Source organism: Oncorhynchus kisutch, linkage group LG7 (genome assembly GCF_002021735.2).
Source record: "Oncorhynchus kisutch isolate 150728-3 linkage group LG7, Okis_V2, whole genome shotgun sequence".
In the NCBI taxonomy this organism is placed as follows: Eukaryota; Metazoa; Chordata; class Actinopteri; order Salmoniformes; family Salmonidae; genus Oncorhynchus; species Oncorhynchus kisutch.
The window spans coordinates 10099617-10242959 of NC_034180.2; the positions used below are offsets into that span (position 1 = coordinate 10099617).

At 44.9% G+C, this 143343-nt stretch overlaps 4 protein-coding genes across 8 annotated transcripts; 2 read left to right on the plus strand and 2 right to left on the minus strand.

Moving 5' to 3' along the window:
• Positions 1–580: 580 nt before the first annotated feature.
• On the minus strand, positions 581–31290 carry LOC109894779 (neuromedin-K receptor-like). The gene is made up of 5 exons (XM_020488463.2): positions 30919–31290; positions 12575–12763; positions 8245–8395; positions 1713–1909; positions 581–1442 (listed from the first exon to the last, which is right to left on the minus strand). The coding sequence occupies exons 1-5, from the start codon at positions 31284–31286 to the stop codon at positions 1124–1126; spliced, it is 1224 nt and encodes a 407-aa protein (XP_020344052.1). The 5' UTR covers positions 31287–31290; the 3' UTR covers positions 581–1123.
• Positions 31291–45796: 14506 nt separating this feature from the next.
• LOC109894170 (N-acyl-aromatic-L-amino acid amidohydrolase (carboxylate-forming) B) lies at positions 45797–57037 on the plus strand. Of its 2 annotated transcripts, none has more exons than XM_020487436.2 (7): positions 45797–45915; positions 47116–47345; positions 48026–48221; positions 49481–49574; positions 49721–49828; positions 51605–51720; positions 54556–57037. In XM_020487436.2, exons 2-7 carry the CDS (start codon positions 47119–47121, stop codon positions 54781–54783), a joined length of 969 nt encoding a protein of 322 aa, XP_020343025.1. In that variant the 5' UTR covers positions 45797–45915; positions 47116–47118; the 3' UTR covers positions 54784–57037. The 2 variants fall into 2 exon arrangements, with proteins under 2 accessions (XP_020343025.1, XP_020343024.1); XM_020487435.2 differs by having other exon boundaries at positions 45817–45915; positions 47119–47345.
• LOC109894171 (claudin domain-containing protein 1-like) lies at positions 55636–62642 on the minus strand. 3 transcript variants are annotated; one of them, XM_020487441.2, is made up of 5 exons: positions 62042–62642; positions 61340–61901; positions 60753–60860; positions 59211–59348; positions 55636–57909 (listed from the first exon to the last, which is right to left on the minus strand). In XM_020487441.2, the coding sequence occupies exons 2-5, from the start codon at positions 61623–61625 to the stop codon at positions 57689–57691; spliced, it is 753 nt and encodes a 250-aa protein (XP_020343030.1). In that variant the 5' UTR covers positions 61626–61901; positions 62042–62642; the 3' UTR covers positions 55636–57688. The 3 variants fall into 3 exon arrangements, with proteins under 3 accessions (XP_020343030.1, XP_020343029.1, XP_020343027.1); XM_020487440.2 differs by having other exon boundaries at positions 61340–61904; XM_020487438.2 differs by having other exon boundaries at positions 61340–61922.
• Positions 62643–77733: 15091 nt separating this feature from the next.
• LOC109894172 (uncharacterized) lies at positions 77734–79994 on the plus strand. 2 transcript variants are annotated; one of them, XM_020487443.2, is made up of 3 exons: positions 77734–77863; positions 78392–78811; positions 79016–79994. In XM_020487443.2, the coding sequence occupies exons 1-2, from the start codon at positions 77834–77836 to the stop codon at positions 78758–78760; spliced, it is 399 nt and encodes a 132-aa protein (XP_020343032.1). In that variant the 5' UTR covers positions 77734–77833; the 3' UTR covers positions 78761–78811; positions 79016–79994. The 2 variants fall into 2 exon arrangements, with proteins under 2 accessions (XP_020343032.1, XP_020343031.1); XM_020487442.2 differs by having other exon boundaries at positions 79405–79994.
• Positions 79995–143343: the final 63349 nt, after the last annotated feature.

The following is a 143343-nucleotide window of genomic DNA, read 5'->3' on the forward strand; positions in this document are numbered from 1 at the left end:
TAAAATGATAAACTTGGATTAGCTAACACAACGTGCCATTGGAACACAGGAGTGATGTCACGTTCGTCATAACGAGGAGACCAGCATGATTAGAATACATTCTTCTTTATTTACACGAAGGACACTAAACAAACTAACAAAACAACAAAACTAATGTGACGCTATATAAACCAAGTGCTGACAGGCAACTACACATAGACAATAACCCACAAAATACCCAAGGAATATGGCTACCTAAATATGGTCCCCAATGAGAGACAACGATAAACAGCTGCCTCTGATTAGGAACCAATCTAGGCAACCATAGACATATAAACACCTAGATATACAACAACCCCTAGACAAAACAAAAACTACACAAAGCACCCTCGTCACACCCTGACCTAACCAAAATAATAAAGAAGACAAAGATAACTAAGGTCAGGGCGTGTGATGGTTGCTGATAATGGGCCTCTGTACGCCTATGTAGATATTCCATACAAAAATCTGCCATTTCCAGCTACAATAGTCATTTACAACATTAACAATGTCTACACTGTATTTCTGATCAATTTGATGTTATTTTAATGAACCAATTTTTAAAAATTTTCTTTCAAAAACAAGGACATTTTCTACGTGACCCCAAACGTTTGAACAGTGGTATATATGCCAAATCACCAACCCCTCCTAACAATCTTTCAGTGGGAGACTGCCTGAGGCAATAGCCAGTGAGTAATAGATGTGCGCACAAACACACACACTGGTAACTACTGGTAAGCTCTGCCTTCATTGCTTAGTCCAGATGTCACAAATCTGCCCACGAATCTGCCTGTTGAGACAGCAGCCTACCAGATGTCCAGTCAGTGTCGTGAGATGGGGGTGTGGAAATGAGAAAAGGCAGGAATAAATGCTTTTGAAAGCTAAGCAAATCGGGGAAAAAATGTTGAATGAATCTCACTGCATCAAAGAACAACTGCGTTTGCAGCAAACTCAGAGAGAAATACTTGTGTTTGGTAAAAATAAAAAAATATGTAAAGGCTTGCTTGGAATGTTTGAGGGACAGTTCAGATTGCGAAACGTTGACAACGACTTTCCAAACCACACGTGAACATTCTAGAAGTTGGTTGTGGTCGTCATCAACATCTCACGAGAACTGATCGTCGGCCACATCATCGGGGTCACTGCAAAGGTTGGACTTGGCTACCGCCGGTTGGTTGCCATGGTTACCATTATTATCTCCGTTAACATTGGCATTGCCATGGCTGCTGGAGACGGCCTTTTTGAAGCTGTGGTGGCGATGGTTGGGAATGTTGGTCCTGGTGTTCACGCGGGAGAGGGTGCACATACTGCCCTGGTGACCGGATTGGTGGCGGGTGGTGTTGTTGCGCAGCTCCAGCTCGTCATAGCTGGATACCCGGACGAATGGGCACCAATAGAACACCCGCTTGAAGCCCGCCCGGAACCTTTATCCAAACCACAACCCAAACCAGACAGATATACAATGAATGCATGGTCAGATATTTCACATTTGAGGGGTGGCTAATGAATAAAGAAGGTACACTGGTAGTTCTCATCTGGTCTTATTTATCTAGCCAGTGGTTGCCTAGGTTGTGTTCAGTAGGCACAAAGAAGAAAACATTTTTAAACTGAAAATCTAAATGAGTTATGGGTAAGGCTTAACTTCATCGTATGTTTTAGTGCCTACTGAACAGCACTCAGGTGCTAGATCCTACCTGCTGTTGAGGCAGCAGTAGATGATGGGGTTGTACATGGTGGAGCTCATGGCCAGCCACAGCACTGACAGGTAGACCTGCTGGATGGACTTCCACCTTATCAGAGCCTTGTTGAGGCCCGTCGCGATGAAGTAGACGTGGTACGGCAGCCAGCAGAGGGTGAAAGTCACCACCACAATGATCATCATTTTCACCACCTGGAAGTTAGCAATGGGGATAGTAGGAGGATTGGAGGAATAGAGAGACAGGGAAGGAGGGGGAGACAGGGAGGTGGAGAAAGAGAGAGTAGAGAATAAGAAGAGAGAGAGAGAGAGAGAGAGAGAGAGGAAAAATAAAGTATATTGTCTTTATTCTGTGTAGCTTTGAGACTCGATCAAAAATCAACAGCTGGTCGGCAACCTCATGCCAGGTTTCACAGAGAGCCTGATTCTGAGATGGACAGAATGTGTGATGCTCAATATATTCTCACAAGCGTGGGCACCATGATTGATTCATCATCAGGTTGGCATTTTCATTCCGTCCTGGAAGCCACAGCAATTTAGGATATACTTTTTTCATCACGACAACCCCTTTCAAAAGAGCCATTCACACAACCACAAAATATAATTGCTTCATTTGCACATAAATGGTCAGGACAACCATTGGTGGTCCAAGGGTCCATACATTGGCGATGGTAGAGCCACAATAGAATTAGGTGCATTCTATAACCTGACAATCTAGAGCCATCACAAAGGAAGCAGCTCACTTCGAAGATCCTGTGAAATTCTTGAACTGATTGTATCAATTAAAATCCTCCGAGAGCATTACTAAACTTGAAATCAGATCTGCATTCGCAAAACGTTAGCACTTTGTTGCCTTGTATGGAGGAGTTCTGACAAATTTCATCTAATAGAATTTGACTTTTGTTTCTTTACACCGAATATCAAAGCTCAGACACGCCTGAACCATGCAAACTGCTCTTTGTCCATCTTGTCAGTGACGAAGATTTCTGTCCATGTACAGTTGAAGTCGGAAGTTTACATACACCTTAGCCAACTACATTTAAACACAGTTATTCACAATTCCTGACATTTAATCCTAGTAAAAATGCCCTGTTTTAGGTCCGTTAGGATCACCACTTTATTCTAAGAATGTGAAATGTCAGAATAATAGTGCACAGAGTGATTTATTTCAGCTTTTACTTCTTTTATCACATTCCCAATGGGTCAGAAGTTTACATACACTCAAATAGTATTTGGTAGCATTGCCTTTAAATTGTTTAACTTGGGTTAAAGGTTTCGGGTAGCCTTCCACAAGCTTCCCACAATAAGTTTGGTGAATTTTGGCACATCCCTCCTGACAGAGCTGGTGTAAGTGAGTCAGGTTTGTAGGCCTCGTTGCTCGCACACACTTTTTCAGTTCTGCCCACAAATTTTATATAGGATTGAGGTCAGGGCTTTGTGATGGCCACTCCAATACCTTGACTTGGTTGTCCTTTAGCCATTTGCCACAACTTTGGAAGTATGCTTGGGATCATTGTCCATTTGGAAGACCCATTTGCGACCAAGCTTTAACTGATGTCTTGAGAAGTTGCTTCAATATATCCACATCATTTTCCTTCCCTCATGATGCCACCTATTTTGTGAAGTGCACCAGTCCCTCCTGTAGCAAAGCACCCCTACAACATGATGCTGCCACCCTCGTGATTCACGGTTGGGATGGTGTTCGTCAGCTTGCAAGCCTCCCACTTTTTCCTCCAAACATAACGATGGTCATTATGGCCAAACAGTTCTATTTTTGCTTCATCAGACCAGAAGACATTTCTCTAAAATGTATGATCGATTTTGGAGCAGTGGCTTCTTCCTTGTTGAGCGGCTTTTCAGGTTATGTCGATATAGGACTTGTTTAACTGTGGCTATAGGTACTTTTGTACCAGTTTCCTTCAGCACCTTCAGAAGGTCCTTTGATGTTGTTCTGGGATTGATTTGCACTTTTCGCACCATAGTACGTTAATCTCTAGGAGACAGAACGTGTCTCCTTCCTGAGCGGAATGACGGCTGTGTGGTCCCATGGTGTTTATACTTGCAAACTATTGTTTGTACAGATGAACGTGGTACCTTCAGGCATTTGGAAATTGCTCCCAAGGATGAACCAGACTTGTGGAGGTCTACAATTTTTTGTTCTGAGATCTTGGCTGATTTCCTTTGATTTTCCCATGATGTCAAGCAAAGAGGCACTGAGTTTGAAGGTAGGCCTTGAAATACATCCACAGGTACACCTCCAATTGACTCAAATTATGTCAATTAGCCTATCAGAAGCTTCAAATGCCATGACATAATTATCAATAATTTTCCAAGCTGTTAAATCTTCTTAGGGCTGAGATCCCGTTAACGGGATCGATATGACAACAGCTAGTGAAAGTGCATGGCGCCAAATTCAAAACAACAGAAATCTCATAATTAAAATTCCTCAGACATACAGGTATCTTATACCATTTTAAAGGTAATCTTGTTGTTAATCCCACCACATTGTCCGATTTCAAATAGGCTATACAGCGAAAGCACCACTAACGATTATGTTAGGTCAGAGCAATATCACAGAAAAACACAGCCATTTTTCCAGCCAAAGAGTGGAGTCACAAAAATCAGAAATAGAGATAGAATTAATCACTAACCTTTGATGATCTTCATCAGATGACACTCATAGGACTTCATGTTACACATTACGTTTTGTTCGATAAAGTTCATAATTATATAAAAAAATCTCAGTATACATTGGCACCTTATGTTCAGTAGTTCCAAAAACATCTGGTGATTTTGCAGAGAGCCACATCAATTTACAGAAATACTCATTATAAATGTTGATGAAAATACAAGTGTTATCCATGGAAATATAGACAAACTTCTCCTTAATGCAACCGCTGTGTCAGATTTCAAAAAAGCTTTACGGAAAAAGCAAACCATGCAATAATCTGCGCTCAGAGAACCAACAAGCCAAAAAGATATCCGCCATATTGTGCAGTCAACAGAAGTCAGCAATAACATTATAAATATTCACTTACCTTTGATGATCTTCATCAGAATACACTCCCAGGAATCCCAGTTCCGCAATAAATGTTTGATTTGTTCGATAATGTTCATCATTTATGTCCAAATAGCTACTTATGTTAGCGCGCTTGGTAAACAAATCAAAACTCACAAAGCGCATTCACTAGTTGCAGACGAAATGTCAAAAGGTTCCGTTACAGTCCGTAGAAACATGTCAAACGATGTATAGAATCAATCTTTAGGATGTTTTTAACATAAACCTTCAATAATATTCCAACCAGAGAATTCTTTTGTCTTCAGAAAAGCAAATGGAACGGGAGCTACCTCTCATGTGAATGCGCGTGACCAGCTCATGACTGCTGGCAGACCTCTGACTCATTCCCCTCTCATTCGGCCCCACTTCACAGTAGAAGCCTCAAACAAGTTTTTCTAAAGACGGTTGACATCTATTGGAAGCCTTAGGAAGTGCAAGAGAACCAATATCACACTGTGTCTTCAATAGGGGCTGAATTGAAAATCAACCAACCTCAGATTTCCCACTTCCTGGTTGGATTTTGTCTCAGGTTTTTGCCTGCCATATGAGTTCTGTTATACTCACAGACATCATTCAAACAGTTTTAGAAAGGTCACAGTGTTTTCTATCCAAATATAGTAATAATATATATTTTTTATTTTACCTTTATTTTACTAGGTAAGTCAGTTAAAGAACACATTTTTATTTTCAATGACAGCCTAGGAACAGTGGGTTAACTGCCTGTTCAAGGGCAGAATGACAGACCTTGTCAGCTCGGGGATTTGAACTTGCAACCTTTCGGTTACTAGTCCAATGCTCTAACCACTAGGCTACCCTGCCGCTCCAATATGCATATATTAGCGCTAAAGCCACAGAGAAATAGTGATTGTGATCTCCAATGAATGGTTAGTCTGTCAGTCAAACAGTCTGAGAATCTCCCCAAAGCCTTTCACATAGATTCTATTCTGTCACTTTGCTCTTTAGATTTAACCTACATTCGCTAAACCTTTGAGATTCACCATTGAGCATGCCTTTAAAACCAGCACTAGACTTAATTGGGGTCTGGGAAACAGTAGTAGTTGAATGCAAAGCACTAACTGGTGGAAAAGTGTTTATATACCGATATGACATCCAACAGATATAGACATCCTAAAGACTTAAATTTAACTACAGTATGTCTCTGGGCTTGGTCATGTTTAACATATGATACACGAAAAATGCTAACATCAGGGATATTTACTTGCATTGGTTTTGGGCCAAGAATGCAAAATAAGTTAGCATTTGAAGATGGTGGCCATACAAACAAAACCAGGATTGCTCTTTTTACCTTGTACATAGGCTGCTTACAGGGTAAGGAAACTAATATGTCACTTTGTTGTTTGGCTGGACCATCCTTTTAACTCCCAAGTAGAAAATGAATACAAATACAGCAGTACTTCAGCCCCATAATGTCGGAATTGAATTACCCTTGATGTAGGAGCTCTGAAGTCAATCTCACTTTGGTGGAGAAGACTCACAGCTGGTATTAAGCCCTTCATCACAGACTAAGGATAGTCATACAGAGAACAACAACAACGGCATCTGACGATGAATGATTTTGTCGTGATTGCAGTCTGTTGGGGCACACACGAACACAACTCCATAAAAGGCAACAACAACAAAAAACATTTTACGACAGCTGCTTGGGTTAAACAAGTTAGGCTAAATGAATGAATTAGAAGGTGCTCTTTAGAGGGGTTCATAGTTCATGTTTTCATGTATGAAAACATTCCAATAGCACTCTTCGGATACGAAATCAGCATTTACATTCTTTAGCTTTTCTAAAGTGGTTTCACAGCTTTGACAACGGATCACATTGAAACGCGGGTCAAACTTTATTCATTAACTTCCAACATGAAAAGGATAATCAAGTGATCAATCAAGCTGTCAGTTACCTTGTTTATGAACAATAACAATTAGGATCTTATAATGAAGGATCAACTAGCTCTACCTGCATTTTCTTCTGGATGGTTAATAATGTGGCATAAAGCTTATGAAGCGGTGGCATCTCTTTGTATGTACGGTGTGTCTGGGACTCTGGGTCTAATGACGAGCAAACGGTATCTGGTAGAATTCTCTCCGGAGCTACATAAAGCAGGAGAAAGGGTATCCATGACGCATGACACAGCAGGTCAGCAGGTATTTGATGTGAGAGCACTGGTGGTCTGCCCGAAGCCGTCACAGCATGGGTAAATTGAGCTTGGTGGGAACAGATCGCTGACCTCATGAACAACTACTTTTAAACTAACCGCCGAGTAGGACCTGGCGGTTTGACAATGGGTGACATGCAGCCTAATGAACCTCTCTCAGCCCTCTTCTAGCTAAGGTTAAAAGGGTTTGGCAGGGACGTTAATGGCAAATCCAGCAACAGGCTTATGAAAATGATCCAGACATTTAGCAGGCGCTTTTATCCTAAATGACTTCTAGTCTGTATTTATGGCCCATTCAAACCCACTGAGTAATTGGAACGGTGTATAAGTGCGAGGTTAACTAACCCTCCATCCACTGCGTTGCTCAAACTAAATCAAATGAAATCAAGTTTATGTGAGATGCATTTCACACAAAAAAACATCAAGAACAACAACAACAAAAACTATAAAACAAACCAGTTCTGAAATAAGAGCAAGTAACAACACCAAACATGTGCTGGTGCCCAGATCAAATGTCAGGCAGGATCACAGGGGTACATCCCTGGTTGAAACTGTAAATTATTATGGTTTCATGGCCTCAGCCATCTGTCCAAAACAAAGAACTAGGTGTGCTGATCCCCCCGTAATCTGAGTGGAATCCTCATGAATAAAACAATAACAACCCTGAAATATAGACTGGGTTTCCTCACAGGGTGTCCTTGAATAATCCCATATCCCAATAATTCCCCTATCTAGTAGACGTGTCATATTGGCCACTGCCTTTCTATAATCTGTGCTCCTGTAATGTTAAACCCACATCTGGCCTAATAGATCTTAGTCATACGGGTTCAAATGACCTGAATCCTTATGGATAACTGTGGGGACCAGGGTCCGTATGTATAAAGCATTTCAGAATAGAAGTGCTGATTTATGACCAGTTTAGCTTTTTAGATCACAATGAATGAGGTAACATGGACAGGGGGAACCTGACCCTAGATCAGCACTCCAACTCTGAGACGTTTAAGACATACGGTGCCTGGACTCCAAGCAAAGATGAATGAAGAGATATACTGTGTCCAGTTAATAGACTGTGTCCAGTTAATATAATGCATTTTCATCTCTAAAGAGGAGAGGAATCTCTGTTGTTTCCCTGCATAACGTTGGATTACCTGATGGGTAGCCAAATCCAGTGGGATTGTGCCAGTTAAAGTGAATGGCTGAATCTACTGAATTCAATTAATGGTTGACTCGTTGGTTTACAAATGGAATACACATGCTTTACCAATTGACCTTATGTGTATAATGGAGTTGTACTTTTGCGTTACCTTCCTCTTGGCTGTGAGCTGGCTGTGGTAGTTGTCTGATGCTTCCCCTGGGATCTCTCCTCCCCACAGTGTCACCCCCACAATGGTGTAGGTGATACCCATCACCACTAGGGGCAGCACATACACCAGCACCGTCACAATGATATGATACCTGTATGCCAGAGAAGAATAGATAGCTGTAAGAGGAAGGAAAAGCAGAGCATTCCTGTGAATGTAATGGAAAACATGGTAATTTAGCAAATTATAGTTAATCTATTTCACATTCACATTCATTAGTCTAGTTTGCTCTCCTCCTTAACTAGTCTGCACTGGTTGTGACAGGAGAGCAGACACCTGATAAATAGATAGATCGAGATCAATCTATCTAACTAATCTCATTATCCTGTGTGTAGTAAATTCCCATACTCATACGGACTGACTTTCCAATTACCCAATCGCCACCCAGTTCTTCCTCCAGAAGCAGGACACTCACCACCTTAACTTAACTCACCTGTATGCAATCAATGTGGCAACCTTTGAACTTTGAGCAAACCTTCAGTTAATTCCAGTTTTTGTTGATACAAACAATTATTCAAGGATGTGTTTATTCAAAGTACACTGAACAAAAATTATATACTCAACATGCAACAATTTAAAAGATTTTACTGAGTTACAGATCATACAGGGAAATCATTCAATTTAAAAAAAATAATTAGGCCCTAATCTATGGATTGCACATGACTGGTAATACAGATATGCATCTGTTGGTGGCCACAGATACATGTATCTTTAAAAAACATTAGGGGCGTGGATCAGAAAACCAATCAATATCTGGTGTGACCACCATTTGCCTCATGCAGCGCGACACATGTCTTTCGCATAGAGTTGGTCAGGCTGTTGATTGTGACCTATGGAATGTTTTTCCGCTCCTCTTCAATGGCTTTGCGAAATTGCTAGATATTGGTGGGAACTGGGACACGCTCGTACATGTCAATCTAGAGCATCCCAAACGCTCAATGGGTGACATGTCTGGTGAGTATGCAGGCCATGGAAGAACTGGGAAATGTTCAGCTTCCAGGAATTGTTTACAGATCCTGCTGAATCATGAGGTGATGGCAGCGGATGAATGGCTCGACAATGGGCCTCAGGATCTCGTCTTGGTATCTCTGTGCATTGAAATTGCGAAATTGTGTTTTGTTCGTAGCTTATGCCTGCCCATACTATAACCCAACCGCCACCATGGGGCACTCTGTTCACAACATTGACATCAGCAAACTGCTCCCCCACACGATGCCATACACTCTGTCTTCCATCTGCAGTTGAAACCGGATTCATGCGCGAAGAGAACACTTCTCCAGCGTGCCAGTGGCCATCGAAGGTGAGCATTTGCCCACTGAAGTCGGTTAGGACGCCACAGTCAGGTCAAGACCCTGGTGAGGATGACGAGCACGCAGATGAGCTTCCCTGAGACGGTTTCTGACAGTTTATGCAGAACTTCTTCCGTTTCATTAGCTGTCCATGTGGCCGGTCTCAGATGATCCCACAGGTGAAGAAGACGGATGTGCAGGTCCTGGGCTGGCGTGGTTGCACATGGTCTGCGGTTCTGAGGCCGGTTGGATGTACTGCCAAATTCTCTAAAACGACGTTGGGCATACATACTGCCAAATTCTCTAAAATTATGTTGGGAGGTGGCTTATGGTAGAGAAATTAACATTTAATTATCTGGCAACAGCTCTGGTGGACATTCCTGCAGTCAGCATGCCAATTATCGACTCTCTCAAAACTTGACACATCTGTGGCATTGTGCTGTGTGACAAAACTGCACATTTTAGAGTGGCATTTTATTGTCCTCAGCACAAGGTGCACCTGTGTAATGATCATGCTATTTAATCAGCTTATTGAAATGCCACGCCTGTCAGGTGGATGGATTATCTTGGCAAAGTAGAAGTTGTGACAAACAGGGATGGTGCCGGAGCCTGCCGGATGGGATGGCGGCCAAATTATCGGCTCTTAACCAACCATGCTATTTTGTTTGTTTTTTCGCGTTGTTCGTAACTTGTTTTGTACATAATGTTGCTGCTACCATCTCATATGACCGAAAAGAGCTTCTGCACATCAGAACTGCGATTACTCACCTCAGATTAGATTTACAGTTTTTCTTCAATGAGTCAGATGGGAGGGATATACTACACACACCCAACCAGGCCCAAATCCCCGTCAATCGCTGGAGAAGGAAACTGAGATTTCGCGGACAAAGATCAGGGTGCCTTGTGAGGATCAGGTGACGAGTGGCTAATCTTCCCTTGCCTTCCGTCTTGCTAGCTAACATTCAATCGCTGGAAAAACAATGGGACGAACTGAAAGCACGTAAATCCTACCAACGGGACATTAAAACTATAATATCTTATGTTTCACTGAGGCGTGGCTGAACGATGACATTAAGAACATACAGCTGGCGGGTTATACACTCTATTGGCAGGATAGAACAGCAGCCTCTGGTAAGACACGGGGCGGGGGCCTATGCATATATGTAAACAACAGCTGGCGCACGATATCTAAGGATGTCTAGGTTTTGCTTGCCTGAGTTCGTGTGGTCTACAGCTTATCATGAGATACTCTATCTACCTAGAGAGTTTTCATCTGTATTTTTCGTAGCCGTCTACATACCACCACAGACCAATGCTGGCACTAAAACCACACTCAGTGAGCTGTATACCGCTATAAGCAAACAAGAAAACGATCATCCAGAGGCGGCGCTTGACCAGGGACTTTAATGCAAGGAAACTTAAATCAGTTTTACCTCATTTCGATCAGAATGTTAAATGTGCAACCAGAGGGAAAACATTTTTAGACCACATTTACTCCACACACCGAGACGCGTACAAAGCTCTCCCTCACACTTCATTTGGAAAATCTGACCATAAATCTATCCTCCTGCTTACAAGCAAAAATTGAAGCAGGAATCACCAGTGACTCGCGTTTATACAAATGTGGTCAGATGAAGCAGATGCTAAACTACAGGACTGTTTTGGAATATGTTCCAGGATTATTCCACATTGAGGAGTACACGATATCAGTCACTGGCTTTATCAATAAGTGCATGGAGGACGTAGTTCCCACAGTGACCGAACATACATACCCCAACCAGAAGCTATGAATTGCAGGTTAAGGGCTTGTAAGTAAGCGTTTCCCTGTTGTATTTGATGTGACAAATTCTTATTTCTTATTGATTCTTATTTTTTTATATAAATAAGCGTTTTGTGCATATGGAACATTTCTGGGAACTTTTATTTCAGCTCATGAAACATTGGACAAACAGTTTACATGTTGCGTTTATATTTTTGCTCAGTAAAGGTTTGTGCTCCTTTATAGTTGTCACGACTTCTGCCGAAGTTGGTCCCTTTCCTTGTTCGGGCGGTGTTCGACGTCACCGGTTTTCTAGTCACCACCGATCCACGTTTCATTTTCCATTTGTTTTGTCTGCATTGTACACACCTGGTTTCCATTCCATAATTATTGTTCCCTATTTATTTTTTTATTTTGTGAGTGTTTGTTCATATTACGTTGTCTCGTATATGTGAACTGGTATTTTGTCACCTTCTTCGAATTTGTTATGAGTAAAGTTACTGTATTTACTCATCTCTGTGTCCTGCGCCTGACTCCGCCTTACCTGCATCACCTAGACTCTTAACAATAGCGTAGCTTTGATTTGAGCCCATTTTATGTGTTTTTCTATGTGCCATTATTCATAGTATTATTTGTAGGTTTGTTTTGTGTAGATATTGATTATGTTACTTAGATCATTTTTCATATTGTAGTTACTATTGAGTTTTGAGTATATTTGGATGTATTTGCGTTTGACTAGTGCCTGCATAATTGGCCACGTTAATTGCCTTACAATGCTGTTCCTGGAGAGCTAGTTGTAACTAACCTGATTCATTTTATCAACCAGCTAATTATTCAAATCAGATGCGCTAGATTAGGTTTAGAGCGAAAATCTACGGGACGGTAGCTCTCCAGGAATTAGGGAAAGAGCCCTGCCTTACATTGATATGTAAGGTGATTCTATTGTTGATTCCTAGAGAGAAGCATACTTATCCTAGCAACATTCTTTAATCTATTAATAAACGGGGAATTAGCCCTTTTGAAGTGTATCTCCAACTCCCAGTGTTCTATTTGATACACCACCACGGTAGCCCACACCCAAACCACCAGCAGCAAGGTGAACACCTTATACGTTTCATTACCAATCAACCCAAAACTGTTTTCAGATCAGTGAAGATGAACAAGAGGAGGTGAGTCAAGGTAGCCACTTTAGACTATTGAGATGCACCCGGAGTGTCTCACTCACATGAAGGAGTCATCCGAGGGCCGGGGCCAGGCCACGTAGCATATGGTCCGGCGGGGAAGGATACGGATGGTGGAGTTGAAGCAGAGGGGGAAGGCCAGCACCACGGCCAGCGCCCAGATACACACAATCACCACCTTGGTAGCTGTGGCTGACAGCCGTGGTTTCAGCGGGTGGATGATGGCCATGTACCTGCAGGGATGTCAAATCAAATGAAATCAATCTTTATTTAATAGCACATTTCAGACATGAATGTGACGCAATGTGCTTCACAGGAAAAAAAACATAAATAAAAAAACAATAAGTAGAAACAGAAATATTTACTACACAAACAAACATAAGAGTATAAAAAACTAAAGAACAACAATTAAAACTGAAAGTCTAAAAAATCACTTTTTTTTTATTTTTACCTTTAACCTTTATTTTTACCTTTACCTCTAGGCAAGTCAGTCAAAGAACAAATTCTTATTTTCAATGACAGCCTAGGGACAGTGGGTTAACTGCCTGTTCAGGAGCAGAATGACAGATTTGTAACTTGTCAGCTCAGGGGTTTGAACTTGCAACATTCCGGTTGCTTGTCCAATGCTCTTACCACTAGGCTACCCTGCCGCCCTTAAGGAAAAGCAAAACTAAAAAAGGTGTGTTGTAAGATATATTTTAAATATGTCCACAGTTTCGGCTCCTCTCAGGTTGTCTGGCAGACATTTCCAGAGGCTGGGGTAGTAGTAACTAAAGGCTGCCTCTCCATGCCTCTTGGTCCTAGGCTTTGGGATAGTTAAAAGGCCAGCGCCAGAGGACCTGAGGGACCTCCTGGGTACATAACTCAAAAGCATGTCTGACATGTATTGTGGTGCACAATTGTGGATTGATTTAAAAACCAATCGACTCTTAAAATGTATTCTTAAACGCACAGATAGCCAGCGCAGAGACTTTAAAACATGTGTAATGTGTGCTCTTTGTCTGGCCATGTTGCTGCAGTCTGTATGTTTCGCAGTTGGCCAAAGGCTTTCTTGGGTAGACCAGACAGGAGAGCATTATAATAGTAAAGCCTGCTGTAATAAAAGCATGGATGAGTCTCTCTGTATCAGCCTGAGATAGAAATGGCCGCAACTTGGTAATGTTCCTCAGGTGGTAAAAGCTATTTTGGTCATATTCCTAATGTGTGATTCAAAATTGAGTTCAGAATCTAAAATGACACCTATGTTTTTTAGCTAGTGTTTTATCTTATTTGACAGTGAATTAAAATATTAATATTAAAATATTAATTAAATATATATAGATTCTGTGTGCATTGGCTCCAATTATAAGTACCTCGGTCTTGTCTTGATTTAGCTGAAGGAAGTTGTGAGCCTTCCAAGTATTTAAATCACTAATACAGTCTAATAATTTATCTGTGGAGCTAAAAATGCTCTGGTGACACAGAAATGTAAAGCTGTGTATTGTTTGTGTAGTTGTGAAAATCAATGTTGTGCGTTCTGATAACAGTACTGAACCCAAAATCGAACCTTGTGAACCTTGTGGAACGCCACATAGGATATGACATTTGACTCTCGACTAGGTCCTAAACCAATTTAGAACTAGAGGGAAGAGACCAACCCACCTCTGCAGTCTGTCCAAAAGGACAACATCATGCAGCACTTAAATCAAAGTGTACATGGAAAGAGAGCTGTTCAGCATCTGTGTTGGCTCTAAGATCATTTAACACTTTAACTTAGGCTGTCCCTGTGCTTTAGCGGGCAAGACAACAATATTGGATTTTTTTCAAAAATAATGAAGCTGTTTAAAAAAAAATAATCTGGAAGGTTGGAGATTGGCCAAAAATTGCTAAGAGCTGGAGAATCTAGAGAATCTAGATTACATTTCTTCAGAAGGGGTTTCACCATGGCAGTAGTTAGTGGAGTGGGGAAAGTGCCTGTGAAATAGGGAGTGATTAACCATATAAAATAACTCCATAGTGCCTTTGCGTGGTAAGCTAGGGCACATACCATCACACTTCTCATCAGGTCTTGCTTGACTGATACCCAGCCTAATGTTTATTATCTTATCTCTGAAATATGCCACAAACTCATCACATTTAGATGTGGAGGAAAGTTCATATAGGTTTATGGGGGTAGGATTTATCCGGCCATCAATGGTCGAGAATAGCACTAGCACTATTGAATTATTCTGATTATTAGTGATAAAGTTAGAGAAATAAGCCTGTGTAGCGTTTCTAATTGCCTTGTTATATAGGCCAAGTTTCTCTCTCAGAATATCATAATAGACCTGCAACTTTGACTTTCTCCACTTCCGCTCTGCGTTTCTGCAATTTATCTTTAGTCTATTTGTTTCCTCACTCATCCAAGGAGCTCTCCATTTGGATGTGGCCTTTTTCAACCTTACTGGAGCTATGGCATCAACGGTAGCCCTTAATTTGCTATTAAGGTAATCGACTAAATCATCACAAGAGGAAGGCAGAATAGGTGTATTGTGTATTGTATTATAGTGTATTGTTCATTCACTTAATAAAATCTGTAGCAACTTCAGAGCTAAGATAGCGTTTCTTAAAAATGCATTCAGTGTAACCTAGAGTTTGGCCGCAGTTAAGGGTGGGCCCAGTCACATGTTGGATAAAGTTCATAGGGCTCAAAAGATTAATCAATTCAATGGCCTTGTTTCTTTGACAACATGAATATTAAAATCGCCCAACACAATGATTTGTATCATAGTTCTCAAGAACAACAAATCAAATCAAATCATCAAATCAAATCAAATTGTATTTGTCACATACACATGGTTAGCAGATGTTAATGCGAGTGTAGCGAAATGCTTGTGCTTCTAGTTCCGACAATGCAGTAATAATCCAACAAGTAATCTAACTAACAATTCAAAAAAAAAACTACTGTCTTATACACAGTGTAAGGGGATAAAGAATATGTACATAAAGATATATGAATGAGTGATGGTACAGAGCAGCTTAGGCAAGATACAGTAGATGGTATCGAGTACAGTATATACATATGAGATGAGTATGTAAACAAAGTGGCATAGTTAAAGTGGCTAGTGATACATGTATTACATAAGGATGCAGTAGATGATATAGAGTACAGTATATACGTATACATATGAGATTAATAATGTAGGGTATGTAAACATTATATTAGGTAGCATTGTTTAAAGTGGCTAGTGATATATTTTACATCATTTCCCATCAATTCCCATTATTAAAGTGGCTGGAGTTGAGTCAGTGTGTTGGCAGCAGCCACTCAATGTTAGTGTCACGGTTCATGAATCCACTGCCTCCCTCTCTCTTTCTCTCTCTTTCTCTCTCTCTCTCTCTCTCTCTCTCTCTCTCTCTCTCTCTCTCTCTCTCTCTCTCTCTCTCTCTCTCTCTCCCGTGTTTGTGTGGGCGTGGTTCCCAATCTCGGCCTGATTGTCTGTGCCAGCTGGAATCACTTATCTTCCCTTTATATGTTCTGTAACCAGTGTTTCTTGTTGTCAGATCGTTGTTACTTCTCTGAGGTTGTGTCGTGTGTCCGTGCTCATCTCTCACCGCCCTTGTGTGGATTATCTGCTGTGCTCCCTCCTACCCATCCGGACACACTCCCCTGGATTTCTCAGCACGCTATCATCGGAAGATGCGCCCTAGTCCCTGGGTCGGATTCCGTCTGAGTACAGTCTGTCTGTCCTGTTGCTGCTGTAAACTGTATTCATTAAACCATCGTTGCTTGCATCTTGCATCCGCCTCTGTATTGTCACAGAACGATCTGACCAGACCATGGATGCAGCGAGTTCAACGAGTCTGACCGAATTCATTTCCCGCAGTATCACGAGAATGGATCAACAAGAGGAGAACATCTCCAGCACAGGTCGGGCAGTACAAGCCCTTGCGACGCAGGTATCCCAGCTGACCCAACAATAACAACATCTGAGGGGTCTCGATGCGCCACCTACACCGGCAGTTCAACCCGCCCCGCCAGAGCCGGATTCCCAGCTAGAGCCACGGCTACCGACACCAGAGGGTTAATCAGGTGATCCTGACTATTGCAGAGCTTTTCTTACGAGATGTTCCATGCAATTCTCGTTGCAGCCACGGACCTTCAACCGTGAGCAGTCTAAGGTAGCATTCGTACTCACACTGCTATCAGGCAAAGCGGCTCTTTGGGGAACGGCAGTGTGGGCGAACCAGGACCCATGCTGCACCTCTTTCCAGACACTCTCCGAGGAGATGAGAAGGGTCTTCGATCGGGCCATGGTGGGTAGGGAGGCGGCCAGACTACTCGCTGACCTTCGCCAAGGAGACCGTTCAGTATCGGAATACTCCATCCAATTCCGCACTCTGGCCGCAGAGTGTCAGTGGAACGAGGAGGCGCAGTGGGACATGTTCCTGCATGGGCTGGAGGACCGGATCCAGAAGGAGATTTATGTTCTGTACCTTCCCAGGAATTTAAATGGACTAGTGGAACTAGCCTTGAGGGTCGACGCTCGTCTGAGTCGTATTGGCCGCCGAGCATGCCCTAACAGACCGTATAACGACACGGAGGGCTGGCATGCCAGCGGCGGGAACACGGCCAGTTCAGCCTCCGCTCACGAGCCCATGCAGCTGGGGAGAGCTCGCCTCTCCCGGGAAGAGAGGGAGAGGCGGAGATCCCAAGGACTCTGTCTCTACTGTGGTAGAGCGGGCCACTTTATCCACTCCTGCCCGGTAAAAGATCAGGCCCGGTAGTAAGCATGAGGCTACTATCGGGTGGTGTCACCACAGAGAAGACCTCATCATCTACTCTCCTCCCGGTAAGACTAAGATGGGCCACCCACACGCACGACACCCAAGCCTTACTGGACTCAGGAGCAGAGGGTAATTTCATGGACTTCAAGCTCGCTCACAAACTCCAGATTCCTATCACCTCACTCTCGCACAAGATATCCGTCAACGCTCTCAATGGTCAAGAACTCCCCAACATTTCTCACACCACTGAACCTATCACACTCATAACTTCTGGCAATCACACTGAGACACTATCATTTCTACTCATGGACTCACCCCTTGCACCATTAGTTCTCGGCCACCCTTGGCTCACCCAACACAACCCCAGAGTTGACTGGGGTCATAACTCTATATCCATGTGGAGTAACAAGTGCCTTGAGTCCTGTTTGGTGTCTGCTTGTTCGTCTGTGTCTGATTCTGTGTTTCTAGAGGAGGCAGTGGATTTGTCTAACGTGCCCGTTGAATACCTCGATCTGAAGGGGGTGTTCAGTAAGTCCCGTGCTGCTTCTCTTCCTCCGCATCGTCCCTATGACTGTGCAATAGAATTATTGCCAGGTGAGTCTCCGCCTAAAGGCAAGTTATATTCACTCTCTGTTCCTGAGAGGGAGGCTATGGAGAGATACATCTCTGATTCTCTGGCATCTGGATTCATTCGTCCTTCCTCTTCTCCAGCGGGGGCGGGGTTCTTCTTTGTGGGGAAGAAGGACGGTTCTCTGCGTCCTTGCATTGATTACCGTGGGTTGAATAACATCACAGTGAAGAATACCTATCCCTTACCGTTGATGTTCTCAGCCTTTGAAAGGTTACAGGGAGCATCCGTGTTCACTAAGTTGGATTTACGGAATGCATATCATTTGGTTCGCATAAGGGGGGGGACGAATGGAAGACCGCGTTTAACACCCCCAGAGGGCACTTCGAATATTTGGTCATGCCTTTTGGGCTATCCAACTCCCCAGCGGTTTTCCAGGCACTCGTCAATGACGTGCTGAGAGATATGATTGATCAGTTCATATATGTTTACCTGGATGACATACTGATTTTTTCTTCTTCTCTCCAGGAACACGTTCAGCACGTCAGACGAGTGCTTCAGAGGTTGTTGGAGAATGGACTTTTTGTCAAGGCGGAGAAATGCATTTTTCATGCACAATCCGTTCCATTCCTAGGTTACATCGTCTCGACTGAAGGTATTTGCATGGATCCTGACAAGGTTAAGGCTGTGGTGGATTGGCCAAGCCCAGATTCCCGTAAGGCCCTACAGAGGTTTCTGGGATTCGCCAATTTCTACCGGCGTTTCGTTCGCAACTTTAGCCAAATAGTTGCTCCTCTTACCGCCTTAACCTCCCCCAGAGTGACGTTCAGGTGGTCCGATACAGCCGAGGCTGCATTCGCCAAACTCAAGAGCCGCTTTGTTTCGGCTCCCATCCTCATAGCTCCCGATCCCTCTCGTCAGTTCGTGGTGGAGGTGGACGCTTCAGAGGTGGGGGTAGGTGCGGTACTTTCCCAACGTTCCTCTTCTGACGACAAGATGCACCCTTGCGCGTTCCTTTCCCATCGGTTATCACCTGCGGAACGCAACTACGACATTGGCAACAGAGAGTTGTTGGCAGTGAAGTTAGCACTGGAGGAGTGGCGCCATTGGTTAGAGGGTTCGGGGGTACCTTTTATAGTTTGGACCGATCACAAAAATTTTGAATATATCAGAACCGCCAAGCGACTCAACTCCAGGCAGGCGCGGTGGGCACTCTTTTTCGGACGTTTTGACTTCTCTCTCTCGTATCGCCCAGGTTCCAAGAATGTCAAACCCGATTCCCTTTCTCGCATTTTTGACCATTCCGAACGCCCATCCACTCCCGAGTGCATCCTACCCGGGACCCTAGTGGTCTCCACACTCACATGGGAGGTTGAATCGAGGGTCAAAACGGCCTTAGAAGGGGTAACGCCTCCGCCCGGTTGCCCGCCTAATCGGTTGTTTGTGCCGGAGGGGTGTCAGTCCGATGTTATTCGGTGGGGGCATTGCTCCAACGTAGCGTGTCATCCAGGAGTCAGCCGCACTAGCTTTTTGGTTAAGCAACGCTTTTGGTGGCCACTGATGGCTCGTGACATTCACAGTTTTGTCTTGGCTTGCTCGGTTTGTGCCACTGGGAAGACTTCTAATCGACCCCCAGATGGGTTACTCCAACCGCTGTCGGTCCCTTCGAGACCCTGGTCCCACATCGCGCTAGATTTTGTTACCGCCCTCCCGCCCTCCCAGGGCAAGACGGTTGTTTTGACCGTGGTGGACCGGTTCTCGAAGGCGGCTCATTTTATTCCCTTGCCTAAATTACCATCTGCCAAGGAGACAGCGGTAACTGTCGTGGATCACGTCTTTCGCTTACATGGCCTGCCGATGGACGTAGTTTCTGACAGGGGGCCCCAATTTGTGTCCAAGTTTTGGCAAGAGTTTTGTAGGTTACTGGGAGCGAGTGTCAGCCTGTCTTCAGGGTTTCATCCCCAGAGCAACGGTCAAACGGAGAGGGCCAACCAAGATTTGGAGAGAGTGTTGCAATGTTTGGTTTCTAAGAATCCCTCTTCCTGGAGTCAACAACTCTCTATGGTTGAGTACGCTCACAATTCATTGCCAGTGGCAGCCACGGGTCTCTCTCCGTTTGAGTGTAGTTTAGGTTACCAGCCACCTATCTTTCCCAGTACGGAGTCCGAGGTCACTGTTCCCTCCGCTCACGCTTTCATCCAGAGGTGCCGTCACGCATGGAGCAGAGCCCGTGAGACTCTTCTCCGGGTGGGGGCGCGCACCAAGGCTAAGGCCGATCGCCACCGGTCGAAGCCTCCGGTATACGTCGTTGGCCAAAGAGTGTGGCTTTCTACTAAGAACATTCCACTCCGATCCGTTTCGAACAAGCTTGCCCCCAAATTTATCGGCCCGTTCAAAGTCACCAGGATCATTAGTCCGGTGGCGGTCCGGCTCAAGCTTCCTCCGGCGTATAGGAGAATTCATCCTACCTTTCATGTGTCTAAAATAAAACCTGTGTTTCAGGCACGCATTAACCCGCCGGTCCCGGTTCCCCCGCCGCCACAACTTGTTGATGGGGAACCCACCTTTTCTGTCAATCGTATTTTGGACTCTAGAAGGAGGGGACGCGGATTCCAGTACCTGGTGGACTGGGAGGGTTACGGCCCGGAGGAGAGAAGTTGGGTACCTGCTAGGGACATTCTGGATCACTCCCTTATCGATGATTTCAATCGACAGGTAAATTCGCCTGGGAACGCCAAGAGGCGTTCCTAGGGGGGGGGGGGGGGGGTATTGTCACGGTTCATGAATCCACTGCCTCCCTCTCTCTTTCTCTCTCTCTCTCTCTCTCTCTCTCTCTCTCTCTCTCTCTCCCGTGTTTGTGTGGGCGTGGTTCCCAATCTCGGCCTGATTGTCTGTGCCAGCTGGAATCACTTATCTTCCCTTTATATGTTCTGTAACCCGTGTTTCTTGTTGTCAGATCGTTGTTACTTCTCTGAGGTTGTGTCGTGTGTCCGTGCTCATCTCTCACCGCCCTTGTGTGGATTATCTGCTGTGCTCCCTCCTACCCATCCGGACACACTCCCCTGGATTTCTCAGCACGCTATCATCGGAAGATGCGCCCTAGTCCCTGGGTCGGATTCCGTCTGAGTACAGTCTGTCTGTCCTGTTGCTGCTGTAAACTGTATTCATTAAACCATTGTTGCTTGCCTCTGTATTGTCACAGTTAGTGGTGGCTGTTTAACATTCTGATGGCCTTGAGATAGAATCTGTTTTTCAGTCTCTCGGTCCCAGCTTTGATGCACCTGTACTGACCTCGCCTTCTGGATGATAGCGGGGTGAACAGGCAGTGGCTCGGGTGGTTGTTGTCCTTGATGATCTTTATGGCCTTCCTGTAACATCGGGTGGTGTAGGTGTCCTGGAGGGCAGGTAGTTTGCCCCCGGTGATGCGTTGTGCAGACCTCACTACCCTCTGGAGAGCCTTACGGTTGTGGGCGGAGCAGTTGCCGTACCAGGCGGTGATACAGCCCGCCAGGATGCTCTCGATTGTGCATCTGTAGAAGTTTGTGAGTGCTTTTGGTGACAAGCCGAATTTCTTCAGCCTCCTGAGGTTGAAGAGGCGCTGCTGCGCCTCCTTCACGATGCTGTCTGTGTGAGTGGACCAATTCAGTTTGTCTGTGATGTGTATGCCGAGGAACTTAAAACTTACTACACTCTCCACTACTGTTCCATCGATGTGGATAGGGGGGTGTTCCCTCTGCTGTTTCCTGAAGTCCACAATCATCTCCTTAGTTTTGTTGACGTTGAGTGTGAGGTTATTTTCCTGACACCACACTCCGAGGGCCCTCACCTCCTCCCTGTAGGCCGTCTCGTCGTTGTTGGTAATCAAGCCTACCACTGTTGTGTCGTCCGCAAACTTGATGATTGAGTTGGAGGCGTGCATGGCCACGCAGTCGTGGGTGAACAGGGAGTACAGGAGAGGGCTCAGAACGCACCCTTGTGGGGCCCCAGTGTTGAGGATCAGCGGGGTGGAGATGTTGTTGCCTACCCTCACCACCTGGGGGCGGCCCGTCAGGAAGTCCAGTACCCAGTTGCACAGGGCGGGGTCGAGACCCAGGGTCTCGAGCTTGATGACGAGCTTGGAGGGTACTCTGGTGTTGAATGCCGAGCTGTAGTCGATGAACAGCATTCTCACATAGGTATTCCTCTTGTCCAGATGGGTTAGGGCAGTGTGCAGTGTGGTTGAGATTGCATCGTCTGTGGACCTATTTGGGCGGTAAGCAAATTGGAGTGGGTCTAGGGTGTCAGGTAGGGTGGAGGTGATATGGTCCTTGACTAGTGTCTCAAAGCACTTCATGATGACGGAAGTGAGTGCTACGGGGCGGTAGTCGTTTAGCTCAGTTACCTTAGCTTTCTTGGGAACAGGAACAATGGTGGCCCTCTTGAAGCATGTGGGAACAGCAGACTGGTATAGGGATTGATTGAATATGTCCGTGAACACACCGGCCAGCTGGTCTGCGCATGCTCTGAGGGCGCGGCTGGGGATGCCGTCTGGGCCTGCAGCCTTGCGAGGGTTAACACGTTTAAATGTTTTACTCACCTCGGCTGCAGTGAAGGAGAGTCCGCATGTTTTCGTTGCAGGCCATGTCAGTGGCACTGTATTGTCCTCAAAGCGGGCAAAAAAGTTATTTAGTCTGCCTGGGAGCAAGACATCCTGGTCCGTGACTGGGCTGGATTTCTTCTTCTTGTAGTCCGTGATTGACTGTAGACCCTGCCACATACCTCTTACGTCTGAGCCGAACAGTCAATTGTTCAGAGAAATCAGTCAAAAAAAAGTGGGCAGTGCTTTGTTGGCCTAAACAGGGTTATAGCCAGCACTGGTGACTGACATTTAAACAGTATAGCATAATGAAATGATATGTCCTTACAGATGAGAGCATTTGTAAAAATGGAGGCTGGCCCCCCCAGCTGTAGTCCAGGGGGAGGCTTCAACAAGAGTGGCACTACAGTCTGAAGACTGCCATGTTTCAGTGAAAAAGATGCAATCAACTTTGCGCCCAGTAATGAGTGTGGGCCACTCTGCCCCTGGGGCATCTGCCTCGAGGTAACCAATAGAATAACAACCAAATTATTAACATTACAACCACGTTTTTCTCCAGTCTATCAGAATAGAAGACATGACAATTTGTATGAACTCACTAAAAGTCAAACTCACTACAGCAGGCTTCACGGTCCACCCCTCCTTCACCCGGTCCCAGCGGGATTCGGCTCACACTCCCGAGGAAGTATGATGGGACGGCTGCCGGATGCCAGGGGTTACTACTCCAGCTGGAGCTCTACCTGGCGACCGTCCACCCGGCTCCTTCGGGATGTGAGAGCGTGTCCGCCCTCATCTCCTGCCTCTCAGGCAAAGCCCTGGAGTGGGCCAACGCCGTATGGAGTGAGGGAGACTCCATTACGCAGAATTCACTCGCCGCTTTCGGGCAGTTTTCGACCACCCACCTGAGGGTCGTGCGGCAGGTGAATGTCTGTTCCACCTGAGGCAGGGGACGAGGAGCGCGCAGGATTTCACTTTGGACTTCCGGACCATGGCCACCAGCGCAGGGTGGAATGACAGGGCCCTGATCGATCACTACCGGTGAAGTCTGCGCGAGGAAGTCCGTCGGGAGTTGCCCTGCCGAGACACCACCCTCACGTTGGACCAGCTGGTAGACCTGTCCATCCGGCTGGACAAACTGCTGGCCACCCGTGGACATCCGGATTGGGGTCCGTCAGTTCCATCCCCCTCATAGGTGCGGGAGGTTCCTCCTCCACCTCTGGACATCGAGGGGGCCCCGTTGTATGCTGTTCGAGCCATCCTGGACTCGAGGCGTTGGCGTTGGGCGAGGGGCCTTCAGTACCTCGTGGAGTGGGAGGGTTACTGTCCGGAGGAGAGATGCTAGGTGCCGGTGGAGGACGTCTTGAACCTTTCATTGCTGCTGGAATTCCACCATCTCCATCCGGATTGCCCTGCGCCTCGTCCTCGAGGTCAGTGTCGGCGCGCTGCTGGAGCCGCGCGTCAAGGGGGGGTACTGTCACGAGTTCCGCCAAAGTTGGTCCCTCTCCTTGTTCGGGCGGCATTCAGCGGTCACCGATCCACTTTTCTAGCCATCACCGATCCACTTTTCATTTTCCATTTGTTTTGTCTTTGTCTTACACACCTGGTTTCAATTCCCCAATTACTTGTTCATTATTTAACCCTCTGTTCCCCCATGTTTGTTTGTGAGTAATTGTTTCTTGTATTGGGGTCCTTATTTGTGGCTTTGTATTTATTCGACGTGTATTGTTATATTATGGAGTAAATTTGCTTTCATTACTCATATCTGCTGTCCTGCGCCTGACTCATCTCACCAGTTACACACAGACACATTACAGGACTGGAGCACTACCAGACCCTGTCAGTCAGTCTCTAAAACAGTTCAAGAGGTCGAGAGGTCAGTCAGGGGGTGAAAGCAAAGATGGTGGATAAATGAAGAAAATGATTCAAGACCCATTTACCATTAAAAAACTGTTCCGGTCTACTTAAGGGGTGGCTCTCCCATAGACACCAATGCGATCGCCTCCTGGGTCTGGTCTACTTAGTTCATTGACTGTATATGAACCAGAAAAAAGGACCCAGTGAGGTGTCTCGCTTCCTCTTCCGTCTCTGGTGAAAGGTTATTAGGTCAAAGTTCAAAGTTCAAAGGTCATGGTTGATTGGTATTTTGTTCCTCATACACTGCTTACTTGAGAGGTTTGCCTTTTTTATTTTGAGTTGCGCTTTTGCCCCTGACTAAAGTTAACGCATACAATTTAGTATGCAGGACCCACTGGGCACACACTGGTTGAATCAACGTCATTTCCAAATAATTTCTATGTAATTACGTTGAACCAAAGTGGAATAGACATTGAATGTACATCTGTACATACAGGAACTCAAATCCTTCTGTTCACCTGATTTAGAATTCCTCACAATCAAATGTAGACCGCATTATCTACCAAGAGAATTCTCTTCGATTATAATCACAGCCGTATATATCCCCCCCCAAGCAGACACATCGATGGCTCTGAACGAACTTTATTTAACTCTCTGCAAACTGGAAACGATTTATCCGGAGGCTGCATTCATTGTAGCTGGGGATTTTAACAAGGCTAATCTGAAAACAAGACTCCCTAAATTTTATCAGCATATCGATTGCGCAACCAGGGGTGGAAAGACCCTGGATCATTGTTACTCTAACTTCCGCGACGCATATAAGGCCCTGCCCCGCCCCCCTTTCGGAAAAGCTGACCACGACTCCATTTTGTTGATCCCTGCCTACAGACAGAAACTAAAACAAGAAGCTCCCACGCTGAGGTCTGTCCAACGCTGGTCCGACCAAGCTGACTCCACACTCCAAGACTGCTTCCATCACGTGGACTGGGAGATGTTTCGTATTGCGTCAGCCAACAACATTGACGAATACGCTGATTCGGTGTGCGAGTTCATTAGAACGTGCTTTGAAGATGTCGTTCCCATAGCAACGATTAAAACATTCCCCAACCAGAAACCGTGGATTGATGGCAGCATTCGTGTGGAACTGAAGGCGCGAACCACTGCTTTTAATCAGGGCAAGGTGTCTGGTAACATGACTGAATACAAACAGTGCAGCTATTCCCTCCGCAAGGCTATCAAACAAGCTAAGCGCCAGTACAGAGACAAAGTAGAATCTCAATTCAACGGCTCAGACACAAGAGGCATGTGGCAGGGTCTACAGTCAATCACGGACTACAGGAAGAAACCCAGCCCAGTCACGGACCAGGATGTCTTGCTCCCAGGCAGACTAAACAACTTTTTTGCCCGCTTTGAGGACAATACAGTGCCACTGACACGGCCTGCAACGAAAACATGCGGTCTCTCCTTCACTGCAGCCGAAGTGAGTAAGACATTTAAACGTGTTAACCCTCGCAAGGCTGCAGGCCCAGACGGCATCCCCAGCCGCGCCCTCAGAGCATGCGCAGACCAGCTGGCCGGTGTGTTTACGGACATATTCAACCAATCCCTATACCAGTCTGCTGTTCCCACATGCTTCAAGAGGGCCACCATTGTTCCTGTTCCCAAGAAAGCTAAGGTAACTGAGCTAAACGACTACCGCCCCGTAGCACTCACATCCGTCATCATGAAGTGCTTTGAGAGACTAGTCAAGGACCATATCACCTCCACCCTACCTGACACCCTTGACCCACTCCAATTTGCTTACCGCCCAAATAGGTCCACAGACGATGCAATCTCAACCACACTGCACACTGCCCTAACCCATCTGGACAAGAGGAATACCTATGTGAGAATGCTGTTCATCGACTACAGCTCGGCATTCAACACCATAGTACCCTCCAAGCTCGTCATCAAGCTCGAGACCCTGGGTCTCGACCCCGCCCTGTGCAACTGGGTACTGGACTTCCTGACGGGCCGCCCCCAGGTGGTGAGGGTAGGCAACAACATCTCCTCCCCGCTGATCCTCAACACTGGGGCCCCACAAGGGTGCGTTCTGAGCCCTCTCCTGTACTCCCTGTTCACCCACGACTGCGTGGCCACGCACGCCTCCAACTCAATCATCAAGTTTGCGGACGACACAACAGTGGTAGGCTTGATTACCAACAACGACGAGACGGCCTACAGGGAGGAGGTGAGGGCCCTCGGAGTGTGGTGTCAGGAAAATAACCTCACACTCAACGTCAACAAAACTAAGGAGATGATTGTGGACTTCAGGAAACAGCAGAGGGAACACCCCCCCATCCACATCGATGGAACAGTAGTGGAGAGGGTAGCAAGTTTTAAGTTCCTCGGCATACACATCACAGACAAACTGAATTGGTCCACTCACACAGACAGCATCGTGAAGAAGGCGCAGCAGCGCCTCTTCAACCTCAGGAGGCTGAAGAAATTCGGCTTGTCACCAAAAGCACTCACAAACTTCTACAGATGCACAATCGAGAGCATCCTGGTGGGCTGTATCACCGCCTGGTATGGCAACTGCACCGCCCTCAACCGTAAGGCTCTCCAGAGGGTAGTGAGGTCTGCACAACGCATCACCGGGGGCAAACTACCTGCCCTCCAGGACACCTACACCACCCGATGCTACAGGAAGGCCATAAAGATCAGCAAGGACATCAACCACCCGAGCCACTGCCTGTTCACCCCGCTGTCATCCAGAAGGCGAGGTCAGTACAGGTGCATCAAAGCTGGGACCGAGAGACTGAAAAACAGCTTCTATCTCAAGGCCATCAGACTGTTAAACAGCCACCACTAACATTGAGTGGCTACTGCCAACACACTGTCAATGCCACTGACTCTACTCCAGCCACTTTAATCATGGGAATTGATGGGAAATGATGTAAATATATCACTAGCCACTTTAAACAATGCTACCTTATATAATGTTACTTACCCTACATTATTCATCTCATATGCATACGTAGATACTGTACTCTATATCATCGACTGCATCCTTATGTAATACATGTATCACTAGCCACTTTAACTATGCCACTTGGTTTACATACTCATCTCATATGTATATACTGTACTCGATATCATCTACTGTATCTTGCCTATGCTGCTCTGTACCATCACTCATTCATATATCCTTATGTACATATTCTTTATCCCCTTACACTGTGTATAAGACAGTAGTTTTTTGGGGAATTGTTAGTTAGATTACTTGTTCGTTATTACTGCATTGTCGGAACTAGAAGCACAAGCATTTCGCTACACTCGCATTAACATCTGCTAACCATGTGTATGTGACAAATAAATTTGATTTGATTTGATTTGTACCCAGTGGGAAATGTCTTGTTGTACAACTGCATTTTCCCCCGAACGTGAATAAAACAAGCTCCTCTTGACAAAAGCCAGAGGGCAGGTTGACATACTACAATGTCAAATCAAACAGTAAATAAAAGACCAATCTTCTCTGGAGCAGCCATCATAAGGATAGTGATGTGTGTGTCTGTGTCTGTGCCCAACTTCAGATTGCTTTCAGGTACTCAAAACAAAGGATGCCCCATGTGGAGCTAGTTATGATTGTTTGACTCTTCCCAGTATATCTTTAATTGGATTCAACAGTGCTGTTTGTTTGGTTTTCGGTAAACAAAGATTCCATTTCCCCAGAACTCACTGCTAGACTGTCAGGTTTCATCCTTACCTTACCTTACCTTACCTTACCTTACCTTACCTTACCTTACCTTACCTTACCTTACCTTACCTTACCTTACCTTACCTTACCTTACCTGTCTGTCTGTCTGTCTGTCTGTCTGTCTGTCTGTCTGTCTGTCTGTCTGTCTGTCTGTCTGTCTGTCTGTCTGTCTGTCTGTCTGTCTGTCTGTCTGTCTGTCTGTCTGTCTGTCTGTCTCTGCCTCCCTGCCTCCCTGCCTGTCTCTGCCTCCCTCCATCAAAGGCCCACAAGTAGTCAGGTCTTGCAGGTGCAGATTAACTCCTTTGACTAACTTCAAAGTGAGATGTTGGGCTGTAGTCCTACTATGCAACACAACTTGTAAAGGTATCGAATTGACCTCCAGACACCTGGGACCTCATTTATTTATGTTTTGATGTTAAGGCTATAAAACTGTCATAAATAATGCACTGTGCCAAATTATTAGCAGGCTATTGTTATTTGAGTGAATTCTGAAAAAGTGGAACACTTTTTGCATTTCTGTCTTCTGTAATCTCTTCAGACATCTATCCAACACATGATATGTTGCTGAAATCCTCAGATGTTTCTGTAGAGGTGTGGGCAGAATGTTTTGACTTTTTAAACCTCTATAGGATCGGTGCCCCTCCGCCATGGGGGTTAAGCTAGCGTAATGTGATTAGCATGAGGTTGTAAGTAACATGACCATTCCTGGACATAAACATACAGTTGAAGTCGGAAGTTTACATACACTTAGGTTGGAGTCACTAAAACTCATTTTTCAACCACTCCACAAATTTCTTGTTAACAAACTATAGGTTTGGCAAGTCGGTTAGGACATCTACTTTGTGCATGACACAAGTCATTTTTCCAACAATTGTTTACAGACAGATCATTTCATTTATAACTCACTGTATCCAGTGTATTCCAGTGGGCCAGAAGTTTACATAAACTAAGTTGACTGTGACTTTAAACAGCTTGGAAAATTCCATTAATAAATCAATTAGGCACATTTGGGCAGTCTTATACAGCATTTTGAACAGATATGTTCAATGGTTCATTGGATCAGTCTATAACTTTGCACATACACTGCGGCCATTTAGTGGGCAGAATCTAAATTGCACCTGGGATGGAATAATACATTATGGACTTTCTCTGGCATTTCAAAGATGATGATACAAAAAAACAACAACAACAAAAAGCATTTTTTTCTTTGTATTATCTTTTACCAGATCTAATGTGTTATATTCTCCTACATTAATTTCACATTTCCACAAACTTCAAAGTGTCTCCTTTCAAATGGTATCAATAATATGCATATCCTTACGTCAGCTACGAGCTACAGGCGGTTCGATTATGGGTATGTCATTTTAGGAAAACATTTAAAAAAAGGGTCGGATCCTTCAACAAAAAATCCATGCCTAATCCGCCTATAGCGAGTGGCAAACACTGGCCACACGATCTGCAAGAGTGTCTATTTAACAATTTAAAAGTACATGCTGCCTACATTCCACACTTCTATGCAAAAGATAAAATGTCGTTCAATATTTTGTTTATCAACACATGATTGTGTTTCTATCTCCTGCCTTGGTATAAACTCTGAGATTAAAATGTATATGTTGTGCTCCTATCGCACAGCCATACTAAAGCCTACCGTTACTGTCATAGGCTACCGGTCTATTTACTTTTGCGCATGGTTGGCTATTAAATGAGCGACGGATAAATGGTAGCCTAATATTTTCTTGTATAGAGGGAATAAACCAGTTATGTCAGAAAAGTAGAGATTTAGGCCTATATAATTAAAGTAAATATAGGCTATTAGGCGAGATGCTGCTATGTCATCTTCTTACCAAAGCCAAATGCATCTGTTTTATATAGGCCTACGTGTTAATGTTTTTATTAGCCTTCCATTAATTATTAGAATTTCCGTGCATCAAACACCTCCATTTCCCCCAAAATAACAATATTTGTTTGCAATACAGTTGATCAACCAACATAAGTTCTGAGTATGCATGGTCTTAGACACCTTCCCATCAAGTTCAAAATGGATAAATACAAACTTTTGTAGGAAAACTGGCACAGCAGGGTAAATCAAGTGTGTGCTTGTGTGTGTACACACTTGCTTGCTTGTTTGCATGTGTACGCACATGTGCGTGTGTGTATGTGGGGCCGCTTGCTCGCTCGTGTGTGTCTGTGTTGGTGCGAGTATAGCTTTCATATAAGCACTCTTGGCACTTAAAGACATTATTTCACTGCAGGTACTCCATTTTAATTATTTAATCAGCACTTCCCTCCATAATGATAGGTTGTCTGCACAGTGGAGCTCATTAGAAGTAATCTGGCTCTTTTATACACCAACTGAGTAATGAAATGCTTGATCAAATCCTCAACAACCTCAATTGTTTTCTCATTTTGTCTGCCTCCCAAATGGCACCCTATTCCTTTTATAGTGCAGTACTTTTGCCCAGCACTCATAGAGATCAAGTGGTGAAATCAAATAGGGAAAGGGGTGCCATTTGGGATGCACATTGTGTTGCCGGTTCTTTATTGGTTAGATTAGTGCATTAAAAGCTACATTCTTACATTCTCATTTTGACAGAATGTAAGGAGAGGGTTGGTTTCCCGTGTGTGTGTGTGTGTGTGTGTGTTAATAACCTGTATGCATACATAACATGCATAACAGGCTACTATGATGATGTATGAAAATGATGGTATCTGAGCAACATCAGGGTACCTTGTTAAACCGTTAGGCCTACCTTTTTCTTATTTAATTTAAGGGGTTTGATTATAGAATCTGTACATTAGGCTATTATTCATGAAACCGGCCTAGTATTAAATAATGCATAATAAATTGTCACATTTAATATGTAATAAAATGTTAGAGATTGAAGTTGATGTCTCCAGAGCTCACCTGTCGACTGCGATTGCGCACATTGAATAGATGCTTGAAAACACTGCTGTGACAGGGAAAAAGTTGTGGAACTTGCAGTATGATTCTCCAAAGTACCAATTGCCGTGAGCAGCGTATATGAAATTAATCAACGTGTTGAACGCGGCCATTAAGGCGTCAGAGAAAGCCAAGTTGAGTAAAAAGTAGTTTGTCACGGTTCGCATCCTCTTGTGCGCTAATACGATCCAAATCACTATCAGGTTCCCAAAAACCGCTACCGCGAGCACAAGGCTGTACGCGACCGACCATAGCACGATGCGCCAAGCCGGTTGTACGAACTGATTTGTAAAGGTCCTAGTTGTGTTTGATCCGTTGTTTGCCGCAGCCATTCCTCTAGTCTCCCTGCCGAGATTTACTTGGATTCAATGCCTGGAGGTGGCATCAGTTGTATTGGCACACAACTCCGCAGCGCACCAAGACGCGCAAATGCTCTGCTCAATATGGTCACGTTGTCCCTCTTCATTTATGTTGCTGTTCCCGTCAATACAGGGCCAACGCGTTTGGGAGACAGTCGTAACAAAATGTCCAGTGACAACTCCAATAAATAATTGACACTTGAGGAGCGCGGAACTTCTGACCCACAGGATAGGCTACTACTTAAATAGGCGACCGATTATATTCGAACAGTTCTTCTTTCTAATAGCATCCTCAGTCATTCACTTGAATGCATCCGAATGCAACTGCGCAACACTTTGAAAACGGTAGATCCTTCAGCTACGCTTCCATACAAATAAGATATAAACATATGGCAAGCATGGAATTTGATGGCGAGTCAGTTAGAAATGCCTTACATAATCCTGATAAACGACATGCATGCTTCAGGAACTGATGAAAGGTCTGCCGCATCTGTTGCCTCCATTGACTGAGTCATTAATTACACTCATGGGACATCTCCGTGATCAATGATACTTTGTCATTGTCACTGCAAGTATTGAAAATACAAGTTACTTGACTAAGTTTATTAAACAGTCATATTTGACAAAGGTGTCAAGTATCTCCAAAATGTGTTGTTTTTACCCTAAATAACTCTTAATTTCCAAGATCGATTTTCAATAGATGGATCTGCCAAGGCCTTACCACCTAAATGAATTCAGTTCCCAATTGGCCTATGTCAACCTTTTCGCGATGGACTGACTCTATGATCCTAATGCACTCACTCAAAACAATCAATCAAACTTTCAGGGTACCAAACCAAGATGTGTTTTTGAGGCTTTAGCTTTGCAGATCTTGCTCCGTTGTGACTGATCAACTTGTATCTCAAAACGAAAGTCACATTATCCAAAAACTACACAGCCCCCCTCTGTATTCAACAGCATCCAAACCACCGAGCATCCTCATTTGTGTCACCTAAACAGTATGGAAAGGACATATAGGCTTCATCCCAAACGGCACCCTATTCCCATTATAGTGCATTACTTTGGGGTCTCTGGTCAAAAGTGGTGCACTATATAGGGAATAGGGTGTTATTTGGGACACACTCAGGGGCAAGTGGGGAAGTGCCTTTAATCCACTGATCTACATGGGTTCCCCTTGCAAATATGCACAATTACACCTGATGGGTTCCCCTGGCAATTAGGCAGGATTACACCTGATGTGCCCCTTTTAATGAGTCTTTTAACAGCCTACGCCCCTTCCTAGCTGGATTACATATGGGGAGCTTTAAGGGCCATTATGTGGGAATAGTGAGGGTGACTTACACACACACACACACACACACACACACACACACACACACACACACACACACACACACACACACACACACACACACACACACACACACACACACACACACACACACACACACACACACACACACACACACACACACACAGTGGGTCATCAGATATTCATTGTCTGCAGGCATCCTTGTCTCCGCAATAACAATGGGAACCATTGTCACAAAGGCGAAAAGGCAGATAGGAGGAAACGAGATCAGGTGGGAACATTCTAACCAATGAGAGGGCAGATATGTGTGTGAACAACAGACACAACTCTGAGATAAAATCGTTTTTCTCAAAGTTGCCGGGATGCCAAGTGCGTCCACTTATATCAGTGAATTTGTAACAGCCTACAGATTCCGAAACTTCTATTTAGATCAAATAAGCCTCATTTAGCAAATTAGTAATACACATTTTTGACGACCAAATTCTACACACAAAAAAAATCACCACTTGGTCTGCCTCTCGCTTAGTCTCTTCACCCTCTTCACCCTGCCGCCCCTAGGCTACCCTGGGGCGGCAGGGTAGCCTAGTGGTTAGAGTGTTGGGCTAGTAACCGAAAGGTTGCAAGTTCAAATCCCCAAGCTGACAAGGTACATATCTGTCGTTCTGCCCCTGAACAGGCAGTTAACCCACTGTTCCTAGGCCATCATTGAAAATAAGAATTTGTTCTTAACTGACTTGCCTAGTTAAATAAAGATAAAAAAATAAACCTCTGCCTATAGGTTAGTGATTATCCTACTTGCTATATTGTATTTACTTTGCCATCATGGCCTTTTTTTGCCTTTACCTCCCTTCTCACCTCATTTGCTCACATTGTATATAGACTTGTTTATACTGCATTATTGACTGTATGTTTGTTTTTACTCCATGTGTAACTCTGTGTCGTTTTATCTGTCGAACTGCTTTGCTTTATCTTGGCCAGGTCGCAATTGTAAATGAGAACTTGTTCTCAACTTGCCTACCTGGTTAAATAAAGGTAAAATAAAATCCCTCAACCCCTTCTCAAGGACTACTCCTCAATTTACTGTTAATGAACTACTACAAACAAGAAGTTCCTAGCCGCACAGGAAAAATAATGCTATTTTATTGTGTTCTATTGTAACGGCTGTTGGTGGAAGAAGGTGAGGACCAAGGTGCAGCGTGGTACATGTTCATCATTATTTAATGGAACAGAACACTGAATGACAAAACAACAAAGAGAACAACCAAAACAGTTCTGTCTGGTGCAGACACAAAAACAGAAAGCAATCACCCACAACTAAAATAGGGAAAACAGGCTACCTAAGTATGATTCTGAATCAGAGACAACGAACGACACCTGCCTCTGATTGAGAACCATACCAGGCCAAACACATAAACACAACATAAAAAAAAGAACATAGACTACCCACCCCAACTCACGCCCTGACCAAACTAAAACAAAGACATAACAAAGGAACTAAGGTCAGAAAGTAACAGTACCCCCCACCCCCCCCCAAGGTGCGGACTCCGGCCGCAAAACCTGAACCTATAGGGGAGGGTCTGGGTGGGTGTCTGTCTGCGGTGGCGGCTCTGGCGCGGGATGTGGACCCCACTCCACCATAGTCTCGGCTCACTTAAGTGGTGCCTTGGGAGCGGCGACCCTCGCCGCCGACCTCGGACTGGGGACCCTTGCCGCGGGTCCCGAATGGACGGGAGATTCCGGCAGCGCCGGAGTGAAGGGCGATTCCGTTAGCACCGGAGTGAAGGGCGGCTCCTGACTGACGGCGGCTCTGGAAGCTCCTGACTGACGGGCGGCTCAGGACAGACGGGCGGCTTTGGCAGCGCTGGACAGACGGGAGACTCTGGCAGCGCTGGACAGGAGGGAGACTCTCGAGCACTGAGACTGCACAACCTGTCCTGGCTGGATACTCCCCGTAGCCCGGCCAGTGTGGCAGGGTGGAACACACCGCACTGGGCTGTGCTGGCGAACCGGGGACACCGTGCGTAGGGCTGGTGCCATATACCCCGGGCCGAGGAGACGCACTGGAGACCAGATGCGCTGAGCCGGCTTCATAGCACCTGGCTCGTTGCCCACTCTAGCCCGGCCGCTGCGATGTAGCGCACCGGGCTATGCCTGCGCACTGGGGACACCGTGTGCTTCACGGCATAATACGGTGCCTGCCCGGTCCACCTCTCTCCACGGTAAGCACAGGGAGTTGGCTCAGGTCTCCTACCTGACTTAGCCACACTCCCCGTGTGCCGCCCCCCAATACATTTTTGGGGCTGCCTCTCGTCCCTGTTGCGCTGCCGTGCTAGCTCCTCCAGCTCTTCCCGGGGGCGACGATACTCCCCAGCCTGTGCCCAGGGTCCCTTTCCGTCCAAAATCTCCTCCCATGTCCAGGAGTCCAGAACTCTCTGCTCCTGGTTACCACGCTGATTGGTCCGGTTGTGTTGGGTGATTGTTTAACGGGATTCGTCCTCCTCTGATGAGGAGTATGAGAGATCGGACCAATGCGCAGTGTGGTATGTGTCCTCTGATTGGGAACCATACCAGGCCAAACACCTAGGAATATAACACACAGAAACAAAACATAGAATGCCCACCCCAACTCACGCCCTGACCAAACTAAAATAGAGACATAAAAAAGTAACTAAGGTCAGGACGTGACAGTACCCCCCCCCCCCCCCCCAAAAGGCACCGGATGGACCGGGCTGTGGGGGAGCACTGGAGCTCTTTTGCGTAGCCTTGGCACCACTCCTCCAGGCTGGATGACCACTTTAGCCCGGACCATCCAGAGTGCAGGCACAGGTTGAACCGAGATGTGGGGGAGCACTGGAGATCTGGTGCATACCACTCGTACCTCTCCCTTAGGCTCAATGCCCACATTTGCCCGGCACGGGCGGAGCGCAGGCATAGGGCGAACTACACCCTCCCAGCGCCACGGAGACACAGCATGCAGAGCCGGCGCAGGATACCCTGCCCCCCTAAAAAATATTTACTGTCATGTGCTGACCTTAGTTCCTTTTTTATGTCTCTATTTTAGTTTGGTCAGGGCGTGAGTTGGGATGGGCATTCTATGTTTTGGTTCTGTGTGTTATATTTCTAGGTGTTTGGCCTGGTATGGTTCCCAATCCGAGGCAGCTGTCAATCGTTGTCTCTGATTGAGAACCATACTTAGACAGCCTGTTTTCCCTGGGTGGTGGGTAGTTGTTTCCTGTTTTGTGTTGTGTTGTGTCACCTTTCAGGACTGTTTCGATTTTTTGTTGTTTCACATGGTTATTTTGTATTTAGTGTTCAGTTGATTTATTAAATATTAACATGGACACATACCACGCTGTGCATTGGTCCGATCTCTCATACTCCTCGTCAGAGGAGGACAAATCCCGTTACATCTATTCTATTATATTCCATTCTCTAAAAGGGACTGATGGAACAGTTCAAATCTCTCACACATTCTATACTTCACTCAAAAGGCTGAAAAAGGCGACACATATGAACATATTAGGATGCTCAATGTCTATCTATTCTCTCTTTTCCCTCTTCTTCAAATGCATAATACAATGCAAGCTTAACCATAAGGCTCTGCTCTGTTTTTAATGGCTTCATCTATTCCTCAACTATTCTTAATGTCTGTTATTGTACAGCAGGGGAGTTGAGTCTGATTCTGTCTGGTCCTGAATTCTGTTTGCCAGAGGGGTTTCACACAATGACTGTTCAAACGGTCCTTTTCAGTCCACTTGGTATAAGTGGCATGGTCTATCAAGGGAGAATAATAGCTAGGCTTGGGAGAAAATGGAGTTGAAATTGGATGGCTGGTAAGAGGTTGTTACCATAGCCTTTGACCTGCCTCATTTCTAGAACTGTGTAGGAGAGGAGTAGAGATTCGTCTCTCGCCAATAGAATATTACAGTTACCCAATTGATTTGGCTCATTTTTTGAAACAGTCTTAACATTCACTAAACTGTAAGTGCAATTGTCACAACTGTTTTATGGGACATCACAACTCTATTTACATGTCTGCAAATGTAGTAACTCACCCAAAACATTTAATTCATGCTTCAAAACCTAGTTATTTTGTCAGTAAATTGGCCAATGCCACCAAAATGAAAAGTTTTTTTGTCATCATGTGAGCCGTACTGGTCAAAATGTTTAGGCGTTTTTTCACCATGGCAGTTAGCGCAGGAAATGCTTGTTATGTACAAATGCTAGTTTTGTTCTACTTTTTTGTTGACATTGAATGCTTACTGTACTATACAAGAAGGTCAGTTTTGTCTAGCTGAATGCTATTGTGTATCACATTGAGCTTTTTAGATACCGATTTCAACAGTGGGTAAAAGTTTACTGGGAAAAGTAGATACTGTACAATACCGTACTACACAGAAAAGGGATATGCACATATGTATGTATACAGAACATTTATTTTTGTAGCATTGTGCTACATGTAAACAGAAAATTCACATTTGCTTGTCCATTTTGACATATTTCTTACTTGTAAAGTCATATATAGTGAACAGAAGAAAAAAAAAGTGCGGTAGTTTTGTAAAAAAATATACATTTGACCTCCTCACACTCCGTAACACTACAAGTTCCCATCTTCTTGGTGGACATCCTGTCGCTCTTGTTGGTCTGGCTAGAGGTTTTCATCATCATCACATCTCATGTTTTCCCTTGTGATGCACCTGGGGGAAAAAAATCTCCTTGCGTGGCGCAACCGTCCCCTGCAGTGATCGCCTGTCACGTCCTCACAAGCAGTATTCATGGCATCTAACAGAGACATCTGATCTAGTGCCTGATAGAGTCATATACTTTCCACCTCCATGCTGAAAAAAACTATTCTATCAGATTCAGGAATGGGGAGGATGGTGGAAGGAACTCCCTTGTTATCCTTTCATGCGCAGCAAACCATTCCCTAACAATGTTGGTTCGGTGGAAGCTTACATTATTCCACACAATTGCATAATTTGGCAAATCTGGTCTAACTAAACCTCTTTGGTGTTCTGTTATTAGGTCTCTGTAAAGTGTATTTAGGAAGGACAGGAGAAGTTGGGTGTTATAGGGCCCAATGTATGGAATATGTGTGCTCACAGCATTCTCAGAAATGGCAGCACACATTGTAATATTGCCCCCATATGTTGGCCTGGTGTGCCGATTGTGGCTCGGCGGCCAATGAGATTGCGTCCACGTCTCCTGCCATTGGCCAGATTGAACCCAGCCTCGTCCACGAAAACAAGAATGTGGGTCAATTCATGTCCTTCCATTATTCTCCATATAGTAATGCAGAAACAAAATATAAGGTTTGTTTTTACTACTTTTTTACATAGCCTATTCTAGAATCAGACAGTTCAGTAAAGTATAAATGTATAAATAGGACCCGCAAAACAGGGAAGAGGCGACTCTGGGATGCTGGCCTTCTAGGCAGAGTTGCAAAGAAAAAGCCATATCTCAGCCTGGCCAAATAAAAATATAAGATTAAGATGGGCAAAAGAACACAGATGCTGGACAGAGGAACTCTTCCTAGAAAGCCAACATCTCGGAGTCGCCTCTTCACTGTTGATGTTGAGACTGGTATTTTGCGGGTACTATTTAATGAAGCTACCAGTTGAGGACTTGTGAGGCTTCTGTTTCTCAAACTAGACACTCTAATGTACTTGTCCTCTTGCTCAGTTGTGCACCTGGGCCTCCCACTCGTCTTTCTATTCTGGTTAGAGCCAGTTTGCGCGGTTCTGTGAAGGGAGTAATACACAGCATTGTATGAGATCTTCAGTTTCTTGGCAATTTCTTGCACGAATAGCCTTCATTTCTCAGAACAAGAATAGACTGACGAGTTTCAGAAGAAAGTTATTTGTTTCTGGACATTTTGAGCCTGTAATCAAACCCACAAATGCTGATGCTCCAGATTCTCAACTAGTCTAAAGAAGGCCAGTTTTATTTCTTCTTTAATCAGCACAACAGTATTCAGCTGTGCTAACATAATTGAAAAATAGTTTTCAATGATCAATTTGCATTTTAAAATTATAAACTTGGATTAGCTAACACAGTGATGGTTGCTGATAATGGGCCTCCGTACACCTATGTAGCTATTCCATTTAAAATCTTTTAAAGTCTTGATCAATTTGATATTATTTTAATGAACAAAAAATGTAAATGTGCTTTTCTTTCAAAAACAAGGACTTTTCAAAGTGACCCAAAACTTTTGAACGGTAGTATATATTATAACAAATGTCACCATTCCATTTCATTGGCCCCCAGAAAACACTTTGATCTTTGCCGCACTACTGCCCCTATGTGGTTTAAAGTAGCATCACTACAGAAGAGTGCACAGGATCAATCCAATATCTCCTTATCTCTCCAAATCAGGGTTGCAGGCAAACACGTGGTGAGCAGGCATTTGCCAGTGTGGCTGAAGTGACTTTACTCAGCAGGCTAGGAGAACTAACGCAGCAGGTTAGGAGATCTAACGCAGCAGGTTAGGAGAATGAGGTTAAGTTTAGGAAAAGGGTTACTATGTTCCGTCTTAGCTGAAATGCTACAGTTGTCCCCAACTCGACATCTACATGGGGTTATACTCCATCAAGCCACAACTGTGAAGCCATCAGTTCTGAGAAACCATCAGTATCTTAACACCCCAACATTTTGGGGTGTTAGACTGACTTGCCTTGCCATGTGATTAGTCAAATAATGCACAAGTAGTAGCCTATGTCTTTCTCATCAGAGTGCTGCAGGTTGTGTGTGTGTGAGGCACCATCTGCAACTGCAGGGCTCTCTAGAGGGTGGTGGGGTCAGCCCAACGCATCATCGGAGTCACACTGCCTGTCCTCCAGGACATCTACAGCACCCGGTGTCACAGGAAGGTAAATAAGTTCATCAAGGACCTCAAGCCACCAGAGACACGGCCTGTTCACTGAGTCACCCACGGCACGGCCTGTTCACCCCGCAACCATCTAGAAGGAGGAGACAGTACTGGTACGTCAAAGCTGGAACTGAGAGACTGAAAAACAGCTTCTATCGCCCAGTACCCTGCCCTGAACCTTGGTCACTGTCACTAGCGGCTACCACCCTGTACCTTAGAGACTGTTTTGCCCTACGTACATAGAGTCATTGAACACTGGTCACTTTAATAATGTCTACATAGTGTTTTACCACTGTTTTCCAGTCATGGCTGATCCTATATAACTACTGCTGTAAACACCTTTTCTATTCATTTACTGTCTACACCTTGTAGAGTCCATGCCCCAACGAATTGAGGCTGTTGTGAGGGCAAAAGGGGGTGCAACTCAATATTAGGAAGTTGTTCCTAATGTTTTGTACACTCTGTGTATACACACACAGGCACAGACACATGGATGCACAAATACAATAACATACACACTATACACATACACACACATGGATTTTATGTAGATATGTGGCACAAGAGTAGTGGCCAGAGGGCACACACTTAATGTGTTGTGCCCTCAGGCCACATATTTTTCATCTGAGCCTAGAGGAAAGTCTTTGTCCTCAGGCCTGGAGGGAAGCCAAAGTAATTCCGCTACCCAAGAGTGGTAAAGTGGCCTTTACTGGTTCTAACAGCAGACCTATAAGCTTGTTGCCAGCTCTTAGCAAACTGTTAGAAAATATTGTGTTTGACCAAAACAATGATATTTCTCTGTAAACAAATTAACAACAGATTTTCAGCATACTTACAGAGAAGGGCACTCACTGACACAAATGACTGATGATTGGTTAAAATGAATTGATAATAATGAGATTGTGGGAGCTGTACGGTTAGATTTCAGTGCCGCCTTTGATATTATTGACCCTAACCTGTTGTCGAAAAAACTTATGTGCTATGGTTTCTCAACCTTTGCCATAATGTGGATTCAGAGCTACAGTTGAAGGTCGGAAGTTTACATACACATAGGTTGGAGTCATTAAAACTTGTTTTTCAACCACTCCACAAATTTCTTGTTAACAAACTATAGTTTTGGCAAGTCGGTTAGGACATTTACTTTGTGCATGGCACAAGTAATTTTTCCAACAATTGTTTACAGACAGATTATTTCACTTAAATTCACTGTATCACAATTCCAGTGGGTCAGAAGTTTACATACACTAAGTTGACTGTGCCTTTAAACAGCTTGGAAAATTCCAGAAAACAATGTCATGGCTTTAGAAGCTTCTGATAGGCTAACCGACATAATTTGAGTCAATTGGAGGTGTACCTGTGAATGTACAGTGCCTTGCGAAAGTATTCGGCCCCCTTGAACTTTGCGACCTTTTGCCACTGTATTTTTTTGTGAAGAATCAACAACAAGTGGGACACAATCATGAAGTGGAACGACATTTATTTGATATTTCAAACTTTTTTAACAAATCAAAAACTGAAAAATTGGGCGTGCAAAATTATTCAGCCCCCTTAAGTTAATACTTTGTAGCGCCACCTTTTGCTGCGATTACAGCTGTAAGTCGCTTGGGGTATGTCTCTATCAGTTTTGCACATCGAGAGACTGACATTTTTTCCCATTCCTCCTTGCAAAACAGCTCGAGCTCAGTGAGGTTGGATGGAGAGCATTTGTGAACAGCATTTTTCAGTTCTTTCCACAGATTCTCGATTGGATTCAGGTCTGGACTTTGACTTGGCCATTCTAACACCTGGATATGTTTATTTTTGAACCATTACATTGTAGATTTAGCTTTATGTTTTGGATCATTGTCTTGTTGGAAGACAAATCTCCGTCCCAGTCTCAGGTCTTTTGCAGACTCCATCAGGTTTTCTTCCAGAATGGTCCTGTATTTGGCTCCATCCATCTTCCCATCAATTTTAACCATCTTCCCTGTCCCTGCTGAAGAAAAGCAGGCCAAAACCATGATGCTGCCACCACCATGTTTGACAGTGGGGATGGTGTGTTCAGGGTGATGAGATGTGTTGCTTTTACGCCAAACATAACGTTTTGCATTGTTGCCAAAAAGTTCCATTTTTGTTTCATCTGACCAGAGGACCTTCTTCCACATGTTTGGTGTGTCTCCCAGGTGGCTTGTGGCAAACTTTAAACAACACTTTTTATGGATATCTTTAAGAAATGGCTTTCTTCTTGCCACTCTTCCATAAAGGCCAGATTTGTGCAATATACGACTGATTGTTGTCCTATGGACAGAGTCTCCCACCTCAGCTGTAGATCTCTGCAGTTCATCCAGAGTGATCATGGGCCTCTTGGCTGCATCTCTGATCAGTCTTCTCCTTGTATGAGCTGAAAGTTTAGAGGGACGGCCAGGTCTTGGTAGATTTGCAGTGGTCTGATACTCCTTCCATTTCAATATTATCGCTTGCACAGTGCTCCTTGGGATGTTTAAAGCTTGGGAAACCTTTTTGTATCCAAATCCGGCATTAAACTTCTTCACAACAGTATCTCGGACCTGCCTGGTGTGTTCCTTGTTCTTCATGATGCTCTCTGCGCTTTTAACGGACCTCTGAGACTATCACAGTGCAGGTGCATTTATACGGAGACTTGATTACACACAGGTGGATTGTATTTATCATCATTAGTCATTTAGGTCAACATTGGATCATTCAGAGGTCCTCACTGAACTACTGGAGAGAGTTTGCTGCACTGAAAGTAAAGGGGCTGAATAATTTTGCACGCCCAATTTTTCAGTTTTTGATTTGTTAAAAAGGTTTGAAATATCCAATAAATGTCGTTCCACTTCATGATTGTGTCCCACTTGTTGTTGATTCTTCACAAAAAAATACAGTTTTATATCTTTATGTTTGAAGCCTGAAATGTGGCAAAAGGGCCGAATACTTTCGCAAGGCACTGTATTTCAAGCCCTACCTTCAAACTCAGTGCCTCTTTGCTTGACATCATGGGAAAATCTAAAGAAATCAACCAAGACCTCCACAAGTCTGGTTCATCCTTGGGAGCAATTTCCAAATGCCTGAAGGTACCACGTTCATCTGTACAAACTATAGTACGCAAGTATAAACACCATGGGACCACGCAGCAGTCATACCGCTCATAAAGGAGACGCATTCTGTCTCCTAGAGATGGACGTACTATGGTGCGAAAAGTGCAAATTAATTCCAGAACAACAACAAAGGACCTGAAGATGCTGGAGGAAACAGGTACAAAAGTATCGATATCCACAGTAAAACGAGTCCTATATGGACATAACCTGAAAGGCCGCTCAGCAAGGAAGAAGTCATTGCTCCAAAAACCTCCATAAAAAAAGCCAGACTACGGTTTGCAACTGCACATGGGAACAAAGTTCGTACTTTTCGGAGAAATGTCCTTTGGTCTGATGAAACAAAAATATAACTGTTTGGCCATAATGACCATTGTTATGTTTGGAGGAAAAACGGGGAGGCTTGCAAGCCGAAGAACACCATTCCACCCGTGAAGCACAGGGGTGGCAGCAACAGGTTGTGGGGGTGCTTTGCTGTAAGGAGGGACTGGTGCACTTCACAAAATAGATGGCATCATGACGGAATGAAAATTATGTGGATATATTGAAGCAACATCTCAAGACATCAGTCAGGAAGTTAAAGCTTGGTCGCAAATGGGTCTTCCAAATGGACAATGACCCCAAGCATACTTCTAAAGTTGTGGAAAAAAGTCTTAAGGACAACCAAGTCAAGGTACTGGAGTGGCCATCACAAAGCCCTGACTTCAATCCTATAGAACATTTGTGGGCAGAACTGAAAAAGTGTGTGCGAGCAAGGAGGCCTAAAAACCTGACTCAGTTACATCAGCTCTGTCAGGAGGAATGGTCCAAAATTCACCCAACTTATTGTGGGAAGGTTGTGGAAGGCTACCAGCATTTAAAGGCAATGTTACCAAATACTAATTGAGTGTATGTAAACTTCTGACCCACTGGGAATGTGATGAAAGAAATACAAGCTGCAATAAATCATTCTCTCTACTATTATTCTGACATTTCCCATTCTTAAAATAAAACAGGGAATTATTACTAGGATTAAATGTCTGGAATTGTGAAAATCTGAGTTTAAATGTATTTAGCTAAGGTGTATGTAAACTTCCGACTTCAATTGTATCTATGTAAAAGAACTCAAAGGGTTTTCTTTAATGGAAGCTTCTCCAATGTCAAACATGTGTGGTGTACCGCAGGGCAGCTCTCTAGGCCCTCTACTCTTTTCTATTTTTAGCAATGACCTGCCACTGGCATTAAACAAAGCATGTGTGTCCATGTATGCTGATGATTCAACCATATGTGCATCAGCAACCCACCCTAATGAAGTCACTGAAACCCGTAACAAAGAGTTGCAGTCTGTTTTGGAATGGGTGGCCAGTAATAAGCTGGTCCTGAACATCTCTAAAACGAAGAGCATTGTATTTGGTACAAATCATTCCTTAAGTGGTAGACCTCAACTGAATCTGGTAATGAATGGTGTGGCTGTTGAACAAGTTGAGGAGACTAAATTACTTGACGTTATCTTAGATTGTAAACTGTCATGGTCAAAACATATAGATTCAATGGTTGTAGAGATGGGGAGAGGTCAAGCCGTAATAAAGAGATGCTCTGCTTTTTTGACACCACACTCCAAAAAGCAAGTACTGCAGGCTCTAGTTTTGTCAAATCTTGATTAGTGTCCAGTCGTGGGATCCAAGTAAAATACCAAATACCAAATCTGTTTTGTAATGTAATGAAATGTTTAAATTGTATATATTGTATATTCCAGACTCTGAAATGGCTCCTTCTGATATTTCTTTCTTTTTACTTTTTGGATTATGTGTGTTTTTTCTTTGTATTGCAAGGTATTATTTCTGCGCTGTTGGAGCTAGAAACATGAGCATATCGCTACACCTGCGATAACATCTCCAAATCTGTGTATGCGACCAATAAACGTTGATTTTTGTTTGTGTGTGTTTGTCCAGACCAATTTGATTCACGGAAATCACATGCCGGCCGGACATGACGCACATCTACAAAGAAAGCAGAAGGCTTTCCGTGGGGCAACCAAAGTTTCAATGGGGCAACCACACTTCTTCACTTTCCATAGGACAACCGCAGAATAAGAAGAAGAAGAAGAAATCTCCACCACTCGGGTACATGTGGTGCCACCCTCAGCTCCTAATCTCTCCTGTCCTGTTTGAGTCTTATGTGTGATTGACTAACCCAACAGGATTAGTGGGCTAATTACAGCTTCTGGAGGAAGAGTGAGAGAGAGGGGACAAAAGGAAGATAGAAAAGGAGGACAAAACAGGCAAAGAGGGAAGGCAATGAGGAAGAAAATGAAGAAAGCGTTAGAGGTACAGCACACCCACTTTAGAATGCTATTAGTTGACACAGGGAAAGTATATGTTTTGGTAGCACTTTATTGTACGGTACAGACATTACGAAGTATTTACTCAAAATTACACTAAAAAGGTAATTACACAGTAACAACATATGAATTACAAGCACCACTAGACACCAATTGTGTTGCTAAAGATATGTTGATTGCTGAATTTGCATTTTGCTCTGGGACCGTTTTTGTCCAAGAAACTGCTCTTTCTCATCCATTCCTTCCTTTCCCGTACCCCCCCACAAACCTTCTCTTTCTCGTCCATCCCTTCCTTTCCCCCACCCCCCACAAACCTTCTCTTTCTCATCCATCCCTTCCTTTCCCCCACCCCCTACAAACCTTCTTTCTCATCCATCCTTTCCTTTCCCATACCCTCCACAAACCTTCTCTTTCTCGTCCATCCTTTTCTTTCCCGCACCCCCCACAAACCTTCTCTTTCTCGTCCATCGCTTCCTTTCCCCCACACCCCCACAAACCGTCTTTCTCATCCATACCTTCCTTTCCTCCACCCCCCACAAACCTTGCACCTAACAACTTATGAAAAATGTATGAATGATGGCTAAGATCACGACCAATGTCTTACCTCTCTCAGCACTGTACTGCAGTGGTTTAGGACAAGCAGAGGGAGTTCCTATTACATCATAAATGTTGCTAACTGAAATCTGATCTGAAAATGACTTTTTACGGGAAGGAGGCACCAGAAAGAGAAGGGAGGGATAGATCAATGAAAGTTCAGTCTGTGAAAATTGGGGGTTTGTGCTTGTTTGTATGTGTGTGTGTGGTGTGTCTGGTGTGTGTGTGTGTCGGGTCTTTCTTGCCTCTGGCACTGAAAGGTCCTGGTGTAGGTTACAGATTGTGAAATTTGACTCACACGTGTGCCGGCTAATAAAAATGTTCAAAGGTTGCTGGCTGCTCAGCATGACTTGGTCAGACAGGACCAGGGAGACTGTAGTCCCAGCCAGGAAAGGCACTTTCACCTACACCGCAAGGTAAGACTTTTCCAGAGTGGCTGGAAAACACATACTGGCATATCAGCTGTTACATATCCTGCTAGCCTGTTTCTCTGGAATGTTGATTTTCCCTGCTTTCTGGCACAGTGAAGACAAACAAAGTGGGTCTGTTTATATGACAGAGTGTTAAAGTTCAGGACACGTTATTGTGATGTGGTGAGGTTGGATCCAGGTGCAGAGAAGAGACAGTAACCGCAGGATCACACATGAAAAAAACCCCACTAAGTCTTGAAAACTCACTCAGGAAACAAACGCACAGGTTAACAATTCAAGCCTCCTCAAAGGACAACGGAAAACACACAGTTAGATTTGGGTATGTCATTCTAGGAGAAAATTGGGAATAAAGGGTCGGACCCTTAAACTAAATCAGAGGAGGTGAGAAGTGCTGAGGCAAATGCCTGCTCACCATGTGTTTGCCGGCAGCCCTGTAAATGAGTGATGTGATAGAGAGCTCAAAGATTAATATATGGATACACTTTGGCTATTATTTTACTATATGTCTCTCTCCTTCTACCCCCCCCCCCCTCTCTCTCTTTCTCTCTCTCTCTCTCTCTCTCTCTATTCAATTCAATTTGCTTTACAAGCATGACGTGATAATGTACATTTTGCCAAAGCTTATTTTGGATATTTACAATATAAAATAAAAATGAGAATCAAAATTGTCAATGGGACAACAGTAACAGCAATAACCAAGTGTTAAAATAACCATACATTCAACAATAACAATAAGCACAATAACAATAAGCACAATAAGCATTGAGTACATGTGCAGGTTGATTGGTTTGTCAGACACTGTCCCTCAACTTATGGCAGGCAGCAATGTAGTGTGCTGCCAACCCACAGCTCTCTGCGTCCTCCCCCAACAGTACGGGTAGCCTACTCTCATCAGAGAGGTCTTTGAAACCTTGAATAAGGGTTTCAAATTTGGGGAAAGGACACTCTCTAATTGTTTTATATTTTTGACATGTTTTTTTGTTGTTGACATTTTTTGACAGGAAATGCAGCTCCGTCTCAGGTTCTGCTGTTGTGCAGTGGTTGCACAGCCTTTCCTCTACAGGGAGCCAGGTTTTCCTGTGTCTACCCTTCTCAATGGCAAGGCTGTACTCACTGAGCTGTGCTCACTCTCTCTCTCTCTCTCTCTCTCTCTCCCCCCCTCTCTCCCTCTGTCCCTCTGTCCAGCAGATGGAGCCAGTCTCTCTCCCAGCGCTGTCCCGAGTCGCCATCTGCGGCGGTACCCATGGCAACGAGATGTCGGGCGTGTACCTGGTGAGGGAGCTGCAGAGGCAGAAGCTGGAGAAGGCAGGGTCAGCAACCTTGACCACGGTCATATCCAACCCACGTGCTGTCCAAGTGTGCAAAAGATACACCGACATGGACCTCAACCGCTGTTTCACTGACGCCATACTTAGGTAAACGTTGCCATAAGAACAAATGAAACTGTACATACAATCAGTGTGATCCATAAAGGGATTGTTCACCTCATCTACAAATGTACAAGTATGGACTGTATGAATCAGAAATGAGATCTTACCACTATGCAAAGAAGCCAATAATTACACAATGCATTGTGAGCATGCACAATATAGCATACACAATATAGCATACACAATATAGCTTTCATGTAATGTATCCCTCCTCCGTGGAGTCCGTTAATTAATAATGTGGTCATGGAAACATTTCCAGATAACTTTGGATATTGTTTTGGAACATTCAGAATCTTGCAACCTGGCCTGGTATGTACCTGGCCACCAAGGCCACTACCTATCTGAACAGTCTATTCCAGTTTTTGCATAAATGGGACTATATCATAATTCATATTCATTCTTGGTACTTACTTGATACTCCAGATGTACTTAACCCTACAGAGCTAAGGGATGGCATCCCAAAGAGTTGGTGGCATTTACTTCCTCATCTCAGTCTCTCACCAGAAAAGATGAGTAGTTTGCATTCTGCCATGCCAAGACGATGCACCTATCTTCTTGTATGTACACTCGTTCACTCTCTCTTTCTCCCTCTCCCACTCTCTCTTTCTCTGTCTCCCTTCTCTCTTACTCTCTCTATATCTCTCCCCCTCTCTTTCCCTCCCTAGTTCACCTGTGACGGATGCCACCCCGTACGAGGTGAGGCGAGCCCAAGAGCTGAACACACTGCTTGGGCCCAAGGGCAACGTGGGGGCCATGGACCTGGTGTGTGACCTCCACAACACCACAGCCAACATGGGCCTCAGCCTCATCTCCTACTCTGTCCAAGACTGGGTCATCATGCACATCTATAGACAAGTCCAGGTGACCACAGGTTCAGTTCAATCCAATAAAATAAAGGGAAAAAATGAAGGACAAGGGAAACTGATCCAAGACCTGAACTTTGAAACAACGTCCCCTTGTCCTTAGTACTGCTAGCCCCGCAATGTAGGGTCTCTAGGGTCAAAAGTGTATCTTATTCTGTTTTGGTGTGAGAGCATTAGATTAAAAGGGAATAAAGATGGGTCTGTTTTAAAGGGGAAGTGGATGGTTCATGGAAACAGGAAGTTTCAGTACAACTTATAAATGGCGACAGATCATTTGTTCCCTCAATGTGATGGGATCTGATGGGATACCCTTTAATGCGCAAATATTGATATATTAACCATCATGTCTAAGTAAAATTGGAGTCACACGGTGACATGGTGTGTGGTCCTCCCACTACCACTCGGAAAACGATGCAGTTTTTTAGGTTACAGATGAAATAAATGATGATGAACTTCACAGGTTGGTGAATGATGATCGATGCTTGACAGCCATTGGACAAAATTAAATATTCTCGCTCTTATCCATAATAATCTCCTAATGTAGACTAGCCTACAGTTTGTATCTGTACCTACGAGCTGTTGTGCAGTGCTGTTGGCGCGAGCGCAAGTGTCAAGAACAGAGTAGGTACATTTGCTATTTTACAGAAGGTTTTGTCACAAAAAAACTCTCTGTAGAGTTGAAAATGTGATGGAAACACATTGCGAAAAAGTAAAACTTGTCTGTGCTATGTCATCACACAATGATTTTTATCTGTAACAAGTCTGTTTGGTGGGAAATTGGTGTAACCGATGTCAAATGGCTAGCTAGTTAGCGGTGGTGCGCGCTAATAGCGTTTCAATCGGTGACGCCACTCGCTCTGAGACCTTGAAGCAGTTGTTCCCCTTGCTATGCAAGGGCCGCGACTTTTGTGGAGCGATGGGTAACGATGCTTCGAGGGTGGCTGGTTCGAGCCCAGGTAGGGGCGAGGAGAAGGACGGAAGCTAAAACTGTTACATTGGCATAGTTTCTTTATGCGGATTTTATAATATTCGTATGACAATCTGTTGCCAATTGGATGGAAATTTAGCTACAAATACAATGCTGGTTGGACTTTAATAATCTGATTGGAGTGTATAATTTCAACATGACTCGATTGCTGTCTTAAATGGGAAGTGCATGTACCATCTGACCCAGTTTCTATGAGGAGAAGGGCTTCATCTGACTACTATAATCTGGGTTCTACTGGAGTGTAAAGAGTTCATCTGTTGTGTTCTCAGAGGAAGATAACCTCAGCGCCCGTGAGGTTTATCCTGCTGGATCTACCCCTAGCTGATGCCTACTCTCAGGACTCCCTGGGCAAGCATGGCTTCTGTAAGTGTTTGTGCTCGTGCGTGTGTTGTGCGTTCATTGGAAACACACCATGCAATCTTCTTCCTGTCATAAGAAACCAGTGTATTTTCAGTATGTTTTCCCATTTACATGACAAATGTATTAATTCTGATGTTGTCACTCCACAGCGATAGAGGTGGGACCTCAACCCCATGGTGTGGTCAGAGCCGACATCTTCAACATCATGAAGGAGGCGGTCGACCAGACACTAGATTGGGTCCAGTGCTTCAACTCAGGTACTTGAACTCCCATCAACGGTAAACATTGCTGACCCCTCACATCCTCTACACACAGAATACACAACCCTCGATCATCGCGACCAAGTCTACTGCCTTGGTCAACAACAAGAATAGCATGAACATAATTCATACCTACAAGCATCTAGCTCCCCTGTACCAGGAACAGATACAATGAGATTTTCTTCATGCACATGGGCCTACCATTCAACACTATGCTGTTGGTCTTCACTGCATTTATGGTTATTGTATTTTGAGTATTTTTTCCTGTCTTGTGTTCTGTAACTGTCCTGTGCTCTTTTATATAATGTATATGTACAGTACCAGTCAAAGGTTTGGACACACCTACTCATTCAAGGGTTTTTCTTCATTTTTACTATTTTCTACATTGTAGAATAATAGTGAAGACATCAAAACTATGAAATAGCACATATGGAATCATGTAGTAACCACAAAAGTGTTAAACAAATCAAAATATATTTGAGATTTGAGATTCTTCAAAGTAGCCACCCTTTGCCCTGATGACAGCTTTGCACACTCTTGGCATTCTCTCAACCAGATTCATGAGGTAGTCACCTGGAATGCATTTCAATTAACAGGTGTGACTTGTTATAAGTTCATTTGTGGAATTTCTTTCCTTCTTAATGAGTTTGAGCCAATCAGTTGTGTTGTGACAAGGTAGGGGTGGTATACAGAAGATAGCACTATTTGGTAAAATACAAGGTCCATATTATGGCAAGAACAGCTCAAATAAGAAAAGAGAAAGAACAGTCTCCCACAGGAAAGGAAGACCCAGAGTTACCTCTGCTGCAGAGGATAAGTTCATTAGAGTTAACTGCACCTTAGATTGCAGCCCAAATAAATGCTTCATGGAGTTCAAGTATCAGACACATCTCAACATCAACTGTTCAGAGGAGACTGTGTGAATCAGACCTTCATGGTTGAATTACTGCAAAGAAATCACTACTAAAGGACACCAATAAGAAGAAGAGACTCGGTGAGCTAAGAAACATGAGCAATGGACATTAGACCGGTGGAAATCTGTCCTTTGGTCTGATGAATCCAAATTTGAGATTTTTGGGTTCAACCGCCGTGTCTTTGTGAGACGCAGAGTAAGTGAACGTATGATCTCTGAATGTGTGGTTCCCACTGTGAAGCATGGAGGAGGAGGTGTGATGGTGTGGGGGTGCTTTGCTGGTGACACTGTCACTTATTGATTTAGAATTCAAGGAACACTTAACCAGCATGGCTACCACAGCATTCTGCAGGCGATACGCAATCCCATCTGGTTTGCACTTAGTGGGACTATTATTGTTTTTTCAACAGGACAATGAACCAAAACACACCTCCAGGGTGTGTAAGGACTATTTGACCAAGGAGGAGAGTGTTGGAGTGCTGCATCAGGTAACCTGTCCTCCACAATCACCTGACTTCAACCCAATTGAGATGGTTTGGGATGAGTTAGACTGCAGAGTGAAGGAAAAGCAGCCAACAAGTGCTCAGCATATGTGGGAACTCCTTCAAGACTGTTGGAAAAGCATTCCTCATGAAGCTGGTTGAGAGAATGCCAAGAGTGTACAAAGCTGTCATCAAGGCAAAGGGTTGCTACTTTGAAGAAACCAAAATATAAAATATATGTCTAGATTTTTTTAACACTTTCTTTGGTTTCTACATGATTCCATATCAAGACAAGTTCCCCTTCAAGAGAAATTACATTTTAGATTCTATTCTAGTCATTAACCAATTACAAACCTTCTCTCATCTTATCTCTACCAGGAAGTGCCTTTGAAGGTGGCGAGGTGGACGATGTGTACACCTTTGTGAAGAGTGTATACTACCCAAGAGACCCAGAGACCAATCAAATCACTGCTGCCATACATCCCCAAGTACAGGTTCAGGAACATTCTGCACTTGTATATAATTGAATCTTAATTAACTGCAGTCGGTTAAAGTCCTGTACATGAACCCTTTAATGCATAGCTGCGGGAAGTAGGGGTGCCTGGGGTGCTGCAGCACCCTCTGATAAATTGAAATAATTCAACCATAATTAGGCAACCAACAAAAAATATATAATACACCTGTCTGGACAGACAAATTAAATTATTCAAAATACTAAATCAGAGAGCATAATTTAGCTACAGACGATAACTAGCTTCTAAAAAATGGAGCTGTGGATTAAGTTTTATCACAAGCATTTACAGTTGGGAGGTATGCAATTTGGGCAGCATGCAAGCCAAGTATAAAACAACTTTTTGAGTTGTGGCCATACTGTAGATATAATCCATAGAAGGATTTTGGAACCTCTAACCATGGCACTTTGACTGTTAAACTCTAGCAATGACTGCCAGTCCTGACATGAATGGGAACTGTCATCATTGGATTATATTTCTATGGTTGGTTACAGCTGCCAGTTTGCCTTTCACAATTTTCAAAATACTATTTTGAGAAAAACATAGGTCTAACCGTTCGAAAAGGAATGCCTGTTGAAAAATTCCTAACAACGTTTGAGTGATTCTGAGTGAACAGCATTGTTTTTCAAAGTATCTTATCTTGAGATATTGGCACGAGCTCATCGGCCATCACCAGTGAGTAGCCTCTGCTTCATATTCATATTTGGGTGAATCAGTGTCACTGGGAAGTTTCTTTTGTAGCCTACTGTAGCCTATACTATATACTGTATACAGTATACTACATATCAGGGTTTCCGATTATGATTATTTTGCGCCGGACAAGTAATTGGGAAGATTTTTCATTTATCGGACATTTAAGAAATGTACCGGTCATTCATATGCATTGGGTGCTTAACGCATTAGATCGTCCACCCACGCAGCCAGCGCCATCAATAAACGATGGATATTGGCCAAATGAGCCACATTACATGTCCTTAAAAAGAGCCTAAAACAAATGACAAAAACTATTCCTTGTGTTTCCATTTTTAGAAAAATGCTAAACTTTATAGCATGTTGTTTTATTGGTTTTAACTTATCTTAAACAATAATTGTCCACCTCACGGTTCAGCTGTCGGAGATTTGTGCACTAAACACATCAGAGCATTGCATAGGCTTAGGTGTTCACTGTATGATATAATATTTTAAAAAGCTAGTGTTAACCTTCACAGTAGTTTTGAACAGTCTATATTGCAGAAATGACCAAGAAAGGCTAGTGCCTACCGTACTCAACACATGACAGCAATAGGCTAATGATATTTATTTGACAAAAGGCTAGTGCCTACCGTACTCAACACATGACAGCAATAGGCTAATGATATTTATTTGACAAAAGGCTAGTGCCTACCGTACTCAACACATGACAGCAATAGGCTAATGATATTTATTTGACAAAAGGCTTACTTATAACATATCTTTAACTAAATACTGAGCACATAATTAAAAAGACAGATCAAACTTAATTTAGCCAACATAAATGTCTCAACAGAATGAAACAAAACACATTCAGCATATTTTAAAGAACTTGTTTAGATGAATAAATACGCCTACAATAATAACAATCATATACAATAATGATAAAATAAATTCTTATAAAAATGAAAAAAATGTATAAAGTTCCAAAATTGAATACCTGAATAGTGTGTTGCACAGTAGCCTGAATTTGGACATTTGTGGGGAATTAAAGAAATATTCTGCTAATGTATTCTATCATGAAAATGATTTAGAATTGCATAAAATGCGTTTATAAAAGACATATTTTTTCAGACCCTGCTAAAAAATAGCCCCATGTGTGGACATCCTAAAACTGTGATTACAGGTGCATGAAATGCTTTATTATGAAGGGGACCCCCCCCCCCCTCCCAATTCCAGCACCCCCAACTCAAAATATGTTCCCACAATAGGCCTGTAGGGAATTATTGAAATGTAACGCTGTGATCTTCAGGACACTGCCATACACCCACACCATACATGACAGGTAGGCCGATGGGGTACAACGTTCTTTAGGTTTTTAACTGATTCCCCCTCAGGAGACTGAAAAGATTTGGCATGGGTCCTCAGATCCTCAAAAGGTTTTACAGCTGCACCATTGAGAGCATCCTGATGGGTTGCATCACTGCCTGGTATGGCAACAGCTCAGGCTCCGACCGCAAGGCAGTACAGAGGGTAGTGCGTACGGCCCAATACATCACCGGGGCCAAGCTTCCTGCCATCCAGGACCTCTATACAACGCGGTGTCAGAGAAAGTCCCTAAAAATGATCAAAGACTCCAGCCACCCTAATCATAGCCTGTTCTCTCTGTTACCACATGGCAAGCGGTACCGGAGCGCCAAGTCTTCCAAACAGCTTCTACCCCCAAGACATAAGACTCCTGAACAGCTATTCTGTTATTATCTATGCATAGCCACTTTAATAACCCTACCTGCATGTACATAATTACCCCAACACCGGTGCCCCTGCACATTGACACATTCACTCTGAACTGGTACCCCCTGTATATAGCCCCGCTATTGTTATTTACTGCTGCTCCTTAATTATTCGTTTTTCTTATCATTTACTTTTTGTTGTTTTTCTTAAAACTGCATTGTGCAGGTTAAGGGCTTGTAAGTAAGCATTTGACTATTTTATTCGGCGCATGTGACAAATAACATTTGATTTGATTATGGTCTATAGATGCCCAAACTATCAAATGTTAGGGTTAGAGTAAAGGAACAGTTAGCATTTGGTTAGTGAAAATCAGCATAGACCTAGTCATTATCTAAATGCAATCTTTCTCTCCAGGACCATGACTTCTGCCTCCTCCATCCGGGAGATCCCATGTTCCTGATGTTTTCTGGGGAGATAGTTAAGTACGAAGGGGAAGAAGTCCTCCATCCCTTCTTTGTGAACGAGTGTGCATACTATGAGAAGAGTATTGCCTTCCACCTGGCACGAAAGATGACAGTCACTATACCCCCCTTGCAAGTGAAGAGATTGATGAAGGGAGAGGGGGAGGAAAAGAGAATTTAAAGAGTGGGATAATTAAAGGGAAAACACACACAACCTTAAGAAGCACTAACTAGTCTAACCTCATTTTCAATTGATTTTGAATTCCATTGTTTTTTTTATCATCACCAAATAACATCAGGCATACCTGTATGTTAAATTATGCAATTCAATCCAATAATCTAGTATGTCAATTAAACATTTACATTTTTTGTTTAAGTAGTTGTCTTCATAGTGATGTAATGTTGCATTGCACTGCTCCATTTAATCTTGTGTTTTCTAGGTACAGACGACACCTTTGAGATAGTTTAACGCAGGAAAAGCTTACAACGGTATGAATGCAGAATGACGTCGTGCAGAAAGGAGCTCGAGTTTGCCAGGAAGTTGGATGATTGATAGGTGGTTGTAGAATGGATCTCGGTAGGCATAGTCAGAGATGGTGTCGCAGCATTGAGAGGAACCCTGGATGATTAAAGGAGCTTAATGGTTTGCAGTGGTTGAAAGGGCATTATGGTTCAGGATGGTTGATGGGAAGTGATGGTTCGGGAGGATGACTGCTCGGTCGTCAAGGTATCGTCAGATGACGACTGAGTGTTTGGGGTGGGAGTCCCGGAGGCATCTTCTTCTTGGTGCAGAGTTAATGTATCCTGGGGGGAAAAAAACAAGAAGAGCAGAGAGGGGAGGAGACGGGGGTGGTGAAGGGATCCGAAATGCTACAGAAGATCACAAATATATACAGCCATTGATTGGCGAATGAAGTAAATTGGTTTCAGGTGTGGTCTTTCCTCCTGAACTTGAGATGTGTGTAACATAACACCATTTAATGATCTAAAAGACACTCCCACACACATACAATATTAACACTCAGACAGGAGGTCAGCATAGGTGAACTTTATTCTTATGGAAACAGGTATGCAGTGTGCTTTAGGTATAGTCACATAAAAACGCTTACAAAAGCCACAAGTTGTTTCAAAACACTGTAGGCTTCAGAAAAGCTATGTACTGGAGCTACATTTACTTCAACATAACCAAACAAAATATCACGAGCATCAAGAGGAAGATCAAAACACAGGTTAGCTATAGTGGCGTCAAAACAACCCAGGATAACATGTCTTTACATTCAAATAAATGTCAATAAATATGGATGACAATGGGAAAGAAGTGGTTACATTCCAAAACATTCAATCAACATATGACACAAAATTAAACTGAATATTCTCATCAGCTGAAAAAAAAAAGAAAGGGAAATGTAAACAAACGGGGTCAAAAGTCACTACAACGCTCTATAGATAACATAATACAAAACATCAAAAGCAACAAACCATTTAGTTTAGGAAAAACTAGAAAAAAAAAGGCTAGGATTGCAAAAAGCGTTCATTCATAAATGGTAGAGATGGCAACAGAAGCAAAGGCAAAATATGACTCCAATCGCTGTTAACTTGAATTTTAAAAAGCCTCGTTAAAAGATTCACCAACAAACAGGTTTCAAAAAAACAAACGCACTTCACCTTCTCATAATCAACCACAGGTGTTGTTAAACATTATACACATACAGTACGTGCGGCTGGGGACAAATTCATCTTAAAAGTCAAATCAAATTAAACAATTGCCTCTACGACAGTGAGAAGCTCTTAGGATATGTTTATACAGGTGATGTCTCGTTTGAGGTTAGATTGGCTAGTGTGAGCTGTCGAACAGTTGTGCTTAAGGTGGAGAGATTGTTTAGGCCACCCCTATGGGGTGGAGTTAAGGTGTCGAAGGTTTAGTCACCCTAAAATCTGTCAATCAGGTATAGTAATGGGGAAGATTGTCACGACGACGACAATGTAAAGGCGTAGTTGTTACAGAGTGGATCACTGGGCTACCCTGTGCTCTTCATGCCTCGTCCTGGCGAGGCCAGTGTGCAGACTTTTGTCCCAAGCCCAGCACTAAATCACTTGAGCTGTGTTCAGTGGGGCACAACGTTATGGAGCCTTCAGATACTCTGACATGACGAGTAAGAAACGTCAGCTCTAATGATCACATTTCTATTTGCAATGTTTCAGTACGTTGCAACCCTCTGAACGTGACCCAGATTCTACTTACAAACAGGACGGTTAACAGACGCAAACACACATAGGCCTTTCAAGAGCAGAGGAGTATCCTAGGAAGCAAGCTAAAACTACTCAGGGTTTTCCAAAATGAACCAACCGTCTTTATTTATTTTTTTATTCTCATGAATGCTGACTTCGGTGTGCTTATCAATGTGCTTATCAATGCACAAGCACTTTCTACCCACTCCTATCAATATTTTTTTATTTATGAAATTATACAAAAGTGTTACATCGAGTGACGCTTAAAATGCATTCTGTCATTACTAAATGTGTAAATATTTTTTTTTACACAAACATTTTATCAAATTAAAAATATTGAATCATTCGTCTTCCTCAAATGAAAGGGATGACCACGCAATCTTTGTTCGAAGGGGTATCGGATTTCATTGGTCCTCAACTCACGACTCAGTCATTTTATTCAGGGTAAGTGGAGTTAGCTGCAAGTTAGCCTGCCCCGGAGCAGGTTAGTTCTGATGGATTCGTTGCCATAGAAATGTACTTGGCTAAAAGGTGAGCCACTTTCGTATGACTGGTGCCCCGAATTGAACTCGGAGTTGACCAAAGTCACCTTGCTAATTACTCAAACCTGCTTCGTAGGATACCCCTCAGGAGTATAGATCATTGTTGTGTAGACTGCCATTTAGGATTAGCTTAGGGTCACATTCAGTTAAACATGCCGTTTGTAAAATGTTTAGAAACGTAGCCATTTCATAGAAACAATCTCACCTTCTACAAATTGGAGTCTGCATGTTACTGGAAACACTCCACGTCTTCCATTTCAAAACATTATGCTCTTACTGAGTGCAACCCTGACGTATAAAAGAAACCCAGTCTGTTTAGGCCACCCGGTAGGCCGTCATGCGGGTGTAGTTCTGGCGGTGGCTCCGGGCGGCCCACAGGAAGAGGGCGGCCGCCATCATCTCCAGTGGCGAGGAGATGAGGGCCAGGTACAGGGACCAGCCCAGGGAGCCGTCCACACCGTCGGGAAGCACCGAGACCCTGTGGAGGAGGTCCATGCCAGCCAGGAAGCAGCACACGGTGCCCAGGGAACACAGACCTGGATGGGAAAGACAACAATGAATGCAACTTTATTGTTCATTTTACTTCATTGAAAACCCTTCTGCTTTGGCAAAATGTTCATGTGTATTTCATGCCAATAAAGCACCATTGAATTTCATTGAGAGAAATCGAGATGTGGTAGGCGGCATGAATCATGAATGACTTAGCTTTCATTCATACCTTTACATGTTGTTGGGTGTAAAGTTTGTGTTCGTGTGTGGTGGGAGGGTTAAAGGTACTAGGGGGCAGTATTTTCATTTTTTGGAGAAAAAAAACGTTCCCGTTTTAAACGGGATATTTTGTCAGGACAAGATGCTAGAATATGCATATAATTGACAGCTTTGGATAGAAAACACTCTAACGTTTCCAAAACTGTAAAGATATTGTCTGTGAGTACAACAGAACTGATGTTGCAGGCGAAAGCCTGAGAAAAATCCAATCCGGAAGTGCCCCAGGTTTTGAAAGTGCTGCGTTCCAATGAGTCCCTATTGAGCTGTGAATGTGCCATCAACGAGCTTACGCTTTCTACGTATTCCCCAAGGTGTCTACAGCATTGTGACGTAGTTACACATTTATGTTGAAGAATAGCCATAGGCGGCTACATTGCGTAAGTGGTCACATGGTGGCTCCGAGAGAGATTCTCACGTAAAATACAGAGGTATCCAATCAGTCCTACTGAAAAACGAATTGTCCCGACTGATATATCGAATAGATATTAGAAAAACACCTTGAGGATTGATTATAAACAACTTTTGCCATGTTTCTGTCGATATTATGGAGCTAATTTGGAATATTTTTCGGCGTTGTCGTGACCGCAATTTCCGGGCGATTTCAAAAGGAAAAGGAGCTATTTCGCCTACAAAAATAATATTTTGGGAAAAAATGAACTTTGGTTATCTACCTGGGAGTCTCATGAGTGAAAACATCCAAAGTTCATCAAAGGTAAATGATTTAATTTGATTGCTTTTCTGATTTTTCGTGACAACGTTGCCTGCTGCTAGCAAGGCCTAATGCTATGCTAGTCTATGATAAACTTACACAAGTGCTTGTCTAGCGTTGGCTGTAAAGCATATTTAGAAAATCTGAGATGACAGGGTGATTAACAAAAGGCTAAGCTGTGTTCCAATATATTTCACTTGTGATTTTCATGAATAGGAAGATTTTCTAGGAAGATTTATGTCCGTTGCATTATGCTAATTAGTGTCAGGCGATGATTACGCTCCCGGACCCGGGTTTGAGAGTCACAAGAAGTTTTAAGGGAGTTGAGAGGCACTGTGATTATCCATGCAGTTCTCAAACCTGCCAGCAGGTGGAGCACTCCAACGCCCAGGGTGGGGGTGATGCTGCGGCAGAGGCAGGCACAAACGCCGATGAGTCCGCTGAGGATAACAAAGGCTAGGGACACCAGAGGCAGCAGGAACTGGCACCTCCACAGGTCTGCTCAGACACAGAGAAACCAACTTAGAAATGTCAGAAAAGTGCAGTACAAATAAAGTTATTTTTTTTGTTTCGTAGGCGGATAAACAATATCTGAAGAAAGAGCTTTATAATGCTTATTATGAATTTATTATGAATGCGTGGCTGTGTGTGTCTCTGTGTATGTTTGCCCTTAGAGAGAAAGGGAAAGAGAAGAGGTCACATGATTGTCAGTAACAATAAGAAACAACAGTGGAAATTACCACATTTCCAAACCTCATTTCTATAAATCATAAGCCATGTTTGAACCAAGGTTATTACAGTAAATGAAGAAAAAAAAACGAAATTGGGATTTTTTTCCCCCCATAAACTGAAGTAAAATCATTAACAAACCTGTTTGAAAAACAAATGTTTAGTTTTAGTTTTTTCTATAAATTAAAAATTAAATAAAAAAATCAAACAGGGTTTTCAAGCTTCTGAATCTGGCGGGCCACACAGATTGGGTTTGAGTGGTAAGGTTCAAGCCACCGACTGTAGACGAAAGTCCAGGAGTGAAGTCGGCAGAGGTGCAACTGCAGAACAGGGGTTTCAAATCAAAGTGATATTTGAGAACTCTCCAACTAATTAATTGTTAACGTTAAGCCTATGTTTTCTGTTTGTGAGTGTGATATGGGGGTTTAGAAAAGTTTATTTAAACATTTATAAAGAAAAAGAAATATGCATAAACAAATAGTGGCTTATGTTGACACTGCCATCATTGTTGATCTGATCTTGCTGTTTGAAAACCACTAATGTCACAGATGCACCTCCCCAGACTTCCTTGAATGTAAGCTAAATTCATCAAATTCTCGGGCTTAACTTCCCATGGAAAGTTTCCGGGCCCTTTGCAACCCTAGTGATACAGCCCAACAGGATGCTCTCAATTGTGCATCTGTAAACGTTTGTGAGGGATTTAGGTGAGGAGCCAAATTTAGGTGACAAGCTGTTGCGCCTTCTTCACCACAATGTCTGTATTGGGTGGACCATTTCAGCATGTCTGTGATGTGTATACCGAGGAACTTAAAACTTTCCACCTTCTCCACTACTGTGCCATCGATGTGGATAGGGGGTGCTGAGTTATATAGGCAGGTGTGTGCTTTTCCAAATCATGCCCAATCAATTGAATTTACCACAAGTGGACTCCAATCAAGTTGTAGAAACATCTCAAGGATGATCAATGGAAACAGGATGCACCTGAGCTCAATTTCACTTTGTTATTATTGGGTATTGTGTGTAGATTGCTGAGGATTTTTTATTTAATTTTTAACATTTTAGAATAAGTCTGTAACGTAACAACATTTGGAAAAAGTCAAGGGGTCTGAATACTTTCCAAAGGCACTGTATGTATGTGTGTGTGTGTGTGTGTGGCTGCAAGGCAAGACTCACATGTCCGAAGCAGGTCCTCCCCAGTGTTGTGATTCCCCGGTTCTTTGTACTTGGGTAAAAACTGCTGAGGCAGAGTAAAGCTCACACACTGTGTCACCATCTTAGGATCTGAGAGAACAAGAGACAGACATTCAATCTGATGTGGGTTGTCGACATTGCAGCTTTTAAAGGAAATGTTCACATTCACGGTTAAACACTGCAGATGTCCTCTCCATCAGAAATTGCCTTTAAAAAGCTGCATTGTCAACAACCTGCGATCATATTGAACCCCAAACTCATTGGCAGTAAGCACCAAATATTTATACTAATAGCAAACCCAGTGTTGCTCCTGTGTGGGTATCAGAAAAAAGGAGGCTTTGCTTTATAATTCAATATTAGCATGGTGTATAACACTGATGGGCACAGAGCTGTATAACTGGTGCACCTGTGTATCCAGCACACCCTTTCCGTACCAACACCTGCAATGAATGCTGTAATATATATATATTTACATATATTCAACATAATATATGCCATTTAGCAGACGCTTTAAATCAATGCAACTTAGTCGTGTTCGGTGACCCGCTCTAGTGTGTGTAGGTTCTTACCAGGCTCTTTGAACCAGTGCGACTGACCGGGTGCCTGCACACACCTCCACCACAGGCCCAGTGTGCCGTTGAGGCGGAACAGAGTGTCGCTGTAAGCCTTTTCATCAAACTCCCCGTTGATGAAGTCCTCGCGCAGCTCCGAAGCGTTGCTGGCCTCATGGTTACCGGGCGGACTTCGGTACTGGTACCAGTGCTGTGTTCCCACGGCAACGGAGAGATAGACTGTGGCCAGCAGACTCAGAACAGAGCCAATGACCAGGGCCGTAGCGTATCGGTTATCCACCATGGTTTGCAATTCAAGAGTGTCTGTTTGTGGGTAAAAATGATTTTACTTTTACTGCATTTGTTAGTGTGTCGACTCGTGCCTTATGAAGGGAAGTTGAAAGTAGGGGATAAGGGCAGTCACTATAAGACACCAGCTAGTGAGTGAGCACTTAACAGCCTTGCAGTAATGTCCTTAACACTGACAGTGCAGTTCCTGAGCATGATGGTTGTTTCAGTGCTTCTCAGCCTGTCCTCTGTGCCTTCCTTGTAGTCCAGGTCCTCACAACCCCACCATTCACTGCTTTGAAGGAGAACAAATCTGAAGAAAATGTATTGCAAACTGTCATTCAACTACATTTTAATTCAGATCTTAGACTGGCACATTTTGGCTCTGATAGTAAGATCGTGTAACGTTAATTAAAAAAGCAGCAAAGTTACCGGTAAGCACAGACGAAAGGGGGTTAGCTGTCAGTATCTTGTTAAGGCGAATGCAAATAAGCATGTGGTATTAATGATTAAGTAATGACATGCATCTAACTAGCTCACTAAACAGAAAACTATGTCCCTGCAATGAGAAAATAATCAAAGTGGCAAGAATGACAGATATCGCCTTTTTTCTACCGACTGTCATCAAACGCTAATAACGCTAGCTAGCTAACTGCTGCAAAACCGCCACGACAGAGTGGCATGTTTCTTGAAAAAATATACATTTGTTGTGAATGAACAAAGCCATCATGCATTTAAATCGATCAATGTAATGGCTTTCAGATTAATTTAAACGATAATAACGTTTATAGCAAATACTATAAACATGAAGCTATTCAACTCCCTCGATAGCGTTCCTTTTCCGTATGATTTAGGGGTTTCCACTAGTTACCACAGCCACAGAGTCAGAATTGGCTATGGTAAAGATTCATGAAAACAAAACACTTATTTTGGGTCTTAATTTAAGGTTAGGCATACGGTTGGCAGTGTGGTTAGGTTTCAAATAAGATTGTTGAATATTATAGAAATAGACGTGTTTGTGGCCGTGGTAACATTGAGGGGTGTGGCTTTTTTTGTCAAAGCAGCATCATCAGACAGCGTCTTTGTGTAACACTACCATGTGGGCTTTGTAGTTTTTGGCTACACATTCGCCTTTCAATACACTGAGGTGGTTCTATGAATGGCGAACGAATGGTGTCTCTTTGTAGGCACTAACACAGCCATGGTTCGATTCGTTTTTGGAAAAACACCGAAAGTAATATCTGTGGTTAACACAGGCATTCGGGCTCAGTGGCCTAACGCACTGCATCTCAGTGCAACAATAGTATCTGGTTCGAATCCAGGCTGTATCATATATGGCCGTGATTAAGAGTACCATAGGGTGGTGCACAATTGCCCAGTGTCGTCGGGAATATCTTATACTTTGTTCTATGAGATAATGGTCATTATCTAACATCAATTTTGAATGTTTAAGCATTTATGTAATCAATCAAAGCACATAAAGGCTTCATAATTAATTATGACTGACTGATATTATCTCCTAGACCAAAACGTATAAGACCTCCTAAGCCTGTGTTAAATAACCTCAGACCTTAATATCAGCATTTATCCCAAAAGCCTATGCTTTCCCAATAGGAATGGCTGAACGAACCATAACTCATTTCTGTTTTTTAGGAAAACCAACGGGAAAGCGCTATAGCTGTCAGTTAATAACATATGTATTTGTTATTTCCTGTTCATAACATTTTGATATCACTCTCTAGAGTTGCCGCCCTTCTCCCGTTGTGACACGAACTCATAGCGGGCGCAGAGTACGGACCCCCAGCCGCACTTCTTGACTCCGAAGTGCCAAAAATGTCAACTCGTCGGACAATTTCTGTCAGAACAGAAATTACAAGGTTATGTTAATATTCTATAGGTTGCATTAGTATTTTTGTTCAAGCAAGCAGTAAATTAACTAGAGACAGATATTTGGCGCCATGTAAATCTTGATGTCTGTTGCATGAGAGCACAATGTGCCTTTGTATAAATGATCTCATCTGTGATTTGTCATGAACATCCAGGAGGACAGACTTTTCTATAAAATGCTGTGGCTTAGTCCTGATGGTTGGGCTCTCAACGAATTACCTAGGGGGGCTCGTTGACAAGCTCCATTACTGCGGTAATTCAATTATAAAGTTGACTTGTTTTTAAGACATTTAAAAGTCTCTCCTTTTGATTACAAGAATTCTACGACACACCCGCTGACATCAAATTAGCATGATAAAGAAATCCTCATTAAAATCCATCGGTTTAAGCAAGATATTAGTTTTTTGCATGGGCTGTGTCTCAATCCACCACATGGATTGAGACATGATGTTGGCCTTCCGCATCCCAGAAATTGGTCTTCTCACGAAAATGTCTGTAGCGGCCAAAGGGTTAGGCGTACAAAACAAATATGGCCTACAAATTATGGAAAGATGAGACTGACGAACATGTTGGTGTTCTCCGTTTTGCTTCCAACCCCCACAAGTGTCACGGGACTCGTCTGATGTAACACTAATATGACCCCACAGAAGAAGTTGAATGGAGCTGAAGGTTGGAACTAATAACAACAAGATAACCAATGTAAAACATACTGTGCCCGTAAAATGTTTTTTGTTTAGGAACCATTACAGTTGGAAAGAATTGGCAAATGGAAATCAAATCGGATGGACATCATAAATATATGGGAGAGGTTGAGGGTAGAGGAAGGACAAGAGTTAAAAACAAACAAAATAAAACTATTGTAAAATAAACTGTATCCATAAAATGTATGTAGCATGTGTAAGCTGGAAATACAGGCCTAAGCGTTGTTGTTCACTAGTTTGCTCCAATTGGGGGCGGGGTGGTACGGTAATAAAGGAAATATATATATATATATATATATATATATATATATATATATTAATGCAACTTAGTCGTGTTCGGTGACCCGCTCTAGTGTGTGTAGGTTCTTATGTGTGTATGTACGTATGTATATACAGTTGAAGTCGGAAATGTACATACTGTACACCTTAGCCAAATACATTTAAACTCAGTTTTTCACAATTCCTGACATTTAATCCTAGTAAAAATTCCCTCTCTTAGGTCAGCTGGATCATCACTTTATTTTAAGAATGTCAGAGTAATAGTAAAGAGAATTATTTATTTCAGCTTGTATTTCTTCCATCACATTCCCAGTGGGTCAGAAGTTTACATTGAATTAGTATTTGGTAGCATTGCCTTGAAATTGTTTAACATGGGTCAAACGTTTTGGGTAGCCTTCCACAACCTTCCCACAATAAGTTTGGTGAATTTTGGCCTATTCCTCCTGACAGAGCTGGTGTAACTGAGTCAGGTTTGTAGGCCTACCTGCTTGCACACTCTTTTTCAGTTCTGCCACAATTTTGCAATAGGATTGAGGTCAGGGCTTTGTGATGCCCACTCCAATACCTTGACTTTGTTGTCCTTAAGCCATTTTGCCACAACTTTGGAAGTATGCTTGGGGTCATTGTCCATTTGGAAGACCCATTTGCGACCAAGCTTTAACTTCCTGACTGATGTCTTGAGATGTTGCTTCAATATATCCACATAATTCCCCTTTCTCATGATGCCATCCATTTTGTGAAGTGCACCAGTCCCTCCTGTAGAAAAGCACCCCCACAACATGATGCTGCCACCCCCGTGCTTCCCATTTTTCCTTCAAACATAACGATGGTCATTATGGCCAAACAGTTTCATCAGACCAGAGGACATTTCTCCAAAAAGTATGATCTTTGTCCCCATGTGCAGTTCCAAACCCTAGTCTGTCTTTTTTTATAGAGGTTTTGGAGCAGTGTAGACTACTGCAAATGCTCTACTTTCCGGCTACCCGGATAAAGCACTAAATAAACTTCAGTTAGTGCTAAATACGGCTGCTAGAATCCTGACTAGAACCCAAAAAATGTATCATATTACTCCAGTGCTAGCCTCTCTACACTGGCTTCCTGTCAAAGCAAGGGCTGATTTCAAGGTTTTACTGCTAACCTACAAAGCATTACATGGGCTTGCTCCTACCTATCTCTCTGATTTGGTCCTGCCGTACATACCTACACGTACGCTATGGTCACAAGACGCAGGCCTCCTAATTGTCCCTAGAATTTCTAAGCAAACAGCTGGAGGCAGGGCTTTCTCCTATAGTGCTCAATTTTTATGGAACGGTCTGCCTACCCATGTCAGAGACGCAAACTCGGTCTCAACCTTTAAGTCTTTACTGAAGACTCATCTCTTCAGTGGGTCATATGATTGAGTGTAGTCTGGCCCAGGAGTGGGAAGGTTAACGGAAAGGCTCTGGAGCATCGAACCGCCCTTGCTGTCTCTGCCTGGCCGGTTCCCCTCTCTCCACTGGGATTCTCTGCCTCTAACCCTATTACAGGGGCTGAGTCACTGGCTTACTGGGGCTCTCTCATGCCGTCCCTGGAAGGGGTGCGTCACCTGAGTGGGTTGATTCACTGATGTGGACATCCTGTCTGGGTTGGCGCCCCCCCTTTGGGTTGTGCCATGGCGGAGATCTTTGTGGGCTATACTCAGCCTTGTCTCAGGATGGTAAGTTGGTGGTTGAAGATATCCCTCTAGTGGTGTGGGGGCTGTGCTTTGGCAAAGTGGGTGGGGTTATATCCTTCCTGTTTGGCCCTGTCCGGGGGTGTCCTCGGATGGGGCCACAGTGTCTCCTGACCCCTCCTGTCTGAGCCTCCAGTATTTATGCTGCAGTAGTTTATGTATCGGGGGGCTAGGGTCAGTTTGTTATATCTGGAGTACTTCTCCTGTCCTATTCGGTGTCCTGTGTGAATCTAAGTGTGCGTTCTCTAATTCTCTCCTTCTCTCTTTCTTTCTCTCTCTCGGAGGACCTGAGCCCTAGGACCATGCCCCAGGACTACCTGACATGATGACTCCTTGCTGTCCCCAGTCCACCTGACCGTGCTGCTGCTCCAGTTTCAACTGTTCTGCCTTATTATTATTTGACCATGCTGGTCATTTATGAACATTTGAACATCTTGGCCATGTTCTGTTATAATCTCCACCCGGCACAGCCAGAAGAGGACTGGCCACCCCACATAGCCTGGTTCCTCTCTAGGTTTCTTCCTAGGTTTTGGCCTTTCTAGGGAGTTTTTCCTAGCCACCGTGCTTCTACACCTGCATTGCTTGCTGTTCGGGGTTTTAGGCTGGGTTTCTGTGCAGCACTTTGAGATATCAGCTGATGTACGAAGGGCTATATAAACACATTTGATTTGATTTGATTTCTGGCTATTTGAGCTCGTCAGTCTGTGTTAATTTCTGATTCATTTCAAGCTAAAGTGTACTGTTAGCTAGCTACCTAATGTTAGATAGCTGGCTCCCTAGCTAACGTTATTATTCGTATCCCAGAGCCGTATTCATGCAGGGTAGTAACGACATGATTTGGCACTGTGTTCATTGTTTTTAACTAGCTACTGCTAGCTGGCTGGCTCATTAGCTAACGTTATGTGACATCTGTGAACATTGTTTACCTTGCTAGGTTCATTGTTTACCTTGCTAGCTAGCTATATGTCTTAAGCTAAAGTGTACTGTTAGCTAGCTAGCTAAAGTTAGCTAGCTGGCTCCCTAGCTGATGTTATTATTCGTGTAATCACCAGAGCTGTTTGCTTGATACTTCCGGCGCCGACAGAGATGGCCGACTCGCTTCGCGCTCCTAGGAAACATTTTTTATGTGTTATTTCTTACATTGTTACCCCAGGAAATCTTAGGTTTTATTACATACAGTCGGGAGGAACTAATGGATATTAGAGCAACGTCAACTCACCAACATTACGACCACGAATACGAATTTCCCGAAGCGGGTCCTCTGTTTGGCCCACCACCCAGGACAATGGATCGGATCCCAGCCGGCAACCCAAAACAACGGCGCCGCAGAAGGGGCAGACGGAGCGGTCTACTGGTCAGGCTCCGTAGACGAGCACATCGCGCACCGCTCCCGAGCATACTACTCGCCAATTCTGTATACCTCTGGCCCCTCTTTGGACACTATGTTAACTAACCTCCAGACAAGCTTCAATGCCATACAACTCTTAAATGCAAGTAAAACTAAATGCATGCTTTTCAACCGATCCCTCTCCACACCTGCTCGCCAGTCCAGCATCACTACTCTGGACGGCTCTGACTTAGAATACGTGGACAACTACAAATACCTAGGTGTCTGGTTAGACTGTAAACTCTCCTTCCAGACTCACATTAAATCTAGAATTGGCTTCCTATATCACAACAAAGCATCCTTCACTCATGCTGCCAAACATACCCTCTCCTGCGCCTGACTTCATGCACCAGCTACTCTCGCCTTCTGACAATGGTGTTCTTACTGAGGGAAGGCATTGCTTTGTTTTGATATATGTATAATTGGTGGAATTAATTGGTGGAATTAATTGGTGGAATTATAGATTTGGTGAGGGACAATTGTTGTATGAGTTGAGTGTATTTGATAACAGTGAATGGATATACAGTTGAAGTCTGAAGTTTACATACACTTAGGTTGGAGTAATTAAAAAACTCGTTTTTCAACCACTCCTAAGACAGGGAATATTTACAGGACAAATATCCCTACTTGAAAACCGACCTGGACTGGCTGTTTTGCAAATGGAATAGATGGACAAACAAATAAGAAGAGTACAGATATCTGGTCACAGGAACATTTGATAAGACTAAGTGTGATGTGATAAGTGACATAGTCAAGGGAAGGCAAACCTGTAAGAAGAAGAGTAATAAGGTTACCACACTGTCAGCCACTATATTGGGACTAATTCGGACTGAGGGACAGGCGTTTTATGCTCAAAGTCAGCTGAAACAGTTGAGGAGTCAATGGGTGGCGGAACAAGGGAAAAAGAGAGACCCAGGATGTGGGCCCCTTCACCCTACAGCTCCCCCACCTTATGAAGATAAAGAAGGAGCTGTGGAAATGAGACTAATGAAAGAAGATGAAGAAGGAGAAGAGTCTACAAAATGAAAAAAAAAGAGAATAGAACGAGATGGAGAAAAAAGTTTCAGTAATTGGCGAATTGTGGAATTCGGGTCCCCAGGGTCCTTGTCAACCCCTCTAGGAAACCCAGGCAAAGACAAAGACAGGAAGATTCCGCACAAGGCCAGCAGTTCAGATAAGGGCAGTAGTGGACCCTGGGATCCGGAGAAGGACTGGGAAACAGGCAGTAAGAAAAATATCTCATAAAAACCAGTGAGAACTGCCAGACATATGATGGAAGAACAAAGTTTGGAATGAATAAAAGAATACTGGGTTTTCGAAGAACAATGGAAAGACTTAAGGCGTAAAGTCCGCGAACACCGAAAACAACTGAGGGAACTACAGGATGACAATTCTGAGGAAAACAGGAGACAATATGACAAACTGAGTGGTGAGCCTGACATGGTGACGATGAACACTCCTGCTCCTACATCGCCCCAAGTGGACCTGTGCCTTAACCACAGCCCATAGTGTCTTTTGTACAATTTCCCCCTCAGACCTATGGGAACCCACAACCATGGGGCCTACCATCACCCAGAATGCCACCTATGCAATGCTGGGGGTGTGGACAATTTGGACACATGAGGAACCAATAACCACAAAATCCTCAATATCAAGGATGGGCTACAACACCTGGAGTGAACCGAAGAGGGAGAGGAAATTTCAGAGGAAGATACCAATAACAAGGTGGATATCAGCAGCAACCCCAAACCTATGGAGGACCTTCCCATCAGGCACAAGGAGGTTACCAGCCTGGTCCTGGACACCAAGGAGGACGCGGATGAATTAGTCCACAGAGAGAGGGAAGAGGATGTGTCTGGCCACAAGGAAATCAGAACACCAACAGTTCCTTTTTTCCTGATGATCAGCAATGAAGAGGCCCAGATCATTTCCTCCAGTGTCCACAGTACATATTCAAAGATGGGAAAAAGGACCCAATAATCAAACTTTGGGTACATGGAAGAACTATCCCATTCTTAATTGACACTGGAGCCCACTGTTCTTGCTTAGGTGCACCAGTCTGACCTCTCTGACACTGCCCTGACTGATGCTGACTTGGAGCTTTTCATTGACGGTTCTGCATATATAGATCAAACGTAAGATGGCAGAAGGGAAAAGGGCTTCAATTTTCTCTGATTCTGCAATAGGGGTTTGCCTCTCCTGGTGGGGTGTGTGGAGGAGTAGGGGGTTTTCACAATGCTTGTGGAAGTCCTATTCGTAATTGAACTCTGGTTTTAGGTATCTTGGAGGCTATGATGCTGCCCTCTGCTTTGGCTATTGTGAAGGTTGCTGCTCACACTGGGGGGAAAGATTTTGTGAGTATGGTTAACGCCATGGCAGACGAGGCTGCTAAATTGGCTGCCTCAACGTGTCATAGCCACTCCATGTTCTTCTCTGCTACTGTTGAGAAAAACACTGATGATTTGGCATCCAAACAGGCTTTGGATGGTGGTTCTCATTTGGTATGGCAACAGCTGGGTTGTAAAAGTGACTCCGTTTCTAAAATTTGAAGACAGACTGTCTGGTAGACCGTGTTTGCCAGCTTGTCTTATTGCCTCTGTTTGCCAAGTGGCCCATGGTATGGCCCATTTGTCAAGGGGGGATATGAAAGAGGCAATTTCTTTGGATTGGTCCAAATATGACTCATTGGATTGTCCAAATATGACTCAGCATGTGAAACACTTTCTGTTTCGATGTGCTACGTGCATGCAATTTAACATTGCCAAAGGAACACCTCTGGGTGGTCATTTCCCTATGCCAAGAGGACCAAACTGTTTAGTCCTTATTGACAGGTTCACCAGGTGGGTGGAGGCATTTCCCACCACACACTGTGATGCTAAGACAGTAGCAAAGCTACTAGTACGGGAGATAATACCTAGATTTGGTGTTCCTGAGGTTTTATCTGCAAACAATGGTACCCACTTCTCTGGTGATGTAGTGAAGCAGGTAGCCATAGTGATGGGAGTGGACCAGAAGTTTGCGTCCATCTACCACCCCCAGAGTAATGGGGTTACCGAGAGAGCTAACCAATCCAATAAACAAGGGTTAGCTAAGGCATGCCAGTCCACCAATAAATCTTGTGTGGATTGTTTACCACTGGTGTTAATGAACATGTGCAGTAGTGTTAATTAAGGCCTGGGGTGTACACAACATGAAATGTTGACAAGAATGCCATGATTACTGTATATATGTGATAACCTTTGTATGCTTGCAATGTGGATTGATGGAAAAGTACTTGGTAAATGGAGATGCACTGCTTTAGTTCTCAGGCTGAGAGTTGTCTGCACCTGCTTACAGTCACACAGCCTCAAGGCTGAGATAGTAGAGTGAGAAACCACAGTCTATGCATGTTTTTCCTCATCTTAGATACTTTGTATCTAATCCAATGCAACAATGTTAAGATACGATTGACGGTAGGTTGTATAAAGAGTGTGGTCTCCTGTTTCGCCACACAGATCTTTACTACAGACTACTGAGGTACTCTGTATGTGAATCTCTGTCTCCAATTGCATTTTATTACTAAAGAGTTTTACACCAAGGTTCCTGTGTCTGTGGCATCTATCTGGAAGACTGATTGTTAAAGGAAACTTACATCACCCCATGCAAAGGACCAGCTAACACAATAAACCAGGTTTATCTACGTATCTACGTGCTGTGTTGCACTTAAGATCTGTGTACCTGAGTTTTTTTAGAATGTATTATGATACAGGGGTTTCTCCATTGTGAAGAAAATTGAATGCTTATAAACATTATGTTGGCTACTACCACATGCCTATATCTGTCAGTATCAAAAAAAGAACAAGAAATCATTATACTGGGTTGCTCTGTAAAAGCTGTTTATGACTAAACCCGGGTTAGGGTCAATTCTGCATTTGAAATGAGATGTGCCCAATACAAATTCAATCATTAAATTGGTATTAAAGAGGAATTTGCAGCTTTTATCAGAAGTGATGTGATGCATTGGTCTGTATTGTCCAATCTGTATGTTGGTCTGATACAGGTCTTGTCTCTGATAACTCTTCTTCTTTCTCCTGATCCGAAAGTGACCTCTAAGGTGGATGGCAATCAGGTTGGGGGATTCTGTGCTCTCTCTAAGCACGCATAATGATTAGCCTACTTTATACTAAATATCCAAAATAAGGATTCTTCATCCACACATTATTTGGCTCACAAGGATTTTGTAGCCTACGTTCTGGTGTTTGTAAAAATAAAAGTTTTGAAAATAACATCAAATATTCATCATCAAGACTGTTTGTGTTCAATAAATACCTGTGTGAAAAGTTTTGTTATAGAGTTTGACTTTACTTTCACTTTCTGGTACCTTATCTTCTCTCTGCAGAGATGTGCGGGGAGGTCTGAAGCCAGCTAGGCACTTTCACTTTCTGGTCCCCATCTCTCTCTCTCACACGCACACACACACACACACACACACAAAGTAGATTTTTGATGCAGTGTTTATCAGCCTGGTCTCATAGAGTAGCCGTAACATAGTAAATGTACATCCGGGACACTCAAATTAGTATGATATGTTATGTTAGGTATGGTTAGATAAGACAGATGGTTAGTTAAGGCAAAAACATAGTGTGGGTAGGGTGGTTGGGTAGATGTATAACATTAATGTCTAGCAACCCAAAGGTCGTGAGTTCAAATCTCATCACCGACAATGTTTACAGTTTAGCTAATTAGCAAATGTTCAACTACTTACTACTTTTAGCTAGTTTGAAACTACTTAGCATGTTAGCTAACCCTTCCCCTAACCTTAACCCTTTTAGCTAACCCTTCCGTTAACCCTAACAGTAACCCTTTTAGCTAACCTTTCCCATAACCCCAACCTTAACCCTTTAAACTAACTCCTAAATTTAACCCTAACATTAACCCCATAATGCCATCATAGACCATGAGAAAAAAGCAGGTGGTCCTAAAAGGAACCTTGAGGAACACCAAAATGTACAGTTGATTTGTCAGAGACAAACTGATATCTTTCAGACAGATAAGATCTATACCAGGCCAGAACTTGTCCGTGTAGACCAATTTGGGTTTCCAATCTCTCCAAAAGAATGTGGTGATTGATGGTATCAAAAGCAGCACTAAGGTCTAGGAGCACGAGGACAGATGCAGAGCCTTGGTCTGACGCCATTAAAATGTGATTTACCACCTTCACGAGTGCAGTCTCAGTGCTATGATGGGGTCTAACACCAGACTGAAGTATTGTGTAAACATTGTCTGTCTTCAGGAAGGCAGTGAGTTGCTGCGCAACAGCTTATTTTTTATTTTTTTGAGGAATGGGAGATTCGATATAAGCTAATAGTTTTTTTATATTTTCTGGGTCAAGTATTGGGCTTTTGCAAGAGAGGCTTTATTACTGCCACTTTTAGTGATTTGGTACACGTCCAGTGGATAGGGAGGCATTTATTATGTTCAACATAGGAGGGCCAAGCACAGGAAGCAGCTCTTTCAGTAGTTTAGTTGGAATAGGGTCCAGTATGCAGCTTGAAGGTTTTAGAGGCCATGACTATTTTCATCAATGTGTCAAGACATATAGTATTAAAAATATTGAGTGTCTCCCTTGATCCTAGGTCCTGGCAGTATTGTGCAGACTTAGGACAACTGAGCTTTGGAGAAATACGCTGATTTAAAGAGGAGTCCATCATTTGCTTTCTAATGATCATGATCTTTTTGTCAAAGAGGTTCATGAATTTATCACTGCTTAAGTGAAAGCCATCCTCTCTTGGGGAATGCTGCTTTTTAGTTAGCTTTGCGACAGCATAAAAAAAAGTATTCTCCTCAATTAAGTTGGAAAAATAGGATGATCGAGCAGCAGTGAGGGCTCTTCGATACTGCACGGTACTGTCTTTCCAAGCTAATCGGAAGACTTCCAGTTTGGTGTAGCGCCATTTCCGTTCCATTTTTCTGGAAGCTCGCTTCAGGGCTCAGTTATTTTCTGTTTACCTGGAAGCTTGCTTCAGGGCTCGGGCATTTTCTGTTTACCTGGAAGCTTGCTTCAGGGCTCGGGCATTTTCTGTTTACCTGGAAGCTTGCTTCAGGGCTCGGGCATTTTCTGTTTACCTGGAAGCTTGCTTCAGGGCTCGGGTATTTTCTGTTTACCTGGAAGCTTGCTTCAGGGCTCGGGTATTTTCTGTTTACCTGGAAGCTTGCTTCAGGGCTCGGGCATTTTCTGTTTACCTGGAAGCTTGCTTCAGGGCTCGGGCATTTTCTGTTTACCTGGAAGCTTGCTTCAGGGCTCGGGCATTTTCTGTTTACCTGGAAGCTTGCTTCAGGGCTCGGGTATTTTCTGTTTACCTGGAAGCTTGCTTCAGGGCTCGGGTATTTTCCTTATACCAGGGAGCTGGTTTCTTAGGACAAATGTGTTTTGTTTTTATGGGTGCGACTACATCTAGGGTATTACGGAAGGTTAAATGTAGTTTCTCAGTTAGGTGGTTAACCGATTTTTGTACTCTGACGTCCTTGTGTAGGTGGAGGGTGTCTGGATGGGTATCTAGGAATCTTTGGGTTGTCTGAGAATTTATAGCACAGCTTTTGATGTTCCTTGGTTGGGGTCTGAGCAGATTATTTGTTGCGACTGCAAATGTAATAAAATGGTGGTCCGATAGTCCAGGATTATGAGGAGGGAACTCAGTGAGGAATGCTGTATATGGCCCAGGAGGCCTGTAATCAGTAGCTATAAAAAGTGATTGAGTAGGCTGCATAGATTTCATGACTAGAAGCTCAAAAGACAAAAATGCTGTCATTTTTGGGGGGGTAAATTGAAATTTGCGATCGTAAATATTAGCAACACCTCGCCTTTGAGGGGATGCCTCATTTAACATAGTAAATTCATCAGACATAAGCCATGTTTCTGTCAGGCTAATCACATCAAGATATTGATCAGTGATTAGTTCATTGACTATAACTGCCTTGGAAGTGAGGTATCTTACATTAAGTAGCCATATTTTGAGATGTGAGATATTGTCACGGGCGTCCTCCTCTTCATCTGAAGAGGAGAGGCGAGAAGGATCGGACCAAAATGCGGCGTCGTAAGTGTCCATGGTATATCTTTAATAAAGCAAGTACTGACACTGTATACAAAACAATAAACAAATGACGACCGTGAAGCTACAACATAGACAATCACCCACAAACACACAGTGACACCCAGGCTACCTAAGTATGATTCTCAATCAGAGACAACTAATGACACCTGCCTCTGATTGAGAACCATACTAGGCCGAAACATAGAAAACCCCAAATCAAAGAAAATCAAACATAGACTGCCCACCCAACTCACGCCCTGACCATACTAAATAAATACAAAACAAAGGAAATAAAGGTCAGAACGTGACAGTACCCCCCCCCAAAGGTGCGGACTCCGGCCGCAAAACCTTGACCTATAGGGGAGGGTCTGGGTGGGCGTCTGTCCGCGGTGGCGGCTCTGGCGCGGGACGCGGACCCCACTTAACCATTGTCTTTGTCCGCCTTATTGTCCGCCTCCGTGGCTTTCTAACCATGACCACCCCTCTCAATGGGGGCGGAAGCTCTGGACAGAGGGGCGGAAGCTCTGGACAGAGGGGCGGAAGCTCTGGACAGAGGGGCGGAAGCTCTGGACAGAGGGGCTCTGGCGCCTCAGACTCCGGCAGCAGCGCCGGACAGGCGGGATATTCCGGCAGCAGCGCCGGACAGGCGGGAGGCTCCGGCAGCGGCGCCGGACAGGCGGGACCACCTGCAGGGAGGAGACAGAGAGACAGCCTGGTGCGTGGGGCTGCCACAGGAACCACCAGGCTGGGGAGACCTTCAGGAGGCTTGGTGTTAGGAGGCACCTGAAGGACCGGGCTGTGGGGGAGCACTGGAGCTCTGGTGCGCAACCTTGGCACCACTTCCCCAGGCTGGACAACTACTCTAGCCCGGACCCTCCAGAGTGTAGGCACAGGTTGAACCGGGCTGTGGGTAAGCACGGGAGATCTAGTGCTTACTACACGCACCTCTCCCTTAGGCTCCACTCCCACATTCGCCCGGCACGAGCGGAGCGCAGGCAGAGGACGCACTGCACCCTCCCAGCGCCCCGGAGACACAGCACGCAGAGCCGGCGCAGGATAACCTGGACCAAAACTGCGTACCGGCAACCAGACCCGCTGAGCAGGCACCATACGCCCTGGCTCGATGCCCACACTCTCACGGCACTTTCGGGGGGCTGCCCTATAGCGCACCGGGCTATGGGCACGCACTGGCGACACCGTGCGCTTAACCGCATAACACGGTGCCTGACCAGTAATGCGCTGCTTATAATAAGCACGAGGAGTGAGCTCAGGTCTGCTACCTGGCTTACTACCACACCTCGTCTGCCCCCCCAAAAAACATTTTTGGGGCTGCCTCTCGTACCTGTCGCACTGCCGTGCTGCCTCCTCATATCGCCGCCGCTCAGCTTTCGCTGCCTCCAGCTCTGCTTTGGGGCGGCGATATTCCCCAGCCTGTGCCCAGGGTCCTTTCCCGTCTAGAATCTCCTCCCATGTCCAGGAGTCCTGTGATGCTGGCCGCTGTTTTTGCTGTTGCTGTCGTCGCTGCTGTTTACCACGCCGCTTGGTCCTTGGTTGGTGGGTGATTCTGTCACGGGCGTCCTCCTCTTCATCTGAAGAGGAGAGGCGAGAAGGATCGGACCAAAATGCGGCGTCGTAAGTGTCCATGGTAAATCTTTAATAAAGCAAGTACTGACACTGTATACAAAACAATAAACAAATGACGACCGTGAAGCTACAACATAGACAATCACCCACAAACACACAGTGACACCCAGGCTACCTAAGTATGATTCTCAATCAGAGACAACTAATGACACCTGCCTCTGATTGAGAACCATACTAGGCCGAAACATAGAAAACCCCAAATCATAGAAAATCAAACATAGACTGCCCACCCAACTCACGCCCTGACCATACTAAATAAATACAAAACAAAGGAAATAAAGGTCAGAACGTGACAGATATCACGATCTCTTTCAATAATGACAGGAATAGAGGAGGTCTTTATTCCAGTGAGCTTGCTAGAGGGAACACCGCCATGTTTAGAAAAAAAGTACTTAGAACCAAGACTATTTATGCACAATAAATACATTTGTGAAAAGTTATTGTTTTAGAGTTTCAGTTTATGGACACCTAGGGTTCATCAGTAGGAATTTACTTAATTTATTGGAATTGATTGGGGTGTCTCTAAATAGCAAAATTCCCAATACAGTACAACGTTTGTAGTGTGTGGAATTAGTAGCTAGGGTATCATATTATTATATTGCTCTATCATGAGGATGGTGTTCCCCAAATAAAGGTTTATGTGGGATTTCGTGCTGTTAACACTGTTTGACAAATAATGCAGAACAGACAATTAGGCATACTCGGAACTGAGTACCGTGTCGAGGTTGTCGACCGTCGCACAAGTGCACTAATTACAATCACAAAATCATAAACCCCACCCATTTCAAAAATGTCTCTTAATAAAATGTGATTTTAAACCTAACCCTAACCTTAACCCTGACTTAACCGCACTGCTAACCTTATGCCTAACTCGTGTTACCCCAGACACTTGTTGATGACAGTTTTGATCTAATAGGAAATAAACTTACCAAATTTATATTTGTGTTACCATTCATTTGAATGACTTTTAAAACACTACTGTATAAACACAGTTCAAGATAAACTTGAGTTTTCAAAGAAATTAGGGTTGGAGATGTGGTGGTTGCCACTGTTGTTTTATTAGCAATTGTTACTAACAGTCATGTGACCTCTTCATCTCTTTCCCTTTCACGCTCAGGCAAACACACACGTACTGTACACACACACGCAGGTCAAGGTCTCGGCACGTATTTGTGCCATATTATCATGCCGATGCATTAAACTGTTGTGAATCACTCCCAATAACCAGGTTTTTATTGCTGCTCTGTTCCTGATGTAGGATGTTGTTGGAGAGCTCTAACTCTATGACTGTTGTCTATCTGATGGCACTGGTACCAGGAGTCATGACAGTTCACGTAAACCACCTGACAAATACGTTCATCCTGGCTATAATCCAGACAGGGGAACATTGGGTAAATGTGAATCAACTTTGAATTTGGGTCTCTAGGGACTTCCCTCTGGCTTCTGCAGCTTTTGGACCTCCCCTACAGAGATTGTATAAATACAGCTCAAGATGAAGGAGGAAAATACACAGTTGAGGAGTTTTCTTCACAAAACCTCTGCAAAATGGCAACAGCAAATGTACAACGGCCAATGGTAAGGCTCTTAGGTGTTTTTTCGATACAATATTGTAGTTTTCTTCATGCAATAGTACTTCCACAATATGATATCATAGATGTTAAAGCTGTTAAAGCTGTAGTTGTTGGTAACATAGTATTGATTAGATTTTTTTTGTTTTAAAGAGATAGTGTATGTATTGGTCATCAATGTTGAAAATGTGAAGGGCATTTTTTGTGTGCCCAAAAGTAAAATGTGTGTGAGGGAGTAATATTTTATCATTGACATTATTGTTTAGCATTGTATACACTATGTTTATCTGCACGACTGACTGTAACAGAAACTGAAAGCAGGCATAGTGCAGTGCATGAAATACACAAATCTGCGGCACACATTTGCAAAAGTGTTGTTTATTGATGTTGTGTGTCAGAAAATAATAAAGAGGATTAACAACCTTGACTTTCTTGACGATATAGCCTATATTTATGCCACATCTCTCTCCACTCGCACACCCTCTCTATCTTTCTCTACCTCCCTCCTCTCTCTATCTCTCTCTCTCTGTCCCAGGCCTTACCTGTTAGACTCTGGCATTGCCTCAGTGGAGACCCTCCGATCCCTGTTCGGTACGATCCAACATTCCTGAACGCAACTCACGCCTCTCTGCTGGCTGTCAATGACCCTGAATTGACCCGAGCCTCCCATTTCACTGTCACCGTGCTCAACGGATCAGATGGCAAAAGAGTCCCATTGGTCCTCAAGAGCACAGACACCATCGGCAAACTTCAGAAGAGTTTCCTACAGAAGCAGCCTGATCTGACGGGAAGCCTGAACCTCGCCTACAACGGCAAGCCCGTCCAGGGGCACCAAAGCCTGGGAGAGCTGGGGGTGAAGGATGGGGCTACTTTCATCACCTTTCAGAGGTGTCATGGAGGGTAGACGTGGAGCAATAGATGTGGAGGAGGGCTTTTCCCATTCATCTATCCCTTGGTATGAAATAATATACAAAAATATATGTTAATGCATTTGTGATATGTCAAGAATATTGGCATTAGCCATATCAGGTCTTCTTTTTGCACAACATAGTAGATTCTTTATTGATTAGAATACAAACCAAAATGATGTTGTAGCCTACTGAGGGATAATTCACAGTGAATAATGTCAAACCATTTCTGTCCTTTCTTTATGTTAAAGTAACTGTCCAGTGTTTCCATACTTCTATGAAATATGACCTATCATTACTTACAATATGAGTGAAATAGTTTTCCTTCCAAAAAATAGTAATGAAGTATGTTAAAAAGCAGTTTTTCTGTGTTGGAATGGTGTGGGCGTACACCAACAACAAAATGGAGTTGGCGTACACTGATCATTAAAATAGTTAATGCGAGTAGATCCCTGATTGGCCAGCTCATCCTCCTCCTCCTCAAACCTGAGGTGGGGTTTTTAAAGGGTTTTTCTCTCCAATTTCTGCTTTGGCCACAAATACAAGTATAGGATAAAACAAAAACATTATCTGGATATGAATTCAGAGAATATGAACTTTTAAATGTGTGATTTTCACTGGGCATTTACTTTAACTCCAGCAGGCACAGCCAGAAGAGGACCACCCCTCAGAGCCTGGTTCCGTTCTAGGTTTCTTCCTGTCTCTCTATGGAGTTTTTCCTAGCCACCGTGCTTCTACATCTGCATTGCTTCCTGTTTGGGGTTTTAGGCTGGGTTTCTGTATAACCACTTTGTGACATTGTGCTGATTTAAAAAGGGCTTTATAAATACATTTGATTGATTGACTGATTTAACTGTCTTGCTTTGCTCTTGCCTGGTACTAGCTAATGAAGTGAACTATAAGCCAATCAATGTGACCAATCAATGTGAGTTAGTTCACCCCGTTAAATGTACCGTTTGTGAGGTTTTATTGGTAATTTTGATATGCCATTGGTGTTTAACAGTAGGTTACTACTGTATCTGAAATAGCTTAGTACAAATTTCTTACTTTATTGTAACAAAAAATATTTTTGCACTTTCATGATGTTTTCAACGACAACCAAAAAGGCTATCCAATCAGAAGGATGACAAACAAAATAAATAATGTTTAAACATATTTGTATTTCATTTATTTGCATATATGGGCATTGTATTCACCCTTCATTAAATAAAAACTTAAATATTTCAAGTATATGCCATCTGTGTTTGATGATATTTTCATGAGAATACATTGGCCAATAACTACTTCAGAAGATAAATTAACCACACTTGTTGCCACATCGACTTGAGCTAGCATAGGAATTGCACAAATCTAATGATCTGTTGATACTCACTCGTTTGGTTGTAACCTGTTCCAGTAGCAGTAGAAGGACAATCTACGTGGAAATAACCTGACAAAGAAGATGGTGCTGGCTATACTCCAGAAAATGGCTTGGCCAAAAGTACCAAAAAGAAAGTGTGGCGTGCCTTAATGGACATGTAGGGGATTCCCTTTGGCTTAGATTTCCCCCTGCAGATTACAGGTAAACAATAAATCCTTATCTTCAAAAGGAACAGAACGAGAAACATATTTTTGAGAAGAGTAGTTTTCAGATACTGGCTCCACCAGTAATAATGACAAATGCACTCCAATGGCCAAAGGTTAAGGTGCTGGGATTTAACATTTGAGATGATACTGTCTGCAGTTTGGCTCCATGCAGCACAGGCGAAGCCTACTTCTGCAACTCCTTTCATAGATTTTGAAACTGAACGTTAATGTGGATTTTCACACCATTGTTTGACAAATAATGCAGCACAGAGACATTTAAGCCTACTTAGTATTGAGTCGCGGTTTCGACTAGTGTTACCCCAGACACTTCTCGATAACAGTTTTGATCGAATAGGAATACGCTTAGCAATTACATTAGTGTTGACTTATAAAACACTAACGTCTAGACATGGTTCAACCTAAACTTTCAAAGAAATAAGAGCTGGAAATGCAGCTGTTTTCACTGTTGTTTTATTATTGTTACTGGAAGTCATGTGACCTCTTCATCACTTTCACTTTCTCAGGCACGCACACACACACACACACACACACACACGCACACACGCGCACACACACACGCACGCACACAGTCAAGGTCCTTGCACGTAGGTGCTTCACATTATCATACTGATGTATTGAACTGTTGCATATCACTCCCAATAATCCTTCTCAACAGTTCTGCATTGTTTTGGAGGTTTGGATTTCATTTAATTTCTTAACTCACAACAACTTGGCAGTAATGTTTCTCTTGATGATCTGTTCCTGGTTCAGGTTGTTGCCAGACCGTTACTAATTTATGGTTGTTGCCTATCTGATGGGACTAATTCCAGGACTCCGGACAGTCCTTGTGGAAACCACCTAACAAATGGGATCATGCTGGCTACATTCTAGGTCGGGGAATGGTGGCAAAACAGGCAAAAAAAACATTGAAAATTGGGACCCAGAGTCTTCCCCTGGCTTCAGCAACTTTTGGACCTCCCTCAGAGATTCACAGTATAAGTAACAGCCACACACAAGCACAGCCACACACACTCAAAGGTTTAGGAGTACTCTTCACAAACCCACAGCAAAATGGCAACGGCACAGCTGCAATCGTTAATGGTTAAGCATTTTTTTATACACTATTATCTGTAGTTTTCTACACTATTATCTGTAGTTTTCTACATGCACCAGTACTACATGCACCACAGAAGCTGTCATGGTTGGTAACTTGGTATTGTTGACGTGTTTTGATCATCAATTATTGAAAAAAATGTTGTGCCTAAAATACATTTGCAAAAGTAAAATGTGTGGAGGGAGTATCTATTATCATTCACAGTTATTTAGTACGCTATCAACTCCATTGATAAATGACTGACTTCAACAGAAAATTGAACTAAAGTGCATTAGAAGAAAGAAACAAATCTTCAGCACATTCCATTTTTTATCTCACACAATTTTTTTAACATAGCAAAAGATATGTTTAATGATGCAGTGTTTCCCAAAAGGGATGATGAGGGTTAACTGACTTGATAAAGCATCTCTCTCTCTCTCTCTCTCTCTCTCTCTCTCTCTCTCTCTCTCTCTCTCTCTCTCTCTCTCTCTCTCTCTCTCTCTTCCTCATTCCTGTCCTTCTCTTTATTTCTCTCTGTCCCAGGCCTTCCCTTTTAGACTCCATGATTGTCCCAGAGAAGACCCTCCGATCCCGGTTCCGTACGATTCAACGTTCCCGAACACATCTCACACTTCTCTGCAGGTTGTCAAAGACATTGAACTCACCCGAGCCTCTGATTTAACTGTCACCGTGCTCAACGGCTCAGATGGAAAAAGCGTCCCATTGGTCCTCAAGAGGACAGACAACCATCGGCAAACTTCAGAGGAGTTTCTTACTGAAGCGGCATTTTTTTTTTATGATTTAAAAAGTATATATATTTCACCTTTATTTAACCAGTTCGGCCAGTTGAGAACAAGTTCTCATTTACAACTGCGACCTGGCCAAGTTAAAGCAAAACAGTGAGACAAAAACAACAACACGGAGGTACACATGGAATAAACAAACGTACAGTCAATAACACAATAGAAAAATCTATGTTCAGTGTGCGCAAATGTAGTAAGATTAGGGAGGAAAGGCAATAAATAGGCCATAGTGGCGAAATAATTACAATTTAGCATTAGCACTGGAGTGATAGATGTGCAGATGATGATTTACAAGTAGAGATACTGGGGTGCAAAAGAGCAACGACAACAAAAAATACATGGGGGTGGTAGTTGGGTGGGCTATTTACAGATGGGCTATGTACAGGTACAGTGTTTGGTAACCTGCTCTGACAGCTGAATCTTAAAGTTAGAGAGGGATATATAAGTCTACAGCTTCGGTGATTTTTGCAAATCGTTCCAGTCACTGGCAGCAGAGAACTGGAAGAAAAGGCCAAAGGAGGTGTTAGTTTTGAGGATGACCAGTAAAATATACCTGCTGGAGTGCGTGCTACGAGTGTGTGTTGTTATGGTGACCAGTGAGCTGAGATAAGACGGGGCTTTACCTAGCAAAGACTTATCGATGACCTGGAGCCAGTGGGTTTGGCGACGAATATATAGCGAGGGCCAGCCAACGAGAGCATACAGGTCGCAGTGGTGGGTAGTATATGGGGCTTTGGTGACAAAACGGATGACACTGTGATAGATAGACTGCATCTGATTTGCTGAGTAGAGTGTTGGAGGCTATTTTGTAAATTACATCGCCGAAGTCAAGGATCGGTAGGATAGTCAGTTTTACGAGGGTATGTTTGGCAGCATGAGTGAAGGAGACTTTGTTTGTGAAATAGGAAGCCAATTCTAGATTTAATCTTAAATTGGAGATGCTTAATGTGAGTCTGGAAGGAGAGTTTACAGTCTAACCAGACATCTAGGTATTTGTAGTTGTCCACAAATTCTAAGTCAGAACCATCCAGAGTATTGATGCTGGTCGGGCGGGCGGATGGGGGCAGCAATCGTTTGAAGAGCATGCATTTAGTTTTACCTGCATTTAAGAGCAGATGGAAGCCACGGAAGGAGTGTTGTATGGCATTGAAGCTCGTTTGGAGGTTTGTTAAAACTTCTTATGGCTGCAATCGATATGACAACAGCCAGTGAAAGTGCAGGGCACTAAACAACAGGAATTACAATTCCTCAAACATACATGTATTTTGCACCGTTTTAAAGCTAATCTTGTTAATCCCACCACCATGTCCGATTTCAAATAGGCTTTACAGCGAAAGCACCACAAATGAATATGTTAGGTCACCACCAAGCCACAGAAAACACAGCCATTTTTTCCAGCCAAAGAGAGGAGTCACAAAAAGCACAAATAGAGATAAAATTCATCACTAACCTTTGATGATCCTCATCAGATGACACTCATAGGACTTCATGTTACACAATGTTTTGTTTGATAAAGTTCATATTTATTTAAAACAATCTGAGTTTACATTGGCGCGTTACGTTCACTAGTTCCAAAAACATCCAGTGATTTTGCATAGCCACATCGATTCAACAGAAATACTCATCATAAATGTAGATGAAAATAGATGTTAGACACATGGAATTAAAGATATACCTCTCCTTAATGCAACCACTGTGTCAGATTTGTTTTGTAACTTTACGGAAAAAGCAAACCATGCAATAATCTGAGACAGCATTCAGAAAAATGATTAAATTATCCACCATCTTGGAGTCAACAGAAACCAGAAATAACATGATAAATATTCCCTTACCTTTGATGAACTTCATCAGAATGCACTCCCAGGAATCCTAGTTCCACAATAAATGCTTGATTTGTTCAATAATGTCCATTATTTATGTCCAAGTAGCTACTGTTGTTAGGGTGTTAGGTACACATATCCAAACGCTTGTGCAGGTCCAGCATAACTTCGGACCAAAACTTTTAAAAGTTATATTACAGGTCGAAGAAACATTTCAAACTAAGTATAGAAACAATCTTTAGGATGTTTTTATCATAAATCTTCAATAATGGTCCAACCGGAGAATTCATGAAGACATGGAAGACATGGAATGCAGGTCAATATCATGTAAAATGCACGTGACCAGGAAATAGCTCTCTGCCAGTAACCTGACTCATTCCCCTCTCATTCAGCCCCACAACACAGTAGAAGCCTCATTCAAGTTTCTAAAGACGGTTGACATCTAGTGGAAGACCTAGGAAGTGTAACTTCATCCATATCCCACTGTGAATTGAATAGGGCTTGGGTTGAAAATCGACCAACCTCAGATTTCTGCCATATGAGTTCTGCTATACTCACAGACATCATTCAAACAGTTTTAGAAACTTCAGAGTGTTTTCTATCCAATACTAATAATAATATGCCTATATTAGCAACTGGGACTGAGGAGCAGGCCTTTTGCTCTGGGCACCTTTCATCCAAGCTACTCAATACTGCCCCTGCAGCCATAAGAAGTTAACACAATGTCCAAAGAAGGGACAGATGTATACAGAATGGTATCGTCTGCATAGAGGTGGATCAGAGAATCACCTGCAGCAATAGCGACATCATTTATATATACAGAGAAAAGAGTCGGCCCGAGAACTGAACCCTGTGGCACCCCCATAGGGAATGCCAGAGGTCCGGACAACAGGCCCTCCGATTTGACACACTGAACTCTATCTGAGAAGTAGTTGGTGAACCAGGCAGTCATTTGAGAAACCAAGGCTATTGAGTCTGCTGATAAGAATGCAGTGATTTACAGAGTCGAAAGCCTTGGCCAGGTCGATGAAGACGGCTGCACAGTACTGTCTTTTATCGATGGCGGTTATGATATCGTTTAGGACCTTGAGCGTGGCTGAGGTGCCCCCATGAGAAGCTTGGAAACCAGATTGCATAGCGGAGAAGTTACGGTGGGATTCGAAATGGCCGGTGATCTGTTTGTTAACTTGGCTTTCGAAGACTTTAGAAAGGCAGGGCAGGAAGGATATACAGTTGAAGTCAGAAGATTACATACACTTAGGTTAGAGTCATTAAAACTCGTTTTTCAACAACTCCACAAATTTCTTGTCAAAAAACTATAGTTTTGGCAAGTCGGGTTAGGACATCTACCTTGCGCATGACACAAGTAATTTTTCCAACAATTGTTTACAGACAGAATATTTCACTTATAATTCACGGTATCACAATTCCAGTGGGTCAGAAGATTACATACACTAAGATGACTGTGCCTTTAAGCAGCTTGGAAAATTCCAGAAAATAATGTCATGGCTTTAGAAGTTTCTGATAGGCTAATTGACATCATTTGAGTCAATTGGAGGTGTACCTGTGGATGAATTTCAAGGCCTACCTTCAAACTCAGTGCCTCTTTGCTTGACATCATGGGAAAATCAAAAGAAATCAGCCAAGACCTTAGAAAAAATGTGGAGATCTCCACAAGTCTGGTTCATCCTTGGAAGATATTTCCAAACACCTGAAGGTACCACATTCATCTGTACAAACAATATTACGTAAGTATAAACACCATGGGACCATGCAGCCGTCATACCGCTTAGGCAGGAGAAACATTCTGTCTCCTAGAGATGAACGTACTTTGGTGCGAAAAGTGCAAATCAATCCCAGAACAACAGCAAAGGACCTTGTGAAGATGCTGGAGGAAACCGGTACAAAAGTATATTTTTCCATAGTAAAACAAGTCCTGTATCAACATAACCTGAAAGTCCACTCAGCAAGGAAGAAGCCACTGCTCCAAAACCGCCATGAAAAGACAAACTAGGGTTTGCAACTGCACATGGGGACAAAGATCATACTTTTTGGAGAAATGTCCTCTGGTCTGATTGGCCATAATGACCATCGTTATGTTTGGAGAAAAAGGGGGAGGCTTGCAAGTCGAAGAACACCATCCCAACCGTGAAGTACAGAGGTGGCAGCATCATATTGTGGGTCTGCTTTGCTGCCGGAGGGACTGGTGCACTTCACAAAATAGATGGCATCATGAGTGAGGAACATTTTGTGGATATATTGAAGCAACATCTCAAGACATCAAGTTAAAGCTTGGTCGGAAATGGGTCTTCCAAATGGACAATGACCACAAGCATACTTCCAAAGTTGTAGCAAAATAACCAGAATAATAAAGAATAACCAGGTGTCCTCTACTGGCGGAATGAGGTCATTATCCTTCCAGGATACCCGGTGTTAGGGAAGATTCAGAATTTGTTGGTAACATATGTAAGATGTTTTATATTTATCTAATGTGTGTAAGTTACTTCTCATCAGAATGGTATTTTTGTATAATACTGTGGCGAGGTTGCAGTTATCTGTTCTATGTCAAGACTAAGTTGCATGGGCCGCTGAGAGGGGAGAGGTCAAAGTGTCATCATGTGTAAACATATATTTTACTCCCTACCTTTCCCAGTGGGGAAAGGAGGGTGGCAGTGTCTGGAATCATTCTATGCTCCCTCTAATGTTGTTTCTATCTTAACCTATAGCCTCATTCTCCCCTCCGTGAGTTTGTCCAGGAGTTTGTATTTTGAGTTGGTTGTATCTAAATGACAATTTGATATATGCCTGTTGGTTTGGAGGATTGGTTTATGGTTCTGGGGTTTGGGAAAAGAGACAAAGCTGAATGATAAATTATGTCTATGCTGTCTGACTATGTGTGATCTTTGCTATAAAGGATCCCATTTTGCCATTGTGTGAGATACTGAACTGTTGAAAGTCAAAATGCTATAGAGCTTATATAATTAAAGATGGACTTTTATAACTAACTCTGACTTGTGTGTGTGGTTTGCTCCCATGATTTGGTAAATAGAGGAAATTTCCACGACACCGGGCCAGGTTGATTAGAAAGGCCTGCTCGCTAAAGTGTTTAAGGGAGCATTTGACAGTGATGAGGGGTGGTCATTTGACCGCGGGACCATTACGGACGCAGGCAATGAGGCAGTGATCACTGAGATCCTGGTTGAAGAGGTGGAGGTGTATTTAGAGGGCAAGTTCGTCAAAATGATATCTAACAGTGTGCTCATGTTTATGGATGTAGGGTTGTACCTGGTAGGTTCCTTGGCCTGACCAGGTTCCTTGGCCTGTTTCTTGGCCTGACCAGACGGGAAACCTGAATCTCGCCTACAACTACAAGCCCGTCCAGGGGGACCAGAGTGTGGGAGACTTGGTTCTGAAGGATGTGGCTACCTTAATCACCTTTCAGAGGTGTCAAGAAGGGTTGCATGAAGTAGACATTGAGCAGTAGATGTGGAGGAGGGATGTTTCCATTAATCTATCCCTTGGTATGAAATAATATACGAACAATATCTGAAATCAAATTGTATTTGTCACATGTGCCGAATACAACAGGTGTAGACCTTACCGTGAAATGCTTACTTACAAGCCCTTTAACTAACAATGCAGTAAAGAAAAATAAGAGTTAAGAAAATATTTTGTAAATAAACAAAAGTTTTAAAAAGTAACAATAAAATAACAATAACAAGGCGATATGCAGGGAGTACTTGTACCGAGTCAATGTGCGGGGTTACAGGTTAGTCTCTTAATGAATTTGTGATTTACAAAGAACAATTTGCACTAGCCATATCAGGTGTTCTTTTTGCACAACATAATAGATTCATTATTGATTAGAATACCAACGAAAGTGATGCTGTAGCCAACTGAGGGAGGATTCACAATGAAGAATGCCAATGCACCTCCATATTCCTCTCTGTTCTTACTTTAAGTTAACTGTCTCTATGTAAACAGAAGCAAATTAAGCATAGTGTGCAGAACAAGCAAGGAGGTGGGCAGAGCCAAGCACAAGCTAGAGAGTTCCTATTGGCGTGTTAAATAAACATAACATTTTCTCAAGTATACGCCATCTGTTTCTGGTTACATTTCCATGACAAAACAATAACTAGTTCTAAAAATACCTTAACCACACTTATTGCCACATTGACCTGAGCTAGGGGACACGCCAAAAACATGCCACTTCGATACAGTGACTTCTCATAGCAGGTTAGGAGAGCATTTTCGTTAACCCTAACCCTAACCACTTTCTTAACCTTAATTTAATTATCCCAACCTGCTATGTTAATTATCCTAACCTACTGCTTAAGTTCTCCTAACTATGAAAAAGTCACTTTAGGTCGTAGCAGAATCTAAGTGATATTCACAAGTTTGGTTGTCACCTGTTGTTCTAGCAGCAGTAGAAGGACAGTCTTCCTAGAAATCACATGACAAAGAGAATGGTGCTACTCCAGGAAATGGTTTGGCCAAAAGTACCAAAAAGAAAGTGTGGTGTTCCATAAAGGACATGGCTGTCACGTTCTGACCTTAGTTCTTTTGTTACGTCTTTGTTTTAGTATGGTCAGGGCGTGAATTGGGTGGGTTGTCTATGTTAGTTTTTCTATGATTTGCTATTTCTGTGTTTGTCCTGGTATGGTTGTCAATCAGAGGCAGCAATCAATCTTTGTCCCTGATTGAGAACCATATTTAGGGAGCCTGTTTTCTATTGTGTTTCGTGGGTGATTATTTTCTGTTTCCTGTTGTGTGTCTGCACCAGCCAGAAATGTTTTCGGTCGTTTCTCTTTGTTAGTTTTGTTATTTCCGTGTTCATTTAATAAATATGGACATATACCACGCTGCACCTTGGTCCTCACCTTCTTCCACCAACAACGGCCATTACAATGGCGTGGATTTTCCCATGCAGATTAAAGGTATATAAGGGTGTTTACATTCAAAGGAACAGAAAGAGAAACTATATGGTTGAGAAGAGTAGATTTCACATACTGACTCCACCAGCAACAATGGCAAAAGCACTCCAATGGCCAAAGGTAAAGGTGCTGGGGATTGATATTTGAGGGGATAATGTCTGCAGTTTGCTCCAAGAAGTATAGAAGGAGACAATGCCCATTATAGATTTTGAATCTATAGTGGTTACTATTGATTAATATGCACTTAGAGGAAATATTAAACATACATACTGCCACAACACCATAATCACATAACATTCTTGAACTGGTCGTTCAAAACAGCACCGTTTCCGTTGAATTAATGTTTTACACTGTTGAGTCCTGCTGAATGGGGCTCTGGCCAAACCGACCGTCGCACAAGTGCACTAATTACAATCACAAAATCATAAACCCCACCCATTTCAAAAATGTCTCTTAAAATGTGATTTTAAACCTAACCCTAACCTTAACCCTGACTTAACCGCACTGCTAACCTTATGCCTAACTCGTGTTACCCCAGACACTTGTCGATGACAGTTTTGATCGAATAGGAAATAGGCTTACCATTTACATTATTGTTACCAATCCTTTGAATGACTTTTAAAACAGTAATGTATAAACATAGTTCAAACTAAACTTGAGTTTTCAAAGAAATTATGGTTGGAAATGTGGTGGGTTGCACTTATGTTTTATTAGCTATTGTTACTAACAGTCATATGACCTCTTCATCTCTTTCACTTTCTCTCTCAGGCAGACACACACGTACTGTACACACACACACAGGTCAAGGTCTCTGCACGTATTTGTGCCACATTATCATGCTGATGCATTCAACTGTTGCATATCACTCCCAATAATCCTTCTCAACAATTCTGCATTGTTTTGGAGGTGTAGATTGAATATCAGCATGGGTGAGGCTCAAGTGGAGGAATTATATAAAAAAGATAATTGCCTCTTCTGCCTAATGGTAAGTCAGCCACCAGGGTTGGGTAGATTACTTTATAAATGTAATCCGTTACAGTTAGTAGTTACCTGTCCAAAATTGTAATCAGTAAAGTAATTTTTGGATTACCCAAACTCAGTAACGTAATGTGATTACATTCAGTTACTTTTAGATGACTTTCCCCTTAAGGGGCATTAGAATAAGACAAAAATGTATTTTACCAATTGAATGACATCTATTGCAGGATAAATACATTTGAAAGATTACATAACTGGCCATATATGGATGTTACATTTTACTTTATGGGTTGGTTATTTAGGCTACTTCTAACTCATTGCTTTCTGCTACATATATTAATACGATTAAATTACATCTTTGCATTAATATATATCATTTATAACTCCAAAAACTGATGTAGCAACTACAGATTGCCCCTTTAAGTCTATCAAAAGTGTGTGACTTTGAGCATGTGTATCTATAAGGCCTATGGATGTGTATTTTTTTAATCAGCTGATTGAGCAATAAAAGCCCAACTTCTACTCCATAGGCTGGAATCTGCACGATGCAGATGTTGCAAAAGTGCATTTTTTCACTGGCTGTCCACTGGTTTCAAAAGCAAGGATTGATATGCAGCTTAAACGTCTTGAATTGAACCATTATTGGGTTCAAATACACATTTAGATTTGTGACCAGCGATCCACAACAACCACATTTAGCAAATAGCTAAATGAGAGAGCAGCGGTGTGATTCACATCAATGCGCTATGTAGATATCAATAATAACTGAGATCCGTATTGCCGTAGACAATGTCCTTACCTCCAAGCGTTTATTCAAGTTGGATAATCATTGGATGACATATATTGGATTGTAGCCTACAAAAGCCTACTCCTGCTCTTTTCCCGCGATCCATCAAACACATTTGGTGTGTCATCATATTGGTCTCTGACTTGTGGTCAGACTCGCTCAGGTGGAGCCTCCCTTAAACTTTGTTTCAACTGAAGATGGTAAAAGGGCTTTCTAAGTACATTTGATTGATTGATTGATTTAACTGTCTTGTTTTGCTCTTGCCTGGTACTAGCTAACAAAGTGAACTATAAGCCGGTCATCAATCAATGTCAATTAGTTCACCACGTTAAATGTACCATTTGTGAGGTTTTATGGTTAATTTTGATATACCATGGTCGTTTAAGAGTGGGCTACTACTTTATCTGAAATCGCTTAGTACTGATTTCTTACTTTATTGTCAAAAAAAAAAATATATATATATATATATATATATTAAATTATGTGTCAACATATATTTTTTATTTTATTTGCATATATGGACATTCACTCTTAAATAAACACTTATATATTTCAAATGTATGCCATCTGTGCTTGGTGCCATTTTCACAAGAAAACATTAGCCAATAACTGGTTCAGAAAATAAAGGAACCACACTTGCTGCCACATCGACCTGCCACAACGACCTGTTGATGCTCACTCGTATGGTTGTCACCTGTTATAGTAGCAGTAGAAGGACAGTCTTCCTGGAAATCACATGACAAAGAAGATGGCGCTGGCTATACTCCAGGAAATGGTTTGGCAAAAAGTACCGAAAGAAAGTGTGGTGTTCCTTAAATGGACATGTAGGGGATTCCCTTTGGCTTAGATTTCCCCCTGTAGATTACAAGTATAAGGGAGTTCCCCTAGTTTTCCGATACCGACTCCACCAGTAATAATGACAAATGCACTCCAATGGCCAAAGTTAAAGGTGCTGGGGTTTAATATTTGAGATGATATTGTCTGCAGTTTGGCTCCGTGCAGCACAGGAGAAGCCTATTTCTGCAATGCCTTTCATAGATTTAGAAACTGTCGTGGTTGCTATTGATTAATATGCTATGAGAATAAATATTAACACACACTACCACAACACCATAATCACATAACATTCTTCAACCAGTCATTCAGAACAGCACCGTTTATGCTGAATTAACATTGCACACCTTGCACACCGTACAGTCCTGCTGAATGTGGCTCTGGGCTATAACAGACCGTAGTGCAAGTGCACTAATTAAAGGGTTGTCACTAGTTACCACAGCCACAACGTTTGATTTTAAACCTAACCTTAACCCTGACCTTAACCACGCTGCTTACCTCATGCCTAACCCTAACCTTAAATGAAGATAAAAAAACAAGTGTTTGTTTACTCACATTTTTATGATATTGCCAGTTTGGACTTTGTGGCTATGGTAAATAGTGATGACCCAATTTCACATGTGGAAGCCTACATAAAGTTTGTCAAGTCTTAGGCTACTAGTTTACAAGTTTACCTTTAGAGATATGTATGTCTTTAAATGTAGCCTATTTCAGTTAACATAATCAACAGAGAAAATATAACCAGAAAATCCCATCAATCAGAGAAGACGGAAAATGTATGGACTTCCAGGTCAATTTGCATTTCAGAATGTTATTGTTTTTTGTTTCAAGGAAATTAATGATGCAACACTACTGCACTGGTAAGCAAGTTTTCGCCTTGTCCAAAAGGCTTCTGTAGGCTTACTGCAATTTTCCTGAAGGTGTCACCCTCTGAGCATAAATCATTCCATCATGTTTCTGCTGTCATCTCAATGTTTCAATGTTTGTTGTGCTTCTACACCTGCATTGCTTGCTGTTATGGATTTTAGGCTGGGTTTCTGTACAACACTTTGTGACATTAGCTGATGTAAGAAGGGCTTTATAAATACATTTGATTAAAATTGTATTGATTGTTTTGGTGATCTGTCCATTGCTCTTTCCACCACGACAGAAGTGTGATGGGCAATAATTTGAGACATCAGGTAGCCAATTTCTTGTTAGTTTTTATCAGATAAAATCCTCAAATAATAAGATCTCTTAATCACTCCGTCTACCCGTCTTGGAGGTATACATCTATATTAGCCCAAGGCGGAAAGATGGCGATATTGAGTCGTGTCCTCTTACCATGCAAAGGGAAGGTATGCAGCTGGCTATACACTTGTATCCCCCGTGAATCGGTTTGTACGACAACATTCTCCATTCAGGCTGAAAAGGCTCAATTTCCTCCTTAACTCAATATAATGGCGAAAAGGCTTTTAAAAAAAAAAAGAAAAATGTGCAACTTTTCTTGATGCTAGCCCTGGGTATTGCCTCAGTACACTTTTTCACCCTTGTCATATTGGCTGAACGCGATTCACCTTAGCGACTGCCCAAGCAACCGTCCAACAACACTGTAGGCCTATTGGAACTAATCAAAAGTAGGAATTTTACAAGTAATTCACTACGAAAATATACTCTATTTGGAAAGGGCTCAATTGCTGGCGGAACTGCAACTTCAACGATGATGGTAGGGAGTGGTTTTGCCAAATGGAATCATGGTAGTTTTAGCCTTAAATAATATCAAAATATTTGAATTAGTTGAAGAAGAATATTTAGTAGGCTCTAGCCGACGAGAGCAAACAGGTCGCAGTGGTGGGTGGTATATTGGGCTTTGGTGACAAAACTGGCACTGTGATAGACTGCATCCAGTTTGCTGAGTAGAGTGTTGGAGGCTATTTTGTAAATGACATTGCCGAAGTCGAGGATCGGTAGGATGGTCAGTTTTACTAGGGTGTGTTTGGCTGCGTGAAGGAGGCTTTGTTTGCGAAATAGGAAGCAGATCCTAGATTTAATTTTGGATTGGAGATGTTTGATATGAGTCTGGAAGGAGAGTTTACAGTCTAACCAGACACCTAGGTATTTGTAGTTGTCCACATATTCTACGCCAGAACTGTCCAGAGTAGTGATGCTAGTCGGGCGGGGGTGGGGTGGACAGCGAACGGTTGAAGAGCATGCATTTAGTTTTACTAGCGTTTAAGAGCAGTTGAAGGCCACGGAAGGAGTGTTGTATGGCATTGAAGCTTCTTTGGTCACTGTGTTAACAAACCTCCAAACAAGGGCCAGATGTATACAGAATGGTGTCGTCTACGTAGAGGCGCAGCAAGAGCGACATCGTTGATATATACAGAGAAAAGAGTCTGCCCGAGAATTTAACCCTGTGGTACCCCCATAGAGACTGCCAGAGGTCCGGACAACAGGCCCTCCGATTTGACACACTGAACTCTATCAGAGAAGTAGTTGGTGAACCAGGCGAGGCAGTCATTTGAGAAACCAAGGCTATTGAGTCTGCTGATAAGAATACGGTGATTGACAGAGTCAAAAGTCTTGGCCAGGTCGATGAAGATGGCTGCACAGTACAATCTTTTATCGATGGTTATGATGTTGTTTAGTACCTTGAGTGTGGCTGAGGTGCACCCGTGACCAGCTCGAAAACCAGATTGCACAGCGGAGAAGGTACGGTGGGATTCGAAATGGTCAGTGATCTGTTTATTAACTTGGCTTTTGAAGACTTTAGAAAGGCAGGGCAGGATGGATAATGGTCTATAGCAGTTTGGGTCTAGTGTCACCCCCTTCGAAGAGGGGGTAATTCTATAGGTTTTTGAGTGTCTATTTAAAAAATGTATTTGTTATTAGTCAAAGACAATCAGAGCAACGTGAAGCAGGGGGGTTTCAATATGATCACAAAAAATGATTGTCCATCATTTATTTTATTAGTCATCTTAGGGATCCTACTTGAAAACATCACAGATAAGCAATTTCCGGTTTTGCTCATCACTAAACAGTCAATAGATATGAAATCCTAAAGTTACACTGAAACTGTATAGGACCTCACTAAATGCTTTAGAATACCAACCCAAATGTTAAAAGTGGTGGAGTTGCCCTTTAAAAGTATCAATTTGATCTCATGGATCTTTGTCTATCAATTTGTGTGGCTGGCAGGGTGACAGTTTTTGTTTCCCAAACGCAGACTTTAAATGTATAGCTTTAAAATGTACAGCATCCTTGCACTTGGGAATGCGAAAGGCGCTCATAAATATCTAGTGTTTTGTTGTTGTTATTATTGTAGGAAACACAGCATCCTTGTTTGTCCTTGTTATTTTTGGAACGTCGCCCTCCCACTCAACACAGCGAGGCATGACAGATTCAGAGAGACAGGTGTGGATCTGGGGAGAGCCACCTTAACATCACGTACTATAGGGCAACGGCACATTTGTCGTCATGCGTTTCCCTGATATGGGTTGTCCCCACACATGGAGACTGGATTTCCACATCTGCAGCACCGTGCTTGCTGCCCAAACATGAATGGAACAAAAGTATAGGGGCTCAGCTTCAAACCAACCCCTTAACATCAGACAACTGAATATATTAACCATTGCAGTAGATGGAGTTTCTGCTATATTACTCGGATCTATTCTTTAGATTTCTTGTGAAAAAAAAGTTGTGGTCTGGTTAGAGTCCAGTTTGATGCTGGGTCAGGGTGGATGTGGGAAGATAAGCAGGCCATGTGCATGTGGAATGGAGGGAGATGTAGAAGGGGCATCCCTGCAACATCAGCAAGCCTGGTGGAAAAGAGCAAACATTATACATTCACTTTTTGGGGTGGCAGGGTTGCCTAGTGGTTAGCGTATCGGATTAGTAACCGCAAGGTTGCAAGATCAAATCCCAGAGTTGACAAGGTAACATCTGTCCAGCCCCTGAACAAGGCAGTTAACCCACTGTTTCTAGGCTGTCATTGAAAATAAGAATTTGTTCTTAGCTGACTTGCCTAGTTAAATAAAGGTAAATACTCATTGACTTCACGTTTTGATTCATATTGACCTTGTCATTTATTGGCCAGAGAAAAGTTAAATTCACCAGCTACAGCTGAAATGTTATATAACGTATTTTATAACACACTCCATTGTTAAGAATGCCACGTATTAAGTGATGATTGCTTTTCCCACAGGCAAAGCTAACTCTGGGCTGATGTCAATAACGAATGCTTTGTTTGAATTATTCCTCTTACATGAACAGTTTTGGGCTCTCGAGTGGCACAGCGGTCTTAAGGCACTGCATCTCAGTGCTAGAGGTGTCACTACAGACCCTGGTTCAATTCCAGGCTGTATCACAACCTGCCATGATTCGGAGTCCCATAGGGTGGAGCACATTTGGCCCAGTGCTGGGGTAGGCCGTTCAGAATGTGTTCTTAACTGACTTGCCTGGTTAAATAAAACGGTTAAGGTTGTCTTCAGTGTTTCCCCAACTGTCGTAGATGATTTCTCGTTCAAGAATGTGATTGTAAACACCTCTCTAATTGTTACCAGACTGTCACCCTCCATTTCATTATGTGCAGGGATTTTTGACAAGCCCTCTTGAGTCTTACACGCCAGGATGACTTTGAGAAATGTTTATTCATCCGATGTGAGTATTGCTGAAATTTGGCGTAGCCAGAAACTCAAGGGAGCATGCAGATGTAATCATGCAGTTCATTCGATTTATTTAGCAACAGTTAACAAACCCAGATACAAAGATGAGTAACCTGAACAAGGAGAGTTTGAATAATTTAATCTTAGTTCAACATAGGAATAATAGGACAGTAAATCGTTTGTTGAATTAATCTAGCAGTCAATGGGATGATAAATACTCTGAAACTGAAGTTTGTCAGACGTTTTCATTTAATTCCATTCCATTCCTAATTGACTCTTTCAAATCCAGGAGTAGGGACTATTTGGTCAGTTTTGAATGCAGCTAGGCCTTCATTTCGATTTTTGGGTTTAACTATCACTTTGAAATTACAGGCTTTAATCTGTTGTGTTACAGCCTCACAACCCAGAGTAACCGAAAGGTTTGAGTACGTGTAAATCTACCCTCAGTCATATGTAGAACAATCAACAAGTTATCTTGATATTGGCAACAACAAAAAAACTCAACATTTCAATCAGTCATTCATTCATATGCTCATTCATTGATCAATTCTGTTATTACACTTTTTTTTCAGTTGGCTTCCCCATTGTCAAGACATCAGAAAACACAACACAAACCAGTATAGTCCCAGGTCTGGATAAAATAATATTTGGTTAGGCCTACTACCTGACGCCCATATCCTAAAAAAAGACCATCATGGGGTGTTTTCACAACTGACTGGGGAGAAGTAAGGGTTTGGTAGCCCTAACCATAACCTTTACCCTAACCCTAATCTTAGCCCTTGCCCTAACCATAAACATAAACATAACCCTTACCCTAACCCTTATTCTAAACCTAACCCTAACCGTAATCTTAGCATGCAGTTTATCAACAGATAGTTTGTTGACAGTATGAGCATCCGTCTAACATCCACAGATGGACAATTCACACTTTTCTTAACCAGATGAGTGAGTCCAGAATTTCATATCATAACCCCAAGACATGCTAACTTCTCACCATGCAAGAACAGGGGAGGTTAGCATTTCTGAGGGTGTATGAGATTTGTGCGTCGGAAACGTTCTCACTCATCATTATTCACAATTCATTCAGGACTATCCATAATCATGGTAGCATCCAAATGAATGTAGTGTTTAGAAACATATTATATTATTATTTACAATAAAAAGGGACTCCAAAATGTCACAGTACATGATTTAACATTCATTTCAATTGGGCACAACATAATCTGAAACACAACCAAAATAAACAGCAAATGCAGCCAACAAGTTTGTAGAGTCACAAGCTTGATGTAATAATTGTGTGCCATGAATACGGGACCAAACACTAAAGTTTTGACTACATTAATGGACATATAAGTGAATTTGTCCAAATACTTTTGGTCCCCTAAAATGAGGGTACTACTGTATGTAAAGAAAGTATTGTAATGTCTAAACGGTTCACCTGATATGGAACATTCCCTCAAATGAAGCTGACAGTCTGCACTTTAACCTCATAGTCATTGTATTATTTCAACTCCAAAGTGCTGGAGTACAGAGCCAAAACAACAAATATGTCACTGTCCCAATACTTTTGGAGCTCACTGTAAATTACCGGCGCAACGTTTTTTCCCCCAGGTTGACAGGCAGCATTTTACACATACCAGTAAACCACGCGCGAATGACCAGTGTACCAGTGTTGTATTGAGCTGCCTGCTGACCTATTGTTCAGTTGGCAGCTGTAGCCTATCACAGTGTCGCCGGCGGTAGCTAGGAACGTGGCCAATTTTTTTTCCCTCCCATGATCATATTTCAAGTAAGATGGCAGCCTACACAATAAATAAGTAATATTGGTAGCCATTAAGATGTCACCGTGATATAGTCTACTATTTAATGGGGAGAGCATGAACAGCAGCAACACCGGGACACGGTGTCCTCAACCCTGTGTGATTCGTTCACGTGGCTCTCAGCTGAGCGACATATGTCATCGGTTTTGCAGGCCAGGAGTGTCCGTATACCCTCTCCCCGCTAGCCATGTGTTTAATTTAAACAACATTGTTCCATATAAGGTAACAGTATTAGTAAACCTGTTCACTTTACCAGTAGTATGCAAACATTCGGTGGCACGGGAAAAAAAATATATCTGGTCAAATAATCTGCGGTTGTGTAGCAATGTTTTGTTAGTTAGCAAGTGGTTCGAAGTAGGTGTATCTAGCTGTCTTATTTGTATTGGTTCAATGCCTCAATTGATTTCACAAACTATATTGGATATATGCTGTAGGTTCACCCAGGGTTCACCCAGGATGATGAACCCTGAAGATGGAACAAAGTGGCCCAAAGGAAGCTAGCTTTTCTCAACCTTTCCATTGCCCCAGTCTTCCAAGAGCTCACAGAGTTTGAATGAAGACCTCTAGTGAGTTAAGTACACACACACACACACACACACACACACACACACACACACACACACACACACACACGACACCAGCTTGACATCTCCCTTGTCACCTGTAGTTTTTACCCACAGAGTAACAGCCCTGGTACTGTCTGTCTCTCATTCCATTCTTTCCTTTTCTATGCTTGTCTTAATTAAGGGTGAGAAGAGCTAGCAAATCAGAACCGAGGAATATTATTACAGAGGAACATCTGATGCTGCGCTGACGTTCCTGTCCAAACTGTCTCGTTGTGTGTTTCACCGCCTCTGTACCCCCTTACCCCGAATAGTTGCCCCTGATCATAGATCAATTTTAACTTCAAGCTCCCTCTTTGTCCTTTCTCCCCCACACAGAGGCACACGATATAGTTTAGATTAGTGTTGTAAATTATGCTCTCATTTGGTTACACTTGTGCTAACTACTGTTGCTTCTATTGTCAATTCTGTTGTTAATGTGCGAGTGCCTTTTGAATTTTGATGTACAAATCTATTGTTTTTCTTTCTTTAGATTTCAGGGAGACTTTCACTGTAAATGTACAGCATTTATCCCGGCACCATATTTGCCAGCTTTGTACTGTAATTTTTCCTTTACAGCAGAGATGGTGTAATATATTTCACGGTACTATTTTCCTTACTTTAAAACTTTACAGCATCCCTGTACATTTACAGCAGGGATGCTGTAATATGTTTTTACAGTCAGGAAAATTGTACTGCGAAATATATTACAGCAATCTTCTCCCGGCACAGCCAGAAGAGGACTGGCCACCCCTCAGAGCCTGGTTCCTCTCTAGGTTTCTTCCTAGGTTCCAACCTTTCCAGGGAGTTTTTTTTCTAGCCACCGTGCTTCTACATCTGCATTGCTTGTCGTTCGTAGTTTTAGTCTGGGTTTCTGGACAAGCACTTTGAAACATCTGCTGATTTTAAAAAGGGCTTCATAAATAAATGTTATTGATTTAAAGTAATCACATTCAATGGATTCATGTACACGCAAATTTGGCTGATTATATGATTGATTGTGCGGGAAAAACGATAACATTGCGAAATAAATTCTTCTGAATTATCTAAAGGATCTATTTGAGGTCCAATCATTTGTTTCTTTTGTAATGTACGGCAAACAAATGCAGGCTTTGATGTCAAAATGTAATCCTACGTTAAAGGGTCAATTATTTTGTAACCATGATTCACCTGTGAAAAAAGAAAAATGGCCATTTACCACACCTCGGGCCTTATTGCTTAAATTGTTTGAGTAGTTGTAGTTGGAGCAGCTGTGGTTGTTTTTGCTTCAGCTGTGGATGTTGTGGCAGCATCTGCGGTTGTTGTGGCGGCAGTTGCTGTCGTGGCAGCAGCTGTGGTTGTTGTGTGGGCATTAGTTGTTGTGCTTTGGGAATTCCCTGATGCTGTTGTAAATTAAATCGTAGATTTTAGAATATATTCTTGCAATTTCAAATGATTTACAATTTAAAGACTAGTGGATCAATTTACAATAATCAGAAGGACCGTGATAATAGTTGCATTCATCTTCAAACCATGTTCTTATTATTATATAATCGCAGAGTAAGGGTGAAGTCATTATATAGGACAACATGATTCATAAGGTAAAAGACAAATACTGACAAACCGATTTGACCATGACAAATTAAATACAGGAGATCACTAGAGTAACTGCCCATCACTCGTTTCCTCAAGTATTACACAAAGTTAGGGCTCTACGATTTTCACTTTTCATACAAAGCCACCCACAACTGCTTTGCCTGGATGTTAATCTATTGTTGAATTAAACAAATATTTAAAATATGATTTGTTACTCAATGAATTAAAAACACACTTACCCCCCCCCTCCTAAATCCTTTTAGTAGCTGAGTATATTCTTCCAACGGTATACCTCTAAACTTCTCCTAAGATCCTGAATTGCTACAGCTCTTATAGTTCAAAGAACACCCTTGATAATGTCATTAATGACAAAGGCTGAGATGCAAAGGAAACCTGGGTTTTGAGTAGAGGGTGTGCCCTATACTCCCCATCTGCTGAAAATAGAATAACGTCTCTCCAATTAAGGCTGAGCTCAGCAGGTGGGGCACTTTTATGCCCATTTATGTGGCAATTATATTTAAATACTTCTAACCAGTTTTGTTTGTATTTTCAGCTCTTGGATAGTTGCAAAGGAATACAGAATGATTTCATTGTACCAAAACTATTTGTGGGATATTGTATGAGTTGTGACGAATAGCAGGTCAGCCACCAGGGGGAGACTCGTCGAGGCCTGGTGACAGACGGAGTATACAATCGTGGCCAAAGGTTTTGAGAATGACACAAATATTAATTTCCACAAAGTTTGCTGCTTCAGTGTCTTTAGATATTTTTGGCAGATGTTACTATGGAATATGGAAGTATAATTACAAGCATTTCGTAAGTGTCAAAGGCTTTTAATGATAATTACATGAAGTTGATGCAAAGAGTCAATATTTGCAGTGTTGCCCCGTCTTTTCCAAGACCTCTGCAATCCGCCCTGGCATGCTGTCAATGAACTTCTGGGCCATATCCTGACTGATGACAGCCCATTCTTGCATAATCAATGCTTGGAGTTTGTCAGAATGTATGGGTTTTTCTTTTGTCCACCAATGCCTCTTGAGGATTGATCACAAGTTCTCAATGGGATTAAGGTCTGAGGAGTTTCCTGGCAGTGGACCCAAAATATAGATGTTTTGTTCCCCAAGCCACTTAGTTATCACTTTTGCCTTATGGCAATGTGCTCCATCATGCTGGAAAAGGCATTGTTCATCACCAAACTGTTCCTGGATGGTTGGGAGAAGTTGCTCTCTGAGGATGTGTTGGTACCATTCTTTATTCATGGCTGTGTTCTTAGGCAAAATTGTGAGTGAGCCCACTCCCTTGGCTGAGAAGCAACTCCACACATGAATGGTCTCAGGATGCTTTACTGTTGGCATGACACAGGACTGATGGTAGCGCTCACCTGTCTTCTCTGGACAAGCTTTTTTACGGATGCCCCAAACAATTGGGAAAGTGATTCATTAGAGAAAATGTCTTTACCCCAGTCCTCAGCAGTCCAATCCCTGTACCTTTTGCAGAATATCAGTCTGTCTCTGATGTTTTCCTGTAGAGAAGTGGCTTCTTTGCTGCCCTTCTTGACATCAGGCCATCCTCCAAAAGTATTTGCCTCACTGTGGGTGCAGATGCACTCACACCTGCCTGCTGCCATTCCTGAGCAAGCTCTGTACTGGTGGTGCCCCGATCCCCCAGCTGAATCAACCTAAATCAGCCTGAGGCTGATGCTGTGCAGGTGTTTGTACACATGCATATACACACACTCTCATTCAAATAAACACATACAAGAACACACACATACATGTAATAGTGCCAGACATGCACACAATGGAATGGTTGAGGGACAGCTATTGGGGAACTGTGGGGGGGATCTTGGAGGGTTCGAGTTTCACAAGATTGTGATCATGAAAAAGGAAACTATGACATATATTTTATATCACTATCATGCACACACACCCTCACTCATAAGGATAGACTGATACATGTTTGATAGTGTCTTGGTGCTGCATTGTTTGTCCTTTATGTTCTAATACTTTAATGTTACCCCTTCCTTGTTTTTTTGTAATAAATAATTATTTTAAAAAACCTCTAAGAGACGGTCCTGGCGCTTGCTGGACTTTCTTGGGCGTCCTGAAGCCTTCTTCACAACAATTGAACCGCTCTCCTTGAAGTTGTTGATGATCCGATAAATGGTTGATTTAGGTGCAATCTTACTTTCAGAAATATCCTTGCCTGTGCAAAGCAATGATGACGGCATGTGTTTCCTTGCAGGTAACCATGGTTGACAGAGGAAGAACAATGATTCCAAGCACCACCCTCCTTTTGAAGCTTCCGGTCTGTTATTCAAACTCAATCAGCATGACAGAGTGATCTCCAGCCTTGTCCTCGTCAACACTCACTCCTGTGTTAACGATGACATGACATGCAGTAAAATGCACAAATAATCTAAATAAATGTCTGCACGAATCCAACTAACAATCCAAATTGCACTGTAGCAATATTCCAAATGCATTCGATACGTATATACACCAGATTCATTTACACTAGATATACTATGAATGATATGCATCAGTAGATATATTAGAGTGAGCTATGTCAAGAGTCCAGTATATAAATATGTGAGGTGTATAAACAGTGTAACTAAAATGTACAGTAGTAGAAATATTAGCATGATCTATGTCGAGAATACAGTATTTAAAAAACACAGTACAAAACCCCATAGCGGGAATAGATAGAATTTCCTGAAATTCTGTATATATATGAATGGTGTGTATAGACAGCATGGACAGTATATGCATAGAAAAAGTGCATATTAGTAGTTACATAGGATCAGTCATGACTAGAATACAGTATATAAAGTGCGTAAAACAGTATGCAAACATTATTAAAGTGACCAGTGTTCAATGACTCTATGTACATTGGGGAGTCCTGCGTTTGGGGAAAGTGCAAATACCGTACCAGGCGGTGATACAGCCCAACTGGATGCTCTCAAGGATGCATCTGTATGTCATACTCGTAAGTCTATGTACATAGAACAGCAGTCTTTAAGGTGCAGGGTAGAGTACTGGGTGGTAGCCAGCTAGTGACAGTGTCAAAGGTTCATCAAGGCAGGATACTGGGCGGAGGCAGGCAAGTGATGACAGATGAAACGTCTGATGGCCTGGAGATAGAAGCCGTTTATCATTCTCTCGGTCCCAGCTTTGATGCACCTGTACTGTCTCCGTCTTCTAGATGGTAGCGGGGTGAACGGGATGTGGCTCGGGTGGCTGATGTACTTGATGATGATCTTGGCCATCCTGTGACACCGGGTGCTGTAAATGTCCTGAAGGGAAGGTAGTGTGCACCCAATGATGCATTAGGCTGACCCCATCATTCTCTGGAGAACCCTGCAGTTGCGGGCGGTGCAGTTGCTGTGCCAGGCAGTGATACAGTCCAACAGATTGCTCTCAATGGTGCATATGTATAGGTTTCTGAGGGTCTCAGGAGTCAAGCCAAACTTCTTCAGGCTCCTGAGGTTGAAGAGGAGATGTTGCTCCTTTTTCCCAATGCTGTCGGTGTGAAAGGACCATTTCAGGTCCTCAGTGATTTGCACGCCGAGGAACTTGAAGCTTTTGACCCTCTCCACCGCTGCCCCATCGATGTGGATGGGGGTGTGCTCTCTGCTGCCTCCTCGTTCTTTTCCGCTCCTTCGTTTGGTTGATGTTGAGGTAGAGGTTCTTTTCCTGGCACCATTCTGCCAGGGCCCTCACCTCCTCCCTGTAGGGACTCTCATCGTTGTTGGTAATCAGGCCTACCACTGTTGTGACATCAGCAATTTGATGATTGAATTAGAGACGTGCAAGGCCACGCAGTCATGAATGAACAGGGAGTACAGAAGGGGCAGAGCACGCACCCCTGTGGGCCCCCCCCGTGTTGAGGATCAGCGGTGGTGTTGTTGCCTACCATCACCACCTAAAGTCAGCCCGTCAGGAAGTCTAGGACCCAGTTGCAGTGGGAGGGGTTCAGACCCAGGGTCCCGAGCTTAGTGATGAGCTTGATATATCTTGATTACATACTGAAGATATTCAACCCCCTGAGTCAATACAAGATGGAATCACATTTGGCAGCAATTACAGCTGTGAGTCTTTCTGAGTAAGTCTAACAGCTTTGCACATCTGGATTGTACAATATTCCTTATCCTTTTTTAAATTCTTCATACTCAAATTGTTTGATGACAATTTCTAGACAGCCATTTTCAAGTCTTGCCATACATTTTCAAGCCGATTTAAAATAAAAAATAACAACTTTTATTGAAAATATGTTTGTATTGGATTTGCCACAAGCATAACACTTTGTATTCAGGACGCAAAGTGAATTGCTTTGCCACATTTTTTGCAGTATTACTTTAGTGCCTTGTTGCAAACAGGATGCATATTTTGGGATATTTTTTATTCTGTACAGGCTTCATTCTTTTCACTCTGTCAATTAGGTTAGTATTGTGGCGTAAATACAATGTTGTTGATCCATTATAAGTTTTCTCCTATCACAGCCATTAAAAGTTGTACATGTTTTAAAGTCAGCATTGGTCTCATGGAAAGACACCCATATTTCTATAGTGACTGGGTGTAATGATACACCATCCAAAGTCTAATTAATACCTTCACAATGGCAATGTTTTTTTTTTTTTACCCATCTACCATTAGGGTGCCCTTCTTTGCGAGGCATTGGAAAACCTCCCTGGTCTCTGAGGGACCTTACAAATAATTGTATGTGTGGGGTACAGAGATGACATAGTCATTCAAAAATCATTTTAAACACTATTGCAGAGTGAGTCCATGCAACTTATTATGTGACTTGTGTTACAGGTTTAGTTTTTTACATTTATATTTCGAGGTAGCACATTAGCACGTAGAGTTGCACCAATAGGTGTCACTTCGTTAGTAAGTACAATGGTTTGTCCTTTAAAAGTTGCAGCGTACTGCAGCACAACTTGCATGGTGCTGCAGAATTCAATGGCACGTTATTTAAGTGGCTGTACTAGAGAATTTAAAACCTTTTTTTGTAAGAACAATAGTATACGGGACTGATTTCAATAAATGATGCTTAATTAATTAGATTAATATTATGGTGTTTCTATTCCAAGAAAAACGCAAAACCCTCTGAAAATATAGCGCTGCTCAAAGTGACATCGGTAGTAGACTACATAGTACTGGGCTATTTGGCGAGAGAATCCCTTTGTCGTGCGCGGGCACGAGGGAGACTGGGGTTCAATTCTGCTGTCTTTGTAATTAAGAATTCGTATTTAGTTAAATAAAGGTTATTCTAAGAGCATAGCATTTCTACAGCAGGATTTTAGTCTAACCAATACCCAAACAGAGATTCAGTCCAAATAAAAATCTCATTGATTTATCAAGACCAGTCCCCATGCTTGTCTCAAAGCAGCGCGAAAACGGTGCTGAAATAGTTGTAGGCTAAAACGGAACCCAAACGCGACCACGACACGCAGGTTAAAATATCAAAACAAACTGAACCAATTACATTAATTTGGTGACAGGTTAAAAGCATAAAAAATGTATGGCAATGTAGCTATTTAGGTTGCTCTTGCTAGCTAATTTGTTCTATTTAGATAGCTTGCTGTTGCAACGCATTTTGCATTGCCATATGCAGTGACTTAGCTGCACCACTGGGGAGGCCACATCTGCAAAGTATCAAAATACAGAGAGGTGTTGGTAAAGGTATATTGTCCTGCTAATAGCCCATAATGGACTATTATACTACTGTATATGGTGTCCAGGTCAGGATAACCAAAACATGTATTTATTAAAGACTATCAGAAAGAATGTTGATACCTCTTTATTTTGATCCAAAGCCAAGAATGAGTAAGTCACTCAGCTTTATGTAGATGGCGCTATATGACTGTGCCATCAACTTTATAATATATAACACTATTTAGGAGGTTATTTCGTTGTCAATAAAATGAAAGTGAGCGATTGTAATCTGAATAAAGGCAAAAATAATATTTGTAAAGGCCAAACCATTTACTTCTGTTTTTAGAGGGAGAGAAACGCTGGGCCAATTGTGCGCCGCCCTATGGGACTCACAATAAAGGTCGGATGTGATACATAATAATAATAATAATAATAATAATACTGAACCTAACTTAGAAATACATTTGACGATAGAATTCTCCACCTACACTCTATCTAGGTAAGTCTATAGTTCACCTACCTGCTAAAACAGCGGGAACGTGTCCCTAGTCAGCGCCATTAGCGCAATGCCCCTTAAAGTGTTGCTCTGTGCTACGCAGTGTGGCGGGGTGGGGGTCCACAGTTGATAGTAAAAAAAAAATCTAAGCTAATCACTGAATGGCCTACTACAAGGATGTGATCAGGTTGACACTTCTAAGTTATAATAACACTGAACACACACGCGCGCGCACACCGTATTGTAAAGGCAAGTACAATGAGCAGTTGGGAAAATGAAGTCTGCTGCATGGGTTGCAAGATACTCACACACACACTTCATTCATTTGTTGTATTGTATTTATTATGGATCCCTATTAGACAGCAGTTACTATTCTTTGGGTCCAGCAAAATTAAGGCAGTTATACAATTTTAAAAACATGACATTTTTTTTGTTTTTATTTGATTTACTTTTCTGCGCTTTTGCACACCAGTATCTCTACTTGCACCTCATCATCTGCTCATTTATCACTCCAGTGTTAATCTGCTTAATTGTAATTGTTCGCTCCTATGGCCTATTTATTGCCTACCTCCTCATGCCTTTTGCACACACTGTATATAGATTTTTTTTTTTTTTACTGTGTCATTGGCTTGTTTATTGTGTAACACTGTGTAACACTGTGTTGTTGTCTGTGTCACACTGCTTTGCTTTATCTTGGCCAGGTCGCAGTTGCAAATGAGAACTTGTTCTCAACTAGCCTACCTGGTTAAATAAAGGTTAAATAAAAACGTTTTTTTTTTTAAAACAATAGATTCACAACACATTAAGTGTGTGTCCTCAGGCCTCTACTCTACTACCAACTATCTACAACACAAAATCCTTGTGTACATGTGTGTACAGTGGGTATGTTATTGTGTGTATGCATGTCTCCTCACAGTTCCCGCTGTTCCATAAGGTATATTTTTATCTGTTAAAAAAAAAAATCTGATTTTACTGCTTGCCTGAGTTTCTTGATGTGGAATATAGTTCCATGTAGTCATGGCTCTATGTACTACTGTGCGCCTTCCATAGTCTGTTCTGTTAAGGTTAGTGTGTAGTCAAGGCTTTGTCATTCAAATTATATTGTGCCCATTTTTCAGATCTGCCAACCTGCTCGGTGGGTGACAGGTAACCGTCGTTCCACCAAGGTTGTTCCAGGCCTGGAGTTTTATGCTGGAACTTCCAGAGGCTTGTAGACCTGAGGCAGTTTGATGTGGCCCAGCAAATTATCAAACACACGTATACACACTCACTCACTCACTCACTCTGTTAGCTCAACAACAGTCTTCACAGCTGCAGTCGTCTGTCCCTGCATCTGCTACACCGGCCACGACAGATGATACGGGTAATTATCACATGTATGTATACACACATGCACACTCTCCCTCCCTTGGTGCTCTATTCAATCACGTCCTCTTTAGCCGACATCCACATAGCGGTTGTTTTGGTGGTGTCTGAGGTGGAACTGTGTTAGAGGTGACAAATTCACAAGCGGCTCCTGGCATTGTACCTAAAGCGGACATTGCTATTGGCTGCACGGAGTCGTATTAACAGAAATCTCATGCAGCCCGGTTCACAAATTAGAACCCTGCAATTTGAAATGTAATCTACAACTCGATTAGGCTGATAGAAACCCTCATTATTTAGTTGAATGATTTTGAATTTGAGCATCATTATATCTATAGCCTTCACTTTCTCGTTCTGAACTTGTAACACGAGTAGGACAGGTGTAGCTTCATGACAATGATCAAGAGCAGCTGCTTACTGATTTTGACAGATCCAACTCAGTTACACCTCAGACACCGCCAAAACCTTCAGCTACAGTGGGGCAAAAAAGTATTTAGTCAGCCACCAATTGTGCAAGTTCTCCGACTTAAAAAGATGAGAGAGGCCTGTAATTTTCATCATAGGTACACTTCAACTATGACAGACAAAATGAGTAGAAAAACAATCCAGAAAATCACATTGTAGGATTTTTTATAAATTTATTTGCAAATTATGGTGGAAAATAAGTATTTGGTCAACAAGAAAAGTTTATCTCAATACTTTGTTATATACCCTTTGTTGGCAATGACAGAGGTCAAACGTTTTCTGTAAGTCTTCACAAGGTTTTCACACACTGTTGCTGGTATTTTGGCCCATTCCTCCATGCAGATCTCCTCTAGAGCAGTGATGTTTTGGGGCTGTTGCTGGGCAACAAAATTTTCTATGGGGTTGAGATCTGGAGACTGGCTAGGCCACTCCAGGACCTTGAAATGCTTCTTACGAAGCCACTCCTTCGTTGCCCGGGCGGTGTGTTTGGGATCATTGTCATGCTGAAAGACCCAGCCACGTTTCATCTTCAATGCCCTTGCTGATGGAAGGAGGTTTCACTCAAAATCTCATGATACATGGCCCCATTCATTCATTCCTTTACACGGATCAGTCGTCCTGGTCTCTTTGCAGAAAATCAGCCCCAAAGCATGATGTTTCCACCCCCATGCTTCACACTAGGTATGTTGTTCTTTGGATGCAACTCAGCATTCTTTGTCCTCCAAACACGACGAGTTGAGTTTTTACCAAAAAGTTATATTTTGGTTTCATCTGACCATATGACATTCTCCCAATCTTTTTCGGGATCATTGAAATGCTCTCTAGCAAACTTCAGACGGGCCTGGACATGTACTGGCTTAAGCAGGGGAACACGTCTGGCACTGCAGGATTTGAGTCCCTGGTGGCGTAGTGTGTTACTGATGGTAGGCTTTGTTACTTTGGTCCCAGCTCTCTGCAGGTCATTCACTAGGCCCTCCTGTGTGGTTCTGGGATTTTTGCTCACTGTTCTTGTGATCATTCTGACCCCACGGGGTGAGATCTTGCGTGGAGCCCCAAATTGAGGGAGATTACCAGTGGTCTTGTATGTCTTCCATTTCCTAATAATTGCTCCCACAGTTGATTTCTTCAAACCAAGCTGCTTACCTATTGCAGATTCAGTCTTCCCAGCCTGGTGCAGGTCTACAATTGTGTTTCTGGTGTCCTTTGACAGCTCTTTGGTCTTGGCCATAGTGGGGTTTGGAGTGTGACTGTTTGAGGTTGTGGACAGGTGTCTTTTATACTGGTAACAAGTTCAAACAGGTGTCATTAATACAGGTAACGAGTGGAGGACAGAGGAGCCTCTTAAAGAAGAAGTTACAGGTCTGTGAGAGCCAGAAATCTTGCTTGTTTGTAGGTGACCAAATACTTATTTTCCACCATAATTTGCAAATAAATTAATAAAAAATCCTACAATGTGATTTTCTGGATTTCTTTTCTTCTCATTTTGTCTGTCATAGTTGAAGTGTACCTATGATGAAAATTACAGGCCTCTCTCACCTTTTTAAGTGGGAGAACTTGCACAATTGGTGGCTGACTAAATACTTTTTTGCCCCACTGTATGTGGTGTCAGCAATCACCGGTTAACACTTGATCTGATTGGATCTAAGCCTTACACACATTCAGTCTGTTTAGTTGTATGATAATTGTCAGTTAAGAAAATTGTGCCTCTCTTTTAGATCTGCCACCCTCAGCATTTCAGCTGCAGTCACAGCAGTCCTCTGCTGTGGTATTTAATTTACCAGCTGCACCGGTTACTTCTACAGTAGCCGTGAAGGGAGAAACTTGTGAGGATTCCCAGATGGATTCAGGTAATTCAGAATTATATTCCATACACATATCCTCACTCACACCAACAGATGTACATACACAGACATGTCGTTGAGCTGTACACTTACTGTCACTATGTGCATCACTCTTTCAGATCTGCCATGCTCTCCACCACTGCCTGACAGTCTCACCCAAAAGTGCATACACTGGGCCTATCGAGACGGACAAAGCAGAGATGGGTGGCTGACAAGGAAAAATAAAACAACATGCACACACACATTATCCATTCAAATCGATACTAGAACAGTAGATGATGTAAGGCTATTAGTAGGCCTATGTTTAGGTTCTGTCTCATAAGTTATTTACATGCTATTTTGAATTTAACGCTGGAAAAGCCATTGCCCTGTTGGAAGGAAATAGACAAGAGAGGAAGGGAGTAGAAAAGCAAGCAGATCCAGAGGTCTGCTCCTTGCCATGGCGCTGCTGGTTGTAGTTGCTGTGGTAGTATCGGCGGTGACAGTTGCTGCTGCAACAGTTGTTGTAGCTGTCCCAGCAGTGGTAGCCAATGTGTTGGGTGATGTTTAGTGTCACTGTTTAAAGAAGGGGGAAACAATTAAGTGGTTTATTAATGAATGTGTCCACTAAAATATGTTTATATACAAACTGTTTAAAGGCATAATAAAAACATTATAATTTGATGAACATTTTTATTTGGCCTTGCTGCTATTAGCCCATACCAACGCATTGAATAACAGATTCACTACACGGAACAACATAGAGTAAAAACATCTCAAATAAGTTGGTTCTGAAGTGTCTTTCCTATATCTGAGATATGCTGTATAAGAAAGATCAGGAAATATATATTATTATGATGTTTATTTATTTTTCACATTTATTTGATCCTTTAGATTTGGCACTTAACCATCTCCATATATACTTATCTGGACCCTGATATCTGGACCCTGATCTCTCTTTTGAAGAACATATCAAGACCATTTCAAGGACAGCTTTTTTCCATCTACGTAACATTGCAAAAATCAGAAACTTTCTGTCCAAAAATGATGCAGAAAAATGTATCCATGCTTTTGTCACTTCTAGGTTAGACTACTACAATGCTCTACTTTCCGGCTACCCGGATAAAGCACTAAATAAACTTCAGTTAGTGCTAAATACGGCTGCTGGAATCCTGACTAGAACCAACAAATTTGATCATATTACCCCAGTGCTAGCCTCCCTACACTGGCTTCCTGTCAAAGCAAGGGCTGATTTCAAGGTTTTACTGCTAACCTACAAAGCATTACATGGGCTTGCTCTCTGATTTGGTCCTGCCGTACATACCTACACGTACGCTACGGTCACAAGACGCAGGCCTCCTAATTGTCCCTAGAATTTCTAAGCAAACAGCTGGAGGCAGGGCTTTCTCCTATAGAGCTCCATTTTTATGGAACGGTCTGCCTACCCATGTCAGAGACGCAAACTCGGTCTCAACCTTTAAGTCTTTACTGAAGACTCATCTCTTCAGTGGGTCATATGATTGAGTGTAGTCTGGCCCAGGAGTGGGAAGGTGAACGGAAAGGCTCTGGAGCAACGAACCGCCCTTGCTGTCTCTGCCTGGCCGGTTCCCCTGTTTCCACTCTAACCCTATTACAGGGGCTGAGTCACTGGCTTACTGGGGCTCTCTCATACCGTTGCCCCCCCCCCCCCTGGGTTGTGCCGTGGCGGAGATCTTTGTGGGCTATACTCAGCCTTGTCTCAGGATGGTAAGTTGGTGGTTGAAGATATCCCTCTAGTGGTGTGGGGGCTGTGCTTTGGCACATATTTCATATAAATCTGGAAACACTGAACACTTTAATATATTAGAGTTTGTGAAACACCAAAAGGTATATTATACATAAGAATACCTCATGTTGGAAATACTCAAAAAGCTGATGCAAATAGTTCCCTAGAGTTGAACTAGCACAATATTTATTGGTGCAGAAGGGGAGTTTTGCCACCTTTCAACACCAGTCCCAAATTCAAGGTCCCCTTGGAAGGTTTCCATCCCCAGGTAAGTACATTCTGTCAGTGCCACTTTATGACATGCGATGCAAATTTGCATTTATGAGGTTGAAAATGATCTCTCAGGACCCAAAGACGGGACTGGTCTCACCAAACCAGATCAACCCTGCTCATGCATAATTAATTTACTTTCAATCAAAGCTGAAGATGTGAACTATGGTTAATCTACATTTCAAAAGGTCCAATCTCTGATGTTATAATCCCACATTATAATATGAAACTATGTAAAGGTTGGTAACTTAATTAGAAAGGTTGGTAACTTAATTAGGGAGGAAGCAGAAAAATCTGTTTTATTGGCTTACTACATCAGACGCTTAAGTTTTGCAGAGTGTGAAACAGTACTATTATTTTTTCTTGCGTTGCTCCAGCGTAACATTTATTTCTGGTTCTACTCCCAAGATTTTAACAAATGGCTCACGCCTGAGAACAATAGGATATAGTGGCTAGCGTTCTGCTCGCGCTGACCAAACGTTAAGCTTCTAGTATAGCAGGTCAAAATAAAGCCCCACTGTAGCACCAATGTCAGACTAATGGAATTCGGTTTTCAAAAATCACCTGCCTTATGGGGCAACCGCAGAACAGGCTCATCTTGCCCAGCTGCCATAAGTGCCATAAATTGGCCATCTTTCACTTAAACAATGGAGCCGAACCAGAAAGATCAGTTTTAGACAAGACCTACTGAAATTCTTTTGAAGTTGTGTTGTTTTCAGACTACAGAATGTGAACATGTTTCCATTGATGTAGACCTATTTAAGACAATTTATTTATTATCCCCGTGGGAAAATGTTGGTGCATACATCAAAACACATAATTGAACAAAGACTAGGACATACAGTATACAGTACAGACAATATCTACAGCAATAGAAAAAGTGCAGTTCATGAGCAATCAACGATTAATCTGTACACTATATAAACTGTACACATCAGTACACTCTGTCAACTACAATGTCAACTGTTCATTATTCATTCATTCATTTGGGGTTCATTAGTAGTCTTGTGGGCTTTAGTGAGGTGTATTTTATAATTAATAACGTCCAGACCTGTCTGCTTGACCCCCAGCACTTGCTTAACATATTTCTCTGAGAGACATGAGTATTTCCATCCCAGCAGAAGATACAGTATGTTAAGACACTTTCAATGAATGACTTGTAGTCACAATAAAACATCATCAACATTAAAGGGGAAGTTCACCAGCTTTTATATGTAGACATATTTTGACTCTTTCTGTGATTGTAGTTGATTACCCACAAACTGTTTTTTGTATTTTTGTTTCATTTCATCTTGTTTCATGACAGAACAAATTGGTAGAGACATTTTGCTGAGTGATCACTTGCAATTGACTACAATGCATTATGAAAATATGTCTAACGCATGTTAGAAAACATTGTTTCTAATTAAGCAATAAGGCATGGGGGTGTGGTATATGGCCAATATACCACAGCTAAGGGATGCTTTTATGCACGACGCAACGTGGAGTGCCTGGATACAGCCCTTAGCTGTGGTATATTGGCAATATACCACAACCCCCCAAGGTGCCTTATTGCTATTATAAACTGATTCCCAACGTAATTAGAGCATTAAAAATAAATGTTTTGTTGTACCCGTCTGATATACCACATCTTTCAGCCAATCAGCATTCAGGTCTCGAACCACCCGGTTTATAATATGCTTTAGAAATGTGCATATTGCATTATAGTCAATGGCACACTGTTTGTTGTGACCAGTATGACCAGTATAAAAACATAATAACAAATCCATCACAGATCAGAGCCGACCATGTCAAACCACACTGCTGTCTCATTCATTGCAATGATGTTGCTCTCCTTTATCTTATTTTGCGGTCTTTACAGGTACTCACTGATGTTCACTTGTAAACGATTCATTGAGACCCGCCGTTTATTTAAAACATGCTTTTATTTGCAGAAATGTGTGAAATTTGTGTAAATGTGTTCTTATACAGGTTCAAGAGTAATGCTGGGAAAGGAACTTTCTTGTATACTGGAGCCTCAGAATGGAATGAGTTGCCTCTGTCTATAAAAACAATGTCTTCTCTGGGCAGCTTTAACCATGAAGTAAAAATATGTTTTATGTCTTCTGTGCCCATATGAATAACCCCTATGATGTAACTGGAATGATGAGATAGATGTTCTTCTTCTCTGTTTTTGTTTGATTATTTCACTGCCATACTGTGTTTGATCCTGTCTAGCCATCTTGTCTAAAGAGGACCACATTGGAAATAAGTCTTTATTGTATGTTATCCTCGATGATTTTATTAATGTGCATGTGTGGCTTTTAACTTTTATGTGTGCTTGTTTTTTTTAAATGGCCGAATTAATAAACTAAACGAAACAACAACAAAAAACAATGGGTCAGAAGTTCACATACACTCAATTAGTATTTGGTAGCGTTGCCTTTAAATTGCTTAACTTGGGTCAAACGTTTCGGGTAGCCTTCCACAAGCTTCCCACAATAAGTTGGGTGAATTTTGGCCCATTCCTGACAGAGCTGGTGTAACTGAGTCAGGTTTGTAGGCCTCCTTGCTTGCACAGTCTCTTTCAGTTCTGCCCACACATTTTCTATGGGATTGAGGTCAGGGCTTTGTGATGGCCACTCCAATACCTGAACTTTGTTGTCTTTGGAAGTATGTCTCGGATCATTGTCCATTTGGAAGACCCATTTGCGACCAAGCTTTAACTTCCTGACTGATGTCAAGATGTTGCTTCAATATATCCACATAATTTTCCTCCCTCATGATACCATCTATTTTGTGAAGTGCACCAGTCCCTCCTGCAGCAAAGCACCCTCACAACATGATGCTGCCACCCCGTGCTTCACGGTTGGGATGGTGTTCTTCGGTTTGCAAGCCTCCCCCTTTCCCCTCAAACCATAACGATGGTCATTATGGTTAGACGGTTCTATTTTTGTTTCATCAGACCAGAGAAAATTTCTCCAAAAAATACGATCTTTGTCCCTATGTGCAGTTGCAAACCGTAGTCTGGCCTTTTTTAATGAAGGTTTAAGGAGCAGTGGCTTCTTTCTTGCTGAGCGGCCTTTCAGGTTATGGAGGTTACTGTGGATATAGATACGTTTGTACCTGTTTCCTCCAGCATCTTCACAAGGTCCTTTGCTGTTGTTTTGGGATTGATTTGCACTTTTCGCACCAAAGTACGTTCCTCTCTAGGAGACAGAACGCGTCTCCTTCCTGAGCGGGATGACAGCTGCGTGGTCCCATGGTGTTTATACTTGCGTACTATTGTTTGTACAGATGAACGTGGTACCTTCAGGCGTTGGAAATTGCTCCCAAGGATGAACCAGACTTGTGGAGGTCTACAATAATTCTTCCAAGGTCTTGGCTGATTTCTTTTGATTTCCCCATGATGTCATTCAAAGAGGTACTGAGTTTGAAGGTAGGCCTTGAAATACATCCACATGTACACCGCCAATTGACTCAAATGATATCAATTAGCCTATCAGAAGCTTCTAAAGCCATTACATCATTTTCTGGAATTTTCCAAGCGGTTTAAAGACTTAGTGTATGTAAACTTCTGACCCACTGGAATTGTGATACAGTGAATTATAAGTGAAATAATCTGTCTGTAAACAATTGTTGGAAAATTACTTGTGTCATGCACAAAGTAGATGTCCTAACCGACTTGCCAAAACTATAGTTTGTTAACAAGAAATTTGTGGAGTGGTTGAAAAACAAGTTTTAATTACTCCAACCTAAGTGTATGTAAACTTACGACTTCAACTGTATATGTCTGCTACCCAACTACATTAAATTCCAAATAAATTAAATTCAAAATTATTCATAGAAAAAGTTCATTGCTTTGCCACATTTTTGCAGTATTAATGTTAGTGCCTTGTTGCAAACAGGATGCATGTTTTGGAATATTTTTGATTCTGTATAGGCTCCTTCATTTCACTCTGTCAATTAGGTTAGTATTTAGCTATTTGATTTTAAATGTTAGGACCCATTTAGGTATAAAAAAAATGAGAAAAAAGTATTTGATAAAATATTGAATTTAGCCTTTACTATTAAAACCCATAGAAATGCATTGAATAACACATAAAACAATTGCAAAAAAGAATATGAGGTTTAGAAGTGACTGTACTATATCAAGGATATATAAGACATCTCAGAGAATATTTTAGGTTTTTAGGACACATATTTAACCTCTTATTTTTGTTGGCACAATACTACCTCCATGCTTTCATTTGTTTGTATCTGGTACCTTCAGCCTTGTCCTGTGAGACTTATGGGGGTCATAGGGCAAAACGGAGAACTTACTTAGATTGACACATTTGTAAAAAAAAATAATCCAAAAACATAATTCTTCTTTGACATTATGGGGTATTGTGTGAAGCCAGTGACACAAAATCTCAATTTAATCCATTTTAAATTCAGGCTGTAACACAACGACAGTGTGAAAAAACTCAAGGTGTGTAAATACTTTCTGAAGGCACTGTATGATATCTGTGATCTGACTCACTGATACTTACTGATACTTACTGATACTTTCTCCAGCCAACATTTTATTTTTCCGACATTTCAGAAATGTACAATTGTCTTTTCAAGGGAGTGATTTACATTTTCAAGTTCATGGCACTCAACATCTCAGACGAGTACCGTCTGTATAATAATATGTCGACTACAACATTGATAAGATCAATTTGTGTTTATTTAAGTTTTATTACAATATATCTACAGTCTAAAGTGTATTTATTTATGTGTTTTTCTTTGGCATTATTTATTCAAGCGTTTTCAAAGTAATTTCCAAAGATTGCAATGTTTGCCAAGAGATGCGTTACAATTAGGAAGAAACTATATATTACAGAATAGACAATTAGGTTTCCAAGAATTATATAATTTCCTTAGTTAACTTCATTATATACAAATGTATTTATATTCTATTATATTATTCATAGTCTATTGCAATATACTAAAATGACATATAAATAGAAAAACATCACACATTTACTTTCAGCTTCATTACATTACCAGCATTATTTTGAGAATTATTTTCTCTTGAGGTACATTTTATAAAAATAAATTAGACAAACAGTTTTATACATAATCATATAGACAAGCAATTACTATAACTAATATATTACTATTTGATTATTAGTAGTTTCTTAACATATCTTAATCTTAATAGCTGAAGTTATATATGCTTTTATTATAGAATATGTCATACTTAATGGGTTTATTTCAGTCCTAGAGTTATTCTGTTAAGAAGAAATAGATCAGCATTAAAACAAGTAGTAAAGTGACCACTTCATGAGGTCTGTTTCTTGCCATAGTGCTGCTATAGGTAGGTGCCCCCACTGTAGTTTGTGTAGCTGCTGTTGTGGTGGTTGCAGTAGTAGTAGTCGTGGAATTCTGGAATTCTGTTAAAAAATTAAATAAATCAGATTTGGACCATTTAAAAGCCTCTGCCAAGTCTATCCTCTTCCAAAAATATAAAAGACGCCAGATGTAGGCCACATGAGCAAAATCATGATTCATCCAAATCAGGGATGGGCAACTCGCGGCCAATAGCCTATCTTATTCTCTCTCTCTCTCTCTCTCTCTCTCTCTCTCTCTCTCTCTCTCTCTCTCTCTCTCTCTCTCTCTCTCTCTCTCTCTCTCTCTCTCTCTCTCTCTCTCTCTCTCTCTCTCTCTCTCTCTCTCTCTCTCTCTCTCTCTCTCTCTCTCTCTCTCTCTCTCTCTCTCTCTCTCTCTCTCTCTCTCTCTCTCTCTCTCTCTCTCTCTCTCTCTCTCTCTCTCTCTCTCTCTCTCTCTCTCTCTCTCTCTCTCTCTCTTTCGCTCTCTTTCGCTCTCTTTCTCTCTCATGTGTGCCTTGTTGAAAGTCCCTATTATGGCAAGAACATCTCAAATAAGCAAAGAGAAACGACAGTCCATCATTACTTGAAGACATGAAGGTCAGTCAAGTTTCTTCAAGTGCAGTTGCAAAAACCATCAAGCGCTATGATGGAACTGTCTCTCACGAGGACCGCCACAGGAAAGGAAGACCCAGAGTTACCTCTGCCGCAGAGGATACGTTCATTAGAGTTACAAGCCTCAGAAATTGCAGCCCAAAATAAATGTTTCACAGAGTTCAAGTACCAAACACATCTCAACATCAACTGTTCAGAGGAGACTGTGTGAATCTGGCCTTCATGGTCGAATTGCTGCAAAGTAACCACTACTAAAGGACACCAACAAGAAGAAGATACTTGCTCGGGCAAAGAAACACGAACAATGGAAATTAGACTAGTGGAAATCTGTCCATTTGGCCTTCCTTTAAAATGGCAACATTTTCTCCTTGTCCCATGGCAAATGTGAGATGTGGGTATGAAGAATCACGAGCCACTGTAGCTCCTCATGATGAGTTCCACTTCTTTGTGGCCCCCACACCCATCAAGTTGCCCATCCATGATCCAATAAAATCAGTGATACAAAACCAGAGCACCAGAATCGTCTTTGCTCATATCTACGGGTAAAGCTAGTCTTATAAGAGACTACCATGACTGAAATGGTTTTGAAATAAAAAGAAAGACCTTTAAATGAGGTACAATATTTCAAGTATGATATAATTTAGTCACAACTGATGAAACCAGAGCTGGTAATTAAGCTGTGGGCATAAAAAACAACAACAACATGGTGACACAGAGGGAAATATTGCTACAAATAATCATGTGTAATGTATGAATTTACATACATATTGTGTTAAAATTTATTCTTACCCGCTTTGATACTGTCAGTAATAACATCTAAGAAGACGTTGGACGTGTTGATGGATGTCTTGAGGGAGTCCTCTACATTTGTAACGTTAGGGACCACAGACTGGTTTGTGAAGATTAAGTTGGTTGTCACACCCACAGAACCAGACCTATAAATCAAAGAAATAGAATAAATGTGAAATGTGATAAGTTATTATTATTTGTTGTAGTAGAATTAGTATTATTAAGGAATGGCAAATGTGACTTATATCATTTTTCTGCCTTCAAGTAAGTTGTAGAAACATAATGATAACTGATCATACCAGAAACTGATGATGATGCATCTGAGGAAGATTCCAGGATATACCTTTTTGTATCCTCGATTCAACTGTAGAAAGTCATCAGGGCACATCATGAGAATTTAAAGGACAAATCAAATGTGTACTAGGTACTAATAACTCTCAAGCAAGATTTTTTCCTAAATGTTCATTTCAATATTTCTATTAATGTTAATGATCAACTTTTACCTCAGTTGTGACATTTAAAGCCAAAGTAAAGTAATCCTGGGACTGTGGATTTTTGTAGGCTTCCAAAAATTGTCGATTCATCCGGAACTGTAGAATAAGTACACCTTCATTTGCTCTTGGAGGGTCAGTGGATGCGGTGGTTGGGGAAACAGTAGTTGTTGGAGCAAGAGTTGTTGTTGTTGATGGTGAAGCTGTGGTCATTGTGGGAGCAGCCAGGGTTGTTGTAGCAGCACCTGGTGCTGTGGCTGCAGCAGTGGTAGTTGTGGGGGCAACTGTGGTTGTTGTGGTTGCAGTAGGTGGGGCTGTGGTTGTTGTGGAGTTAGATGTAGTTGTGGTAGCACCAACTGTGCTGGTAGTTACAGCAGCTGTTGTTCTTGTGGCAAAAGCTGATGTTGTTGTTGTGGTGGCAGTTGTAGTGGGAGCAACTGGTGTTATTGAAGCAGCAGCTTTAGTTGTTGTGGGGGCAGCTGTAGCTTTTGAGTGAGCCACTGTTGTTGTGGGAGCTACTGTTTTTGTAAATGGAGCTGTAGTTGTAGTTGCTGCTGCTGTGGTTGTTGTGGTTAAGGTGGGATAAGCTGCGTTTTCTGTGTGGGTGACTGTGGTTGTTATGGGTAAAATTGTGATTGTTGTGGCAGCAGCTGTGGTTGTTATGGGAGTAGCTGAAGGTGTTGTGGGGACGACTGTGATTGTTGAAGAAACAGCTGTAGATGTCAACAGTGCTGCTGTGGTTGCTGTGGGAGCAGCTGTGGTTGTTGTGGGAGCCACTGTGGTTAACATTGTTACTGCTGTGGTTGTTGATGGGGCAGCTGCAGTTGTTGTGGGGGTAGCTGTTGTTGTCATAGCAGCAGCTGGGGATATTGTTACTGTTGCTGTTGGTACAGCTGTGGTTGCTGTTGGTGCAGCTGTGGTTGCTGTAGGTGAGGCTGTTGTTGTTGTGGAGTTAGATGTAGTTATGGTAGCTCCAGCTGCGTTGGTAGTTAGAGCAACTGTTGTTGTTCTTGTAGCAAAAGCTGCTGTTGTTGTTGTGGTGGTATTAGTGAGAGAAACTATTGTTATTGTAGCAGCAGCTGTAGTTGATGTGGAAGCAGCTGGGGTTGTTGTGGGAGCCGCTGTGGTTGTTGTGAGGTAAGCTGTGGTTGTAGTGGGAGCCGCTGTGGTTGTAGTGGGAAACTCTGTGGTTGTTGTGGGAGCCGCTGTGGTTGTTGTGGGAGTCGCTGTGGTTGTTATGAGGTAAGCTTTGGTTGTTGTGGGAGACACTGTGGTTGTAGTGGGAGATTCTGTGGTTGTTGTGGGAGCCGCTGTGGTTGTAGTGGGAGCCGCTGTGGTTGTAGTGGGAGCCGCTGTGGTTGTAGTGGGGAGCACTGTGGTTGTAGTGGGAGCAGCTGTGGTTGTAGTGTGAGCCGCTGTGGTTGTAGTGGGAGCCGCTGTGGTTGTAGTAGAAGCCGCTGTGGTTGTAGTGGGAGCTGCTGTGGTTGTAGTGGGAGGCGATGTGGTTGTAGTGGGAGCAGCTGTGGTTGTAGTGGGAGTCGCTGTGGTTGTTATGAGGTAAGCTTTGGTTGTTGTGGGAGACACTGTGGTTGTAGTGGGAGATTCTGTGGTTGTTGTGGGAGCCGCTGTGGTTGTAATGGGAGCCGCTGTGGTTGTAGTGGGAGCCGCTGTGGTTGTAGTGGGGAGCGCTGTGGTTGTAGTGGGAGCAGCTGTGGTTGTAGTGGGAGCCGCTGTGGTTGTAGTGGGAGCCGCTGTGGTTGTAGTAGGAGCCGCTGTGGTTGTAGTGGGAGCCGCTGTGGTTGTAGTGGGAGGCGATGTGGTTGTAGTGGGAGCAGCTGTTGTTGTAGTGGGAGATGATGTGGTTGTAGTGGGAGCCGCTGTGGTTGTAGTGGGAACCGCTGTGGTTGTAGTGGGAGCCGCTGTGGTTGTTCTGGGAGACGCAGTGGTTGTTGTGGGAGCCGCTGTGGTTGTTGTGGGAGTTGCTGTGGTTGTTGTGGGAGCCTCTGTAGTTGTTGTGAGGTAAGATGTAGTTGTTGTGGGAGCCGCTGTGGTTGTAGTGGGAGCCGCTGTGGTTGTAGTGGGAGCCGCTGTGGTTGAAGTGGGAGCCGCAGTGGTTGTAGTGGGAGCCGCTGTGGTTGTAGTGGGAGCCGCTGTGATTATAGTGGGAGGCGCTGTGGTTGTAGTGGGAGCAGCTGTGGTTGTAGTGGGAGCCGCTGTGGTTGTAGTGCGAGCCGCTGTGGTTGTAGTGGGAGCCGCTGTGGTTGTTGTGGGAGACGCAGTGGTTGTTGTGGGAGCCTCTGTGGTTGTTGTGGGAGTTGCTGTGGTTGTTGTGGGAGCCTCTGTAGTTGTTGTGAGGTAAGATGTAGTTGTTGTGGGAGCCGCAGTGGTTGCAGTGGGAAACTCTGTGGTTGTTGTGGGAGCCGCTGTGGTTGTTGTGGGAGTCGCTGTGGTTGTTATGAGGTAAGCTTTGGTTGTTGTGGGAGACACTGTGGTTGTAGTGGGAGATTCTGTGGTTGTTGTGGGAGCCGCTGTGGTTGTAGTGGGAGCCGCTGTGGTTGTAGTGGGAGCCGCTGTGGTTGTAGTGGGGAGCACTGTGGTTGTAGTGGGAGCAGCTGTGGTTGTAGTGTGAGCCGCTGTGGTTGTAGTGGGAGCCGCTGTGGTTGTAGTAGAAGCCGCTGTGGTTGTAGTGGGAGCTGCTGTGGTTGTAGTGGGAGGCGATGTGGTTGTAGTGGGAGCAGCTGTGGTTGTAGTGGGAGTCGCTGTGGTTGTTATGAGGTAAGCTTTGGTTGTTGTGGGAGACACTGTGGTTGTAGTGGGAGATTCTGTGGTTGTTGTGGGAGCCGCTGTGGTTGTAATGGGAGCCGCTGTGGTTGTAGTGGGAGCCGCTGTGGTTGTAGTGGGGAGCGCTGTGGTTGTAGTGGGAGCAGCTGTGGTTGTAGTGGGAGCCGCTGTGGTTGTAGTGGGAGCCGCTGTGGTTGTAGTAGGAGCCGCTGTGGTTGTAGTGGGAGCCGCTGTGGTTGTAGTGGGAGGCGATGTGGTTGTAGTGGGAGCAGCTGTTGTTGTAGTGGGAGATGATGTGGTTGTAGTGGGAGCCGCTGTGGTTGTAGTGGGAACCGCTGTGGTTGTAGTGGGAGCCGCTGTGGTTGTTCTGGGAGACGCAGTGGTTGTTGTGGGAGCCGCTGTGGTTGTTGTGGGAGTTGCTGTGGTTGTTGTGGGAGCCTCTGTAGTTGTTGTGAGGTAAGATGTAGTTGTTGTGGGAGCCGCTGTGGTTGTAGTGGGAGCCGCTGTGGTTGTAGTGGGAGCCGCTGTGGTTGAAGTGGGAGCCGCAGTGGTTGTAGTGGGAGCCGCTGTGGTTGTAGTGGGAGCCGCTGTGATTATAGTGGGAGGCGCTGTGGTTGTAGTGGGAGCAGCTGTGGTTGTAGTGGGAGCCGCTGTGGTTGTAGTGCGAGCCGCTGTGGTTGTAGTGGGAGCCGCTGTGGTTGTTGTGGGAGACGCAGTGGTTGTTGTGGGAGCCTCTGTGGTTGTTGTGGGAGTTGCTGTGGTTGTTGTGGGAGCCTCTGTAGTTGTTGTGAGGTAAGATGTAGTTGTTGTGGGAGCCGCAGTGGTTGCAGTGGGAGCCACTGTGGTTGTAGTGGGAGCAGCTGTGGTTGTAGTGGAAGCCGCTGTGGTTGTAGTGGGAGCGGCTGTGGTTGTAGTGGGAGCCGCTGTGGTTGTAGTGGGAGCGGCTGTGGTTGTAGTGGGAGCCGCTGTGGTTGTAGTTGGAGACGCAGTGGTTGTAGTGGGAGCCGCTGTGGTTGTAGTGGGAGCCGCTGTGGTTGTTCTGGGAGACGCAGTGGTTGTTGTGGGAGCCGCTGTGGTTGTTGTGGGAGTTGCTGTGGTTGTTGTGGGAGCCTCTGTAGTTGTAGTGGGAGCCGCTGTGGTTGTAGTGGGAGTCGCTGTGGTTGTTATGAGGTAAGCTTTGGTTGTTGTGGGAGACACTGTGGTTGTAGTGGGAGATTCTGTGGTTGTTGTGGGAGCCGCTGTGGTTGTAATGGGAGCCGCTGTGGTTGTAGTGGGAGCCGCTGTGGTTGTAGTGGGGAGCGCTGTGGTTGTAGTGGGAGCAGCTGTGGTTGTAGTGGGAGCCGCTGTGGTTGTAGTGGGAGCCGCTGTGGTTGTAGTAGGAGCCGCTGTGGTTGTAGTGGGAGCCGCTGTGGTTGTAGTGGGAGGCGATGTGGTTGTAGTGGGAGCAGCTGTGGTTGTAGTGGGAGATGCTGTGGTTGTAGTGGGAGCCGCTGTGGTTGTAGTGGGAACCGCTGTGGTTGTAGTGGGAGCCGCTGTGGTTGTTCTGGGAGACGCAGTGGTTGTTGTGGGAGCCGCTGTGGTTGTTGTGGGAGTTGCTGTGGTTGTTGTGGGAGCCTCTGTAGTTGTTGTGAGGTAAGATGTAGTTGTTGTGGGAGCCGCTGTGGTTGTAGTGGGAGCCGCTGTGGTTGTAGTGGGAGCCGCTGTGGTTGAAGTGGGAGCCGCAGTGGTTGTAGTGGGAGCCGCTGTGGTTGTAGTGGGAGCCGCTGTGATTATAGTGGGAGGCGCTGTGGTTGTAGTGGGAGCAGCTGTGGTTGTAGTGGGAGCCGCTGTGATTGTAGTGCGAGCCGCTGTGGTTGTAGTGGGAGCCGCTGTGGTTGTTGTGGGAGACGCAGTGGTTGTTGTGGGAGCCGCTGTGGTTGTTGTGGGAGTTGCTGTGGTTGTTGTGGGAGCCTCTGTAGTTGTTGTGAGGTAAGATGTAGTTGTTGTGGGAGCCGCAGTGGTTGCAGTGGGAGCCACTGTGGTTGTAGTGGGAGCAGCTGTGGTTGTAGTGGAAGCCGCTGTGGTTGTAGTGGGAGCGGCTGTGGTTGTAGTGGGAGCCGCTGTGGTTGTAGTGGGAGCGGCTGTGGTTGTAGTGGGAGCCGCTGTGGTTGTAGTTGGAGACGCAGTGGTTGTAGTGGGAGCCGCTGTGGTTGTAGTTGGAGCCGCTGTGGTTGTAGTGGGAGCCGCTGTGGTTATAGTGGGAGGCGCTGTGGTTGTAGTGGGAGCAGCTGTGGTTGTAGTGGGAGCCGCTGTGGTTGTAGTGGGAGCCGCTGTGGTTGTAGTAGAAGCCGCTGTGGTTGTAGTGGGAGCCGCTGTGGTTGTAGTGGGAGGCGATGTGGTTGTAGTGGGAGCAGCTGTGGTTGTAGTGGGAACCGCTGTGGTTGTAGTGTGAGCCGCTGTGGTTGTTCTGGGAGACGCAGTGGTTGTTGTGGGAGCCGCTGTGGTTGTTGTGGGAGTTGCTGTGGTTGTTGTGGGAGCCTCTGTAGTTGTTGTGAGGTAAGATGTAGTTGTTGTGGGAGCCGCTGTGGTTGTAGTGGGAGCAACTGTGGTTGTAGTTGGAGCCGCTGTGGTTGTAGGGGGAGCCGCTGTGGTTGTAGTGGGAGCCGCTGTGGTTGTAGTGGGGAGCGCTGTGGTTGTAGTGGGAGCAGCTGTGGTTATAGTGGGAGCCGCTGTGGTTGTAGTGGGAGACACTGTGGTTGTAGTGGGAGCAGCTGTGGTTGTAGTGGGAGCCGCTGTGGTTGTAGTGCGAGCCGCTGTGGTTGTAGTGGGAGCCGCTGTGGTTGTAGTGGGAGCCGATGTGGTTGTTGTGGGAGACACAGTGGTTGTTGTGGGAGCCGCTGTGGTTGTTGTGGGAGTTGCTGTGGTTGTTGTGGGAGCCTCTGTAATTGTTGTGAGGTAAGATGTAGTTGTTGTGGGAGATGCAGTGGTTGCAGTGGAAGCCACTGTTGTTGTAGTGGGAGCAGCTGTGGTTGTAGTGGAAGCCGCTGTGGTTGTAGTGGGAGCGGCTGTGGTTGTAGTGGGAGCCGCTGTGGTTGTAGTTGGAGACGCAGTGGTTGTAGTGGGAGCCGCTGTGGTTGTAGTTGGAGCCGCTGTGGTTGTAGTGGGAGCCGCTGTGGTTATAGTGGGAGGCGCTGTGGTTGTAGTTGGAGCAGCTGTGGTTGTAGTGGGAGCCGCTGTGGTTGTAGTTGGTCCCGCTGTGGTTTTAGTGGGAGCCGCTGTGGTTGTAGGGGGAGCCGCAGTGGTTGTAGTGGGAGCCGCTGTGGTTGTAGTGGGAGCCGCTGTGGTTGTAGAGGGAGGCGCTGTGGTTGTAGTGGGAGCCGCTATAGTTGTTGTGAGGTAAGATGTAGTTGTTGTGGGAGCCGCTATGGTTGTAGTGGGAGCCACTGTGGTTGTAGTGGGAGCGGCTGTGGTTGTAGTGGGGGGCGCTGTGGTTGTAGTGGGAGCCGCTGTGGTTGTAGTGGGAGCCGCTGTGGTTGTAGTGGGAGCCGCTGTGGTTGTAGTGGGAGCCGCTGTGGTTGTAGTGGGAGCCGCTGTGGTTGTAGTGGGGAGCGCTGTGGTTGTAGTGGGAGCAGCTGTGGTTGTAGTGGGAGCCGCTGTGGTTGTAGTCGGAGCCACTGTGGTTGTTGTGGGAGACGCAGTGGTTGTTGTGGGAGCTGCTGTGGTCGTTGTGGGAGTCGATGTGGTTGTTGTGAGGTAAGATGTAGTTGTTATTGGAGCCAATATGGTTGTAGTGGGAGCCACTGTGGTTGCAGTGGGGGGCGCTGTGGTTGTAGTGGGAGCCACTGTGGTTGTAGTGGGAGCGGCTGTGGTTGTAGTGGGAGCCGCTGTAGTTGTAGTGGGAGCAGCTGTGGTTGTTGTGGGAGACGCAGTGGTTGTTGTGGGAGCCGCTGTGGTTGTAGTGGGAGCCGTTGTGGTTGTAGTGGTAGCCGCTGTGGTTGTAGTGGGAGCCGCTGTGGTTATAGTGGGAGGCGCTGTGGTTGTAGTGGGGTGCGCTGTGGTTGTAGTGGGAGCCGCTGTGGTTGTAGTTGGTGCCGCTGTGGTTTTAGTGGGAGCCGCTGTGGTTGTAGGGGGAGCCACAGTGGTTGTAGTGGGAGCCGCTGTGGTTTTAGTGGGAGCCGCTGTGGTTGTAGAGGGAGGCGCTGTGGTTGTAGTGGGAGCCGCTATAGTTGTTGTGAGGTAAGATGTAGTTGTTGTGGGAGCCGCTATGGTTGTAGTGGGAGCCACTGTGGTTGTAGTGGGAGCGTCTGTGGTTGTAGTGGGGGGCGCTGTGGTTGTAGTGGGAGCCACTGTGGTTGTAGTGGGAGCGGCTGTGGTTGTAGTGGGGGGCGCTGTGGTTGTAGTGGGAGCAGCTGTGGTTGTAGTGGGAGCCGCTGTGGTTGTAGTGGGAGCCGCTGTGGTTGTAGTGGTAGCCGCTGTGGTTGTAGTGGGAGCCGCTGTGGTTGTAGTGGGAGCCGCTGTGGTTGTAGTGGGAGCCGCTGTGGTTGTAGTGGGAGCCGCAGTGGTTGTAGTGGGAGCCACAGTGGTTGTAGTGGGAGCCGTTGTGGTTGTAGTGGTAGCCACTGTGGTTGTAGTGGTAGCCGCTGTGGTTGTAGTGGGAGCCGCTGTGGTTGTAGTGGGAACCGCAGTGGTTGCAGTGGGAGCCGCTGTGGTTGTAGTGGGAGCAGCTGTGGTTGTAGTGGGAGATGCTGTGGTTGTAGTGGGAGCCGCTGTGGTTGTAGTGGGAGCCACTGTGGTTGTAGTGGGAGCCGCTGTGGTTGTAGTGGGGTGCGCTGTGGTTGTAGTGGGAGAAGCTGTGGTTGTAGTGGGAGCCGCTGTGGTTGTAGTTGGTGCCGCTGTGGTTGTAGTGGGAGCCGCTGTGGTTGTAGTGGTAGCCGCTGTGGTTGTAGTGGGAGCCGCTGTGGTTGTAGTGGGAGGCGCTGTGGTTGTAGTGGGAGCAGCTGTGGTTGTAGTGGGAGACTCTGTGGTTGTTGTGGGAGCCGCTGTGGTTGTTGTGGGAGTCGCTGTGGTTGTTGTGGGAGCCTCCGTGGTTGTTATGAGGTAAGCTTTGGTTGTTTTGGGAGCCGCTGTGGTTGTAGTGGGAGATTCTGTGGTTGTTGTGGGAGTCACTGTTGTTGTTGTGGGAGCCTCTGTAGTTGTTGTGAGGTAAGCTGTAGTTGTTGTGGGAGCCGCTGTGGTTGTAGTGGGAGCCGCTGTGGTTGTAGTGGGAGCCGCTCTGGTTGAGGTGGGGAGCGCTGTGGTTGTAGTGGGAGCAGCTGTGGTTGTAGTGGGAGCCGCTGTAGTTGTAGTGGGATCCGCTGTGGTTATAGTGGTAGCCATTGTGGTTGTAGTGGGAGCCGCAGTGGTTGTAGTGGGAGCTGCTGTGGTTGTAGTGGGAGCCGCTGTGGTTATAGTGGGAGCCGCTGTGGTTGTAGTGGGAGCTGCTGTGGTTATAGTGGGAGCCGCAGTGGTTGTAGTGGGAGCGGCTGGTGTTGTAGTGGGAGCGGCTGTGGTTGTAGTGGTAGCCGCTGTGGTTGTAGTGGGAGCCGCTGTGGTTGTAGTGGGAGCCGCAGTGGTTGTAGTGGTAGCCGCTGTGGTTGTAGTGGGAGGCGCTGTGGTTGTAGTGGGAGCAGCTGTGGTTGTAGTGGGAGACTCTGTGGTTGTTGTGGGAGCCGCTGTGGTTGTTGTGGGAGTCGCTGTGGTTGTTGTGGGAGCCTCCGTGGTTGTTATGAGGTAAGCTTTGGTTGTTTTGGGAGCCGCTGTGGTTGTAGTGGGAGATTCTGTGGTTGTTGTGGGAGTCACTGTTGTTGTTGTGGGAGCCTCTGTAGTTGTTGTGAGGTAAGCTGTAGTTGTTGTGGGAGCCGCTGTGGTTGTAGTGGGAGCCGCTGTGGTTGTAGTGGGAGCCGCTCTGGTTGTAGTGGGGAGCGCTGTGGTTGTAGTGGGATCCACTGTGGTTGTTGTGGGAGACGCAGTGGTTGTTGTGGGAGCCGCAGTGGTTGTAGTGGGAGCGGCTGGTGTTGTAGTGGGAGCGGCTGTGGTTGTAGTGGTAGCCGCTGTGGTTGTAGTGGGAGCCGCTGTGGTTGTAGTGGGAGCCGCAGTGGTTGTAGTGGTAGCCGCTGTGGTTGTAGTGGGAGGCGCTGTGGTTGTAGTGGGAGCAGCTGTGGTTGTAGTGGGAGACTCTGTGGTTGTTGTGGGAGCCGCTGTGGTTGTTGTGGGAGTCGCTGTGGTTGTTGTGGGAGCCTCCGTGGTTGTTATGAGGTAAGCTTTGGTTGTTTTGGGAGCCGCTGTGGTTGTAGTGGGAGATTCTGTGGTTGTTGTGGGAGTCACTGTTGTTGTTGTGGGAGCCTCTGTAGTTGTTGTGAGGTAAGCTGTAGTTGTTGTGGGAGCCGCTGTGGTTGTAGTGGGAGCCGCTGTGGTTGTAGTGGGAGCCGCTCTGGTTGTAGTGGGGAGCGCTGTGGTTGTAGTGGGAGCAGCTGTGGTTGTAGTGGGAGCCGCTGTAGTTGTAGTGGGATCGGCTGTGGTTGTAGTGGTAGCCATTGTGGTTGTAGTGGGAGCCGCAGTGGTTGTAGTGGGAGCTGCTGTGGTTGTAGTGGGAGCCGCTGTGGTTATAGTGGGAGCCGCTGTGGTTGTAGTGGGAGGCGCTGTGGTTGTAGTGGGAGCTGCTGTGGTTGTAGTGGGAGCCGCTGTGGTTGTAGTGGGAGCCGCTGTGGTTGTAGTGGGAGCCGCTGTGGTTGTAGTGGGGAGCACTGTGGTTGTAGTGGGATCAGCCGTGGTTGTAGTGGGAGCCACTGTGGTTGTAGTGGGATCCACTGTGGTTGTTGTGGGAGACGCAGTGGTTGTTGTGGGAGCCGCTGTGGTTGTTGTGGGAGTCGATGTGGTTGTAGTGGGAGCCGCTGTGGTTGTTGTGAGGTAAGATGTAGTTGTTGTGGGAGCCAATGTGGTTGTAGTGGGAGCCACTGTGGTTGCAGTGGTGGGCGCTGTGGTTGTAGTGGGGGGCGCTGTGGTTGTAGTGGGAGCAGCTGTGGTTGTCGTGGGAGCCGCTGTGGTTGTTGTGGGAGACGCAGTGGTTGTTGTGGGAGCCGCTGTGGTTGTTGTGGGGGTCGATGTGGTTGTTGTGGGAGCCTCTGTAGTTGTTGTGAGGTAAGATGTAGTTGTTGTGGGAGCCACTGTGGTTGTAGTTGGTGCCGCTGTGGTTGTAGTGGGAGCCGCTGTGGTTGTAGGGGGAGCCGCAGTGGTTGTAGTGGGGGGCGCTGTGGTTGTAGTGGGAGCAGCAGTGGTTGTAGTGGGAGCCGCTGTGGTTGTTGTGGGAGCCGCTGTGTTTGTAGTGGTAGCCGCTGTGGTTGTAGTGGGAGCCACAGTGGTTGTAGTGGGAGCCACAGTGGTTGTAGTGGGAGCCGCTGTGGTTGTAGTGGGAGCCGGTGTGGTTGTAATGGGAGCTGATGTGGTTGTAGTGGGAGCTGCTGTGGCCGTAGTGGAAGCTACTGTCGGTGTTATAACATCACCTGTGGTTGTTGTGGAAGCCACAGTGGTTGTAGTGGGAGCCGCTGTGGTTGTAGTGGGAGCCGGTGTGGTTGTAATGGGAGCTGATGTGGTTGTAGTGGGAGCTGCTGTGGTCGTAGTGGGAGCCACTGTCGTTGTTATAACATCACCTGTGGTTGTTGTGGAAGCGGCTGGGGTTGTAGTGGGAGCCACTGTGGTTGTAGTGGGAGCCGCTGTGGTTGTAGTGGGAGCTGCTGTGGTCGTAGTGGAAGCTACTGTCGTTGTTATAACATCACCTGTGGTTGTTGTGGAAGCGGCTGGGGTTGTAGTGGGAGCCGCTGTGGTTGTAGTGGGAGCCGCTGTGGTTGTAGTGGGAGCCGCTGTGGTTGTAGTGGGAGCAGCTGTGGTTGTAGATGGAGACGCTGTGGTTGTAGTGGGAGCCGCTGTGGTTGTAGTGGGAGCCACAGTGGTTGTAGTGGGAGCCACTGTGGTTGTAGTGGGAGCCGCTGTGGTTGTAGTGGGAGCCACAGTGGTTGTAGTGGGAGCCGCTGTGGTTGTAGTGGGGGGCGCTGTGGTTGTAGTAGAGGGCGCTGTGGTTTTAGTGGGAGCAGCTGTGGTTGTCGTGGGAGCCGCTGTGGTTGTTGTGGGAGACGCAGTGGTTGTTGTGGGAGCCGCTGTGGTTGTTGTGGGAGTCGATGTGGTTGTTGTGGGAGCCTCTGTAGTTGTTGTGAGGTAAGATGTAGTTGTTGTGGGAGCCACTGTGGTTGTAGTGGGAGTCGCTGTGGTTGTAGTGGGAGCTGCTGTGGTTGTAGTGGGAGCCGCTGTGGTTGTAGTGGGAGTCGCTGTGGTTGAAGTGGGAGCCGCTGTGGTTGTAGTGGGAGCCGCTGTGGTTGTAGTGGTAGCCGCTGTGGTTGTAGTGGGAGCAGCTGTGGTTGTAGTTGGAGACGCTGTGGTTGTAGTGGGAGCCGCTGTGGTTATAGTGGGAGCTGCTGTGGTTGTAGTGGGAGTTGCTGTGGTCGTAGTGGGAGCTGCTGTCGTTGTTATAACATCACCTGTGGTTGTTGTGGAAGCGGCTGGGGTTGTAGTGGGAGCCACTGTGGTTGTAGTGGGAGCCGCTGTGGTTGTAGTGGGAGCTGCTGTGGTCGTAGTGGAAGCTACTGTCGTTGTTATAACATCACCTGTGGTTGTTGTGGAAGCGGCTGGGGTTGTAGTGGGAGCCACAGTGGTTGTAGTGGGAGCCGCTGTGGTTGTAGTGGGAGCCACTGCGGTTGTAGTGGGAGCCGCTGTGGTTGTAGTGGGAGCCACAGTGGTTGTAGTGGGATCCGCTGTGGTTGTAGTGGGAGCCGCTGTGGTTGTAATGGGAGCTGCTGTGGTTGTAGTGGGAGTTGCTGTGGTCGTAGTGGGAGCTGCTGTCGTTGTTATAACATCACCTGTGGTTGTTGTGGAAGCGGCTGGGGTTGTAGTGGGAGCCACTGTGGTTGTAGTGGGAGCCGCTGTGGTTGTAGTGGGAGCCGCTGTGGTTGTAGTGGGAGCCGCTGTGGTTGTAGTGGGAGCCACAGTGATTGTAGTGGGAGCCGCTGTGGTTGTAGTGGGAGCCACAGTGGTTGTAGTGGGAGCCGCTGTGGTTGTAGTGGGGGGCGCTGTGGTTGTAGTGGAGGGTGCTGTGGTTGTAGTGGGAGCAGCTGTGGTTGTCGTGGGAGCCGCTGTGGTTGTTGTGGGAGACGCAGTGGTTGTTGTGGGAGCCGCTGTGGTTGTTGTGGGGGTCGATGTGGTTGTTGTGGGAGCCTCTGTAGTTGTTGTGAGGTAAGATGTAGTTGTTGTGGGAGCCACTGTGGTTGTAGTTGGTGCCGCTGTGGTTGTAGTGGGAGCCGCTGTGGTTGTAGGGGGAGCCGCAGTGGTTGTAGTGGGGGGCGCTGTGGTTGTAGTGGGAGCAGCAGTGGTTGTAGTGGGAGCCGCTGTGGTTGTTGTGGGAGCCGCTGTGTTTGTAGTGGTAGCCGCTGTGGTTGTAGTGGGAGCCACAGTGGTTGTAGTGGGAGCCACAGTGGTTGTAGTGGGAGCCGCTGTGGTTGTAGTGGGAGCCGGTGTGGTTGTAATGGGAGCTGATGTGGTTGTAGTGGGAGCTGCTGTGGCCGTAGTGGAAGCTACTGTCGGTGTTATAACATCACCTGTGGTTGTTGTGGAAGCCACAGTGGTTGTAGTGGGAGCCGCTGTGGTTGTAGTGGGAGCCGGTGTGGTTGTAATGGGAGCTGATGTGGTTGTAGTGGGAGCTGCTGTGGTCGTAGTGGGAGCCACTGTCGTTGTTATAACATCACCTGTGGTTGTTGTGGAAGCGGCTGGGGTTGTAGTGGGAGCCACTGTGGTTGTAGTGGGAGCCGCTGTGGTTGTAGTGGGAGCTGCTGTGGTCGTAGTGGAAGCTACTGTCGTTGTTATAACATCACCTGTGGTTGTTGTGGAAGCGGCTGGGGTTGTAGTGGGAGCCGCTGTGGTTGTAGTGGGAGCCGCTGTGGTTGTAGTGGGAGCCGCTGTGGTTGTAGTGGGAGCAGCTGTGGTTGTAGATGGAGACGCTGTGGTTGTAGTGGGAGCCGCTGTGGTTGTAGTGGGAGCCACAGTGGTTGTAGTGGGAGCCACTGTGGTTGTAGTGGGAGCCGCTGTGGTTGTAGTGGGAGCCACAGTGGTTGTAGTGGGAGCCGCTGTGGTTGTAGTGGGGGGCGCTGTGGTTGTAGTAGAGGGCGCTGTGGTTTTAGTGGGAGCAGCTGTGGTTGTCGTGGGAGCCGCTGTGGTTGTTGTGGGAGACGCAGTGGTTGTTGTGGGAGCCGCTGTGGTTGTTGTGGGAGTCGATGTGGTTGTTGTGGGAGCCTCTGTAGTTGTTGTGAGGTAAGATGTAGTTGTTGTGGGAGCCACTGTGGTTGTAGTGGGAGTCGCTGTGGTTGTAGTGGGAGCTGCTGTGGTTGTAGTGGGAGCCGCTGTGGTTGTAGTGGGAGTCGCTGTGGTTGAAGTGGGAGCCGCTGTGGTTGTAGTGGGAGCCGCTGTGGTTGTAGTGGTAGCCGCTGTGGTTGTAGTGGGAGCAGCTGTGGTTGTAGTTGGAGACGCTGTGGTTGTAGTGGGAGCCGCTGTGGTTATAGTGGGAGCTGCTGTGGTTGTAGTGGGAGTTGCTGTGGTCGTAGTGGGAGCTGCTGTCGTTGTTATAACATCACCTGTGGTTGTTGTGGAAGCGGCTGGGGTTGTAGTGGGAGCCACTGTGGTTGTAGTGGGAGCCGCTGTGGTTGTAGTGGGAGCTGCTGTGGTCGTAGTGGAAGCTACTGTCGTTGTTATAACATCACCTGTGGTTGTTGTGGAAGCGGCTGGGGTTGTAGTGGGAGCCACAGTGGTTGTAGTGGGAGCCGCTGTGGTTGTAGTGGGAGCCACTGCGGTTGTAGTGGGAGCCGCTGTGGTTGTAGTGGGAGCCACAGTGGTTGTAGTGGGATCCGCTGTGGTTGTAGTGGGAGCCGCTGTGGTTGTAATGGGAGCTGCTGTGGTTGTAGTGGGAGTTGCTGTGGTCGTAGTGGGAGCTGCTGTCGTTGTTATAACATCACCTGTGGTTGTTGTGGAAGCGGCTGGGGTTGTAGTGGGAGCCACTGTGGTTGTAGTGGGAGCCGCTGTGGTTGTAGTGGGAGCCGCTGTGGTTGTAGTGGGAGCAGCTGTGGTTGTAGTTGGAGACGCTGTGGTTGTAGTGGGAGCCGCTGTGGTTGTAGTGGGAGCCACAGTGATTGTAGTGGGAGCCGCTGTGGTTGTAGTGGGAGCCACAGTGGTTGTAGTGGGAGCCGCTGTGGTTGTAGTGGGGGGCGCTGTGGTTGTAGTGGAGGGTGCTGTGGTTGTAGTGGGAGCCACAGTGGTTGTAGTGGGAGCCGCTGTGGTTGTAGTGGGAGCCGCTGTGGTTGTAGTGGGAGCCGCTGTGGTTGTAGTGGGAGCCACAGTGGTTGTAGTGGGATCCGCTGTGGTTGTAGTGGGAGCCGCTGTGGTTGTTGTGGGAGTTGCTGTGGTTGTTGTGGGAGCCTCTGTAGTTGTTGTGAGGTAAGATGTAGTTGTTGTGGGAGCCGCAGTGGTTGCAGTGGGAGCCACTGTGGTTGTAGTTGGAGCCGCTGTGGTTGTAGTGGGAGGCGATGTGGTTGTAGTGGGAGCAGCTGTGGTTGTTGTGGGAGATGCTGTGGTTATAGTGGGAGCCGCTGTGGTTGTAGTGGGAGCCGCTGTGGTTGTTCTGGGAGACGCAGTGGTTGTTGTGGGAGCCGCTGTGGTTGTAGTGGGAGTTGCTGTGGTCGTAGTGGGAGCTGATGTTGTTGTTATAACATCACCTGTGGTTGTTGTGGAAGCGGCTGGGGTTGTAGTGGGAGCCACTGTGGTTGTAGTGGGAGCCACTGTGGTTGTAGTGGGAGCCGCTGTGGTTGAAGTGTGAGCCACAGTTGTTGTAGTGGGAGCCGCTGTGGTTGTAGTGGGAGCCGCAGTGGTTGTAGTGGGAGCCGCTGTGGTTGTAGTGGGAGCCATTGTGGTTGTAGTGGGAGCCGCTGTGGTTGTAGTGGGAGCCGCAGTGGTTGTAGTGGGAGCCGCTGTGGTTGTAGTGGGAGCCGCTGTGGTTGTAATGGGAGCTGCTGTGGTTGTAGTGGGAGTTGCTGTGGTCGTAGTGGGAGCTGCTGTCGTTGTTATAACATCACCTGTGGTTGTTGTGGAAGCGGCTGGGGTTGTAGTGGGAGCCACTGTGGTTGTAGTGGGAGCCGCTGTGGTTGTAGTGGGAGCCGCTGTGGTTGTAGTGGGAGCCGCTGTGGTTGTAGTGGGAGCCACAGTGGTTGTAGTGGGATCCGCTGTGGTTGTAGTGGGAGCCGCTGTGGTTGTTGTGGGAGCCACTGTGGTTGTAGTGGGATCCGCTGTGGTTGTAGTGGGAGCCGCTGTGGTTGTTGTGGGAGTTGCTGTGGTCGTAGTGGGAGCTGCTGTCATTGTTATAACATCACCTGCTGTTGTTGTGGAAGCGGCTGGGGTTGTAGTGGGAGCCACTGTGGTTGTAGTGGGAGCCGCTGTGGTTGCAGTGGGAGCGGCTGTGGTTGTAGTGGGAGCAGCTGTGGTTGTAATTGGAGACGCTGTGGTTGTAGTGGGAGCAGCTGTGGTTGTAGTGGGAGCCGCTGTGGTTGTAGTGGGAGCCGCTGTGGTTGTAGTGGTAGCCGCATTGGTTGTAGTGGGAGCCGCTGTGGTTGTAGTGGGAGCCGCTGTGGTTGTAGTGGGAGCCGCTGTGGTTGTAGTGGGAGCCACTGTGGTTGTAGTGGGAGCCGCTGTGGTTGTAGTGGGAGCCGTTGTGGTTGTAGTGGTAGCCGCTGTGGTTGTAGTGGGAGCCGCAGTGGTTGTAGTGGGAGCCACAGTGGTTGTAGTGGGAGCCGTTGTGGTTGTAGTGGTAGCCGCTGTGGTTGTAGTGGGAGCCGCTGTGGTTATAGTGGGAGGCGCTGTGGTTGTAGTGGGAGGAGCTGTGGTTGTAGTGGGAGCCGCAGTGGTTGTAGTTGGTGCCGCTGTGGTTTTAGTGGGAGCCGCTGTGGTTGTAGTGGGAGCCACAGTGGTTGTAGTGGGATCCGCTGTGGTTGTAGTGGGAGCCGCTGTGGTTGTTGTGGGAGCCACTGTGGTTGTAGTGGGATCCGCTGTGGTTGTAGTGGGAGCCGCTGTGGTTGTTGTGGGAGTTGCTGTGGTTGTTGTGGGAGCCTCTGTAGTTGTTGTGAGGTAAGATGTAGTTGTTGTGGGAGCCGCAGTGGTTGCAGTGGGAGCCACTGTGGTTGTAGTTGGAGCCGCTGTGGTTGTAGTGGGAGGCGATGTGGTTGTAGTGGGAGCAGCTGTGGTTGTTGTGGGAGATGCTGTGGTTATAGTGGGAGCCGCTGTGGTTGTAGTGGGAGCCGCTGTGGTTGTTCTGGGAGACGCAGTGGTTGTTGTGGGAGCCGCTGTGGTTGTAGTGGGAGTTGCTGTGGTCGTAGTGGGAGCTGATGTCGTTGTTATAACATCACCTGTGGTTGTTGTGGAAGCGGCTGGGGTTGTAGTGGGAGCCACTGTGGTTGTAGTGGGAGCCACTGTGGTTGTAGTGGGAGCCGCTGTGGTTGAAGTGTGAGCCACAGTTGTTGTAGTGGGAGCCGCTGTGGTTGTAGTGGGAGCCGCAGTGGTTGTAGTGGGAGCCGCTGTGGTTGTAGTGGGAGCCATTGTGGTTGTAGTGGGAGCCGCTGTGGTTGTAGTGGGAGCCGCAGTGGTTGTAGTGGGAGCCGCTGTGGTTGTAGTGGGAGCCGCTGTCGTTGTAATGGGAGCTGCTGTGGTTGTAGTGGGAGTTGCTGTGGTCGTAGTGGGAGCTGCTGTCGTTGTTATAACATCACCTGTGGTTGTTGTGGAAGCGGCTGGGGTTGTAGTGGGAGCCGCTGTGGTTGTAGTGGGAGCCACAGTGGTTGTAGTGGGATCCGCTGTGGTTGTAGTGGGAGCCGCTGTGGTTGTTGTGGGAGTTGCTGTGGTCGTAGTGGGAGCTGCTGTCATTGTTATAACATCACCTGCTGTTGTTGTGGAAGCGGCTGGGGTTGTAGTGGGAGCCACTGTGGTTGTAGTGGGAGCCGCTGTGGTTGCAGTGGGAGCGGCTGTGGTTGTAGTGGGAGCAGCTGTGGTTGTAATTGGAGACGCTGTGGTTGTAGTGGGAGCAGCTGTGGTTGTAGTGGGAGCCGCTGTGGTTGTAGTGGGAGCCGCTGTGGTTGTAGTGGTAGCCGCATTGGTTGTAGTGGGAGCCGCTGTGGTTGTAGTGGGAGCCTCTGTGGTTGTAGTGGGAGCCGCTGTGGTTGTAGTGGGAGCCACTGTGGTTGTAGTGGGAGCCGCTGTGGTTGTAGTGGGAGCCGTTGTGGTTGTAGTGGTAGCCGCTGTGGTTGTAGTGGGAGCCGCAGTGGTTGTAGTGGGAGCCACAGTGGTTGTAGTGGGAGCCGTTGTGGTTGTAGTGGTAGCCGCTGTGGTTATAGTGGGAGGCGCTGTGGTTGTAGTGGGAGGAGCTGTGGTTGTAGTGGGAGCCGCAGTGGTTGTAGTTGGTGCCGCTGTGGTTTTAGTTGGAGCCGCTGTGGTTGTAGAGGGAGTCGCTGTGGTTGTAGTGGGAGCCGCTATAGATGTTGTGAGGTAAGATGTAGTTGTTGTGGGAGCCGCTATGGTTGTAGTGGGAGCCTCTGTAGTTGTAGTGGGAGCGGCTGTGGTTGTAGTGGGGGGCGCTGTGGTTGTAGTGGGAGCCACTGTGTTTGTAGTGGGAGCGGCTGTGGTTGTAGTGGGGGGTGCTGTGGTTCTAGTGGGAGCAGCTGTGGTTGTAGTGGGAGCCGCTGTGGTTGTAGTGGGAGCCGCTGTGGTTGTAGTGGGAGCCGCTGTGGTTGTAGTGAGAGCCACTGTCGTTGTTATAACATCACCTGTGGTTGTTGTGGAAGCGGCTGGGGTTGTAGTGGGAGCCGCTGTGGTTGTAGTGGGAGCCGCTGTGGGTGTAGTGGGAGCCGATGTGGTTGTAGTGGGAGCAGCTGTGGTTGTAGTTGGAGACGCTGTGGTTGTAGTGGGAGCTGCTGTGGTCGTAGTGGAAGCTACTGTCGTTGTTATAACATCACCTGTGGTTGTTGTGGAAGCGGCTGGGGTTGTAGTGGGAGCCACAGTGGTTGTAGTGGGAGCCGCTGTGGTTGTAGTTGGAGCCACTGCGGTTGTAGTGGGAGCCGCTATGGTTGTAGTGGGAGCCACAGTGGTTGTAGTGGGAGCCGCTGTGGTTGTAGTGGGAGCCGCTGTGGTTGTAATGGGAGCTGCTGTGGTTGTAGTGGGAGTTGCTGTGGTCGTAGTGGGAGCTGCTGTCATTGTTATAACATCACCTGCTGTTGTTGTGGAAGCGGCTGGGGTTGTAGTGGGAGCCACTGTGGTTGTAGTGGGAGCCGCTGTGGTTGCAGTGGGAGCGGCTGTGGTTGTAGTGGGAGCAGCTGTGGTTGTAATTGGAGACGCTGTGGTTGTAGTGGGAGCCGCTGTGGTTGTAGTGGGAGCCACAGTGGTTGTAGTGGGAGCCACTGTGGTTGTAGTGGGAGCCGCTGTGGTTGTAGTGGGAGCCACAGTGGTTGTAGTGGGAGCCACTGTGGTTGTAGTGGGAGCCACTGTGGTTGTAGTGGGAGCCGGTGTGGTTGTAATGGGAGCTGATGTGGTTGTAGTGGGAGCTGCTTTGGTCGTAGTGGGAGCTGCTGTCGTTGGTATAACATCACCTGTGGTTGTTGTGGAAGCGGCTGGGGTTGTAGTGGGAGCCGCTGTGGTTGTAGTGGGAGCCGCTGTGGTTGTTGTGGGAGTCGATGTGGTTGTTGTGGGAGCCTCTGTAGTTGTTGTGAGGTAAGATGTAGTTGTTGTGGGAGCCACTGTGGTTGTAGTGGGAGTCGCTGTGGTTGAAGTGGGAGCCGCTGTGGTTGTAGTGGGAGCCGCTGTGGTTGTAGTGGGAGCCGCTGTGGTTGTAGTGGGAGCAGCTGTGGTTGTAGTGGGAGCAGCTGTGGTTGTAGTTGGAGACGCTGTGGTTGTAGTGGGATCCGCTGTGGTTGTAGTGGGAGCCACAGTGGTTGTAGTGGGAGCCACCGTGGTTGTTGTGGGAGCCGCTGTGGTTGTAGTGGGATCCGCTGTGGTTGTAGTGGGAGCCACAGTGGTTGTAGTGGGAGCCACCGTGGTTGTTGTGGGAGCCGCTGTGGTTGTTGTGGGAGCCGCTGTGGTTGTTGTGGGAGCCACTGTGGTTGTAGCGGGAGCCGCTGTGGTTGTAGTGGGGGGCGCTGTGGTTGTAGTGGGAGCCGCTGTGGTTGTAGTGGTAGCCGCTGTGGTTGAAGTGGGAGCCGCAGTGGTTGTAGTGGGAGCCACAGTGGTTGTAGTGGGAGCCGTTGTGGTTGTAGTGGGGGGCGCTGTGGTTGTAGTGGGAGCCGCTGTGGTTGTAGTGGTAGCCGCTGTGGTTGTAGTGGGAGCCGCTGTGGTTGTAGTGGGAGCCGCAGTGGTTGTAGTGGGAGCCGCAGTGGTTGTAGTGGGAGCCGTTGTGGTTGTAGTGGTAGCCGCTGTGGTTGTAGTGGGAGCCGCTGTGGTTGTAGTGGGTACCGCAGTGGTTGCAGTGGGAGCCGCTGTGGTTGTAGTGGGAGCAGCTGTGGTTGTAGTGGGAGATGCTGTGGTTGTAGTGGTAGCCGCTGTGGTTGTAGTGGGAGCCACTGTGGTTGTAGTGGGAGCCGCTGTGGTTGTAGTGGGGGGCGCTGTGGTTGTAGTGGGAGAAGCTGTGGTTGTAGTGGGAGCCGCTGTGGTTGTAGTTGGTGCCGCTGTGGTTGTAGTGGGAGCCGCTGTGGTTGTAGGGGGAGCCGCAGTGGTTGTAGTGGGGGGCGCTTTGGTTGTAGTGGGAGCAGCAGTGGTTGTAGTGGGAGCCGCTGTGGTTGTTGTGGGAGCCGCTGTGGTTGTAGCGGTAGCCGCTGTGGTTGTAGTGGGAGCCGTTGTGGTTGTAGTGGGAGCCGCTGTGGTTGTAGTGGGAGCCACAGTGGTTGTAGTGGGAGCCACAGTGGTTGTAGTGGGAGCCGCTGTGGTTGTAGTGGGAGCCGCAGTGGTTGTAGTGGGAGCCGCTGTGGTTGTAGTGGGAGACTCTGTGGTTGTTGTGGGAGCCGCTGTGGTTGTTGTGGGAGCCGCTGTGGTTGTTGTGGGAGTCGCTGTGGTTGTTGTGGGAGCCTCCGTGGTTGTTATGAGGTAAGCTTTGGTTGTTTTGGGAGCCGCTGTGGTTGTAGTGGGAGATTCTAGGGTTGTTGTGGGAGCCGCTGTGGTTGTTGTGGGAGTCACTGTTGTTGTTGTGGGAGCCTCTGTAGTTGTTGTGAGGTAAGCTGTAGTTGTTGTGGGAGCCGCTGTGGTTGTAGTGGGAGCTGCTGTGGTTGTAGTGGGAGCCGCTCTGGTTGTAGTGGGGAGCGCTGTGGTTGTAGTGGGAGCAGCTGTGGTTGTAGTGGGAGCCGCTGTAGTTGTAGTGGGAGCCACAATGGTTGTAGTGGGAGCCACAGTGGTTGTAGTGGGAGCCACTGTGGTTTTAGTGGGAGCCGCAGTGGTTGTAGTGGGAGCCGCTGTGGTTGTAGTGGGAGGCGCTGTGGTTGTAGTGGGAGCAGCTGTGGTTGTAGTGGGAGACTCTGTGTTTGTTGTGGGAGCCGCTGTGGTTGTTGTGGGAGTCGCTGTGGTTGTTGTGGGAGCCTCCGTGGTTTTTATGAGGTAAGCGTTGGTTATTTTGGGAGCCGCTGTGGTTGTAGTGGGAGATTCTGTGGTTGTTGTGGGAGCCGCTGTGGTTGTTGTGGGAGTCACTGTTGTTGTTGTGGGAGCCTCTGTAGTTGTTGTGAGGTAAGCTGTAGTTGTTGTGGGAGCCGCTGTGGTTGTAGTGGGAGCCGCTGTGGTTGTAGTGGGAGCAGCTCTGGTTGTAGTGGGGAGCGCTGTGGTTGTAGTGGGAGCAGCTGTGGTTGTAGTGGGAGCCGCTGTGGTTGTAGTGGGAGCCACTGTGGTTGTAGTGGGAGCCGCTGTGGTTGTAGTGGGGGGCGCTGTGGTTGTAGTGGGAGAAGCTGTGGTTGTAGTGGGAGCCGTTGTGGTTGTAGTGGTAGCCGCTGTGGTTGTAGTGGGAGCCGCTGTGGTTGTAGTGGGTACCGCAGTGGTTGCAGTGGGAGCCGCTGTGGTTGTAGTGGGAGCAGCTGTGGTTGTAGTGGGAGCCACTGTGGTTGTAGTGGGAGCCCCTGTGGTTGTAGTGGGGGGCGATGTGGTTGTAGTGGGAGAAGCTGTGGTTGTAGTGGGAGCCGCTGTGGTTGTAGTTGGTGCCGCTGTGGTTTTAGTGGGAGACGCTGTGGTTGTAGTGGGAGATTCTAGGGTTGTTGTGGGAGCCGCTGTGGTTGTTGTGGGAGTCACTGTTGTTGTTGTGGGAGCCTCTGTAGTTGTTGTGAGGTAAGCTGTAGTTGTTGTGGGAGCCGCTGTGGTTGTAGTGGGAGCCGCTGTGGTTGTAGTGGGAGACGCTCTGGTTGTAGTGGGGAGCGCTGTGGTTGTAGTGGGAGCAGCTGTGGTTGTAGTGGGAGCCGCTGTAGTTGTCATGGGAGCCGCTGTGGTTGTAGTGGGAGCCATTGTGGTTGTAGTGGGAGCCGCTGTGGTTGTAGTGGGAGCGGCTGTGGTTGTAGTGGGAGCAGCTGTGGTTGTAGTGGGAGCCACAGTGGTTGTAGTGGGAGCCGCAGTGGTTGTAGTGGGAGCCGCTGTGGTTGTAGTGGGAGCCGGTGTGGTTGAAATGGGAGCTGATGTGGTTGTAGTGGGAGCTGCTGTGGTTGTAGTGGGAGCTGCTGTCGTTGTTATAACATCATATGTGGTTGTTGTGGAAGCGGCTGGGGTTGTAGTGGGAGCCGCTGTGGTTGTAGTGGGAGCCGATGTGGTTGTAGTTAGAGACGCTGTGGTTGTCGTGGGAGCCGCTGTGGTTGTAGTGGGAGCCACAGTGGTTGTAGTGGGAGCCGCTGTGGTTGTAGTGGGGGGCGCTGTTGTTGTAGTGGAGGGCGCTGTGGTTGTAGTGGGAGCAGCTGTGGTTATCGTGGGAGCCGCTGTGGTTGTTGTGGGAGACGCAGTGGTTGTTGTGGGAGCCGCTGTGGTTGTAGTGGGAGCCGCTGTGGTTGTAGTTGGAGACGCTGTGGTTGTAGTGGGAGCCGATGTGGTTGTAGTGGGAGCCACAGTGGTTGTAGTGGGAGCCACTGTGGTTGTAGTGGGAGCCGCTGTGGTTGTAGTGGAGGGCGCTGTGGTTGTAGTGGGAGCAGCTGTGGTTGTCGTGGGAGCCGCTGTGGTTGTTGTGGGAGCCGCTGTGGTTGTTGTGGGAGCCGCAGTGGTTGTAGCGGGAGCCGCTGTGGTTGTAGTGGGAGTTGCTGTGGTCGTAGTGGGAGCCACAGTGGTTGTAGTGGGAGCCGCTGTGGTTGTAGTGGGAGCCGCTGTGGTTGTAGTGGGAGCCGCTGTGGTTGTAGTGGGAGCCACAGTGGTTGTAGTGGGAGCCGCTGTGGTTGTAGTGGGAGCCGCTGTGGTTGTAATGGGAGCTGATGTGGTTGTAGTGGGAGCTGCTGTGGTCGTAGTGGGAGCTGCTGTCGATGTTATAACATCACCTGTGGTTGTTGTGGAAGCGGCTGGGGTTGTAGTGGGAGCCGCTGTGGTTGTAGTGGGAGCCGCTGTGGTTGTAGTGGGAGCCGCTGTGTTTGTAGTGGGAGCCGCTGTGGTTGTAGTGGGAGCAGCTGTGGTTGTAGTGGGAGCCACAGTGGTTGTAGTGGGAGCCACTGTGGTTGTAGTGGGAGCCACAGTGGTTGTAGTGGGAGCCGCTGTGGTTGTAGTGGGAGCCGCTGTGGTTGTAGTGGGAGCCACAGTGGTTGTAGTGGGAGCCGCTGTGGTTGTAGTGGGAGCCGGTGTGGTTGAAATGGGAGCTGATGTGGTTGTAGTGGGAGCTGCTGTGGTTGTAGTGGGAGCTGCTGTCGTTGTTATAACATCATCTGTGGTTGTTGTGGAAGCGGCTGGGGTTGTAGTGGGAGCCGCTGTGGTTGTAGTGGGAGCCGCTGTGGTTGTAGTGGGAGCAGCTGTGGTTGTAGTTAGAGACGCTGTGGTTGTCGTGGGAGCCGCTGTGGTTGTAGTGGGAGCCACAGTGGTTGTAGTGGGAGCCGCTGTGGTTGTAGTGGGGGGCGCTGTGGTTGTAGTGGAGGGCGCTGTGGTTGTAGTGTGAGCAGCTGTGGTTATCGTGGGAGCCGCTGTGGTTGTTGTGGGAGACGCAGTGGTTGTTGTGGGAGCCGCTGTGGTTGTAGTTGGAGACGCTGTGGTTGTAGTGGGAGCCGCTGTGGTTGTAGTGGGAGCCACAGTGGTTGTAGTGGGAGACACTGTGGTTGTAGTGGGAGCCGCTGTGGTTGTAGTGGAGGGCGCTGTGGTTGTAGTGGGAGCAGCTGTGGTTGTCGTGGGAGCCGCTGTGGTTGTTGTGGGAGCCGCTGTGGTTGTTGTGGGAGTCGATGTGGTTGTTGTGGGAGCCTCTGTAGTTGTTGTGAGGTAAGATGTAGTTGTTGTGGCAGCCACTGTGGTTGTAGTGGGAGTTGCTGTGGTTGTAGTGGGAGCCGCTGTGGTTGTAGTGGGAGCCGCTGTGGTTGTAGTGGGAGCAGCTGTGGTTGTAGTTGGAGACGCTGTGGTTGTAGTGGGAGCCGATGTGGTTGTAGTGGGAGCTGCTGTGGTTGTAGTGGGAGTTGCTTTGGTCGTAGTGGGAGCTGCTGTCGTTTTTATAACATCACCTGTGGTTGTAGTGGAAGCGGCTGGGGTTGTAGTGGGAGCCACTGTGGTTGTAGTTGGAGCCGCTGTGGTTGTAGTGGGAGCTGCTGTGGTCGTAGTGGAAGCTACTGTCGTTGTTATAACATCACCTGTGGTTGTTGTGGAAGCGGCTGGGGTTGTAGTGGGAGCCACAGTGGTTGTAGTGGGAGCCGCTGTGGTTGTAGTGGGAGCCACTGTGGTTGTAGTGGGAGCAGCTGGGGTTGTAGTGGGAGCCGCTGTGGTTGTAGTGGGAGCGGCTGTGGTTGTAGTGGGAGCAGCTGTGGTTGTAGTGGGAGCCACTGTGGTTGTAGTGGGAGCCGCTGTGGTTGTAGTGGGAGCCGCAGTGGTTGTAGCGGGAGCCGCTGTCGTTGTAGTGGGAGTTGCTGTGGTCGTAGTGGGAGCCACAGTGGTTGTAGTGGGAGCCGCTGTGGTTGTAGTGGGAGCCGCTGTGGTTGTAGTGGGAGCCGCTGTGGTTGTAGTGGTTGCC

Excerpts from the sequence above, each read along its gene's own strand:
- LOC109894779 (XM_020488463.2), bottom strand. The coding sequence starts at position 31,286 with ATGGCTGCGGCAAACAACGGATCAAACACAACTAGGACCTTTACAAAT. Across the intron at positions 12,764-30,918 it reads TGCGCAATCGCAGTCGACAG|GTACATGGCCATCATCCACC; the intron begins GTGAGCTCTGGA and ends ACATCCCTGCAG. Across the intron at positions 8,396-12,574 it reads CCCTCGGATGACTCCTTCAT|GTATCATATCATTGTGACGG; the intron begins GTGAGTGAGACA and ends TCTGGCATACAG.
- LOC109894170 (XM_020487436.2), top strand. The coding sequence starts at position 47,119 with ATGGAGCCAGTCTCTCTCCCAGCGCTGTCCCGAGTCGCCATCTGCGGC. Across the intron at positions 47,346-48,025 it reads TTCACTGACGCCATACTTAG|TTCACCTGTGACGGATGCCA; the intron begins GTAAACGTTGCC and ends TTCCCTCCCTAG. Across the intron at positions 49,829-51,604 it reads GGTCCAGTGCTTCAACTCAG|GAAGTGCCTTTGAAGGTGGC; the intron begins GTACTTGAACTC and ends TATCTCTACCAG.
- LOC109894171 (XM_020487441.2), bottom strand. The coding sequence starts at position 61,625 with ATGGTGGATAACCGATACGCTACGGCCCTGGTCATTGGCTCTGTTCTG. Across the intron at positions 59,349-60,752 it reads GGAGGACCTGCTTCGGACAT|ACCTGTGGAGGTGCCAGTTC; the intron begins GTGAGTCTTGCC and ends GTGTCTGAGCAG. Across the intron at positions 57,910-59,210 it reads AGTGCTCCACCTGCTGGCAG|GTCTGTGTTCCCTGGGCACC; the intron begins GTTTGAGAACTG and ends TTTCCCATCCAG.
- LOC109894172 (XM_020487443.2), top strand. The coding sequence starts at position 77,834 with ATGGCAACAGCAAATGTACAACGGCCAATG. Across the intron at positions 77,864-78,391 it reads CAAATGTACAACGGCCAATG|GCCTTACCTGTTAGACTCTG; the intron begins GTAAGGCTCTTA and ends TCTCTGTCCCAG.